At 34.9% G+C, this 144,179-nt stretch overlaps 7 protein-coding genes across 8 annotated transcripts; 4 read left to right on the top strand and 3 right to left on the bottom strand.

Moving 5' to 3' along the window:
- The first annotated feature begins 31,148 nt into the window (after positions 1-31,148).
- LOC110807937 (Quinone reductase family protein) lies at positions 31,149-34,250 on the top strand. The gene is made up of 2 exons (XM_088223126.1): positions 31,149-31,872; positions 33,656-34,250. The coding sequence occupies exons 1-2, from the start codon at positions 31,313-31,315 to the stop codon at positions 33,882-33,884; spliced, it is 789 nt and encodes a 262-aa protein (XP_088079252.1). The 5' UTR covers positions 31,149-31,312; the 3' UTR covers positions 33,885-34,250.
- A 16,313-nt stretch (positions 34,251-50,563) lies between these two features.
- Positions 50,564-63,125, top strand: APP1 (aminopeptidase P1). The gene is made up of 17 exons (XM_088222485.1): positions 50,564-50,719; positions 50,817-50,940; positions 51,181-51,244; positions 51,604-51,743; positions 52,109-52,393; positions 52,532-52,654; positions 52,815-53,132; positions 53,494-53,580; positions 59,095-59,159; positions 59,464-59,530; positions 60,088-60,222; positions 60,326-60,406; positions 60,575-60,629; positions 60,725-60,829; positions 60,916-60,987; positions 61,558-61,682; positions 62,793-63,125. Exons 2-17 carry the CDS (start codon positions 50,848-50,850, stop codon positions 62,952-62,954), a joined length of 1,977 nt encoding a protein of 658 aa, XP_088078611.1. The 5' UTR covers positions 50,564-50,719; positions 50,817-50,847; the 3' UTR covers positions 62,955-63,125.
- Positions 63,126-66,159: 3,034 nt separating this feature from the next.
- LOC110807891 (uncharacterized) lies at positions 66,160-71,361 on the bottom strand. The gene is made up of 2 exons (XM_022033189.2): positions 69,826-71,361; positions 66,160-67,834 (listed from the first exon to the last, which is right to left on the bottom strand). Exons 1-2 carry the CDS (start codon positions 71,359-71,361, stop codon positions 66,305-66,307), a joined length of 3,066 nt encoding a protein of 1,021 aa, XP_021888881.2. The 3' UTR covers positions 66,160-66,304.
- A 13,374-nt stretch (positions 71,362-84,735) lies between these two features.
- LOC110807893 (serine/threonine/tyrosine-protein kinase HT1-like) lies at positions 84,736-90,820 on the top strand. The gene is made up of 6 exons (XM_022033191.2): positions 84,736-85,177; positions 87,573-87,705; positions 88,645-88,840; positions 89,373-89,494; positions 89,575-89,730; positions 90,076-90,820. The coding sequence occupies exons 1-6, from the start codon at positions 84,906-84,908 to the stop codon at positions 90,445-90,447; spliced, it is 1,251 nt and encodes a 416-aa protein (XP_021888883.1). The 5' UTR covers positions 84,736-84,905; the 3' UTR covers positions 90,448-90,820.
- A 2,001-nt stretch (positions 90,821-92,821) lies between these two features.
- On the top strand, positions 92,822-97,970 carry GBF1 (G-box binding factor 1). 2 transcript variants are annotated; one of them, XM_088221774.1, is made up of 12 exons: positions 92,822-93,124; positions 94,958-95,097; positions 95,185-95,232; positions 95,344-95,433; positions 95,530-95,619; positions 95,712-95,869; positions 96,055-96,112; positions 96,236-96,284; positions 96,372-96,574; positions 96,977-97,054; positions 97,283-97,408; positions 97,584-97,970. In XM_088221774.1, the coding sequence occupies exons 2-12, from the start codon at positions 95,038-95,040 to the stop codon at positions 97,683-97,685; spliced, it is 1,062 nt and encodes a 353-aa protein (XP_088077900.1). In that variant the 5' UTR covers positions 92,822-93,124; positions 94,958-95,037; the 3' UTR covers positions 97,686-97,970. The 2 variants fall into 2 exon arrangements, with proteins under 2 accessions (XP_088077900.1, XP_088077901.1); XM_088221775.1 differs by lacking the exon at positions 92,822-93,124 and adding an exon at positions 93,303-93,457.
- A 488-nt stretch (positions 97,971-98,458) lies between these two features.
- Positions 98,459-104,606, bottom strand: HVA22K (HVA22-like protein K). The gene is made up of 8 exons (XM_022033187.2): positions 104,339-104,606; positions 103,653-103,711; positions 101,573-101,670; positions 100,363-100,414; positions 99,825-99,888; positions 99,383-99,478; positions 98,993-99,065; positions 98,459-98,865 (listed from the first exon to the last, which is right to left on the bottom strand). The coding sequence occupies exons 1-8, from the start codon at positions 104,369-104,371 to the stop codon at positions 98,753-98,755; spliced, it is 588 nt and encodes a 195-aa protein (XP_021888879.1). The 5' UTR covers positions 104,372-104,606; the 3' UTR covers positions 98,459-98,752.
- A 1,371-nt stretch (positions 104,607-105,977) lies between these two features.
- On the bottom strand, positions 105,978-108,073 carry HAM4 (GRAS family transcription factor). Its single transcript, XM_088223458.1, has 2 exons — positions 107,461-108,073; positions 105,978-107,379 (listed from the first exon to the last, which is right to left on the bottom strand). The coding sequence occupies exons 1-2, from the start codon at positions 107,933-107,935 to the stop codon at positions 106,277-106,279; spliced, it is 1,578 nt and encodes a 525-aa protein (XP_088079584.1). The 5' UTR covers positions 107,936-108,073; the 3' UTR covers positions 105,978-106,276.
- Positions 108,074-144,179: the final 36,106 nt, after the last annotated feature.

The following is a 144,179-nucleotide window of genomic DNA, read 5'->3' as shown; positions in this document are numbered from 1 at the left end:
TTAAAATTTTAAGAAAATGAATATATATTGTAACAGCGGAATCAATTAAAAATTTATGATTTACATTCCTTACACAATAAATCGATATGCCCAATAAGATTACGGAAATGTCCATTTAAAGAAGTTTCAGTGACGAAATAAAAAAAAAATACACAACTAAAGATCCTATAAAATTAACTTTCGCTATACATCTCTGACATGATGTAGAAGGTAAATTTTATTCGCAACATTCTTACTGTTCAGGATTTGAATCTTGATCTTCCTGATCTGAAATTGTTAAATAATGGGGATGAACTACACTAATCCAATAAGAATACCACACTTAACACCAATACGTCATATTCACTGTAGGGTTTACCCTAAGAACCGAGTCCCTACACCCTTTTTCAAGGTACCCGATAAGCTTTTTATATATTGATTCACATAACCAACCAATCACTAATTACAAACTAATATTTTATATTTAAAGATCAACATTAAGTCATATAAATAGACATTACGGAAATCAAGAAAATGTGATCAAGGCATTTATTTCAAATAAGTCAATAAGTGAGAATAGCAACCAAGTAATCAATGAATGAGAAAGCGATTAAAATTAAAAAATAATAGCAATTTAAGCAATATAAGAGAAAATAAATAATATAGTTAAGGAATTATACACTAACCAGTTCTGCCTTCATTAGTGATATGTAATTAATTTAGAGATTTTTAATTTTTATAAAATATACTATTATTAATTATTAAACTTTAATTTACTGTAACGGGAGGAATGTAACACCCAAAATTATTTCAATATAATTTGAATTAAATTATAGATATAATGTTGTAGTTTTTCTTTTAATTTTAATTTAATAAAAAAATAGAGTAAAATTAATAGAGGATTAAATTGAAAATAATTTTGGAAAAAATGGGTGAAAATTTGAGTTATGTGGGTATTTTTGAAATAAAAATTAAAAAATATGGACCAAAATATAATTTTAAAAAATTTTGCCACGTCAGATGCATCAGCAGCCCGGACAAATCAGGATGCGCCAAGTGGCAGAGACGCTAACGCGGGAGGCCACGCAGCCGGGGCTACGTGGGTGATCCGCATGCCCACAATCCAACGGTTAAGGTCTGTTCCCGTGCGCACGGACAGCCTGGATGTGTTCCCTCCCAAACACGATTGAACGACCAGATTCAAACGCGATCGGATGGCCCAGAGTGAATTGCGATGGATGGTCCAGATAGGATCGTAATGAACGACCCAGATTCACTCCTTATTTAATCGCGATCGGACGGTCCAGATCAAACGTGATGAACGACCCAGATCAAAAGTGGATGGATATAAATAACCCCTATCCGCAGCAAACCCTAACCCTAACCGCTAAAACCCATCGCTAAAGAAGACAACCCAGCTGTTGGGGGAGCCGATCACCGCTGCCCACCGCCGCATCGGAACCTTTTCCGACTGCCAAAAAGATAAAAAATTTTTTCTTTCACGAAATTCAATTTTAAGCTCACTCATTGTCAAATCGGAGTGAAAAAACTAGCCAATTGGTCGAAAAATACCGGCAAATCCTGACGCCGCCGCCGCGGAGAATTTCACAAAATGCCTTCGATGAGACCCTTCCCGATTCCTGTTCGGCATAATTTTTTCACCGTTGTGATCACCGTTCTTTTTTCTACAGGTTGACTAGAGCAAAACACCCAACCACAATATGAGCCGGAAGAGCCACCGCACCGAAGCACCTCGCTACAGGTGAGTTTTGGGTTTTTGTGTTTTTTTGGTTAACTACGCCTCCTAAGTGTGTTTTCTCGTAGAGATTGATGCAAAATCGGCTGAATTCGATCAAAAATGGTCAATCAGAGGCGGATCGCCGCTGCGGGTGGCGGTGCCATCGTGTTGGATTTTCGAAATTGGCCGAGTGGGCCCTGGTATTGATTTTGGGTTTATTTAGAACATTTGTAGGTATTATAAGTGTGTTTTAGTTTCTGAAAAAAATTTCAGGGAACCTAGGGACCGCCCATAGGCGCAATGAACCGTTTAGCTTTTCGGCGTCAAATTAATTAAGGATCCCTCATCCCATTCTCTATCATAGAATTGAAGTCTAAATAAATAATAATGTGGTATTTTGTGCAATTTTATTAAACATGCATAATTAATTACTGATTGTTAATGGAGTCCGAACCGAAAATTATTCTCTGTTAATCTCTGTTGATGTATTTTACAGTATAAAAGTATGATAGTGTCTTATTGATTTATTTTATGGTTTGAATGCATGAATTGCTGTCTTACGTGACTACTGTTTGATTTAGAATTTGAAACATGATTGCATTACCTGATGCATGTTTATTTGTTTATGTGATTATATTTGATTTGAAAATGGAAACTAAAGAAAAATGAGAAAGTGGTGTAATCAAATAAGTAGATGGAACAGTAGCCTTACTAGATATTCTGAGAGATGGTAGACGGACTGGGTACATAGGAAACCCTACCGTGAACCTTCTCTCATAACGGATGGGGTATGAAGACTGAATAATTTGGCGCTCATACCGGATAAGGTATGAGAACGACCTGCTTCACCCTCATATCGGATAAGGTATTGAAGTTTAATGATTTGACACTCATACCAGACAGGGTATAGGGATGGCCCTGTAATTGAGATTGTTAAAGAAAATGGTTCACGTGTAGTGAGGATATCCATATAAACCCCAATTGATACTAGTAGGCTGGTGAAAAGAGAAACAGTTATGGTTTGGTTTATTGTTAAATGATATGGATTTATAATATGTTATATATTTCTGATTGTTCATGAAGTTGTGATATGTATGGTATTATCGTTTTTATAGGTTGTTTTCATAAATTCCACTATGGTAAGTGAACGGTAAATGGTTTTATTTTTAATAAATGTATTAATTTAAATTTAATACTCCATTAGTAATTTTTGATTTTATACCAACATTTGTTTCTGTGCCGGTGATATAGTGTGATATCCTTACTGGGCTAGTGTAGCTCATCCTTTATTTAAACATTTCATATCAAGAGGACCCAAATTCCAGAGCTCGATTTGCAAGAAGATTGCGAGTAGATGCTAGATATTTTATATTTTCTATTTGTTTCCTTATTTTTCGCATTTCTTTCAAAGCATTAATTCCGTAATATTGTTTAGTACTTTTAAGTTATTGTGTAAGGAATATAAACTTTAACCTTTTATTTCGCATATGCACTTAAGTTATTATATATTTTTTTTTAGATTTCTGGGTTTGTTATAAGAAAAGAGTGAGGGATTCTTACCCCAGATCGGTGTTCGAAACACCATCTTTTTCACTGCTTCTCTTGGTGGTTCTCAAGTGTTTTAAATTTTTCTTGTGAAAATTAAAAACATGCATCACGTACCCTAAAATATCCCTAAAAGGCCAAAATGAGCATTTTTGAAATTTTTTGGCTAGTTTAGGGTTCTAGCATGGCGGTGGTTCCTCTTAGCCTGGCTGATTTTGTATGGAAACTTGCAAAAAAAAAGAGGGTTATGGAGCCATTATGGGCCGAAAAATAGAAAAATCGAGACTCTTTCGGTGGAGGAGTTTTTTGGTACGGCAGCTCCACAATTCCTCTCTTACGGTCGAGGCTTCTCTTCGGCTAACCTGCAATAAAATAAAACGAAGAACACAACGGTCAAAAAATCGAGAGAAATGGGAGACAGAAAATAGCTTATTGGAGGAGTTTTCGAGTTACGAGTTAGCCAAGCTCTGCTCGTGAATTTTGGCTCACCTTTTGGCCTTTTGGCTCCGATATGGGTGTGGGGGGGTTCAAAATTCAATTCTGAGCGGAAAGAGAAAATTTTTTTACTTTTCGACGTCGGTAGTGGCTCCGGCGCGGCGACAACGGCAGTTGGTCCCCTTTTCTGGCTATTGGTTCGCTTTCCGGTCGCCCCTCTTCTTCTTCTCCGATCTCTTCTCTGGCAGCTAGGGTTAGGATTTCTTGTGAATAGGAGTTTAAATACTTATCTTCATTAAATCTGGGTCGTCCGTTCGAGGATAGGTGACCCATCCTCAGCCGTAGGATCGCTTTTATTCGGAGAATTAATCTGGGTCGCACGATATGATCAAATAAAGTCATTCGATCATGTCTGAAGAAAAAACGGATCAGGGTCGTTCGTGCGCACGAGATGCAATTTAGGCTGTCAGATCCGTTGGCACACGAATTGCCAGCGTGACCTCCCGCCTGGACACATGTCCACGTGTCTGCCACGCGACGCAAGGAGAGTAGTCATGCTGCTGACATGGTGGTCCACGTGGCCAAACTTTTATTAATTTTATTTTTACCCCAATTTTTCCTATTTCTTTCATATATGTCCTCTCTTATTTCTACTTTAATTCTGATTTTCGAAAATATTTTCAAATGCATCAAAAACTAAATTTTCTTCAAAAATTCACAAAAAAATTAAAAACTAAATTATTTTATTATTATTCCATTAATATTAAATTATCTCGAGCTAAATTTTTGGCCTCTGGTTTTACATTTAAAAAATTAAATACATTATATTTGAATTAATAGGGGGGAGGGGAATTTGAATTAATAAAAAAAGAATTATATATTTAGTTAATAAACAAAAAAATTAATAAAAGTTTATTGCTTACAGTATAAATTCTTACTTTATCATGTATAATCAAGTTTTATATGTATAAAAAATAATTCCATAGTTTGAGTTCTCAAAATTCTAGTAACTTAATCAATGTATAAAAAGTTGGTTGGAATATTATATTGATGAAATAAATCTTCTTAATAAAAAACTTATATGGGTGTCTAAAATATTTTCAATTTCAAGTAAAAAAAAAGTTGCACCGTTAGAAAATTTCAATATTTAACATTTTTCTGCATACATCAGTAAACAATGGTAATACTAAATTGATATCAAAATAGAAGAGACTGTAAATTAGATATGAAGGTAAATCATGTACATTCAGAAAGAGAAATAATTTATGAAAATGTCAAGTATTATGGAGAAAATGCATTAGTGTTTTCTGTTCATTAATTGATGGTATTTATACATGAAAAGAATATGTGTTTACAAAATAGCACTGCAATTGTACAAAAATAATATTATAACCCTTTTACTTATAGCAAAACCACTTCAACCCACAACTATTAGCAACTAGGGTGCTATATTCAACTTCAGAGGAAGATTGGGATATAGTTGATTCTTTTTTTTTATTTTACATAAAACAAGAGCATCCAAGAGAAAAAATAAAAACCAATAATAGATTTAAATAGAAATTGGCTTCATGAAACCGTTAACTAGCTTATGAGATAAAAAAAAAACAGAAAGCAAACAAATAATTTCTTTTGCAACTTTCTACCGAATGAGATAACAATCAATTTCTATATATTTCGTCCACTCATGAAAAATTAGATTTTCAACAGTTTAATTGTGGACTTATTATTACAGAAAATCACAACTGGATGAAGATCCACAAGTAAATCAACAAATAGAAAAACGAAGCCATTGCAACTCATAACTATCACGAACAAAAGCCTTGTACTCAGCTTCAAAGGAAGACTGAGATATAATGTAATACCCGGTCCCAAAAAATGACCCTGGATGATGTTTATGGATTATGAAGATATATATAATAGTTAAAAAAATTATTTTATTTTAGTTTAATTAAATTTTTGAGAAAAAAAAGAATTAGAGACGAAATTTAAAATAATTTTGGAAGAAGGGATGAAACTTTGAGTTGGCGGAGTGTTTTTGAAAGAAAAATTAAAAATAGGGGGTCAAAGTACAATTAGAGAAAATTCAGCCACGTAAGACCGCCTAGTTAGTAGTCTCGACGAACCGGAGTGCACCACGTGGTCAGGCGCGCTGATATTAGCACCATGCAAGAGGCTACGCTTGCAATCTGCGTGCCCCGTGATTGGAGGGTCCAGGATCGATCCCGCGCATGTGGATGGTCCAGATCCGCTTCTCCATTAGGCACGATCGAACGGTCAAAATCAAATGCGATGAAAGGTCCATATTTATTTTTTCCTTAGGCACGATCGAATGGTCGAGATCAAATGTGATGAACGGTCCAAATTTATTTTCTCCTTAGGCATGATCGGACGGACGAGATCGATCGTGATGGACGGTTTAGATTAATGCAGAATAATTATAAATATTTCGCATCAAACAGAACCCGAACCTTAGCCACCAGCCCCCATCGGAGAAAAAAAAACTAGACACTGGAGAAGAAAGCCGACTGTCGACCATTGCAGCACCAGAACCACCTCTGACCACTAAAAAAGGTAAAAAATTCTCCTACCCACTTAGAATTCGATTCTGAGCACCCTTGTAGCCATATCATAGCAAAATAAATCGCAGGTGAGTCAAAAATTATGGGCAAGCCCAAAACCTGCAATCTGCTTAGATGAGCCCCTTCCCGGTTCTCGTTTCGTTCAATTTTTTCATCGTTGTGTTCACTGTTATGTTTTCTACAAGTTGATCGAATGAGGAAACCCAGCCGCGAAAGAAAGCTGTCGAAGTTATCGTATCCGGAAACCCCACCATCGGTTTGTTTCAGTTTCTTAAATTTTTTAGCCAACCGAGACTCCCTAACGTATTTTTTGCAAGGATATGTGGAAATTCGACCAAAATCGGCCTAAACCAGCTGAAAACGGCCAGACATAGGAAAACCGCCGCTGCGGACGGCAAGGCCATCACCGGAGCACGGCGGCACTGCCATGCCAGAATCCTGAAATTGCCCGGAATGAATTTTTGACACCGATTTTGAATTTTGGGGGTATTTTTTAGATACGTGAAGTGTGTTTTATCTCTGCAGGAAAATTAAGAAAATTCAGGGACCGCTAGGAGTTGTGGTAGAAAGTATGGTATTTCAGACACTAATTCGGGTAAAAATCCCTCATCCTATTTCATGTTATAGAATTGAAGCGTAAAAATCAATAATATGGTATTTTGTTGAATTTAAAAAACTTTGAGAATAATTACATGTTACTAATAGAGCCAAAACTGGTTAATTATTTATTTGTCATATTTAACTGATTACTTACTCGTACAACTTTAAATACATAATAATATATTGAAATAGTTAAATGATTTAGCTGTGTTTTCTTGATACATATATCGCTTATTTTTTGTGATTCACGGTTGATTGTGAAACGTAAAATTAATATATAGATGGAAAATTACTTGATAATGTGAATTAATAAATTGTTATCTTACTAGATATCGTGGGAGATGTTAGACGGATCGGGTATATAAAGACCCTACTGTGAACATTATCTCATACCGTACGAAGTATCGAGGGATGGTTTTTTTGGCGTTCATACCGAATAGGGTATGGGGACAGCCCAGTTCATTCTCATACCGGACAGAGTATCGAGAGATGATATTTTGGTGCTCATACTGGACGTGGTATGGGAACGGTCGGATAATCGACAAGTTTAGATATTGGGTTCACGCGTAGGGGGATATCCCTATGGACCCCCAGAGGTACCAATAAGCAGATAAAAAAAAAGAAAAAGTTATTGTTCTTGCTCACTTGTATAAGAGATTATAATGTTATTTGAGTTATTATTTTTATAGGTTGATTTTGAAAATCTCATAACGGTAAGTATGCAATAAATGATTTTTCTTGTGATAAATGAATTTATTTAAACTAAGAGATCCATTAGTCGTTTTATATTTTTTTTACCAACCTTCAGTTTTAGTATCGATAAGTAGTGTGATATTATTATTGGGCTAGTGTAACTCACCCTTATTAACCATTTCAGATCAAGAAGATTAAAACTCATATTCTGATCAGCAAGAGAGCTGTAAGTAAGTGTCTTCCGGATTCCATCAAGAACTAGTGGAAGTTAAACTCACTACAATATTTATTTAATATTTTCATACGTTTATTTCGTGTTTTTTTTTTATAAATTGTAATGAAAGGGACATTTATGTAATCTTATTGGACATCTAAATTTATGTGTAAGGAATATAAATCATAACGTTATTATACGGTTCTGCATTAAATCAATGAATTTATTTATTTTTTAATTTATATAATTGGTTGTTTTTTTGTTTTCAAAGAAAAAAAAAACATTAAGGAGAAAAACGGAACTCAAACATTTGAAACCATTTAATATATTTTAACCATCTTTTCTAGTAAACCAACCTCTTATTCTTCTAATAGTTATTAGTTAATGAGCCTTGGCTAACCCTGCAGGTGATCAATTTCCCAGCACCATCTGTGTATTATGTATATCTGGCCGTGAATTTGATGATGGTGACGGCAGTGAAGCACATTAACATGTCAAGATGTTGTTGGCTTTTTAATAGTGAGGTGGTTGGTGGCTTAAGATTTTAATTAATTAAGTGTGTGTTGTCTTGGGCTCCAGGATGATACCATCTTTTTTTATCTTTTAATCTTCTCTTTTCATATATATAAATAAAAAGTTTATCCTAATTTAATTTTCAATTAATATCTTAAGAAGAGTTTTTTTTTAGAATTAATGTCTATATATAAATAGACAGACGTTTAATTCTTAACCTGTTACCTATAATAATTAAAGTTTTTGTGTGAGTAGCATATTTTATCAATAATTGGACTAACCCCTCTGACCATAAGAAAATCTTTTGTTAGATTTAAGCTGTCATTGAATTATTAATATTACTATTGAAAAATTATTAGTAATTTAAGAATATATATATATATATCTATATGAGTTCAAAGAATTTATTAGTATATTTTAAATTTGTATTTCTAAAAGTATTCAATAATTACACATTTATTTTCTTCCAATCTCTTCATAAATCATGTTTTTTTTTTTTTGGGAATCTTTTTTCACTTTCAAAATTTGCCTCCCTAGCTAATAGAAATGACAAGACTAACATCTTATTTGAATTCAATTCAAAACTAGGGTAATTTTTTCCTATTATGTATATACTGTCTTCTAAGACAAAAATATCTAATTTATTTCTTGAAATAATTTTTCTCTTTGAATCTAATTAACTAAAATTAAAATTAGTTGTAGATTTTTGGGGTGATATTTTATTTATTTTATTATTAAAAGAAAGAAATAAAACAAAATATATAATAATAAAACAAAACACACACAACAAGATAGCAAAGGAAATAAAATAAAAATTATGTAATTCATTATGCGGTATAAATATATGTACATATAAGATTCAACGAAAAGTTTTGTTTCTAAAACTTAACTAGAAAAGTTTTAATTTATATGATATGTATTTGCATATATAATTTAAACTAAAAATGTCAAACTTTTTTTTTAAAAGAAAAGGGCAAAGATCAAAATCAAAACCTAGACGAAGCCCTTTTTCTCCTTTCATTTCCTTCAGCACAGCCCATACGAGCCTCTTGAAATGGTCTTTGCCAAAATGTCATCGTTCGATAAGGTTTTCTAATCTTCTTTCTTTGTCGACGGAGAGAGAGTGATTAAACTTCAAAGACAGAAAGCATAACAGGAGTGGTTCTGGCACGGTGATTGACTAAGGGTGATGGATTATTGATCAAGTTGATTTTGGTAGAGAGACGATGCCAACATCAGCAAAAGAAGAAAGAGAAAACAGGAAGTAGGTGAAGCTGATGATCGCGTGCAAAAGAAAGGGATCCGTTGATTGAGAGACATTTGGTGATCGAATTCTACTGTAAAGGGAGCTAGAAGACAGAGAAGAGACTCGAGGGTTTTTGGAAAGAAAGAGACAGTAAGAGAGCAAAAAATTGAAGAGTAAGAGAGAAATCGAGAGTGGATCCGAGAGACAAATGAGGAAAAGAAACAACAACTCTGGTGATAGTGGAATAAGGGGCTTTGCCGACGATATACCCCTTATCTCTCTTTTCCAAAATTGTTCAATTTGGTTTTACAAATTTAATTTGAGAATTTTGAGTTTTTTATTCTGTAACTTTGATTTTAATTTGAATACATTTGAACTCATGCACAACCCTGTAGGATTAAATGTTGAACGCATGCAAAAAAGCCTCTCTCTTAACTCAGGCATATTGAGAGGTTTTAGAAGTGACATCAACTTTATTTTAAGACTAAATGGTTTTGAGAACTTCTCTCTATATGAAATAGTAATATTAATTTTCGAGATGTTATAGGAAGGGAAGGCAACATGAAAAATAGACCTACAGTTATAACAAAACTCGTATGATCTTTCATATTCAAAATGAACTCATATTTTCTCTATAATAAAAAGTGTCAGAAACATACCTAATATGAATAGGTGATTAAAATTAAACTCCACTTTAATTTATAAGTAGTTTGACCATTTAGCATAGGGCCCTAAGACTTTAAAGTCTAGCTCTAGTCCTAAAATATAGCCAATTTAGGAACCTTTTTGTGGGTGCATCATGCCTTAAGGCAGCCACTTGACATGAAAGCAGAGTTGTCCTAAAGTCGATGTTTTTAATAATTGTGTGTGGATTACAAGCTTTAAGTATTAAAGGTTTCCCCTTAATAGACCAGACTTCTCAGTTTAGGACATTATTTAAAAATTTATTATCAAAATAGAATATAAATAAATTAGGTCTTAAACACTTCACTTCTACTTACTGATAAGCTTTCCAAATGATACTTACAATCTAATTGAGGACGAGTATTATAATAATAATAGGAGATACGATTTTCCACATAAAGGCTCTCATTCACTTAAATTGTGGTTGATTTGAATCAATAGTTAGCTTTACATCAATACATTTGCTAACATGCTTATTGGATAATGACTTCAAAGTACTCAAGAGATGCCTAGAGTAAGAAAATGTAAAGAGGCATATTGAGGAAATAGAGGACTGAGGTGCTGAAAAAAAATAAACACAACAAGAGGGAGTGTTACACTACCAAGCATATAGATGTTGAGTAAATAGGTTTAGGTGAATTACTCAACATACTTCCTCGTACACTAGGGTGATATTTATTTTGTGATGATGTATACATATGAAATATGCATACAAAATATTGGATTCTGAGTTAGCAACAAATAAATGAGGTGGGAAAGCCAAACAATCGACATAAAACAAACAACATGTGGCTTTACACAGATTGTATCCAGGAGACACCCGGAAGACTCTACTAAAACTAAAAATGAATAAGGGGAATTAAAGAGAAAATGACAAGAAAAATGAAATAAATATAAGAGACAAACTAAGAGAATGAGGAGAACAAAGAACTATAACTCTAATTGGGAAAGATACAACCAAAGAGACAATAATCAACTCGTTCATTTTAAAGTAATTATCGCTTATGAACTTCTCGTTAAAAGAAATACCACATATGAACTTGATCTTATTAATATCTAATAGCCTCCTTGTTATAACTATATTATGATCTACATTGTCAATTATATTTGTTCTTATTTGAAATAAATGTCTTATTTTATTTTATTTTTTAAAATTTTTCTCTTATTATAACATTAAAGCCAAAAGTTTAATATTTAAAATACAACCATCATTCTATTTTTATTATTTAATCTATATAAAAACTGAAGATGAGAATGTGTTTGATTTATATTTAGTAGCATGAGTCAGTTTGTGTATGGAGGACCACATATTAGTTATAAATTTTAAAATAATTACTTTTAATTTTATTACTTAATAATGATTATGTTAGAGTTCATACACACTTTTGACTTAAAAATGTTTGCAAATAAAAAAACATGTCAAAGTATAAAATAATAATTAACCACTTTTTTCTAGGCTTAAATTTTTTAAAAATTTTGTAACAATCAATAGCTTATACTATATATATATATATATTAGTAGCTTATACTTAAGAAGAACTTATTTATCCTTCCTTTCTTTTTTTCTTTTTTCTTTTATCTTTTTTGTTTAATGAGATTAGATGGCTAAGAGCCGAGCCTAGCCTAGCCTAGCCTAGCCGAGCCGAGCCGAATTTCGAAAAGCTTGAGAAAGTGACAATGAAAGCTTGTAATGTTTGGGAAGGCACATGGGCTCAACTGACAGACTTTACGTGCGTGTCATCACCCTGCTTCTTCAAAACGGGACCACATATTCTATCCATCCACGTGTAATCCTGGGACACGTAGGGCGACTTCAGACATGTCCACCAATCACAAGCCTTATATATATAGAAACAGTATATGTAACTACTAGTTTTGTTATGTCTACGTAATCCTATATATGGCAACTAATTAAAACCCAGGTATTTGTCCCGTCACCCTAACCAAATTATTATTATTTTTTTTTTATAAACCGTTTTTGTAAAGTTTTATTGATTTTTTACAAAATAATTTAGTTAATCTTTGAATTAAAATATTATTTTAATTACTTTTGTACAGTATGAATACATTTGCAAATTTTGGTATAAGATAAGGCTGGTAAAATAAAAGGTTTGATGATCAAAATGAGGGGGGAAGGAGGGTCACCACTAAAAAGTATGAGAAAGAATATATAGGTGCATGTCATATTTATACATATATATATATATATATTGTATGCGCTGCCTTCCATAAACAGGAAATAATCAGAATTTATTTGACTTTGCCTACACACACACATATGCACATACATGTATACATGCAATTCATAACAATGAGAAATTCAAATCATTTCAAAATACAATTAGCCAAACCGGGAAAAAAAAAATTTAATTAACTTTAAGTGTCTTAATTAACAAATATTTAAAAATTGAAGTATAACCAATTAATGTCATAAAAGATTTTTATAAATCAAAACTGAATTATAATTACTAGAATAATTAAGTTTAGATATATAAATTATTGAAAATTTTAATTATATTTAACCTATTAATATGACATTAACATCTTTTATACTACACATTTTAGAATGCTTGCAAAATTTATATAGAATTTATTTTTAAATTTATATTCATAGATTTTATTTAAAAAAATAAAAATTGGGTCATAATAAATTTTACATACAAAGTTTGAATAGTATATTTAGCATGTAATATTTAAATTATTTTGCACAAAGTTTTATATGAGTTTAATTTTTATTTTATGATTAAAGCAAATATGTACTTATAATAATTTATAAGAAATGAAAGACATGATTGGTGTAGGATAGTAGAGGGTGCATGGTTGGCCAATAGGACAAAGGACAAAAGCAAAGTGTTGTGGGAATGGGGAAGGGTAAAATAGTTACACGTGGAAGTTTATGGAGAAAAAGATTCCGACCCTCTCAACGACAAATTGGCATTGAGTTCAGACACCTCTGTCAATAAAAATAAATAAATAAAAAAAGCAGACATCCTATTGATTCAACTAATTTATTCTTTTTCTATTTCCGTTGTAATTTACAAGTTCAAATTCCTATTATACAAAACTTCTTTTATTTTTTTAATTTCATAATTTTTATAAAGTAAACAAAATCATATATTTTATTAATTAAATAATGTATATACATTAATTATGATATAATATCAAATAACTATAAAAAAAAATATTGTTCTTATTAATAATTCAGTTAAAAAAATTATGTCAATAATTCAATTTGTTTTTCTCAATAACTTGGGAGTTCAAATTTGCGTATACCTAATATGTAAATTTTCTTTCTTTTTCAGTCTTTTTTTTAAAAAAAAAAAAATTGATAATTTTTTGATAAAAATTTAAACATTTCATGTGTAACATATACATAAACTCGTAATAAAGATATACAGGAATACTAACATTTATTTAATAGTACATTAGAGTAGAGGGGGGACCGTGTCAATCAAAAAACATGTCTTTTGTTGGATCAACTTTATTCTTTTTCTTTCTTTCCCCTAATAACTTGTGTAATATTCGGGCTCAAAAATTTTTCTTGGTATGATCTAACATTAACAAAATAATAAATCAAAATAATTTAATTCTTTTATTTATTTATTTATTTTAATTCTTTAAAAAATACAAATTTGAGATGAAATTAAAATTAATTTTGAAAAAACAGGGTGAAATTGTGAATGAGGGGGTGTATTTGAAAAAAAAAAGGTTAAAATATGAGGTCAAATCGCAAAAAGAAGATATACGGTCCACGTGGGACAACCACGTCAGCAGCAACGACAAGTTAGAATGCGCCGCGTGGTGGACACACTGGCACCGGTTCCACGCGGGAGCCACATGGGCGATCCAATATTGCATCCCACGCGCACAGCTAGATTTGATCGCGACTGATGCTCCAAATTTGCAAACGAATTAGCCTAAACGGGCTTCGAATCAAACGACCCTCTTTGCTCCACGTCGACGCGAATGAACGACTAGGATCAGGGGAAGAGAGTTATTTAAACCTCTCTTCAGTTAGCTCCGAAAATCCTAGCCGATAACCCTGACCAGAGAAGAAGAAGAAGGGCGGCCAAAGGGAAGCTCAGCTGCCGGAGGGACACTGTCGCCGTTGCGTCGGAGCCACCGCCGATGTCGAAAAAGGTCAAAATTTTCTCATTTTGCTCGGAATTGAATTCGAACTTCCCACACCCATATTGAAGCAAAAAGGGCAACGGGTGAGCCAGAATATGCGAGCGGAGCTCGATCGAGCTACTACGACCGTAACTTAAAAATCCCTTCGATGACCCCCTTTCCATTTTTTATTTCCCTCGATTTTTTGACCATCATGTTCATCGTTTTTTTCTGATGCATGTCAGCAAAAGAAAAACCCTGAACGCAAAGGAGGAATGACAGAGCCGCTGCACCGGGAGATCCCTATGCCGGTGGAGTTTCAGTTTTCTCTTTTTTCGACCGACATAGGCTCCCTAACCTTATATTTTTATAGGTTTTCATGCAAAATTGACTAAAATTGATTGAAAATGACGGTGGAGTCGACGTTAGAGCATAGTGACATCACCATGCCGGAACCCTAAACTGGCTAAAAAAGTACAAAAAAACTTATTTTGGTCTTTTTTGGGTATTTTTGGATACATGACGCGTATTTTTTATTTCTGCAGGAAAAACTCAGAAAATCCGAGAACTGGCAGGATGCGCAGTGAAAAGAACGATGTTTCAAACACTGATCCAAAGTAATAATCCTCACTATTTTCTCCCGTTACGGTAAATTAAAGTCTAATAATCAATAAATGGTGTGTTTTATAAAAAGATAGAAACCTCTAAATTAATTACAGGTTACCAGTGAAGCCAGAACCTGTCAGTGTATATTTGTTCTACCTTTGTTGTTTATTTTCTTTTATACTACCTAAAATACTTACTGTTATATTGTATGCTTTAATTAATTTATTTTAATTGCTTTCACATTTATTTAGTTTATCTGCCCCCGTGTTGTCTTTATCTGTTGGTTTGCTTGCAATAAATACCTTGATCATGTCTCTCTTAACTGATAATCTATTAATTTATACTGTTTGTGTAATTATCACTCTATTATTCTGTAAATATAGAATAAGTTAGTTGCATGTGATTAGTGACTGGTGAATGTTGTGAATATGTATGCTAAAGGGCTTATCGGGTACCCTGGGTATGGGTGTACGGATCCGGTACATAGAGAAACCATACCGTGGACGTCATCTCAGTTGAACGGGATTGAGAAGTCCCAGACCGAAAGAGGTTGGGAGGTATAGATCAATCTTATACTAGACGAGGTATCGAGGTGGTGGTATATTTAGTGCCCATTATCTAACTGGGTATAGGGACGACTAGTTGATTCATAATAAGATATTGGGTTCACGTGTAAAAAGATATCTCTATGGACCCCCAGAGGTACTGGTAAGTAGGTTAGAAGGTAATTTTAATGTTATTGCTCCTTTAAGTGTGAAATAGAAATTCTATTCTAGTTATTGTCTTCATAGGTCGATTTTGGAAACTTATAAGAGTAAATATGAAATAACAATTTTTAAGTTAAACGAATTTATTTAAAAAGAAATAATAGCTTCATTGGTTGTTAAAAATTTTTTACTAACCTTTAGTTTTTCGTATCAGTATTAAGTGTGATAGTCTTACTAGGGTAGTGTAGCTCATTCTCTTTATTTAACCACTTCAAATCAATATCCAGATTCTGAACAGCAAGAAAGTTGTGAATAAAAGTTGCTTCCCGAATCCCATCAGAGTTGCCCAGCGGAGGTTAACCCTATAGGATCTTTAGTTATGTTTTGTTTTAATTATTTATTCTGTTATTTGAACTTCTTTAAATAGATATTCCTGTAGTCTTATTGAGTATCATAATTTACTATGTAAGGAATGTAAATCATAAACTCTGAATTGCTTCTGTTATTCTTTTACTAATACAATATATATTCATTTTCTGAAAATTCAGAGCCTTTATAGTTGGTATCAGAGCTGCGTTCCTCAAAACCATTTAATGCATAAAGATTTGAATAATTCAAATATAACCCGAGACTCAATCATTTCTTATGAAATGTAGGTATAGAAACATGAGAAGAGGAAGGCCCCTACTAAACCGAACAACCCAAGATTATCGCTTCGAGAGGATATCGATCGACTTTTCGAGATACTGGAGAGACTTATCTTTGTCCATTAGGCCCAGGAAGAGAGGAGGGAGCTACCTGACCCTTAACCACTACCACAGTATGAGCCACGCCTGTAATGAGAAGATTCAGTGCCACCCTGATACAGCCCTACTCCTCCACCGAATCATCTAACACTGCCATACAATAAAGTGCCACCACAAAGCCACCTGGCCCCTCCCCAGCATAATCTAGTCCCTCTTTAATAGAACCCATATTTGCCTATGATGGACTCAGACTATATTGAGAGGTATAAGAGACTTAACATATCTACCTTTGTAGGGACATCCTCTTTCGAAGAGGTCGAGAGTTGTTTAGCTGAGATAAAGAAGGCCTCTGTGACTATTGGAATGGTTCTCGAACAGAAGGTCATACTTGTTATCTACATGTTCGTGGGTGAGGCAGGTCGCTGGTGGCAGCTAAAGTGTGTCACCTTACCCATTTCAGTCATTTGGGAATAATTCCTGGTAGCCTTCAATGCAAAGTAACTCCTAGAACATCTCCGGTATTTTAAGAAAATAAAGTTTGCACACCTGGTCCATAGTGAGATTACAGTGTCTGAGTATGCTCGAAAGTTTCTAAAATTGGGTCAGTATTCTTATAAGAGCATGATGGACGAAGGTAAAAAGCCAAAGAAGTTTGAATAAGGCCTTTATCCTGATATAAGACAATAATTCTATGTATTCGAGCTTAGCACCTACTCAACAGTTTATGCCAAGGCACAGCTAATAGAGAGAAACTTTCGTATCTTTTCTCTAATAGTTGGCAATTCCAGACCCCCAGTTCCACACTGCAGGCCAACACCTACTACACCGATTCAGCAGAACAAGACACCTAAGCTTGCATCTCAAGCTCCGATAACAGAACGCGTTAGGACTTGCCAGCATTGTGGTAAAGATTATGGGGACCAACCCTACTATCACCTCAAAAATATTTGCCATATATATGGAAGTGCCCAGCACTCGCGAGAGAGTGCTTGCGAAATCAGAATTAGAGTAGAGTTTACACCCTCACCCATAGGATGCTAAAGCCAACTTGAACGTGATACATGGTACGTATACTATCTGTAATCACCTTGTACATGTTTTAATTGATATTAGTGTTTTCCATTCTTTTATCACACATGCTTTTGCAAAAAAATTGAATGTATTACTTTAAAATCTTGATTTTGTGCTGTTTGTATTCACTTTTGAGAAAGGAAAACTATTAGGAGAGGTCATATATAAATCTTATCTCATATAAATAACATGTAAAAATTTAAGTGTAGACCTGATAGCAATAGATACGGGGGATTTTGATATAATTTTGGGGATAAATTGGTTAGCGGCGTATCACTCCACCATAAATTATTTTCATAAAAAACTTGTATTTAATCTTTTTAACGAAGAATTATTCGTAAATTAATAAAAAATTTATATATTATTCCTTCATGGTAGCTCCATTATTTATATGATTCCTTAACTCTATTGTTCTTTTCTATATTAAGCAAGCCTAAGAAAAAAATTTGCATGAAAGAGATTTCTATGGTCCGAGAATTTCTGGATGTATTTTCTGATGAACTACCTGGACTACCGGTGGATAGGGAATTTTAATTTATCATAGATCTTCAGCCTGACACCCAACCCATTTCAGTTGCCCCATACCGTATGAGTCGGGTGGAGATGGAGGAATTGAGGAAACATATGAAAGAATTACAGGATAATGGGTTCATTCGACACAACATATCTCCTTGGGGTGCTGGAGTCATATTCTTAAGAAAAGTGGATGGGTCCCTGAGGATGTGTATTGACTACAGGGGATTGAACAGAGTCATAATCAAGAATAAATACCTCCTCTCCAGGGTCGATGATCTTTTCGATCAATTACAGGGTGTCTAAGTTTTCTCCAAAATTTACTTTTGTTCAACTTACCATCAGGTAAAGATCAGGACAAATGAAATTTCTAAGATGACCTTCAGAATCCGTTGCAGACATTATGAGTTCCTCGTCATGCCGTTTGGGATAACCAATACACCAGCCATTTTTATGGACTTGACGAATAGGTTTTTCAGACAGTTCCTAGATCAATTTGTTATACTATTTATTGATGATATTCTAATCTATTCAAAGCGCGTAAAGGAACACACTAAACACTTGACTCAGGTTTTACAGGTTTTTGTGTTCAGCTTACCATCAGGTAAAGATCAGGACAAATGAAATTTCTAAGACGACTATAATTTAAAGTGTATACTCCCGTGCGAATCTCATCAATTACTTGTTCTGATTCTACATATTGATCATTTTGAACTAAAAGAAAACTTTTTGGTGGAATAGTCACATTATGTATAATATCTTCACTTTCAATAACTACAGAGATTTGTATCCAAAAGGCAATTATAAATTGAGAAATTGGATTATGATATTACGAAACATAATTTAGGAATTGGCTCACTATTTCCAATTGAATAAGTATGAGAAAAAGATCCATGGATAAAGAGAAAAAGGTTTCTTTCTAATCGTAACTAAATCTTCAATTTCATTTTTGTTTTGTATACAATAAATTGAGGCAAAATGGCTATTAAACGATAACTTTAGTTTAATAGAGGGATCGACATATTGTTTTAGCTCGGTGGAAACAAACACTTTTCCTAAGGATTCTATTAAATAGAAATAGAGAACGAAGTAACTAGAAAGATTGTTATACTCCCCATCTTCTAGAGGGATCATCTAGAAAGCAAATTGTTCTAAATTGAATGCATCCTGAATCTTGAATCCTGAATCCATTCTGGTTCTATATTTGTTCGAATAAAATGCTTAGCTAATTCCATGCGTCTAACTAAAAAATCCCTTCTTCTTCCAATTTTTTGATCTTCCCATTCATTCCCTGTGGGACCCTCTTCTCCTAATTCTTTCCATTCTAAGAACGAATAATCTATAATAATTTTAAAATCTAGATCGACTAATTGTTCTGGAATAGCACCCGCCCCAGTAGAAATTTCTCGATTTCAAAATGTATCGAAACCTTGGGTAGTAAAAAAAAGGGGGTATGTTATATTTCTAGGATTGGATTTCATATTCGAATGAACCTCGTAATCATAAGAAAGTAGGCTTTTTAGTTATGGGCCTAGCAAAAGAAAAATTGGGATAGGATCCTATAGGATCTTCTCCCCCCCTTCAAAACCGGACTTGAGAGTTTCCTCTCATCCGGCTCAAGTAGTTATACCAAATAAAGATAAAGAAAGGGGATGGCTCGAGCATACGGCTTTCCTAGGGCACATAATAACAAAGAATGGGGTGTTAGTGAATCTTGAGAAGGTTAAAGTAGTAATGGGTTGGGAGAAATATGCTTTAGTTAAGAAAATTCATAGCTTTTTGGGGATGACAGGTTATTACCGCTCTCTTGACCCGGCTTACGAAAAAAGAATGTCAAGTTTGAGTGTAATAAAGACTATGAAAGGAGTTTTACAGAACTCAAGAAGCGGTTGACAATTGCTCCAGTTTTAGCTCTGCCGAGTAGGACAGGTGGATATACAGTGTATAGTATTGCTTCCTACCTAGGGTTGGGTTGTGTTCTGATACAGCACGAAAAGATCTTAATCTATGGGTTCAGGTAATTGAAAAGTCATGAAAAGAATTACCCCACACACGACTTGAAACTCGTCACAATTATGCACGTCTTGAAGACCTAAAACCACTACTTGTATGGGGAGACTTTTAAGATTTATACATACCATAAGGGCTTGAAGCATATATTCACCTATAAAGATCTCAACATTCGTTAGAGGTGTTGGATAGAGCTTCTTAAGAACTACGATTGTAAGATTTTGTATCACCCAAGTAAGGGCAATGTGGTAGCCGACACGCTCAGTAGAAAAAATACAAGTATGTTGACTCACTTAATGGTTGTAGAGTTGTGCAATATATACGACTTCAAGATTTGAAGAGAGCTACATGTCTGGCCCATCTAGTTATTCAACTCGAACTGATTTAGAGAATAAAGGAAGTCAAATTGACTGATTTTACCCTAACAGGTTTCAAAAAAGATACAGACTGACATTCCTAGTCTCTGCCGATGGATTGCTCAGGTTCTAGGATAGAGTGTGTGTTCTAGATAACAGTAAACTAAAAAGAGATATTATGATAGAGGCCCACGGTTTAAAGTTTACCATGAATCCCGGAAGTACTAAGATATATGAAAGCATGAGGTCCCGATTCTAGTAGAGTGGGATGAAAAAAAAAATTGTCGATTTCGTTTCCTGATGTTTTGTATGTCAGCAAGTTAAAACAAAAAATCAACACCCATGTGGGTTACTTTAGCCATTACCTCGAAACAGAAATGGGAACACATTATTATGAATTTCATAATAGGATTTCCTAGCACACTCGGGGCATGATGTCATCTAAGGTAATGATTGACCAACTCACCAAGTCCTATTAGTTTTTGACCATCAGAATGGCTGACCCCTTAGAAAAGCTAAGAAGAATCTATATCTGGGAGATAGTCATGCTACATGGAGTTCTGGTGATAGTGGTATCTGACAGGAACTCCAGGTTCATCTCTCAGTTTTGGTCAAGTTTTTAGCAAGCAATGGGAACGTAACTGTCTCTCAGCACAACATTCAACCCTTAAATAAATTGACAGTTAGAACGGACCATTCATACACTGGAGAATATGCTCAGAGCTTGTGTTTTAGACTTCGGAATATATTGGGACGATCACCTACCTCTGATAGAATTCACATATAATAACAGTTATCAAGCAAGTATCGACACGACCCCGTATGAAACATTATATGGCTAACCTGTAGGTTGCAGATCTGTTGGGAAGAGATGGATGATAGAAAATTGTTACCCAGACCTGTTAGATGAGACCACAACTAAGATAGCTAAAATTAGGAAGAACATCTAGACAGCTCAGTATAGACAGAAGAGTTATGTGGTTACCCAAAGGAGAGATTTAGAATTTGAGAAGGGTGATTGAGTGTTTCTTAAGGTCACCCCCTTTAAGGGTATCAGCATATTTGGAAAGATGGAAAAGTTAAACCCCTGGTTCATCGAACCATTTGATATCATAAACAGGGTTGGTACATCCGCCTATATACTAGCACTCTCTCCAAAACTATCCAGAGTCAATAATGTATTCTATGTATCTATACTATGTAAGTATAACCCATATCCCTCACATATCTTGTCTCATGAGCCACTTCCACTCTATGAGGATCTATCCTATAAGGAGGTACCGGTAGACATTTTGGACTGAAATAGCAGAGTACTTCATAACAGAGAGATCCCATTTGTCAAGATCATATGGAAGAATCACTCGAAGGATGAGGCTACTTAGAAGCTAGAATCGAACTTCAAATTCCAGTACCTCCAACTGTTTGACTAGTGAAAGAGCGACAAATTTAAGGGAATAAATTTTTTCTTAAGGAGCAAAAGTTGTAACACCTTATCTCGAAAATTTGGCCTAGGATGATTTAATATTAACAAAATAATAAATTAAAATGATTTAATTATTTTGTTTTCTTTTTTAATTTTTGAAAAAAATATGGATTTGGGATGAAACTGAAATTAATTTTGTAAAAACATGGTGAAATTGTGAATTATAGTGTTGTATTCGAAAGAGAAAATTAAAACAGAGGGTCACATCGTAAAAAAGAGAAATACAGACCACATGGGATAGCCAAGTCAGGAGCAACGGCAAGTCAGAACATGCCGCGTAGTGGACATGCTGACACTGGTTCCACACAGGAGCCACGCGGGCAATCCGTGTGCCTGGGTGATCTAATGGCCCAGATCGCATCCTGCGCGCACGGACAATCTAGATCCATTTTCTCTTTAGACACGATTAGACAGTTGGATTTGATTGTGATGGAAGGCCCAGATTTGTACACGGATCGACCTAAATGAGCTTCAAATTCACCGACCCTCCTTGCTCCACATCGACATGAATGAGTGGCCAGGATTAGGGGAAGAGAGGTATTTAAACCTCTCTTCAATCGGCTCCCAAAACCTTAGCTAACAACTCTAACCGGAGAAGAAGAAGAGAGGCAGCTGGAGGAAATTTCAGCCATCGAAGGGACATCGTCACTGCCACACTAGAGTCACAATCGCCGCAGCACCATAGTCACCGTCACCGTTGAAAAAGGTAGAATTTTTTCATTTCCATTCGAAATTAAATTCTGAACCTCTCCACACCTATATCGTAGTAAAAAGGGTAACGGGTGAGCCGAAATATGTGAGTGCAGCTCGGCCGAGCCACAACGACCATACCCCAAAAACCCCTCCGATGACCCCCTTCCCGTTTTTTATTTCCCTTGATTTTTTAACCATCGTGATCCTAGTTTCTTTTTTATGCTGGTTGGTTGAAGAAAAACTTTGACCGCAAAGGAGGAATAGCGGAGCCGCCGTACCAGGAGACTCCTCCGTCGGTAGGGTCTCGATTTTCCCCTTTTTCGACTGGCAGAGCCTCCTTAATCTTTTTTTTTTTTGCAGATTTTCATACAAAATTAGCCGAAAACGTGAACCATCGCCGGGGCACAGTGGTGCCACCGTGTTAGAAGCCTAAACTGGCTGAAAAAGTTCAAAAATGCTTATTTTAGCAATTTTGGGGTATTTTTGGATAGTGACACTTATTTTTTATCATCGCAGGAGAAAACTCAAGAAATTCGAGAACAGCCGGGAGCTGTAATGAAAAGAACAGTGTTTTGAATACTGATCCAGAGTAAAAATCGTCACCATTTTCTCCCGTTATGGTAATTTAAAATCTAATAATCAATAAATATTGTGTATTATACAAGATAGAAATTCTTAAATTAATTACAGGTCATTAGTGGTGTCAGAACTGATTAGTATATATTTGCCTTAGTTTTGTTATTTATTTTCTTCTATACTTGCTAAAATGCTTAATGTTATATCGTGTGCTTTAATTTATTAATTTTAATTACTTTCTCGTTTGTTTAATTTATTTGCCCCCGTGTTGTCATCATCTGTTGATTTGCTTCCAATAAATGCTTTGATCATATCTCCCTTAATTGTTAATTTATTAATTTATACTGTTTGTGTAATTATCACTCTTTATTATGTAAACATGGAATAAGTTGGTTGCGTATGATTAGTGGCTGGTGAATGATGTGAATATGTATGCTAAAGAGCTTATCGGGTACCCTGGGTATAGGTGTACAGACCTGGTGCAAAGAAAAACCCTATCGTAGACGTCGCATCAGTTGAATGGGGCTGAAAAATTCGATATCGGAAGCAGTTGGGAGGTATAAATCACCCTCATATTGAATAATATATCAAGGTGGTGGTATGTTTGACATCCATTATCGGACGGAGTATAGAGATGGCCGGTTGATTGATAATGAGATATTGCATTCATGCGTTGGAGGATATCCCTATGGACTCTCAAATGTACTGGTAAGCAGGTTAGGAGATAAGCTTATTGCTATTGTTCCTTTAAGTGTGAAATAGAAATATTATTTAAGTTATTGTTTTCATATATCGATTTAGGAAATCATAAATCTTAGTATGAATTAATAATTTTTAAGTTAAATAAATTTATTTTAAAAAAATAATGGCTCTATTAGTTATTTGACAATTTTTACTAACTATTGATTTTCCGTGTCGATATTAAGTGTGATATTGTTACTGCGTTAGTGTAACTCATTCTCCTTATTTAACCATTTTAGATTAAGAAGACAAATATTCAAATCCTGAACAGTAAAAAGTTGTGAATAAAAGTTGCCTCTCGAATCCTATCATAGTTGTCCAATGGAGGTTAACCCTATGTGATTTTTAGTTATGTTTTGTTTTAGTTATTTATTCTGTTATTTGAACTTCTTTAAAGAAAAATTTTCGTAATTTTATTGAGTATTCAAATTTAATGCGTAAAAAATATAAACTCTAAATTCTGAATTACTTCTATAATTCTTTTACTAATACAATATATATTCTTTTCTTAAAAGTTCCGACCCTTTACAATTTGGTATTCAAACTTTCATATAGAAAATTTATTTCTTTTTTATTTTTTTAATTAGAATTTTTTTTTTTATAAAAATTTATATATATTATTAATTAAGTGATATATACACGTTAAATATAATATAACATTCTAATAAAAATATACACAGAAGCATGTTTACTTTCAATAATTCAATTGTTTAATAAATGCTACAATTGAGTTTGGGGACCCATGTAAGGAAAAAAAGTTTACCTTTTCTTGGTTCAACTTTACTTTTGTTTTTTCTTCTAATAACTTGAAAGTTCAAACTTTCATATCTACTGTACAATTCTCTGTTCTTTTTATAAAAAATTCGATATTTTTTATAAAAAAATATATATATATATTTAATAAATTAAATGAAACTTACATATTAATCACAATACATGAAGATGCACAGTCATTGTCAGACTTTGTTCTTAAAAAGTATATCTTCTATTAGTACAACTTTATTATTTCTTTATTTTTTTTCTAATAATTTTGAAGATGAAAACCTCTTTGTATGCCTATTACACATAAGTTTTTTTTTTTTTTTAAAAAAAAAAATTCATATATTTCAATAATTAAGTGATAAACATACAAAAGCTTATAATACATTCTCTTAATAAAAAATCTCTCTCAAACTCCTAATATTATATTTAAAGGAGGAAAGTAATAATTATTTAATTGAAAAATAATTATTCTATGAATTTAAATTATATTAATAATTAGTATAAATTTCAATTTAAATTTAACTCGAGAAGTAATAGTATTAATAATTAGTATAGTTATTAGAATTCTATTTTTCTAATAAATTTCTTTCAAATTCTAGTTAATTTGTCAAAGTAATTTTGGTATTATTAATTTTTACTAATTATTTTTTAATTTAATTATTTATTTTTTTAATTTACTGAATAACCAAGAGGACCTAAGAGCATAGTATTAAAAAGATTAATTTTTAATTAAAGAAAAGAAATATATGTTTAACATATTGTTATTATTTTAATACAATGTAAAAATATAAAGAAGTTTTTTTATAAAAAAAAAAAAAAAAAAAAAAAAGAATTGATTTGATCTAATCCAATTTCTTTAAATATTGGTTTGGTTTAAGAGAAAAGGAATATTTCTAATTGAAGTGCGTGTTAATTTTATTTATTTTAGGAAAAATTTAACCTGTGAATCTTTTCTTAATTAGGTTAATTATATTTGGTAAGAAAGGATAAGGATGAAATGCCGTCAGTCAGGAGAGAGATTCTCCCACGCACGCTTAGCTGGCTGCTTAATTAATTAAATAATCTGTTTAGAAAATATATGTAAAAAGCAATTGGCATCGAGAGGATTCGTTTTGAATGGCTTTGAGTTGTTCAAATTTCAATACTTTGGGGGGTTAGTTAATTAATTGAAGGATTTAATCTAATTAAATGGGTGACATGTTTATCCCGACATCTCTCTCTATTGTTCCCCAATCTTACAACTAAGATATTATTGTCAATTACTAGATGCTGAACAGCTAGCTATTGGCAATTAGATTTTGAATCTTTCCATTGATTAAAAGTGGCTAATCCAACTATTAAGGAATTAATTATGTTAAACCAAATTAACAAATCCCTAAACAGCTAATAATAATGTTTTTTTTTTTTTTTAATCCAAATCTCAACAGCAGGGACCAGAGGGAATATTATGCGTAGTTGTGAACTTAGGCAAAGTGGTCCCTTGCATATGCTGCGCATTTTCCACTTGAAGAATCTAAGAATATTTTTTATTTTTAAAAATTATTGATTTAATTAAAATGTTTATATAATAAATAATTAATTAATGAATTAATAATGATTGCGATTCAATTCATATGTTCCGACTTTTGTCTTCCTTGTGATGAAGAGTATACAGAAAATAACTACTCCACTAGCAAGTAGGACCATTAGGATCGTATATATACATTTATGTACGAAAGAATTCATGAGCGCAAGTATAAAAACTAATACCATTAATTAATCTACATAAATAAATCAACAATTCTCCATATATTTTATTTTAAAATTAATTTGAATTGTTAAAATATTATGAATTATTTATTTTTTCTATTTGATCACCACCAAATGCATGGGGGTACATCTGAAAATGTTTCATTAAATACTTTTTATAATCTTTAAATATATAATTTATAATAACAACTAATAATTATACATATTATGTAACACCCCAAAATACATTAATATTTAATTTTTTTTAATTTATTTTGTGTAAAAATGGAGAAAAATATATGAGGGGTGAAATTGAAAATAATTTGGTGAAAAAGAGATAAAAATTTAAATTCTAAGAGTATTTTTGAAGAAGAAATCGAAAAACATGAGGCCAATGTGCAATTTGAAAAAAATGCGCCACGTCAGATGCCCGATCAACAGTTCCAACCAACAAGGGCGCGCCAAGTGGTAGAGGCACTGACGTAGGAGGCCACGCGGGGGGAGCCACGTGGGCGATCCGCGTGCGCGCGATCGAACGGTTGAGATCCGTTCCCGCGCGCACGGACGACCCAGATTGAAAACGCGCACGGACGGCCCAGATTGAATTGCGATGAACGGTTCATATTTACTTCCTATTTAATCGCGATCAGATGGTCCAGATTAAAAGCAATTGATAGTCCAGATCAAAAGCGGATGGGTATAAATAACCCCTTCCGCACCCAAACCCAAACCCTAGTCGCCAGAGCCCCTCGCCGGAGAAGACAACCCAGCCGCTGGAGAGACGACCACCGCCATCCGCCGCCGTACCGGAGCAATTTTCGAGTGCCAAACGAGGTAAAAATTTTCTCTCTTGCACGTAATACAATTTTAAACCCACCCATGCCCAAATTGGAGTGAAAGAACCGGCTGATTTGCCAGAAAATGCCGCCGCGGGGTGTTTCAAAAAATGCCTCCGATGAAGCCCTTCCTGATTCCCATTCGATGTGATTTTTCTAATGTTGTGATTACTGTTTCCTTCTCTACAGGTTGATCGAAACAAAACATCCAACCGTAATTAGTTATTGTTAATAAATACGAATTTATGATATATTATATGTTACTGATTATGTATTAAATTGTGATCTGTATGATATTATTGTTTTTATAATTTGTTTCTATAAATTGCACAATGGTAAGTTAACTGTAAATGATTTTATTTATGATAAACGAATCTATTTAAATTTACTGCTCCATTGGTTGTTTTGATTTTCTACCAACATTTGTTTATGTGACGGCAATATAGTGTGATGTCGTTACTGGGTTAGTGTAGCTCACCCCTTATTTAACCATTTCATATCAGGAGGACCCGGTTCCCGAATCCGATCCGCAAGAAGGTTACGAGTAGATGCTAGATACTTTATAGTTTTTTTTTATTTTTTTCATTTTTTGTATTTCTTTCAGAGAATTTGTTATGCGATGTTTGTTAGTACTTTTAAGTTATCGTGTAAGGGATGTTAACCTTAACTTTTATTTCGCTTCAATACTCAAATTATTATATGCATTTTCTTTTAAATTTTCGTGATCGTTACATATTACTTTGATTTTAGTCAGATTTTATTATGTATTAAAATTAAGTTTTTCTAATTTATATTAAAAAATTGCAACCTCGTCCAAAAACATGGCAATATTATGTATTTATTTTTGAAAGGTAATAAAAAATTGAGCAAGAACACGAAATATTTACATAATTAATATGTGTGTGAACGTGTACGTGTGTGTACATATATATATATATATGTGTGTGTGTGGATGCGCGTAGATGATTGAGTCAATTTTGTTGGTGTTGTATATGTCACAAACAGTATCTTTCCATGTTTCCCTCTGTCCTGCTTCACTGAATCCTTCACGCTTTGTCCTCTAAAAGTGCTCCTCCATTAATTTAAGTAAGTAATTAATTAAGATAATTACTGTTGTTTAATTAAAAGATTTCAACGAACCTTGAATTACGCCTTAATTTGGGGCGGAGCATACCTATCTCTAGGTGCCTTCATTTCTTGATTAAATGATATTATCTACAGTTTACTCTTAAACCAATGTACTAAAATATCAATCTCACTCCATAAACCTTTCTCATGTATTAACTTACTTTATTAAAAATTACATCATTATACATAGATAAGGAATAATAGAAAATATCACATGTTGTTCTCTTTTTTTTTTTTTTTTTTGAAATAAAAAAATGAAAAATGATATATTAATATTAATTATGAATATATATATATATATATAACAAAAAAAAAATCAGATATTATCAACTTAAAAGTTTAAAATATATAAATAAAATTAATATGATATATATAATTATAGTTATATATTTTATAGAGATAGAAGAATTTTAAATAGTATCCACTCAAATTTTAAAATATAAAAAAATTAGCATGATGATATACACAAAATAATTTGATAATATAAATTATTAGAAATGTGTATATATATATGATCATTGTGTGATTACATCATCTATATATGTAATGATGTAATGGATAAAAATAGTCATAAAACTATTACGATAGTGTTGATTGTAGGATGACATAAAGTAATAAAGTTATTTGTCTAACTTATAAAGGTTAGCACAATAGAATGATAAGAATGTGTTATTCATGCTTTATTATTAGATTTCAATTAGTTAAGTTCTAAATGTATAAGACTAATGTAAAATGGGTATACCCTTAATCCATTGCTAGGAGTTAAAATATATAAAAAGAGTTATAACTATCAAAATGGAAGGGTTGAAACCCAAAAGTGAAGATCTCAAATTATAATACCTAATTGTATTTCTTGGTATTACATAAATTATTATTTTTTACATTGTATACGCATGATATATTTGTTAATACGTATATGTATATGAAGAAAAAAAAATCAAATATTAAATACTTAAAATTATAAAAGTTTAACAAAATATCTTACTAACAAAAAATATTAAAAAATTAGGTACGCTGCTAATTATCATATTATATTGAGCTTTGATAAATAGTTTAATAAGAGATACGATCCATATATAAAAATTTACAAATTAAAAAAAAAAAAAGTATACGTAAAATTTGCACATCGAAAATGAGATTAAATGTAAATTTATATTTTAAAGAGAGTTTAGCTATTATAGATTTTGTATACATTAAAGAACCATATTAAAAAAAAAGTTACATGTAAATTTTATATCATTGGATTATTTTTAGTAGAGGAGAGGGGACTTTAGTTGTTTTATCATTTAGTTTATTTGTTAAATATGTCTTTAAAATCGTACTTAAAAAGAATTTATGTAACTTTTTTTTTTATATTTTAACTATATCTAAATTCAATTTTTGTAAATAAAACTTGGAGTATATAGTTTTAAATATATTAAATCGGCATTGATATATCTATTTTTTCGGTTAATCTTTAAAAATAAATTTAATCATAAGATATGTATACTTTATTTTATAAAAATAATTAATTTAATCATATCTTGCCTATACATAAAAATAAATAAATAAATAAACTGTATTTAACTCTAAATCAATACGTATATGTAGATTTTAAATATTGGAACACAAGCTCATAATATGTTACTTTTTATTCATAAAAGCTAATTAAAGTCCACACAACATTTATACAAGAAACATAAAGTAGGATTTTTTTTTTTCCGTACTTCAAAAGCAACAAATCTCTCCCAAGACACAACTAAATTTAAAGTAATAATATTTTAATTAAAGGAACAAATCAATCCAAGATTATGTAGCTAATTCTAGACTTTAATTACTTAATGACTTAACCACCAAGAAGCCGTACAAAGATTATATAATGAATTGACGACAAGTGGGAGTGTGACATATCATTGTCCCTTAATTCCTTTTTACTTACTCATTTTGTTTTTCAATCCCGTGCACATTTTCTTGTGCAAATTTGCCATTAACTTTTAGCACATGGTTAACATATTATAATATGTTACACATATTTAAATAATTTATTTACTTATTAATAATATTATATTTTAACTTAAAATTGTACAAAGTAAAATGGTCCAACAACTTAAAAAGTTTAGTTATTATCTATTTTAAACTTGTATCACATTGTATAAAGTCTGACCAAAATCACTTAGTCTCACAGTCTTTTAACTTGTACTCAACCCATTAAATTTTTTCGAACTAACTTTTTTTATATGTAAATTTATATCACCAATAATATATTATACTTATTATAAAAAAAGTTCAACATATGCGAACATGACCAGATTTATGAGATAATAACAAGAACAATTATAAAATTACAATATAAAATTATATGATAATAAGTGGAATTGACAAAACACATCACATGCCATTACTTTGTTTTATTAAAAATGTGATTAAAAATATGATTAAGATGCATCGGACATTAAATTTCTATCAAGTATATTAAAAATCTTATAAATATGTTTTAACAAAAAACTAAAATGAACTAATTATATTTATATAATTGAATATATACTAATATTTCAACTCATTTATATTTTTGAATATATACTAATTACTCATAAATCACGTTAAAAATGTGCTAATATTATTTTACTACAATGTAAATATATATAAAAAAAAACCCAAAAAGAAAAAAAAAAAAAAAAAAGAGCTTATTATTAACAACTATAGAAAAACGTTTCATATTTGATTAAGTGAGAGGAATGATCTTCGTTTATTTCGGGCCTGATTCGGGCCGACCTTGGACCTCTCCCATTTACATTTCGGTTTTATTTCGGGCCACGGGGCTCCGAGACTCGGCCCAATTGACAACTTACAATCAACCGCTTCAGAATCTTCCTGTTTTTCAAACTCCGGATTCACAGCCCAAAAGTCAATCATCATCTGTTAAAAGGACTACTTTCAAAAATCCTCTGCAACTAAACGTCTAATTCCATTTTCAGAATCCGGAAGCCAGCTCAATCCACTCGCTATTATTGTTTCCAGAGTTTTGGAGGCCGCAATTCTCGATGGGGAAAGGAGGCGGCTGCGTTCCGAGCAAGAAGAAGCACCCGTCTGCAGTCGCGGAGGACGGCCACCGGAGAGCCACCAGCGGTGCCGCGCCCAACGCGCCGATTGCAATTGAAGAAGAAGAAACGACGCCGGATAGTGCCGCTTCCGCGACGACGATTTTGCAGTCAGTGGCCAAGCTGAGGGTGTTCATTGTGTTTTACTCGATGTACGGCCACGTGGAGGGGCTGGCGAAGCGGATGAAGAAGGGACTGGACGGTGTAGAAGGAGTGGAGGGCGTTTTATGTAGGGTTCCAGAGACGTTGTCGAGCGAGGTGTTGGAGCTCATGAAGGCGCCGCCAAAGGACCCGGAGATCCCGGAAATTTCGGGTGCGGCGGAGCTGGCGGAGGCGGACGGGATCTTGTTCGGGTTTCCGACGAGATATGGCAGCATGGCGGCACAGATGAAGGCTTTCTTTGACTCCACGGGGCAGCTATGGAGGGAACAGAAACTCGCCGGCAAGCCCGCCGGGTTTTTTGTTAGTACCGGTACTCAGGGAGGAGGCCAGGAGACGACCGCGTAAGTTTCTTTTCTTGAGTTCGTCTCCTTATCATTATCTTCGCAGTAATTGCATTTTGTGGGCATTTTGAATTGGGAAAAACACTATGATCGAAATGATAATTGATTTGGGCAAGGTTAAGAAACTTATGGAATATGTTTTTGTTTAATGAGTTCAAACGTGATGTACCTATAACCCGTTTATAGTAATATTACGATGCCTAAGTCAATACTTTAGTTGTCTAGTGAAAAAAGTTTCTTCTGGTTAGAAGGCCCTTAGAGCATAAAGTATAAGGCATCGCCTTCTAATAAGTTTTACATTTGTTGGGACTACAAGTACTCTGATAATTTGGAGAATGAATAAGGCTCTTTTGCTTTTATGGAGAATGAATAATTTGGGGAAGCATAAATTCATTTCTTGCATGACAACATGTTTGTTACCAAATGAAATCTACAAGAATATGGATGAATTTGCATATTTGATAATATAAGTAGGTTAAATGTTAGATTACCATTTCTATAATTCTTGATTCTTTCAGAGATCTATTGGATATTTGTACTTTTTATTATGTTAATTCCAAATAAATGTTTTGGAATTATTGTCTGGTTGAATTAAGGATTAGGGTTAAGGTCAAAGTTTGATGTCCAGTTAGATGAAGGATAAGGTTTAAGGTTTGGAAATTTGACCTTAATTCATATCTATCATTTTGCAAGGTTGGCGATCTCTTTATTTTCTCTATGTCATATAGGATTTCCTGACTATTTATGTTATTTCAATAAGCTTAGCATCGTAAGTTATGCATGTACTGGATTTTTCTTGTGAAAAATGATTCGTGTGATTATCCTGTGGCACAATGACTAGTGAAAATGTTATCTTTAATTACTTATATAAATCTTTCTTTATGCACTTCTTTGGTCTATTTCAAGGAACTATGCCTTGTAGGCTGTTTGTTAAAGTAGAAAACTAATCCTTGTGCATGGACTTGTAAGAATGATCTTCGCAGTTGGAATTGGAGACTTTTGCTGTCAAAATAACCAATCCCACTTTAGCTAAGCCCTATTTTATGTTAACAAAGTCCCATTGCCATGTTAGTTTGATCACTGGAATAACTAATGAATATTTGTTAGTAGCTAATTGATTTTTTTTTTTTGGAATAAAGATTCATATGTTTAATAATTAGTGACACTTACATATCAATAACAACACAATCAACCTCCTAACAAGAACACACATAAGACATATAGTCTAACTCGAATTCACACACTTATAAGAGGGGTAAAAATATCAATCATCCAACCAAAAGGAGCAACTTTTATGCATATGTCAGAATATTTGACATTCTAGGCTTTTACCATCCCAGAAAAAAAGATATTCCAGCCTTTCTACTGCGGTATGTAAAGTCCCAACAATTGCAATGGTATGTTTTCAAGTGCATGTCTTCTTGCGCATTGGGTGTACTCGTCATTCTTCTATTAAGGAGAACGGTGATTTGCCAATGCTATTGCGTAATTGTTGATTTGCTATTGTTATTGTGTAATTGTAGATCTCATGTCTAACATTCTAAGCCAGGAAGTGAAAGATTAAGAAGCAAAGGGGGGAAGGGGGGGAGAGATAAGAACTAACACAATGGAAAGTAAATTGAGAAATAGTTTAGCATTGGTCATCTCCTACTGGTATACATAAGTGTACTGCTTGTTTGATCCAGTATTTCCTCTCCTCATCTTTTATTTCATGGGGCACAAGAACAAAGATATCTACTATTAAACAAGTATTCTGCTGTTTCCTTTGTTCTTTTGGATGTAGGTGGACAGCAATCACACAATTGGCACACCATGGGATGCTCTTTGTTCCTGTAGGGTACACCTTTGGAGCTAGCATGTTCAAAATGGATTCCGTCCGAGGGGGCTCCCCCTACGGTGCTGGAGTATATGCTGGTGATGGCACAAGGCAGCCGACTGAAACAGAGTTGGCACTAGCTGAACACCAGGGAAAGTACATGGCTGCAATAGTCAAGCGGCTGGCGCAGGCTTAAATCACATTGTTCATTACTTTCGTCTGCAAATCAATCTAAATGCGTTAGTTTTGTGATTCTCAAGCGGTATAAGATTATTTGCTTTACTAGGTGATGATTCCTCTTGGCATTTCACCGATTGGACTGAAACCTGAAGAGTACATCGATGTATTGGTTCTGGTTCTTGTCTTAGTTCTTTGACTCTATTGTGCTTGAGAAAATTGTAAATGGTTCCAAATTTTTCGGTCGGTAATTTATGTCTTCAAATAAGTTGTGAATTTGCCAAATGTGCTCGATTTGTACAAATTTGATCTCTACATGTAATTCACTTCCAGACTGGAGAGAATAGAATTTCTCTACTTTTTAGTCCACAATCTTGAATATTAATCCACATTCTCTATTCTCCTTGTTGGAGAAATTATTGTGTAGTAAGTATAAAATGATGCAATATTATATTTATGTTAATTGTTGCGAACGAATTCATAATGAGGATCATTAAAAAGAACCTGTATTCTCCTTACAAACATTGCATATGCTGGGAGATTGGAGAGGTAGTAGTAGTTTTTTTCTTTGTTCTTTTTATACATTTTACATTTAAACTTTGTATTAGCTGTATAATAAAAAGTTATTTTAAAATAAAAATAGAAAATTAAATTTTCATATAAAATTTGAACTGCATAGTCAATTAAATATTGAAGTAAAATTATAGTCCATAATTTAACAAGTGATAAAGATTTAGTTTGATTTGAATATAAGGATATAAAGAACTTTAATGTAATTAGATAAAATAGATCTTAAAAACAATTGATTTCAACTTTAAGAAATAAAACATAAAAATATAAATCAAATTTGAATATAAATTTAAAGAGATAAATGTAGATAAAAAGATTCAAAATCAGATTTTATATTAAAAATTTTACTCTGATAAAATAAATATAATTTTATAACAAAATTTAAATTTTAATATGAAGAGAAAATATATGGTAAAAAAATTGGTTTCAGTTTAAAGATTTAAAGTAGATAAAATTAAATTTTTATTTTTATTTTTAATTTTTTTTTCTTTTTCAGATATAATGTAATTGATTTCAATTGGTTTGATGGTTTGTATAAAATATGTAACGATTTCGGAAATCCAAAAGGAAATATATAATAATTTAAGTGCGGAAGCGAAATAAAAGATTAAGATTTACATCCCTTACATAATAACTTAAAAGTACTAAACAAACATTACAGAATGAATTCTCTGAAAGAAACACGAGAAATTAAAAAAATAAAGGAAAATATAAAATATCTAGCATCTACTTGTAATCTTCTTATGGATCGGGCTCGGGAACCAGATCCTCTTGATATGAAATGGTTAAATAAGGGGTGAGTTACAGTAGTTCAGTAAGGACATCACACTATATCACCGGCACATAAGTAAATGTTGGTAGAAAATCAAAAACAACTAATAGAGCATTAGATTTAAACCAATATATTTATTTAAAATAAAATAATTTACTCTTTTACTTACCATTTGAGAATTTATGAAAATAAATTATAGAATCAATAATATCATACAGATCATATCTTCATGCACGATCAACAACATAGAACATACCATAAATTCACATTTATTAACAATAAACTAAATCGTAATCGTTTCTCATTTCACCAGCCTACTAGTATCCGTGGGGATTCATAGGGGTATCTCCACTACACGTGAACTCTTTCCCTTAACAGTCTTAATTACATAGCCGACTCCATACCCCGTCCGATATGAGCGCTAAGATATTAAACCTCAATACCATGTCTGGTATGAGGGTGAAGTGGGTCGTCTCCATACCCCGTCCGATATGAGACAACGTTTACGGTAGGGTTGCCTACGAACCCGGTCCGTCCACTATCTCACAGGATATCTAGTGAGACTGTCATCTTATCTGTTTATTAGATCACACCCCTTTCCTGTTTTTCCTTAGTCTCCGTTACCAAATCAAACGTAATTACATAAACAAATAAATATGCATCCAACAATGCAATCATATTTTAGATCCGAAATCAAACAGTGGTCAAGTAAGACAATAATACATGCATTTAAACCATAAAATAGATAAACCAGATACCATCATGCTCTTATACTGTAAAATAAATCAATAGAAATTAATAGAGAACAATCTCCGGTTCGGACTTCATTAGCAATCCGTAATTAATTATGTACATCCATTTAATTTGTACAAAATACCACATTATTATTTATTCAAACTTCAATTCTATGATAATAAATAGGGTGAGGGATCCTTACTTGATTTGACGTCGAAAAGCTAAACGGTTACTGCGCCTACAGGTGGTCCCTGATTTTCCTGAATTTTTTTTCGAAAACTGAGACGCGTTTATAGTACCTATAAATGTTTCAAATAAATCCAAAATCAGCTCCAGGGCCCGCTCGGCCAATTTCGAAAGTTTGGCACGGCAGCTCCGTCGTGCTCTGGTGACAGCGCCGTCGCCCCCAGCAGTAATCCACATTGGGTCGGTCGTTTTCGGTCGATTTTGCATCGATTCCTGCGAGCACACACACTAAAGGGCCTTGGTGGGCTGAAAAAATACGAAAAATCGAAACTCACCGGTGGCGGGACTCTCCGGTGCGGCGGCTCCTCCGGTTCACATTACGGCTGATGTTTCGCTTCGATCAACCTATAGAGACGAAAACAGTGATCACAACGGTGGAAAGATTACGCAAAATGGGAATCAAGAAGGGCCTCATTGGAGGCGGTTTGTGGAATTTCTCATGGCGGCGCCATTGGGTTTTGCCAGTGTTTTTCAGCCAATTGTCCGGTTATTTTACTCTAATTTGGCCATGTGTGAGTTTAAAATTGAATTTCGTGCAAAAGAGAAATTTTTTTCCTTTTTTGGCAGTCGAAAAGGGTTCTGATGTGGCTGCGGTCAGCTCCCTGGCGGCTGGGTTGTCTTCTCCGGCGAGGGGTTCTGACGGCTAGGGTTAGGGTTTGGGTGCGGATGAGGTTATTTGTACCCATATGCTTTTGCTCTAGGCCGTCCATCGCGTTTGATCTAGATCGTCCGATCGCGATCCAATCTGGGCCGTCCGTGCTCGATTCACTCTAGGTCGTCCGTGCGTGCGAAAACGGACCTCAGCCGTTTGATCGCGCGCATATGGATCGCCCACGTGGCTCCTTCCCGCGTGGCCTCTTGCGTCAGTGCTTCTGTCACTTGGTGCGTCCTTGTTGGTCGGGGCTACTGACCGAACGTCTGACATGATAATTTTTTTAAATTACGTTTTGACCTCCGATTTTCGATTTTTCTTTCAAAAATACCCATAGAATCTAAATTTTCACTTTTTTTTTTCCAAAATTGTTTCTAATTTAATCCTTTATCAATTTATTCAATTTTTTTCATTAAAATAAAATAAAATAAAATAAATTAAATTAAATAATTAAACAAAATTATATTTATTAATAAAAAATATAAGGAAAAAGTTTTTTTTTACGTGGGTGTTACAGAGGTGAAGGAAGAAGAAAGAATACAAAGTGTGTGATTTTTACGAGTGTAGCGCCCGGACCGAGAAAAAAAAAAAAGAGAAAAGCCACGTCGACAGCCACGTCAGCAGGCCCGGTCAGCAGTCCCGGCCAACCGGGGCCTGCCACGTGGCAAGACCACGTCGCTCCGAAACGGGCCACGTTGGCGATCCGTGTGGGCGCGATCGGACGGCCCAGATCAATCGCGCGATCGGACGGCCCAGATACAATCGCACGGACGGCCCAGATTCAATCAAAAACGAACAGCCCAGATTAAAACAAAATGGACGGCTGAGATCAAAAGGCTAGGGGTTATAAATAGAACCCCCACACCAGACCACAAACCCTAGCCGCCTGCCGCTCTCCGGAGAAGACGAACCAGAGGCCGACCGCCGCCACCCGCCGCCGCACCGGGGAAATTTCCGACCGCCGATCGAGGTAAATTTCATACCCCCGACTCGTTTTTCCACGTTGATTCCTCCCGTGGCAAAATCGAAGCCAAAATCCTGGCCAAACGGCCGGAATACGTGGCCGAAGACCAGCGGCGCCACCGCGCCCCCTCTCGGTTTTTGCCTCCGACGAGGCCCTTCCCGGCCTCTGTTTGATGCAATTTTTATATCACCGTGATCACCATTCTTTTCTCTACAGGTTGACCGGAGCCGAATCACCAAACCACGAACCTCGCCAGAGAGCCGCCGCACCCGAGAGCGCCGCCGCCGGTAAGCTCTGCTTCTCCGTGATTTTTTGGCCCCCCGAGGGCCCTAGGGTTGTTTTCTCGCAGGGACCGATGCGAGTGTGGCCGAATTCGGCCGGAAACGGCCGAAAACAGCCAACCCGAGGCGAATCGCCGCCGCAAGCGGCGGCGCCGTCGCTGGAGCACGGCGGAGCCGTCGTGCCGGAGTTGCGATATTGGCCAAAAAGGGGCCCTGAGCCTAATTTGAGATTTTTTGGAACACGTGCAGGTACCGTTAGTGTGTTTCAGTTCCCCGGGAAAAATTCAGGAAAAATTAGGGACGGCCTGTAGGCGCACTGTGAATCGTATTCGGATCCCGAAAACAAGTAAGGACCCCTCACCCTATTTCCTATCACGGTATTAAAGTTCAAAATGATAAAACGGTATTTCTTGAATTAACGCATGTGTGAAATTGCTTAAGGTTGCTAATGGAGCCCGAGTCTAGTGTGATTGATGATTTACTGTTATTTGGCCTGTTTTACAGCTTTAAATGCATTATGAGGTTTGATGTGTTCATTTTATAGTTTCAAGTGCATATATTACTGTTTTATTAATTATGGGTTGAATGACTGAAGAACTGATACTGTATGTTGTCTGTTTGGCATGAATTACGATTTGCTTGTTTAAATGTGAATTGATGATGCTTATTGAGGAAAAGAAAAATGAAAGATTGTGTAGACTGATAATTGTATGATGGGGTCAGCCTGACTAGATATCCTGGGAGATGGTGGACGGACCGGGTCCGTAGGGAACCCTACCGGGATTGTGGTCTCATATGCCGGACGGGGTATGGAGATCTTATGGTTTTGGTGCCTATACCGGACGGGGTATGGGGACGGCCCGTTTCACCCTCATACCGGACGGGGTATTGAGGTTTATGGTTTTGGCGCCCATACCGGACGGGGTATGGGGACGGCCCTGGAAACTGATTATGAATGTTAAAGGTTAACGGGTAGCGGGACCCCTAGGGACCCCCATGGATACTAGTAGGCTGGTAAATGAGAAAAGGATATGTTGTATAATGATTGAATTACAAAAGGCGTGATAAGTGCTATGTTTTACAGCTTATATTATTCCATGGTTGTGATAATGTTATTGTTTTCTTATATTGTTTCATGAATTCCCCCGAGGTAAGTGGATGGTAAAGGTTTTATCATAAATAAAAGGATTTGTTGTAAATCATGCTCCATTGGTCTTTCGTGTTTTTCTACCCACCTTTACCTCCGTGACGGTGAGATATCGTGATGTTCTTACTGGGCTAGTATAGCTCACTCCTTATTTAACCATTTCAGATCAGGAAGACATGGTTCCCGAGCCCGTTTCGCAGGAGGACGACGAAGGGGATGCCTAGAGACTCTGTAGTCATACTCATAGTTTTATTTTCGAGTTTCTCTCTTAGTTAGTTTAATCTTTTATATTTTAAGTACGTTTTTTTTTGTTTTCGTGTAAGGGGTGTTAACCGAAATTTTGATCTCGCTTCCGCATTTGATATTTGGAATATAAAATTCCATTTTAAATTTCCGGGGCCGTTACAACGAGTATGTTGAGGTTTTAGATAAAAATCTTAGGAAAACTTTGTTAAATTTGTGAGAGCAGAGGAAAAGGAAGAGAAAAAGAAAATGAAGGAAGCTCATGATCAAAAGGGGGTTATAAACCATTAGAAAGGTAAATCTTTTCTTAAGTTTTGAAGTTCAGTTTTTCTTTAATTTTTTAGATTAGTTTTTGAGTATTTTGTTGAATATTTTTGAGTTAAGAAAATAACAAAAAGTTATTTCAAAACTTTACTGGATTTTTGAGAGAAAAATGTTATAAATAAAGTCGAAACTCTGCCGAAATTAAGATTATGACTGCTAAGGACCTAAGATAAGTAAATATTATGGATTCATTAGCCTACGTAATTTTGAAGTACTTTACGTATTTTTACTATAAAAAATGTAAAAGAGTTCGAATTGTTTTTCGTATTTGTTAAGTAAATATTTGTTAAAGTTTTACTTTGATATAAGTATTATTTCGTTTTTTATTTTCGAGATGTTATTTTTATATATGTGCATCACTCATTATGAAAAGAAGTTTTTTCAAAAATACTTATATTATGTTATACTTCAATGCGACCATACATACTGTTCTGTATTTAGGTGTATTGACGAAGTGATAAGTGTATCCATACATAACGGTTTCGTGTTCGGGTGTATGGAAAAATAATTTAACTTGTATGCTCTAATTGTTCCATGTTCGAGGGATAGTAGTGTTTCAAGGTACTCATGTATGTCGTTTCGTGTTCGGGTCGATGGGGAACCAGTGATAAGTATTTGTGCATACGCAAAATGTATGATAATTGATTGATCCTTCATAATAGTGATGAAGTATATAACGAAATAATTGTAAATCTGTTTTCTGATTAGTGCATTCGTCTTCTGATTCGTATCTTTTTTGGAAAGTTATATGATATATGTTTTGTTGTGTGTAAAAAAACTATATATTGCATGTACTATCCTGTAATTTTATAATATCGTTTATTAAGATATTTTATCTTACCCTCTATCATTCTCCAGATATTGAAAATACCACTGCAGAGTGATTGATGATATAAAGAAAATTTTTAAAACTATACTCTAAGATTAAGGTTACTGTTTCATACTTTTGTTTATTAACGCAAATAAAGAAATTTAAAGTCTCTTACATATGTTTAGGTTTTACATTTCAGAAATCTAACGCTTCTGTGACTCTGTTATGATTAATAAAGTTAAGTTATTTTACTTAACTCGAGTTTATATGATTTAAGTATGTAGCAGCCCCGGTAATTCAAAATGAAAATTATATTATAAATATTTAATGCGGAAGTGAGATCAAAATTTCGGTTAACATCCCTTACACGAAAACCAAAAACGTACTTAAAATATAAAAGATTAAACTAACTAAGAGAGAAACTCGAAAATAAAACTATGAGTATGACTACAGAGTCTCTAGGCATCCCCTTCGTCGTCCTCCTGCGGAACGGGCTCGGGAACCATGTCTTCCTGATCTGAAATGGTTAAATAAGGAGTGAGCTACACTAGCCCAGTAAGAACATCACGATATCTCACCGTCACGGAGGTAAAGATGGGTAGAAAAACACAAAAGACCAATGGAGCATGATTTACAACAAATCCTTTTTATTTATGATAAAACCTTTACCATCCACTTACCTCGGTGGAATTCATGAAGCAATATAAGAAAACAATAACATTATCACAATCATGGAATAATATAAGCTGTCAAACATAGCACTTATCACGCATTTTGTAATTCAATCATTATACAACATATCCTTTTCTCATTTACCAGCCTACTAGTATCCATGGGGGTCCAAAGGGGTCCCGCTACCCGTTAACCTTTAACATTCATAATCGGTTTCCAGGGCCGTCCCCATACCCCGTCCGGTATGGGCGCCAAAACCATAAACCTCAATACCCCGTCCGGTATGAGGGTGAAACGGGCCGTCCCCATACCCCGTCCGGTATGGGCGCCAAAACCATAAACTTCAATACCCCGTCCGGTATGAGGGTGAAACGGGCCGTCCCCATACCCCGTCCGGTATGGGCGCCAAAGCCATAAGATCTCCATACCCCGTCCGGCATGTGAGACCACAATCCCGGTAGGGTTCCCTACGGACCCGGTCCGTCCACCATCTCCCAGGATATCTAGTCAGGCTGACCCCATCATACAATTATCAGTCTACACAATCTTTCATTTTCCTTTTCCTCAATAAGCATCATCAATTCACATTTAAACAAGCAAATCGTAATTCATGCCAAACAGACAACATACAGTATCAGTTCTTCAGTCATTCAACCCATAATTAATAAAACAGTAATATATGCACTCAAAACTATAAAATGAACACATCAAACCTCATAATGCATTTAAAGCTGTAAAACAGGTCAAATAACAGTAAATCATCAATCACACTAGACTCGGGCTCCATTAGCAACCTTAAGCAATTTCACACATGCGTTAATTCAAGAAATACCGTTTTATCATTTTGAACTTTAATACCGTGATAGGAAATAGGGTGAAGGGTCCTTACTTGTTTTTGGGATCCAAATACGATTCACAGTGCGCCTACAGGCCGTCCCTAATTTTCTCTGAATTTTTCCCGGGGAACTGAAACACACTAACGGTACTTGCACGTGTTCCAAAAAAAAACCCAAATTAGGCCCAGGGCCTCTTTCGGCCCAAATCGCAACTCCGGCACGGCGGCTCCGCCGTGCTCCGGCGACGGCGCCGCCGCTGGCGGCGGCGAGTCGCCTCGGGTTGGCTGTTTTTGGCCGAATTCGGCCACACTCGCATCGGTCCTTGTGAGAAAACAACCCTAGGGCCCTCGGGGGGGCCAAAAAATCACGGAAAAACGGAGCTTACCGGCGGCGGCGCTCTCGGGTGCGGCGGCTCTCCGACGAGGTTCGTGTTTTGGTGATTCGGCTCCGGTCAACCTGTAGAGAAAAGAATGGTGATCACGGTGATATAAAAATTGCATCAAACGGAGGCCGGGAAGGGCCTCGTCGGAGGCAAAAACCGAGAGGGGGCGCGGCGGCGCCGCTGGTCTTCGGCCGCGTATTCTGGCCGTTTGGCCGAGATTTTGGCTTCGATTTGGCCATAGGAGGAATCAAGGTGGAAAAACGAGTCGGGGGTATGAAATTTTCCTCGATCGGCGGTCGGAAATTTCCCCGGTGCGGCGGCGGGTGGCGGCGGTCGGCCTCTGGTTCGTCTTCTCCGGCGAGCGGCAGGCGGCTAGGGTTTGTGGTCTGGTGTGGGGGTTCTATTTATAACCCCTTGCCCTTTGATCTCAGCCGTCCATTTTGTTTTAATCTGGGCCGTCCGTTTTTGATTAAATCTGGGTCGTCCGTGCGATTAAATCTGGGCCGTCCGATCACGCGATTGATCTGGGCCGTCCGATCGCGCCCACGCGGATCGCCAACGTGGCTCGTTCAGGAGCGACGTGGTCTTGCCACGTGGCAGGCCCCGGTTGGCCGGGACTGCTGACCGGGCCTGCTGACGTGGCTGCCGACGTGGCTTTTTTTTTTTGTTTTTTTGTTTTGTTTTTTTTTTGTTTTTTGTTTTTTTTTCCTCGGTCCGGGCGCTACAAAGTAAGTATGATCTGATCATTACCCTATAAAACGATGTATGGTCTGTGACATTTCTAACTAAAAGAAGATTAAATAATATTTGTATATTTTAAAACATTAACTTAAAAAAGTAATTTTGATTATTCATTAAATTAATAAGAATAAAAAATATCATTAATACTATTGTTAATTTATTAACTTAATTAATTAATAAAATTCATTTTACTTGTATTTTAATGTATTCAAAAATAATTTAATCATTTTAGTTTTTTCTTTTAGAAAATAAAATTAAATTGGACGTTAAAAATAAATAAAAAAATATTTTGAATTAAATTATAACAAAAAATTATTAGGAACTAATTATTATAGGTGCCAAATTTTGAGGATTAATCTAGTGATTTACCCTGAAAAAGGAAGAAAAATTTGTTTTAATATTATGAAAAAGTAAAAAGCATGTTATAAGAAATAAGTAGACAACTGGTATTTGAGTTGTTAAAGTGTGGTTAAGATAATGTTTATTAAAAATATTTTAAAGATAAATTAATATAATATTTAATAAAATTTATTTTTAAAAGTATTTTAGATATAAAATATAATGTTATAGCTAATTATTTGTATAACAACCCGGAACTAAAAAAAAGATAAAGACACGAATTGAATGCGGAAGCGAAATAATAAAATTAGAGTTTTCATTCCTTACGCAATAATTTAGAATACTCAATAGTGCTATGGGAATGACCATTCTAAAAGAACAAACGAAAAATCAAGAAATAAATGAAAAGTAAACAATTAGTTATCCTAGAACGACCTTCACTAGCTTTTGAAGGAAGTCCGAGTGGTGAACTATTTATAAACCCATTGTTGATCGGGATCTGGATCTTGGTCCTCTTTGTAACACCCAAATTTTATTATTTTTATTTTTTAATTTATTTTAATTTATATTAGAATTTTAGTTTAAATTTTTAATATTTAATTTATAAGGTTTTAATTTAATTTAATAATAATAATAATAAAATTGGGTAAAATTATTTTTGGGATTTAATTGATATTGATTTTGGGAAAAAAGGGTGAAAATTTAGATTATGGGGGTCTTTTTGAAAAGAAAATCGAAAATCGGGGGTCAAAACGTAATTTAGAAAAGTTTTGCCACGTCAGCAGCCCAGTCAGCAGCCCCGGCCAACCAGAACACGCCGCGTGGCAAGGAAGCTGACGCGGGAGATCACGCGGGACGGAGCCACATGAGCGATCCACGTGCATGCGATCGAACGGTACAGATCTCACGCGTGCGGACGGTCCAGATCTCACGCACACGGACAGCCCAGATCTCACGCGTGCGGACGACCCAGATTGAATCACGTACGGACGGTCCGGATCGCATCGCGATGGACGGCTCAGATTTATTCTCATTTTAATTGCGATCGGACGGTCCAGAATAAATCGTGATGAACGGCTGAGATTAAAAGGGGAATGTTATAAATAACCTCACCCACACCCGACCTCAAACCCTAGTCGCCAGTACCCTCGCCGGAGAAGAAGAACCAGTCGCCGGAGGAGCCGGCTGCCGCCACCCGCCATCGCACCGGAGGGTTTTTCGACTGCTAAACGAGGTAAATTTTCTCCCATTGGCTTGTTTTTCGATGCTGAATCCGCCTACAGCCAAATCGGAGCCAAACCACCGGCCAATCGGTCGAAAAACACCGTCGAAGTCTAGCGGCGCCGTCGCGACTTCCCTCGGTTTTTGCCTCCGATGAGGCCCTTTCTGGTTCCTGTTCGATGCAATTTTTACACCACTATGATCACCGTCTTTTTCTCTACAGGTTGACCAGAGCAAAACATCAAACCGCGACTCGCACCGGAAAAGCCGCCGCACCCGAGAGCTCCGCCGCCGGTAAATCTCGTTTTTTCTTGATTTTTTGGCCCACCGAGGGTCCTAGGGTTGTTTTATCGCAAGAACCAATGCAAGTTTGGCTGAATTCGACTGAAAACGGTCAACCCGAGGAGGATTACCGCTGCGGGTGGCGATGCCGTCACCAAAGCACGACGGAGCCATTGTGCTGGAATTTTGATATTGGCCGAACAGGGGCTCTTGGTCTCATTTGGGATTTTTTGGGACACGTGCAGGTACCGGTAGTGCGTTTTAGTTTCTCGAAAAAAATTCAGAGAATTTAAGAACAGCCCGTAGGCGCATTATAGAGTCGATTTCAGATCCCGAAACAAGTAAGGATTTCTCATCCTATTTCCTATCACGGTATTAAAGCTCAATACATAATAAAACGGTATTTCATAAATTAATACATGTGTATAATTAATTAAGGTTACTAATGGAGCCCAAATCTGATGTATTTTTCGGTCAGTTGTTGTTTGATCTATTTTTCAGTTTTAAATGCAGTATGGTATTTGATGTATTTGTTTTATGATTTCGTATGCATGAATCATGGTTTCTTTTATTATGGTTTGAATTATGGTGAACCCGATGTTGTGTTGTTTTATTTGGTGTTCATTATTGGTTTACGTGTTTGTGTATGATTGGAAAATTTAGACCAAAGAAAATAGAAAAAAAGGTTATATGAATTTATAAATGGATAATGTGAACAGCCGACTAGATATCCTGGGAGATGGTAGACGGATCGGATCCGTAGGGAACCCTACCGGGAACGTGATTTCTCATATCGGACGGGGTATGGAGATCTTATGTGTTTTGGTGCTCATACCGGACGGTGTATGGGGACGACCCGTTTCACTCTCATACCGGACGGGGTATTGAAGTTTATGATTTTGGCGCCCATACCGGACGGGGTATGGAGACGGCCCGTTTCACCCTCATACCGGACGGGATATTGAGGTTCATGGTTTTGGCGCCCATACCGGACATGGTATGGGGACAGCCCTGGATTCAGATTATTAATGTTAATGATTTACATGTAGCGGGGACCCCCTATGGATCCCCACGGATACTAGTAGGCTAGTAAAAGAAGAAATTTATTGTCTGATTATTGAAGTGCAAAAGTATAACATATGTTATATTACAAAGTGTATATGATATTATGATGGTTATAATGTTATTGTTTTCATATGTTATTTTCACGAATTTCACCGAAGTAAGTGGACAGTAAAGGTTTTTATTATAAATAAATGAGTTTGTTATAAATGATACTCTATTGATCGTTTTTATTTTCTACCAACTTTTACTTCTGTAGCAGTAAGATAGTGTGATGTCTTTACTGGGCTAGTGTAGCTCATTCCTTACTTAACCATTTCAGATCAGGAAGACGTGGTTCCCAAGCCCGTTCCGCAGGAAGACAGCGAGTTAGACGTCTAAAGATTTTATAGTTCTATTTATAGTTTTTATTTCGAGTATTTCTTTTAATTAGCTTATTCTTTCATACGTTGAATACGTTTATGGTTATTGTGTAAGGGATGTTAATCAGAATTTTTATTTTGCTTCCGCATTTAAAATTTTTAATACATACATCTTCATTTAAATTTCCGGGGCCGTTACACTCTTGATATGAAATGTTTAATGAAAGAGTGTACACTAGTCCGGTAAGAATATCACATTACTAACCGATACAGAAATGAAAGTTGGTAAAAATCATAAAAATAACTAATGGAGCTCTTAAATTAAATAAATTCATTTATAATAAATAAAATCATTTATTACATACTTACCGTAGTGAGATTTTCAAAACCGACATATAGAGATAATAACTCAACAACATCATAATCTTATATTCAAGTAAGCAAGAATAACAATTTTCTCTTTTTATTTACCTATTGGTATCCATGTGGGTCCATAAAGATATTCCACTACGCGTGAACCCATATTAAAACTTGTTAACTAACCGGCCGTCCTTATACCCCATTCAGTATGAGCGCTAAGAATATCATCCCTCAATACCCCGTTCGATATGAGGGTGAAACGGGCCGTCCCCATACCCCGTCCGGTATGAGTGCCAAAAATACTAATCCTCGATATCCCGTCCAGTATGAGGCGACGTTCACAGTAGGGTTCCCTATGTACTCAGTCCGTCCACCATCTCCCAAGATATCCAGTAAGACTATCATTCATTCATTCATTTAACCAATCAATTTTTCGTTTACATTTAATTTTCAGTTTCACAATTTAATTGTAAATCACGCAAGACAAGCATTATATGCATCAAAGAAACACAACCGAATCATTTTATCCATTTTCAGTGTATTATCATGCATTTAAAACTGTAAAATCAAACAATCAATTAAAACAAGACAAACAGTAATAAATAACCGGTTTCGCCTCCATTAGTAATCTGTAATTAATTATCGAAGTTTTTTAAATTACGTAAAATACCGTATTATTTATAATTAGACTTCAATTCCATAACATGGAATAAGGTGAGAGATTTTTATCCGAATCAGTATCTGAAATACTAAACTTTCTACTGCGCCTACTAGTAGTCCCCGGGTTTCTTAAATTTTTTTTACGGAAGTAAAAACATGCTTTACGTACCTAAAAATACCTTAAAAAATTCAAAATCGATGTTAAAAATCTTTTTCGGCTAATTTTAGAATTCTGGCACGGTGGCACCGCCGTGCTCCGGCGACAGCACTGCCACCTAATAGCAATTTACCTCGGACTAGCCATTTTTTGCTAGTTTTGGGCAGTTTCGACAGGTTTTATACTTATCCCTGTGAGAAAATACGTTAAGGGACTTCGGTTGGCCGAAAAAAGTCAAAAAATAAAAACTTACCGGCGGTAAAATTTTTCGGTGCAGTAGCTCCAACGGCTCACATTCGCGGCTGAATGTTTTTCTTCGGTCAACCTGTAGAAAACAGAATGGTGAATACAATAGTAAAAAAATCGCACGAAATGGGAAACGAGAAGTGGCTCATCGGAGGCGATTTTTTATTTTTCCTGCGGCGGTGCCGTCAGGCTTTACCCATAGTTTCCGGCTCATCCACCGCTCCTTTTACTCTGATTTGGCTATGAAGGTGTTCAAAATCAAATTCTGAGCGAATAAGAGAATTTTTACCTTTTTTGGCAGTCGAAGGTGGCTCCAGCGCGGCGGCGGGTGGCGGTCAGCTCCCTTCTCCAGCAATTGATTCTTCTTCTTCAGCGGGAGGCTAGCGGCTAGAGTTTTGGTTCGGTGTGAAGTGAGATATTTATATCTGTCTCCCTTAAATCTGAACCATTCATCATGTTTGATCTCGACCGTCTGATCGCATTTCAAGAGAAAATAAATTTGGACCGTTCATCGTGATTTGATCTCAATCATACGAACGCGTTTAAAGAATGAACGAATCTGAACCGTTTATTGTGTTTAATCGCGACCGTCCAATCGCGCCTGAAGAGAAAATGGTTATGGACCGTCCACGCGCGTGGGAATGCATCCTTGTTGTCCGATCGCGGGCATGCAAATTGCCAGCGTAGCCTCTCGCATGGCACTGAATCAGCGTGTCTTGCCACACGGCGTGCTCGGGTTTCGTCGGGACTGTTGACTGGGCAGTCCTATGTTGCGCAATTTCTCTTAATTATATTTTGATCCCCAATTTCTGATTCTTCTTTCAAAAATATCTCTTGAACCCAAATTTTACACATTTTTTCAAAAATTATTTTCAATTTCATCATCCACCTATTATTTTCTTAATTTTATATTAAATAAATATTTATAAAATTAAAATATATATATATATTAATTTTAAAATTAATCTCGAACCAAATTTCGGGTCCGGGTATAACAATTTGTGTATAAAATTAATAATAAATATTAAAATAATAAAAAATTACATAAAATTGAAGTATAATTGTTGATAACTTTTTGTCATAATTTTTTTTAATAATTTATATTTATTCTAATTTAATCATTTGGTTTGTTTTTAATATAATTATTAATAAAAAATTATCATTATTTAAAATTTAAAATATAATTATTTAGATAATACATGATAAATGTAAAATTAATAGTAAAAATTATATTTTTATTAGCACATGTAATTCATTGATTATTAGAGACATTTTGAGAGTACTCAGGGTTAAAATATAATTTTTAAATTAAATTCTAAATTAGTTGATGTTGTCAAAAGGAGTGACAATATCATATGCAAAAAATAGAAGAGATTTATAAAATAGGAGAGACACATATTTTTGTTAAACAAAATTTATATAGATATCTAGATCCATGGATCCATCGAAAAGAATCAAATACAAAAGGAAGAAATCAGAATTCACTATATAAGAATCAAATAGAAAAATAAGAAATTAAAATTAATTGATTTATTTTTCAAAACTAATGAAAAAAAAAATAAAATAAAACATAAATAATGAATTGACTAAGTCATCTCAAGTAATTATTTACAAATAAAAATGAAAAATCTTACGGAGATATCACAGAATAAGATTTAATCTTATTAATAAGAATTATGTAAATATTTTATTTTCAAAATAAAAATATGATACTAAGAAGTCACTAAAAAATAATAAATATAAAAAATACATGCATCGAGCCCAAAAAAAAAAAAAAAAAAGGAGATAGAGAGATTAAGATTTTTATCGTTCTTTATTTTAAAATAAACTAATTTTTAAAATTGGAGCCATCAACCACTTAGCTATTTTTTTTGGAAGATAATTTATATTTTTATTATGCAAAATAAAATATTATATGATCAAATGAGTTAATAGAATCACTATATATAGAAAATTAAAAATTAATCTATCTTTACATAGAGAGAGATAAAATCAACACACTCTTTTATAAAATAACAAAAACGATTATTATTTATTTCATGTCCGCTTAAAATAAAAAAAAAAAATAGTAAAAAAGTTAGAAATGATATGGCTTCATGGTAAATTTCTCCATCTCTATGCTGCATTTTATTTATTGATATTAATATATTTTAATCGAAATAAGGTTAGATGGTGTGTGTATATATATATATATATATATTTAATTTTTAGTTGATAGGTAGGAGGATTAGAAACATAATTATTACTTTCCAACTTTACAGTGTACTGTTTTTGATTAATTTCTACTTCATCAACCTTACTGTAATTCCCTCTCTCTCTCTCTCTCTCTATATATATATATATATATAGATGTGTCAAGTAATAAAAATATTGTACATTTTTGGTACATGATTATGGAATGAATTAGTCTTTCTCATGCATTTCCTTAATTATAAATATATTCTTTCCATATTCAAATGAAATTACCCTTTCTGCAAAATTTTTAATAATAAATTAATAAATATATTTGTAAAAATTATTATTCACTCCTCACAATATAAATTGTATTTAAAAAAAAAAAATTCAAAAAGTTAAAACATAGATTTTAATTTTCAGTTTTAGCGTTTTATAATATTTATTTGGCCGAATCTGTGAACAGCGAAAACGGAAGGATATTATCGTATCCATTTTTCAAACTTGTATTGTGATTAAGATATTTATCAAAAAGAAAAAAAAGATATATATGAATTATGAATTACATATTTGAAAATTAAAATCATCCCCCACGGTTTTCCTCCCTCGACCAAAAGGTAAGTAACTTCCGTTCTTCATTTCTTGACGAACTCGCTTTCGTGCAGACCACAATCCTCAATTTTGTCACGAACTTGCTGCTTAAATTCATTGCAGATCGGCTGAAAACCATTAGAGAAACGAAGAAATGATAGATATTCTCTCTGCTTTGAGGTCTCTTATGGCCTCTTATTCTCCGCCTCTCGATGCTTTAGTTGTCCCCTCCGAAGATTATCACCAGGTTCTCCTTCCTCTCTTATGGCCTCTCTTACGTGTTATATGTATTGCAAGATCTTCGTTTGAGTTTTCTCTTTTTTCCCTTGAATTGAAACCGTAATTAGCACCTTCAGTTGCAGATTTTATTTATTTGTTTGTTAAATTTGTATGTGTCAGTTTGAATTTATATGATCTTGATTAGTTTATGATTTCACTTTATTCAAGAAAAAATAATTCCATGATATTGGTGTCCTCTTTGCTGCAGAGTGAGTATGTTTCTGCCAGGGATAAGAGACGTCAGTTTGTTTCTGGATTCACTGGAAGTGCAGGTTGGTTTTCAGTCTCTGTCGATTGACTGGATTGCTCGAGTATTTGTTGTATATGGAGTCTGCAAGTTTTATTTCTTAAATGTGTATAATCCGTCATGATTAAGACTGGCGTTTCTCGTTATATTCAGAATACGAGTAATTATCTGTATTTAAAGAAAAAGAAAGGGAAACTGTGTGATTATATGGTACCAACTGTTTGTCGAAGTAAAAAATATCAGTTTGCTTTGGTTTTGAGGTGTGCTTTTTGCGTATGCATATGTGAACCGTTCCTTTTTTTTTTTTTTTATGACTGATTTCTTATCATGTTTGATAGATGGTTTGTTTATTGATTTTGAATGTTTGCTCTTGATTTCTTTCAGGTTTGGCACTTATCACAATGAATGATGCAAGGTTATGGACCGATGGACGTTACTTCTTACAGGCAATGCAACAGCTTAGTGATGATTGGAAACTTATGCGGATGGGGGAGGACCCTGCTGTAGATGTGTGGATGGCGGATGTGAGTCAACCTTATTTTGGAAATTTCCTAATAGATTTGAAACTTTTATGGCTATGAGATTGCTCCTTGTAACAGCAAGTCATTAGTTAAACTATGCTGTTTGCTCAAATGTTGGATTTTTTTTGGGTCCTTCAAATTTTTGTGCGTATTGGTCTCCTGTAGTTGGATCACCATATGTCATCTTTCTAGTCTCATGACTTCATGGTTTGTGTCAAATGGTTTCCTTGACCTTGCAAAACTTGATGATGGTACAATTTCTCTTATTGTTTTACCTTCTTGTTGTGCAGCACTTTTTTTTTAACAAAAATTATTTTATGAGCTCTTGGGGTACTAAGTGGTCTTTCCATTTGATTTGCTTGTTTTAGAATCTGCCAATAGATGCAAAGATTGGTGTTGATCCCTGGTGCGTGTCAGTAGACACTGCACGAAAATGGGAACGTGCTTTTGCCAAAAAAGAACAGAAACTAATACAGACCTCCACTAATTTGGTGGATGAGGTCTGGAAAGATCGTCCACCAGCTGAAATAAATCCGGTGATTGTTCATCCATTGGAGTTTGCTGGTTGTTCAGTTTCTGCAAAGTTGAAAGATTTAAGAGAAAAGCTCATGCATGAGAAAGCACATGGTATAATCCTCGCAGCACTTGACGAGGTGATCTCATTTATGTTGGCTAAATATTTTCCTCACACTTTTGTTTTGTCTGGCAAATTAATTCTGCTTGCATCTGTTTCCTTTCTCTCTCTAGGTTGCCTGTTGTGTAGTCTCAAAATAATTTTCTCTTCTATATAGGTTGCTTGGTTGTATAACATCCGTGGGAGTGATGTGTCCTACTGCCCCGTTGTTCATGCATTTGCTATAGTAACATCCAGCTCTGCTTTCATTTATGTGGACAAGAGAAAGGTGTCAGAACAGGTTTGTTCTTTTGTTTATGTTTCATCTTTTTATTTCTTCTCATTGTTGTACAATAAACAGTGTATCTTTAATGGCTTTCCATGTGAGAGGAATTTTTTCCCTTAGAAGTTATGAACTTTAGCAGGTTATGCAGTTAGACTTTTTGTATCTATGTAACCAGGTACATTCTCATATGAAAGAGTATGGAATCGAAGTTCGTGATTATGGGGCTGTGATCTCAGATGTGGCGTTGCTTGCTTCTAACCAACTTGATTCTTCATCAGCAGTTAAAGGAACTCAAGCTGAAGTTATAAAGGAAATAGAAATCAATTCTACTCGAGAGGACATCACTGGTGATGATAAAGACAGAGGAACAAGAAGGAATAATGATCACATATGGGTGGACCCTGGTTCATGCTGCTATGCTTTGTATTCAAAACTGGATGCTGATAAAGTCATCATGCAGCCATCACCGTTGGCTCTTGCAAAAGCTCTAAAGGTACAGTGCTTTCTTGCTAGTTATTATTTGACATTAGAAATAAACTTGCACGACGAAACTTCTGTTAATGGAACGGATACAGTTAGACCTCACTCTCCTGAATCAATTATAGGCTGCATGAGATCTGCATTAGAACATTTTGTTACTAATGAAGCTTTAAGCATAACCAATAATACTTTGATATCAAGTTCTAAATGTTGTCCTATAAACCTCTTAAAGCATCAGATTATCTGATTCATTTTATCTAATGGTTAGGTTCTGTGCATATAATTACATTCCACTTGCATCTGACAATGGAGCAATTAAATCATTTTATTTTGTTGGGCTAATGTTAATGTGTTGTGTTCTTTCCTGATGCTAGAACCCAGTTGAGTTAGATGGGTTAAAAAAGGCTCACATTCGTGATGGTGCAGCTGTTGTGCAGTTTCTAGTCTGGTTGGATACGCAGGTACACCATGGGACCTATAACTTTTTATTTATTTATTATAGTACTTAGGTAAGTTAGGAATCCAACTTCTTTTACAAGTCAAATTCCTATATACATTAATATTTTCAGATAAATCTTCCTATAAAATAGAATCATTGTTGACTTGCATAACTGGAAGTTCTTTTTATTTTATGAGACTGATTTGTATTTGGTTTACTATTAAAATTTTCTTTAATTTTCTCGTATATATATTCAGTTGTTGCAAATTATGTATCAAAAATAAAAATTTAGAAAACAAAAAATTTAATTACAAATTTTTATAGTATCAAAGTAGGATCTCCGAACTAAGGAATTTTTTTTTCCTCTCTTGATGATGACCAAATACAGAATGGCTACAATAAGAACTAGTGACCTCTTTGAAGTAAAATTTTGGTTTGAAGAAATTATTTCTATCGTCAAAAGCCATTGAAACTTTGATCACCAATCACAAGCTAAATAGAAACAATTTCATTCAATGGTCTTAATCGATTAAGTTGTTTATCTACGGAAGAGAGAGAGAAGAATACTTCACCAAAGAAGGCACCCACCGAGTGTCGAAGATCCAAAATTCTAAAGTTGGAAGGCTGAGAATAATCATGTCGTAGCTGATTAACTCCATGACAAATGATATTGGTGAGAATTTATTGTTATACGGGACACATGAAATTTGGAAAGCAGTCAAAGAATTCTATTCAAACAAGAAACACATAAGAAATCTTTGCTGTTGAATCTAGCCTTTATGACTTACTACAAGGAGATCTATTCGTAACTTAGTACTACAGTATACTCACCCGTCACTGATAACGGTTCGATGTCTTTGAGGAACTTGTATGGAACTATCCAGATGATACAAACAGTACAAAGAAGTTATGGAAAGAAAAAAAATTTCCAAATTTCTCATGTGATTAAATAAGAATCTAGATGAACTTTGGGAAAAAATACTTAGAATAAAACTATTACCTTGTGTTCATTAGATATTTTCTGAAGTAATGAGAGAAGAAAGTAGAAAAAAGGTGATGTTTGGAGATGGACTCATAAGCCCTGCTATTGAGTAAACCTTGACTGTTTGGGCCCTCTTCCCAATTTAGACAACCGACAAAGAGAGGAAATACTTTGGTGTGATCCTTACAGAAAACTAGGTCATACTCGAGACAATTGCTAGAAAATTTATTAAAATAAATTACAGACCAAATCAGTTGCAGACAAAGAACGTAAGAGAAATCATGTTTTTATTGATGAAATTGTTTCCATTAAGGAATCATGCCCATTTGCAAAGAGCATATAGAAGCCCTACAAAAAATGTTCCTATATTAAAACTCAGACAAAGAACGTAAGAGAAATCATGTTTTTATTGATGAAATTGTTTCCATTAAGGAATCATGCCCATTTGCAAAGAGCATATAGAAGCCCTACAAAAAATGTTCCTATATTAAAACTCTATCGATAAGAATATAGGATTTGGAACAACAGTCCAAAAAGCCTTTTAGTGCTCCTAATGTTACTTCAGGAAATTAAGATACTTGAATCATTGACTAAGGTGCATTTTGACTATATGATAAGAAATAAAATGTTATTCCAAAAATATAATACATGTAATGGATGAATCTCACTCAAAAGTAGACAGAATATGTGATATCCCCATCTCAAAGGAATTAATCTCAAAGAGTACTTCATGTACCTCATTTAGATTGTAACTTATTATCAGTAAACAAACTTATCCAATATCATAATTGTATTGCTAAATTTTTCTCAAACTTAGATTGACAAGGATAAGGTGTATTTCAGACTCACTCTTCAAAGATAATAGACCTTTCAAAAGACAATCCTATAGTGCAACATATATTGAGTCCCAAGATAGTCTAATTTACTTTGACAACTTTAGAATAATTATATTATGACATTATCGATTAGAACATTCAAACTTTATATATATTCGAAAATCGTTTCTTTCTTTATTTTTGAAATAAAAATATGAAAATTTTTTATTGTGAAGTAGTTCAATTATCAAAAGATATTCATTTTATATGTTTCATATTGCTATGCAAAATCTCTTAACTGTTTGCTATGGTACATAGTGATGTGTAGGGACAATTTAGAATCAATATATTGTTGGTAGTAGAATGTTTATATTTTTCGTAGACGATAATACAAAAATTACATGGCTATTTCTCATGGAAAAAAAATAAGAAGTTGACTATATATTCAAAAAATTCAATAACATAATTCAAACTTAATTCTAGACAAAAATACAAGATTTGAAGGCAGACAACGCAAACGAACACTTCGAAAAGGAGTTCAATATATATCTAGAAAAAAAGTGGATTGTTCATCAAAGTTCATTTGTTGATACTCCTCACGAAATAGGATAGCTGAAAGGAAAAATAGACATCTTTTATAAATTTTCCTATCTGTCATGTTTAGAAATCAAGTTCCAGAAGTTGCCTGGTCTCTCATGTTCACAAATCAAGTTCCAAAGTTTTTCTAAGGAGAAGTTGTTCTAATTGCAACTTATCTTATTAATAAAATATCTTTCCGGATCCTTGAGTTCCAAAACCCCTACCAAGTTATGCTCTAATATTTTTCTACCACTCGACTTCTATCCACCCCACTTACCAAAGTCTTTGGTCATTCAACCTTTATTCACGTACACAACCTTCACAGAAGCACAATAGAACCTAAAATCAATAAAATGCATTTTTCTTAAATATTCATCAAACCAAAAGGAGTATAAATGTTGTTCATCAGTTGTCCAGAAGTTCTATAACTTCATGGATGTTACTTTTCATGAAAACCAATCATACTACAAATTCGATATTTAGGGGAAGAAGAATATACAAGGATCCCAATTTTGAGACTACCATTTAATATCTTCATCTTCCTTCCTCCAACTAAATCTATTCAGTTTTCATAACATATGAATATAGATGAGACATTTGAATCTAAACCTACTCACCACATTAAAAAACTTGAACTTCAGACCTATACCAGAAGGGATAAGAACCAAGAAGAGAAAGAGTCACAACCATCTTATTAGAGTCATGAATCCAATTTGGATTCAAATGCAACATCATTGAATATTTTAGGTAATCCAAGGTAAGATTTCTCCCTTGATAATTTGTATGCTAATAAACATATTTCTCTAATAAAACAAAAAAGAGCATGCACTGATCATCTAATTCACAATGTTTTTTTACTCATTTGGCATTTGTTATCAATATTGGTAAAATACAGATGCAAAGGACGATGCACGAAGTATTGAAAGTACCCAAATGGAAAATTGCAATCATGGAGGAAATTCAAACTTTTGAAAATAATGGGACTTGAGAAATAATAAAATTACTACCTGGGAAATGCCCAGTCAGCTGTAAATGAATATTCACAATCAAGTATAATACTGATGGTAGCATCAATAGGTTCGAAGGTCAATTCCATAAGATTGGGTAAAAGATTTGGCTATTAATCAAGCTTCGAACCTGTTGATGCTACCATCAATATTATGCTTGATTGTGAACATCCATTTACAATCGATTAGGCATTTCTCAGGTGGTAATTTTGCTATTTTTGAATTCATAAGTATTTCAACCAGATATGAATAATGTTTTCTTAGTGGAGATTGGAGGAAAAAGTCTATATGGTAATTCATATGGTTTTGAAAGTTAAGTCACTAACAAAAAGGTTTGTAAACTCAAAAAGTTTCTTTATAGACTTAAACACTCTCTAAGAGTATGGTTTGACTAATTTACTAAGCTAATCAAGAGATTTGAGTATATCCAAATATCAAATATATCATATTATGTTTGTCAAGCGTGATCCTTCAGGAAAAAAAAGGTAATCCTCATCGTATATGTAAATAATACAAGGGATGATACAAAAGAGATACTCAGATTAGAAAAGGTTTTAGCTAAAAAATTTAATATTAGACTTTAGAATTCTTAAATACTTCTTGGAAATGAACATTAATAGGTCAAGGAAAAGAATATCAATTTCTCAACGAAAATATGTGTTGGATCTTCTAAAAGAGATTGGAATGCTTGGATGCAAGCTCAAAGAAACACTCATGGATCCGAACATTAAATTGGAAAGTAAAATTGACATTGTTTATGTTGACAAAAAAAGATACCATAGTGAGTAAATTATTTTACCTCACATAACAGATATATTTAGTTTTTTCATTAATGTGGTAAATCAATTCATGAATAACTCAATTGAAAAACATATAAAAGTAGTGTTTTGAAATCTCAAGTATTTAAAAATAACAGCTGAGCAAGAACTGTTTTTAAAGAAAAATAGAAGGCAAAAAACTGAAATATAAATTGATGCAGACTGAGCTGTTTTTGTAACTACTAGAAGATCCAACTTTGGATATTGTACATATGTTTAAGAAAATCTAGTTACTTGAAGAAACAAGAAGTGGCCTGTAGTATGAAAGGAGTAGTCAGAGGCTGAGTTTGGAGTTTTAAGGCGTATCTTTAAAAGAATGTGACTAGAAAGGGTATTGGTGAATTTAGAATTCCCTCTTTAGAGTTTATTAAAGTATGATGTGATGATCAATCCACAACAAACATAATCATGATCGAACTAAGCACGCGGAGATTGATAGACTTTTTGTTGAAGAAAAGATAGAGCCATGAGCACTATCCTTGTTGTAGATTTAGTCATGTCATCAGACCATAAATATTTTCATCAAGGCACTACCTAGGAAAACTTTCAAAGAATTGAGTTCCAAGTTTGGTTTGTTCAACATCTTCAAACTAGCGTGAGGAGTAATGTAGGAAAATGCTTGTAGAAGTCAAATTCCTATACAAATTGATATCTTCAGAGAAATATCCCTATAAAGCAGAATCTTCCATGCTTGGAAGTTCTTTTTCTTTTATGGGATTGATTTATATTTAGTTTCCCACTAAAACTCTTTTTAATTTTCTTCTATATATATATATCCCGATGTTGTAAATAAAGTATCATACATAAAACTTCAGGAAAAAGAAAATTTAATTACAAATTATCAATAAGTAATATCAGATATTTTATGTTAAATATACTCTCTCCTTTGAAGCTATTGTTTAAGATTATTATTAAGTTATAATCTCAAAAGTTTATGACATTAGGGTGCAGCATCATATTGATTTTTGTATACATATGGTAGCTGTTAAAACTGATTTGGTGATCATTTGTTTTAAAATCTAAACTAGTAAAAAAAAAGTGCTTACTATATCTTTGGACTTCAACACCCCTTCACATGTAAGCTAGAAATATTTCATGTATTTGCATGCAGGTCTGGTTAATGATGAAAATACATGTCTTCGAATACAGAGGGAAAATGTGCTTCAGCCAAAAAATGTAAAATTTGTTTTTTTTTTGGTGGTGGTAGGGGGGGGGGGGGGGGGGGTTTCTGGGGTAGGTGGGAGAGGAGAGGTCATATTCTCTTCTTTTTTCTTCGAGATTTCTACGTGCTCACATATGCAACAAACTTTACTGAATCTTCACCTAAATATGCAGATGCAGGACATTTATGGAGCTTCTGGTTACTTTTTGGAGGGGGAAGTAGACAAGAGAAAACATTCGTAAGTTTGTTTTTCCTTTCTCCATAACATACTCACTTGTAAGCCACTGAAAATTACTTTGACATACCTATCATGCAATAGAGTTCCCATGCTATACTTTTGGTTTGGTACCTAAGGACGCTCTACTGCTTCATAATGGACACTGCTGAAGTTTATATTTTGCTGACCAAGATTGGCAATCTACTGCTTAATTTGCTATACAATCATGATAACCGTTGTCTTACCCCACTAAAACTGGCAGGCCCTCTTTCATTGCTTGATACTGATATTGATTTTGTTATACTTTTGGAATGAAAAATGGCAGGGAAACCGTGAAACTGACAGAAGTAACTGTAAGTGATAAGCTGGAGTCATTTCGAGCATCAAAAGAGGTAACTTTATTCATTTCTGAAAATTATTTTTAATGATGTAAATTATTCTTATTCCCAGCTTTGATAATTCTTACTGGCTAGGGTCCTTTCTAAGGATCGCTAGTGTCTCTTTATTTTTCTTTTTCCCTTCTTATGGGAGGATATCTAGTCCTCTGCTTGTTGTACTTCTCTTTCTATCTCTAATAATATTTCTTTTTCCAAAGAACAGTTATAATGATGTTACAGAATTACTGTATAATTATTTTTTTGAAAAACGAATTATATGAGATACATCAGATGTTATCGGAGTATCAAGGCAGAAAATCTATTATGTGATCTGTTAACTATGTTCTCATGAACGATCTTTCTGTTATCACCTGCTTGTTTTTTGCTCCATAAACCAATTGACTGTCTATCAGTCCTTTATTTTGTTTATGTATCATTGTTCTGCCGAATTGTTACAGAATCATGTGAATTCTAGCTCAGCTCTATCATTTTCATGTGGATTCACATATTTTTAAGTTTTAATTTTTCCTGCTCTCACATGATTATGATCATTTTCTTTTGTATAACTGCAGCATTTTAGAGGCTTAAGTTTTCCAACTATTTCTTCTGTTGGTCCAAATGCTGCAGTAATACATTATTCACCAGAGGCAGAAAAATGTGCTGAGTTAGATGCAAACAGTATCTATCTGTTTGATTCAGGAGCACAGGTTTATTCAAAATCAAATATTTTTCCTTCTCAACTCATATTTTGTTAAAACTTCTTATTTCTAATGTTTTATTTTTCTTTCCGTAAATTATGAATATATGAAGTATCTGGATGGAACAACTGATGTAACTCGAACAGTTCATTATGGAAAACCTTCAGCTCATGAAAAGGCATGCTATACTGCGGTAGGTGGTTTTGTTCTTTTTCCTTTTTGTCCCACTGCAGAATTTTTTTTTAATGGGTATTTGAAGTTCTTTCCTTTTACGAAAACTTCAAATGTCTTTCCTGTCAATCTCATCAACCCTTTCATGTTAACACATAATATTGCATGAACTTGGTGTTGTCTGCTCTAGGTTCTCAAGGGTCATATTGGTTTGGGTAATGCTCGATTTCCTAATGGGACCACTGGTATTCTCCTTGTAGATCTTTCTAATACTCAGTTTTATGTTCACTTTAAAATATCCTGTGTAAAAAGTTCTCTCGTCGGATAACCAAACCTACAGGTCATGCCCTTGACATTCTTGCCCGAGTTTCTTTATGGAAGGATGGTCTTGACTATCGACATGGCACTGGTCATGGTGTTGGATCTTACTTGTTTGTTCATGAAGGTAAATAGTGAACTACGGTTGCTTTTATTTTCTTTTATATCTTAATAATTTGATTAATATGATGTTTGATTATACTTATTATGCAGGACCCCATTTAATCAGTTTCAGGCCATATGCCCGGAATGTGCCACTTCAAGCTTCCATGACTGTGACTGATGGTTAGTATTGGAATTTTTTAAAGATTTATCCCTATGGTTGAATGAATTTGTTTTTCGTGCAGGAGTATTTTCATTTTGGGGTTCTCTAGAAAAGGACTCCTTGACCTAATTTTTGAGTTTGATTTGAGACTAGAAATTTTGTAATCATAGTGATCAAATAGTATATTATGTCCGCTGGTTTGACTTGTTTGTATTTGTTGGGTTATTATTGTCTTTAGCAAGAACCACTAGTAATTTTCGAAGGAAAATCATTCCTGTATTTGGGGGCAGAGCCAAAAATTTTTATTATTGGGCAGTTTTTAAGTATTATAATATTAACTCTTTTCGAAGATTGACTCTTAATTCACACAGTTTATTTGTTACATTTAATTCTATACCAAGTGAAGCCAAAGTTAATAAATTAATTGAAAATGTTACCTGTTGCATAGATAAACTTCATAGTTGATTTTAAATTTCAGTAGGGGCAGCTGACTCCACTGCGCACATTGTAGCTTCATCTTTTTTTTATTATTATTATTTTATGAAAACTTCATCCTTGTATTTACTTACTTTATATGTTGCACTTCTCAGAACCTGGTTACTATGAGGATGGGTCCTTTGGTATAAGATTGGAGAATGTCCTTATAATTAAGGAAGCTGACACCACGTACAACTTTGGTGATAAGGGTTATTTGTCATTTGAGCATATAACATGGGTAAGTTCTTTCTCATTGGTTATTGAAGTGCTATGCTTTCGGGGTAACTATGTTATGTCAATTTTTATACTAAATAAATTACAGATTGATAAAGAACACTACTTTTTCCAATCTTGGTCAAGTGGGAAAACGAGGACTTTGGAAATATATGCAAACTTTAACTTATCCCTGCACTTTTTAACTCTCTGATATAGAATTTTGCGTCTTCAACATGCATATTCACCTCATGCACCTTCTCATCCAAATGTTCCAAGATTTTCCTAAATCCTTCTGAGCATGGTAAAACAATCATCATATATGTTTCTTGTAATGTCAAATGATCTCGTCTTCACTGTTGAAATAATTGTTGAATTGTAAAGTAAGTTCCAATTAATACCTTATTTTATTAATAGATATTCATTTATTTCAAAAAATAAAGTTCCAATCAAAACCTTAGCAGGTCTAAAAGATTTTTCACATCTTATTTCCTGTTTACACAGTTTATCTGAAGGGTAGGCTGTTGTAGGAATAGGAAATGATGTTTTTTTTCTTTGTTATTAGCTGGAGGAGAAGGGATAAAGTGGAAATAACTCGTGAAGAGGACAAACTTTTTTTTTTCATCGATAAACCAAATTGTCTTTTACTTTTCTATCCTCTCCCTCTCCGGATCAAAGCTGAAAAGATGTAGTACCTTTTGGTTGAGTTTCAGCTTCGGCAAGATAAAAAACTGAAATAAAAATCAAATTTACAAAATACAGCTTTTTGATAAAAGTTTGTTAATTGCTTGGTGAAATTATTCTTTAGTGCTGTAGATATAAATTTAGGAAGAAATAATTGTTTTATTTGACTGGAAGAAAAGCTAGAAATCTCGGCATGTGTTTTCAGCTTGGTTTTTTAACGAAAGTACTTAAGCTTTTCATGTTTGGTTAAGATTTTGGAATGCTGTAAAGTCACTATTGAAGTCGCAGCAAAAATCTAAACCAAACAGGCCCATGGAAGTTCAGTCTCGTCTGTAAAGTTCAAACATTCTATGAAGAATTTATGCGTCAATTTTTTTTTTTTTTTGCTTTTTTTTTTAAAAGAAGGTAACACAACTCTGTGGCCTTTTGTTTTTATGGTTTCTATGTTCAGGCACCATATCAGAAAAAGTTGATTGACTTGAGTCTGTTAAATCCTGAAGAAGTAGATTGGTTGAACACCTACCACTCAAATTGTAGAGATATTTTGGCTCCATACTTGGACGAATCTGAGAAGGCATGGTTGAAGAAAGCCACTGAACCTGTAAGCTTGTGAGCTATTTGTTCATGACAGTCCAGGCCTTTCGCTCATTATTATAAAATCTCTTTTGATTTAGACTATTTTAGCCTGGATCATTCACATTAACTCCATATGGGAACTTTCTTTCCAAATTTCTGATATATGCAGCATGCAGCATGAATCAATGAATAATCAACGGTTTGAGTATACCTGAGTTGATGCTTTTGATTAATGCTCCACTATTGATATAGTAGTCCTCTTTAGTTTATACTGGAGGCAACTAGCTGGATTTTAATGTTGTACAGTCTTAAGTGAAAGTTGCCTAGTCTGCAGCGGTTCAAATAGTTATTTCATAAAGGTATGAACTCCATAACTGGTGATTACTGTAAGCTGAGCGTTTAGGTGATGAATGGGTGGGTATGAAGCACAAGCTTTCACCTGTAGGAAAGTCACTTCTCTCTAACACACACATTTTTCAAACACGAGTGAGTCAAGATATATAATTCAAATAAGAATGTGCCTTTGACTTGCAACTTCCTGCACGTAGGGCAGACTAATTTCATACCAGTGAATTTTGTGATACAAATGGACACCTAATTATTGCGCCATGTGTCTATTAGAGGTTAGGCTTACATCCTAAACCTTACCCTTGCATAATTGCATGATGTTTCTTATTCTGACACAAGTTTAACTCAGACTAATTTGTTTGGTATATTTCTAGATCTCTTCTTGGTTTCTTGTTCTGATTTTAATTTTCTATAGTCTGGGTATGGATAATATAAGATGATATGAAAATCAAGTTAAGTTTTGTTTAAAAAATTCTTATTCAAACACAAAGTTTGAAGTTCGATTAAGTTTGTTTCACTTATCATTCTATTATTTATACAACAATTTTAGTTTTTACAATTGTCTTGATATGTATAGTTACATGATAATTGTTTTGTACTCTAGGTAGTATTACTTTCATTTAAAATTTGTGACGTTTGGAATGCTTTTTTAACACATTTTGAAGTGACAATTGAATTTTCAATTCCAAAAAGTTCAAAAAAGAGGAAGTAGTAGTTTAAAGACAAAAGATTTATAATTATAGATAGCAAAACTACAACTAAAATTTAACTACAAATAGAATGAAAAATGAAGGAAATAAACAATATTTATCAAGACTTCATATTGTTATTGCCTAAATGAGAAACGACCCACGCTCGTCAAAGCCTTTTCAGCGTTGCACTTAAGGCTCTTGACTCTTTGAGTACAATTTTACGAAGAAATAATCAACTTGTTTCTTAAGAAGAGATGAGAAACATGTTCAATATTATTTGATTGAATAATTGACTTATCTCTTTGTTGTTTGAGAAGCCTTCCACTTATTTGGTATTTTTGCACAAAAAAATAAACCTGAAATAATAAATTCACGTTGTTCACGAAAATTTTGAATAATTGTCTCAAATTTAAGTTAATTATGTTTCACCTCTTACTTGGAGGAAGACCAATAATTTCCAATTATGGTATGCTTGTCCTTTCATTCCCTTTCTTCCCTTTTATTAGCTTTCTCACCATCATCTTCACGTTTCTACCACTCCATTCAACGGTGTTGTATTCTATTGAATTACTATCGTTAACTATTTTATTAATGACAAAACATTTATATTATGTTTTGCATATAATTCCTCATTTTATCTCTCGTCCCTTCTGTGGTCCGTTTAGTCATTTAAAATAGAAAATCATATCACGGGGAGCAGCGAAGCCAGGGATCAAGCTTCAATGATTGATTCCCTCCTTTCGAACATTTTTCCAACCAAAGCAAAGGCTAACTTGACATTTGAATTAGATTCATTTTCATTACATTGATTAAGTAAAAAAAATGATAATACTTTTATCAAAGCCAAGCTATCACTACCATCCCATCACTATACTCCCCAATGCAAAATTCCACCTATAATGTGTCAAGAATCCACCAATGAGTAGATGGCTCAAGATCTTTGCTTGTGGAGCCTACATGGATACCACCAGTCTCATCTTGTGGGTCCTCACTAAGAACCCATCAAGTAAGAAATAATATGATTCATCATGTTGATCATATGACTTCAAATATGATGCTAATAAATTATTTTTGATGAGTGGCCCCATACCACCCAAACAAGCCTTTGTTCACTTAGTTAGCTTAGTGGTTTGCTTTGCTTACAATGTCCCTCCACTCCCAGATGAAATAAATACCACAAATTCCTTTGGTTATTTGTTAAGTCAACCAATCATTTATTGCCTTGAATTCGATTCACTGGTCTCACCAATGGGCTAATCGAGTGAACTAGAACCCACTTAAATTACCTGTTAACGATCCCTTCATCTCTTAAAACTTAGAGGATTCAAGATCTTCTCACATGTTCACTAAAAGTTTATTAGGTCAATATCTCAATTACCATGTATGAGAATTCTGCAGAGGTTGATAACTTTTGTTTTTGATTCTTACAATTGTATCCTCGAACTGATTCGAGCAGTGACCTAGTATGCACAATGACTCATGGTTATTAAGATAATTATCTCGCTATTCGTTATCAAGATATTACACTTTAAGTGTCAATGCAATAAATTATGCTAAAGAAGTCATAAACATGTATTTTGTCATCTCCAGCCCTTTGTCATGGACAAAGCTTGTATCCTAAACAAAGTCAACAATGAGAATCATTGGAAAGAACTCCCTGCCCAAGATTGCTAACCAGAGACTTGACAAACTCTCACATATAGTGATTGCTAGTTGAGTGGGTTTATTGACTGATGATATACTTTTAGTTTTTTTTTTCTTCACATATATATATTTTTATATAGATTCCTAAAAATTCGAATGTGGTTGTCAATGTCTCGAGAAATAGAATATGTTCTACCCTGGGTAGGAGTTTCCGTTTTCTTGAGTCTTTTGCTTGTATTAGATGAATTTCACTTTATTTTAAATTAATGGTATTATCTATTACACTAAAAAAAAAAATAGTAGAGTAAATATTTCTATAGTAGTTTGTAACTGACAACTTGAATATTAAATATTCAAACATATATTGATTAAAACTCTAATTTTTTATATAATATAACATTAACTATCGTTAATTGTTTTGCTAACAAGTTGGTACTTGTTGGATTTGAGATATTATTATAATTATAAAATATTATATATTTTAATAATTAAACAATATTTACATAACGTAATATTATAACCAACTTTTTAAAATAATATAATCAAACTCTTATCATGTATGCATATAGAGATAAATTTTTATTGATTTGAAACTATAACTTAATAAAGAAGGATAACATTACAACGATGCCGCGATATTATTTATTTTGAGATATTGTTTGGTTATTTTGGGATTTTATTTGGTTTGGGACATGATTTATATTTAAAAGGTGTGGTTGATCCAATTCTCTAGTAGTGGGACAATCGTCAAGTGGTTTAACGTGCCAAATACCTTCTTCTCCCACTCTGCGGTCAACTGAGACAAGGTATTATAAGATGAACCGCCTTCCCTTACGGCTTCCTCTGCGCTGCGCTTTAGTTTTTCGACTCTCTTCCTCATTGTTTCTCCTTCATTCTCCTCCATCAGTTCCCTCACCATAGTCCCTATCTCCTCTCTACTTGCCACTCCACTAGCTGCCAACTCCTTTGATCGCACGGCCACCCCGAGCTCCGTCAGCATCGCTGCGTTCATTTTCTGCTCTGCGAACAGTGGCCAAGCGATCATCGGTACACCGTTCACCAAGCTCTCCAAACTCGAATTCCACCCGCAGTGAGATAAAAACCCGCCCACCGATGGGTGTCCCAAGATCTCTGGCTGCGAAGTCCACAACGGAACTACTAAGCCTCTGCCCTTGGTTCGGGTCAAAAACCCCACAGGCAAGAAATCTAGATGGAGATAATGTCCACCCTCGTTGTCGTTGAAATTGGTAAAGAAGCACCCAGATGGATCGTTCTCCATGGGCGGCCTTACCACCCAGAGAAATCTTTGGTGGCTGAGCTCCAAACCCCAAGCCAGTTCCGTCATTTGTTTGCATGGAAGTGTTCCACCGCTCCCAAACGATACGTAGATGACGGACTTGTTGGGTTGTCTGTCTAGCCAGTCTGAAACCAGGTCACCAGTGGCAGGAAACCTGACCGATCTAGCCACTGGGCCAATCGGATAAACTGGTGCTCGAACAAATGGTCGTAGCAGTTTCTTATCTCTGAGAGCTTTTAGGGTTGTTGACTCGAGATTCTCCCATGTGTTCACCAGAATCCCATCAGCCGTTGTAATCTCAGCCGCCATAGCCATGAATTGCTCATACTCCGGTGTTGATCTGTTAAAAAAGATTTCAAAAGTATCCTTGAATGGAAGTGGTCTGCAACCCGGGATGCTCATGGGTTTTTCTTCGTTGACATGCTCGTCAAATGCCTTGCTATCAAGAGCAGGAGCGTAAGTCGTCACCGCAAGGAACCACGCAGTAGAAGTATCAAATACGTACTTCAACATGTTAAACTCTTCGGCAATGGGGAAAGCTTTTGTCCCGAATAAGTCGACGACGAGAATTGCTGGGGCAGTTTTCATCTCAGAGATGGCTGATCGAAGATAGGGCAAAGACTCTTGCATCATCACTTTAATTTTAGTTACTATATCTGATGTAGTTGGAAGTAGGGTGGAGATATGGACAGATGGTATGTGGAAAATGCTGAGAAGACCAGCTGAGTTTGATGATTTCATGAGAAGCTGTGTTCGTGCGCAGGTATCGACCGTCACAACAAAGACGGTGACAATGAAGCCATGGTGGGTGACCAGACGTTTACCGAGCTCGATAATGGGGATGAGATGCCCCAGCCCAGGGCTTGCCAGTAGAACTGCATGAGGCTTTCTGGTTTCCATATTTGATCCGCTGGTATCAGTGGTGTGTATATCTATTCATTTACTTACCTATTCACGCGCGCACGCACACACACACACACACAGAGACACACATATATATATATACATGTATTTACGTACATTTTAGATCCTTGTGATATGATCAACTACCGCCTCCTTCCTCAACCACATTATTAATGGAAACTAATTTATTACGTCCTTAGTGAGCTGTTGCTACGAGGAAAAAGTCATGGCTAATGAATACAAGTATGCGTACATAAACATACATGGGCAAGAAAGTCATGGCAAAGGAATACAAGTACTTATACATATCTATATAGACGCGTATATATGTGTATCGACACTTGGCGCCTCTCCTCTCAGAATCGTGTTCTATTTCTTTCGGCTCCTGATGATGATCATGAATTAATCATATATATCTATATCCTATATATATATATATATATAACGCCATGGCTAGGTGAGAGATTTTTGTGGTTTTCCATAAACTATCAAGTAGTGGTAGAAATTTGAAAGAAGTTGGGTAATTAATTGACAATAATATCTTAGTTGATAATATTCAGCTCAAATTACGTGGACTTTCATAAAAGCTTCCCTATTTATTAAAATTAAAATATATATATATATATATATATATATATTACAAATTACGATTGAATAACTTTACTGCATAATTAACAACAAAAGTTGACTTGTAAATATTATTTTAAAAATTTAAAATCATTACTAAGAAAATCATTATTTATTAATATGAAAGGGAGGTGTTCTTAGTGAATGATGGTCTTATTTAATAATAATAAAAGGGATTAATTTAATATTTAATATGAAAAAATATGTGGTGTTGAGGTGTGTATGTCATGTCATATCAAAAATGCACTGCTTGGGTTGCAAAAGGATTGTGTAGTATTTGTTTAACATCCTGTTGGCATCGTATAATTTTCTTTTAAGAAAAACTTCAATTAAAAATTCTCTGTTAATTAAGCTAAACATGATGAAGCATCCGCTGATAGACGGTCGGTCCATACATTCTTTCTGCCTTGTGGAAATATAAAAATTGAGAGATTTTTATATATATACAGCAATGGAAACTTCTAAGTTGACCATGATATATATATATATATATATATATACACATACATAGATGATGACATTTGTTTGTTTAGTTTAATATCACAAGTCATATTCATTGTCTAGATAGATGATCTCAATCTACACTTCAAAAATAAAAAAAAATAAAAATACAAACAAAATGGAGGCCCTACGTAAATGATGAGCGTGGAAGGATATTATTATTATTATATATATATATATATATATCATAATACACACCTACATCTATCTATATAAGGAATTAGTGGGGTTAATACAGAGATGCCTGTAATTTTTTAGAGTCAACTAAAGTTTTAGTCGATCGGTTTTTTCCAAAAATAATGTGATAAATTTATTTTGAATTACTTACTTTTAGCACTCAATTAATTGCATAAGGAAGTAGTTATATAAGAAATAACTAAGACCTAATTTTTTTTACTAATTATTATTATTTGACTTTTCTTAAAGTCCTTTTTCCCCCTTCCCCCTATATAATTGCTTGGTACTGTTATTGATTCTCATTCCTTGGCACACAGGAGGCCACCCCAAGCGTATATAACAAAACATTAAAATCCCATTTGACTATTTGATTATCAACATTCCCATTTCAATTATATTATCATATAATAATGGTTGGGATTTTCTATACAGGTGATGCAACCAATGTTCCCTCTTGAATGCTATTTCTTATGCATTATTTTTTATATAAATTTTTTTTTTACATTTTTTATAATTTTATATGAATATATGAAAGTATTAGAAGCGGTCTGAATCCAATATAAATATTAAAATAGATAAATACAGTTTATAAAAATTAAGCTTATAAATACACCATATATATATATACACACATACATACATAATATTAAAACCTTGTGCTTCACGTAGAATACCATCTTATACATAATATTACATATTATACTGCAGATACTGAGTTACTGAGAGATTAACAAATCTCCTCTAGCACCTTTGGACTTTGCTCCGAGGTCCTCACTCCTGATTTTGCAGTTGGATGCCACTTGAGACAGAGACTTAAGAGAAGAACCGCCCTTGTTTACGGCCTCTTGGGCGCTGTACTTGACTTCTCTCATTCTCTTCCTCATTTCTTCTCCTTCTTCCTCCACAAGAATCTTCCTTACCATCTTCTTGATCTCCTCCTTTCCCACCACATCCTCGTATGCTGCCGCCTGTGCTCGGAGAGCGACACCGAGTTCCTCCACCAGCATAGTGCCGTTCATCTTCTGCTCGGCGCAGAGAGGCCAGGCGATCATCGGCACGCCATTGGTAATGCTCTCTAGGGTGGAGTTCCAGCCGCAGTGCGACAAAAACCCGCCCACTGCTGGGTGGGCCAGGATTTCTCTCTGCGGGGCCCAACTGGGGACCACCAAGCCAATATCTCGAGTCCTGGCGACGAACCCTTCTGGTAAGAAATCTGGGGTACCGTCACCGTTACCGTTGCCGGCGCTGAAATAAGATCCGGACTTATCGTCGTCCATGGGCGGGCGCACCACCCAAACAAATCTCTGCTGGCTCAACTCCAATCCCCAAGCCAGCTCAGTTATTTGCTTGGAAGACAAGGTTCCACCGCTCCCAAACGAGACATATAACACCGATTCCATGGGTTGCTTGTCTAGCCAACTTATAACGTTACTGTTTTGAGTTGACGCGACCCCTCTCACCAGCGGGCCAATAGGATAGACGGGTACTCTGGCGACCCGACCCAACAAACTCTTATCCTCCAAGGCTTTGAACGTCGTGGCCTCAAGCTCCTGCCATGAGTTAACCAAAATCCCATCACCTTTTGGTATCCCTTTCCCCAGTTCCAGGAAAACCTCGAAAGTCGGGTCTTTGGGATCCAAAAACGCTTCAAGGGTATCCTCGAATAGTACCTGTCTGCAACCCGGAAGCCTCAGTGGAATTTTATCGTAAGCATGTTCTTCCAGAACTCTCCTGTCAAGAGTCGGAGCGTATATAGTGGCTGCTAGAAACCACGCATTGGTTGTATCGAACACGTACTTCAACATCCCGAACTCGTCCGCTACGTCGAAAGCTTCAGTTCCGAACAAGTCGACAACGAGGACGGTGGGTGTGACCTTCATTTCAAAGATCGCAGATCGCAGAAGGGGCAAGGACTCGCGCATCATTAAAACAAGACTTGTCACCACCGAGGTTGTTGAGTCAACCAGGTCGGAGATATCGACAAAAGGGAGCACAACAATGTCGATGAGATCAGGGTTGGGTGATTTAAACAGCTGGTTTTGCGCAGTGGAGGCTTGGTCTATTGGGATGACGAAAATGGTGGTTCTGAAGCCATGGGGGTCGACGAGGGTCTTGGCTAGTTCAAGGACAGGGATGAGGTGGCCCAAGCCAGGGCTGGCTAGGAGAGCGGCATGTGGTATAGGGTTTTGCATGGCTGCGGATTTAGGTTTTGGTTTGTAGTAGAAATGTAAACTGGTGTGTGTTAATTTATACATGCTGCTGCTTCAGGCTTGACTGAGTTTGTTCCTGGTATTTATAATTAGAAATTGCTGATGGACTTTGTAATAATGTTAAATCTAAGCCAGCCAGATGTACGATTGGGATTTAACTAGAATTTATATATTGAACTATTTATGAAAGTGTCGTTTCTCCTATTTAAAAACTAATGAAGCCTGACATTGACTTTTTGGTTAAATTTCATACTCTGAAAATATACACTTTTATTTGGCCTGCATATATGCAACTTAAATAATTAAGCCGAAACCATTTTCATTAATTAAACAAGCTTTTCTAATAACTCATCACTGATTGTTTCATATCATTTAATAGTTTAATAATATTAGAGCTGATAAAAACATATATTAATTTTTTTTAAATACAGAAGATAGATATAAGATTTTTACTGTTGAAACCATTATTTTTGTTACAAAAATATATATATATATATATATAATTTGAGTCTTAAATTTATAAATTTTTTCTAATCATGAATATTTATATAATTATCCATAAATTATTTTTAATTGAAATTTAAAAATGTAACAATCAAAATTTAATTTTAATAACATATATTCACAGAGAAAATGTAATTGTTGAAAATGTAATATTTTTTGTGCTTGAGGTTGGAATACAATTTCCATCTTTTGTAATTTTATAAAAAAGAGATTTTGTGAGAAGAACTGTTTTTTTTTTTTTTAATTTCTTTTTCGAATTTCTAGTCTGAAATAAAAAATTAGTACTAAATCATAACATAAACCATTATTTAATAATTAATAATTTATCTAAAACACATATTCAAATACTATCATTATACTATAAACTATAAAAATGATAATGTGAACCTATTTTATCTTAATTCAAGTGGATAATTTTTTTAATAATTTTTTCTAATCTATTTCATGTTTCATATTTATGATAAGAACGCTGATTTATAAATAAATATGTTCCATATATAATCCTATGGACTCAAAATTATATATTTACTATTTCATTAGATGGAATTTTCTTTGATGGTAAAATTAAACTTGAAGTGTGTGTATATATATAATTTAAGCATATATTATGATATAATAAAACACATCCATAATTATCGGGAAGAGTCACTCTCATTTGTGTCACCTTAATAAATGATCTCATGGATATTATATTTCAATGGATAAGCCATTAATACCCCTTATTTTTTCTTCTTGTTCTTCAAAAACTCTCATTCTCCTCCTTCCTTCCAAAAGGCCTGGAAAAATAATCAAATGTATATGTATGTATATGTAAATATATATATGTGTGTGTATATTATAAAATATAGGATATGATAGTTCACTAAAATTTTAAATAATTTAGAATAGAATATAAGATAGAGGGTATAATAAATTTTTATGATTTATTGTTGTTAATTAACTATAGAATATAATAATAAAATTTATAAAAATAATTAAGTTGACTAAACATCGATAATTATGAAATATAGGATAGAATGAATTTTTAAAAATAATTAAGTTGATTAGATGTTAACAGTTAACTATTTATAAATAACTTGAATCACATTAAAATAATTTGCATGGTTAACAAGATCCATTAAGCTCCTGAGATCCATTAAGCCCAACCTAAATTACATTAGACCCTACTTTTTAACCAAAGTTCATTGCTAAACACAACCAAAACCCCAAAGTGTACATAACCATCTTACCAAATTATTATAGCATCTCTCCCCATTTCAAACTTGATTACTTTTAGCTCTCTGCGCTCCGTTTAAGCTCCTTGGCCCTGTCTCTGATCCCACGGCCGTCTTTATCCACCATCGTCTTTATCTCCTCTCTACCTATAACAGCTTTCGGCAGCAGCTTCTTCGATCGTAGCATTCATCATATGCTCCAGGAAAAGTGGCCACGCAATCATCAGAACTCCATTCACGCAGTGTGATAAAAAAATAGAAAAAAAAAACCTCGACTGATGGATGGCTCAAGATTTCGACTTGCTTGGCCCACTCCGACACTACCTGACCCGATTCGCCGATTCGATCCAAGAACCTGTCTGGTAAGTAGCTGGAGAACATCTCGTAGCGCGGTTCCCTGTGGTGAAAAATAACTCATCGCCGGTTTTGACGGTGGGAGGACGGAACGCCCAGATAAATCTCTGTTGACTTAGCTCCAAGCCAATTTCGTCATTTGCTCAAACGACAGCGTTTCCCCCGCTGCCAAACGAAATATAAAGGACAGACTCCCTGGAACAACTTGCTCCGATCCGGATTAGGCGTTACAGCGGACCTGATAATTGGCCCGATGGCGTAAATGGTACCTTGGCAACCCGACCCCACATTTTCCTAACTGAAAAAAATTATATAAATACAGATTAAGGGGAAAAAAAATGATGTTATATCTAAGTTGAGAGCTCCAACAAATTACACACGTGACTCATTCTTTTAAAACACATTAAGCACGTGACTCATTCTTTTGGAACACAGAAATATCTAATAATTAATACCTCTCTTTTTTTTTTTTTTTTTTTTTAAATATATATATACATACTCCCTAGTCTTCGTGGATGAGCTTATCCATATTGGAATGTGCACTAAAATTGGAGAACTTAAAATTTAACAATCCAAAGTAGTCTCTTCACCTTATTCTCATCTTATTTTGCTAAACTCCACTATTTTGAGATTTCAAATGCATTTCTCTTTCTTTTGTACTAAACCTCCAACTATTGGTAAATAATCTCTCTACATGCATCATTTTTAAACCACTGGTAAAACTCTTTTTCATGTATTTTTTTAACATCTCCAAGAGTTTCTTGTCCACATTTTTCTTTATGGATTCTATAAATTAAATAAGATTAATAAATAGAAAATATCAAGTACACCATTAATTCATTAAAAAGAACATGTAAGCAACTAGAAATCTTGCACGTTTGCTTGATAAATTCTACGAGTTCGTCATAATTTTTTAATAGATAATCTCTTGATTATTTCTATTATACCATACTCTTAGAATTTATTACCTTTTTGACAAACACTCATTTCAAAAAAATTGAATTATCACACTCATCACAATTTCTTTCAATGCGATTTAACTTTGTCTTAACTTTGTTGATATTTTGTAAACAAAAATTTACAAATTTTTAAATAATAAAAGCTTCTGTATTTGATCCTCTAGGACGAGCTTTATTTCTCAAAATATGATTCCAAGAGATGTAAAAAAATCCAATAAAGACATCCACCTACATTGCACTAGTACAACAACTCTCCCCTCCCATGTTAGGATTTATCTTTATTGTGACATGGACTTGTACACAATAAAGCATTGGGGGCATCACCAACTCACTTTCTCCTTGATAAATAGTGGAGTAATGCATTCTCATCATTTGACTAACATCCCTTACCCATGTACCAATATCATTTTTAATAGAGATCATAGTATAATGTCTTATCTTTTTTTATGTCCGTGCATGGATGAAACCACTGTTTCAATTCCCACATCTCAACCATTCAACTCGTGATATTTGGTCACACATCAACTCTTCTTTTTTATACGATTCATCAAATTTTTCATCCTTTTATTTGAATTTCCTCCTGCGTCATTGTTTCTAATTGTCTTTGTACAGACTCATTATTTTTCTAATATTTTCAACCACGTCCTTGTTCTATTATGTTAGTTTTTCTAGCACAACTATTTATTTTTCTTTCAAACCCAAATAGGGTAGTGTACCCCCTAGTTTCCCATTCACTACAGCATGACACCCATTTTCCTTTAACTAGAAAACTTCAAGTTTAAACACTTTATCCTACCTTGATTCCCTAATCTATTCCCCATATATTTTGAGGCATATAGGTGAATGATCTAATAAATACCCCAACAAGGGTGTAACACTGGCATCCGAAAATAAATCATACTAGGAAGATTGTTCAAGGAATTTATCAAGCTTACCTAAATTACACAAGTGCCTTATCACCATTCCTTCAAGTGAATGTGTCACCTCAGAAGTCTATATCAACTAAACCACATTCCTCAACTATATTAGTAAATTGTTGGAAAGAATAGTTAAATTTTGACCAACCCCCTAGCTTTTCATCATGTATCATGATTCATTAAAGTTGCCTCCAATGACCTATCGATATTGAAACTTGGCATGTAGTTGTCTAATTAAATCACATGTTCTTAGTTTTTTATTATGTTTAAACTAACTATAAATATTTTTGGACTGTCATCTCTCCTTCCTAACACTATTAATCAAATGTCTATGTGATGTTCATATAAGGATTTTACCCTGCACCAATAAATTGACTTGCCTTAGCATGTATAAAATCCCTGACTCCATTCATCTTCATAGTTAAATAATATATACATCATGCATGAAATTCAAGAATCTTATAATCGTGGCTCTCCTCAAACAACAAAAATTCCAACAAAGGATATTCATTATTGTCGACTGGATTTTTGTTAACCTCTACCATTATAAATGCATTAAGTAAAGCCTTCTTGTCATATTCTCACAAATTAATCTGACCTTGTTTTACAATCCCATTCCCCTTAAAAATTAATTTTCTCTTTTAAGCAATTAAGACCTTATTTTTTCTACGAGAATTCATGTTTAAGTAAAATTTTGTTTCTATATTTTCCAATCTCCTTTAGCTCCTACTCATAAATCTCATTCAAAACCAATAAAAGTTTAATTGAAGAATTCATCATTAAGGTAAGAAATGAACCTTAATTGAACAAGAACACAATTCACTATTTTTCTATTGAAGTTGCAAGTGTTTAAATAGGGATTTATAACAATTGATCCTACGACATGATTTATAAAGTGGCAAGAAAATAGTGTAATTACTCTTACTACATGATCTATGTAATGCAAGAAATAAACATATGAAATGAAGTGGAAGAAAAACATGCTGGTTAGTTTTTGGGAAATTGCAAGAACTACTGGTAGTGCTTCTTAACTGCTGGTGGTTTCTCTAGCTGCTCATGTCGTCATGTTCAAGTACTTCAGAATTTTTTATCGACCTATTTTAGGAATTTCTAGATGTAATATTACCCCTCATGTTACGGGAACCTTGTCCTCAAGGTTCAGATAGTTGAATTTTTCATTGCAACGCTGCAATAGTTTCTAATGTGGTGTCTTCCTTGGGCATCTTCATTGCCACTTTGAATTTTTTTGAATTCATCCAGAAACTCATCCATGGTTTATCCTACTGCAAACATTTAAATGTCAAAACTATAGCTAAAGTTTTTATTCGTCTAATTTCTTTATCAAGTTCATTCTCATGAAAAACCATCCATAAAATGTGATCTTCATCCTTAAAAAATTCATGTTTTTCTTCCTCATCTTCTAGAAGATTCTCTTTGTTGTCACTATAAATTAGTATTTCATTGTCGTGTTGGTCATAATAAATACGTCTCCTCTAAACCACAAACTGCTTTTCATCCATTCTCTAATTTTTTTTTTTTAAATATCCATAAAGCATATGATGGTATCCTTCCGATATATGGAAGCTCAATGCTTGTTGATATAACTTCATGACTATTAACATAATCTTTATCTCTCAATCCTTGAGCAAATTCGTTGAACTTGCAGAGAGGGTTTTGAATTCTTGAAGACAGTATTTTAACAGTTCATTTCTCATCTATAAAGAAAAAATTCTGACTTGATATTGTTGATAAAATATGAGAAACATGAGTTTCTAATTTTTTTCTATTACCCTCAATTTATTGTTGTATGGAAACAATTATCTCTACTTAAAATTTTTTTAAAGTTAATTTAATTTATATTGCAAGCCTACAAAACTGTCAGCATAGTGTTCACCATGGGACTTTGGTGATTGTATTGTGTAAGTCGCCATTTGCGTGAGCGATTCCAATTCATCACAGTACGGTCATGTTTGGCCAAGCTGGCCTGGAATATTGCTACCAGAGCCCTCTCTGTCTATCTTTAGAGTGTCTGCGAGCCGTTGGAGGTTATCTTCAATCTAATAGAATTTTTCAACAACCATATTTCCATTCATTGCAATTTGCCCAAGTTAACTTTCTGGTTCTCAATTCTTTCTTTGTTAGTGGTCATGGCTCATATATTAATTGACAGATCCCAATAAAAACCAATAAAAGCTTAAGTAAAAATTTCTTTTTTCGATGAGAAATAAACCTTAATTGAACAATAACACAATTCACTGTTTTTTTTATTGAGATTGCAAGTGTTTAAATAGTGGTTTACAATAACTAATCCTACTACACGATCTACGAAGTGGCAAGAAAATAACGCAACTACTTCTATTACGTGATCTATTTAATGTAAGAAATAATTAGATGGAAGGAAGTGGAAGAAGAACATATTGATCAGTGTTTGGAAAATTGCAGGAATTATTGGTTGTGTTTCTTGACTCTTGGTTATTTCTCTAACTGTTCATGTCGCCATGTTCGAGTACTTAAGAATTTTTTATCGACTTTCTTTGAAAATGTCTAGGTGTAACACATACATAGTCGATTTTTATCATCTATGCAATTGCTGTTTTTTTTTAAGTCTTATCCTATTAATAGTGCAATAGTCCTCCATCTATATCTAGCCATTTTCTACTCCTATTCTATCCTATCAGCTACATCCTCTTCCACTAAATACCTCAATTCCCTCAATTGATTACCCAGCTTTATAGTCATGACATGGAGTTTGAGACTGGACAATGGTGCCTTTTAGCCATTAATATAAGCCTCAAAAAATGATTGAGTCAAGTATGCATCGATAACTTGTCTTATTTCATTAATCCTTCTAGGTCTTTATCTATCTTTTTTTTAAAGTCATTATTAGACTTTGGTTTTGGGCCTTCAGCAATTCCACAAAAGGCCCACTATGTTCGTCACATACGACACAAGTTGTTCTTCAGTTGAATTGTATCACCTTTTTAACTATTGGTGATTTCTCTAACTACTCATATCATCATATCCGAGTACTTAGGAATTTTTATCAGCTTTCTTTGAAAATATCTAGGTGTAACACCTACATAGTCGATTTTTATCATGAATACAATTGTTTTTTTTTTCAATCTTTAAGTTTCATCTTTTTAACAATGCCACATTCTTCCATCCATATCTAGCCATCTTTTACTCCTATCCTATCAACTAAGTTCTTTTCCATTAGATACCTCAATTTTTTTAGTTGGGTACCCACCTTTCTAGTCTTGATATGGAGTTCGAGTTGGACAATGGTGCCTTTTAGCCGTTAACGTAAGTCTAAAAAAACGACTAGGTCAAATATGCATCAATGACTTGTTTTATTTCACTAATGATCCTTATAGACCATGATCTGTCTTTTTTTCTTAAGTCCAGCTTCCATTATTAGGCTTTGGTTCTTGGCCTTAAGCAATTCCACAAAAGACCCACGTTGTTCCCCATATATAACCCAATTTTGATCTTTATTTGAACTGTATCACTTTCTTTCCCTTCATCTATCTTGTATGTAAGGGATAAGGAAATTAAAATTATGTTCAATTATGCAGCCATAGTTTCAACCCTCCCTAAATTTTAAGCCCTTAAATCAATATGTTCATCTTGTGGTAATTACTCTTTTACCACAACCATTACCCCCCCGCGTCCTCTATCGTGTAGTCTTTCTTCTTCGTCTAACCCTTATTCACCGTCCATCCATGTAATGTTTTACCCAATTGACATAGAGCTCACATAAATATCACAGTCCCAATTATTTTTGGTCTCACTCATCCTATAGAACTCCATTATGTATCCCATAGAACCACACATGAAATAAAAACCTCGAATCCTTTTGTACTTAAAAAGGTACCCATAATGTTCTTCCTCCTGTAGAGACCATTTTTCTCAATTTATGGATTTACTAACATTAAGAGATAGTAGATCCTCAAATATATAAACAAACGCTCTAACATTACATGATCAAGTTGGAAAAGTTGTCCCATCTTCTCTATGCACCTACTAGCCATGTTTTTCATCATATCTCTTAGCGATAATTCATAAGTTATATCTTATTCTTCCACATATAAACAGGTGATATTAATAAGATATTCGACATCAATAATATGTTGCAAACACAAAAGATCTCTTTCAAATTGTCATGGCGTTTAGTACTTCACATGTTACAAACCTAGTTCACTAGAGAGAGCAAAAAATTTAAATTTTTGGCCTAAACATTCATAACTAGTGTCCCATGAGGTTTTGCAGAGCTATATCATCATTTGTATTAAAGCCTATGAGTTATAATTTCTTTTAGTGTTCATGCATTCCACAAGATAATTCATATATTGCCTTAAGGATGCCTCATCCCTTGTCCCCTGTTGTAATGGCCTTGAAAATTTAAAAGAAAATATATATAATAATCTGAGTACGGAAGCGAAATAAAAGATTTAGGTTAATATCTCTTACACAATAACTTAAAAATACTAAACAATATCAAAGAATAAGTTCTCTAAAAGAAATACTAGAAATAAAAGAAGTATAAAGAAAACTATAAGGCATCTAGCATCTACTCGCAATCTTCTTGTGGATCGGGCTCGGGAAACCAAGTCCTCCTGATCTGAAATAGTTAAATAAGGACTGAACTACACTAGCCCAGTAAGGACATCACACTATTCACCGTCACAGAAGTAAAGGTTGGTATAAAACAAAAAAAAATCAATGGAGCACAAATTTTAAACATTCATTTATCAATAATCAAACCATTTACTGTCCACTTATCTCAGTGAGATTTATGAAAACGACCCATGAAAACAATAACATCATAGATATCATGAATTCATACAAAATCTGTAACATAGCACACGTTATACTTTTATATTTCAATCATCAAATAATAGTTGCTCCCTTTTCATCAGCCTACTAGTATCCATGGGGATCCATAGGGGTCCCCGCTACACGTGAATCATTCCCTTAACAAACTTAATTTCCAGAGCCGTCCTCATACCCCGTCTGGTAGGGACGCCAAATAATAAACCTCAATATCCCGTCCGGTATGAGGGTGAAGCGGACCATCCCCATATCTAGTCCGGTATGAGTGCCAAAATATTTAAAGTCTTCATACCCTGTCCGGTATGAGACAACGTTCCCGGTAGAGTTCCCTATGGACCTAGTCCATCTACCATCTCTCATGATATCTAATGAGGCTGTCATCTTATCCAATTATCAATTCACACCCCTTTTCTATTTTTTCTTTAGTCTCCGTTACCCATTCAAACATGAATACTTAAACAAGTAACGTACATCCAACAAGGCAAGCATATCTTAGATTCACAAAATCAAGCAGTAGTGAAGTAAACAATGATTCATGCATTCAAAATCATAGAATAAATAAACCAGATAACATAATGCATTTAAACTGTAAAATAAATTAAACAGAAATTGACAGAGAAATATGTCCAGTTCGGGCTCCATTAACAACCGTAATTAATTATGCGTATCTATTTAATATGTACAAAATACAGTATTATTATTTATTCAAACTTCAATTCTATGATAGGAAATAGGGTGAGGGGTTCTTACCCAATTCGACGTCCAAAACTAGATTTTCACTGCGCCTACGGACAGTCCCTGAATTCCCTGAAATTTTCTCCAGGAACTGAAACACGCTTATGGTACCTACACATGTCCCAAATAACTAAAAAATCAGACCCAGGGCCTACTCGGCCAATTTCAGAATTCCGGCACGGCGGCTCTGCCGTGCTCCGGCGACGGCACCGCTTCTCGCAGTGGTGATCCGCCGCGAGTTGGTTGTTTCTGGCCGAATTCAGCTAAACTCACATTGATTCCTGTGAGAAAACACCCTTAGAGCCCTCGGTGGGCTGAAAAAACACAGAAAATCAAAACTTACCAGCGGTGGGGCTCTATGGTGCGGCGGCTCCTCCGGCTCGCGTCGCGGTTTGGTATTTTGCGCCGGTCAACCTGTAGAAGAGGGAACGGTGGTCACAATAGTGAAAAATTTACATCGAACGGGAATCGGGAAGGGCTTCATCGGATGCAAAAATTGAGACAACCTGCGGCAGCATCGCTGGGCTTCGGCGGCATTTTTTGGCCAATTGACTGGTGTTTTTGCTCCGATTTGGCCATAAGTGGGTTTAGAATTGAATTCTGAGCCAAGAGGAGAATTTTTACCTCATTTAGCTGCCGGAAATTGCTCCGGTGCGGCGGCGGGTGGCGGCGGTCGGCTCCCGGCGGCTGGGCTATCTTCTCCGGCGAGGAGCTTTGGCGGCTAGGGTTAGGGTTTGGGTGCGGATGAGATTATTTATAACGATCCGCTTTTAATCTGAGTCGTCTATCGCGATTCAATTTGGGCCGTTCGATCGCGATTAAATAGAAAATGAATCTGGACCGTTCATCGCGATGCAATCTGGGCCGTCTGTGCGTACGGGAACGATTCTCAGCCGTTCGATCGCATGCACGCAGATCACCCACGTGTCTCCCTTCCGCGTGGCCTCCCTCGTCAGCGTCTTTGCCACGCGGCGCGTCCTGGTTGGCCGGAGTTGCTCACCGGGGAACTGACGGCGCAATTTTTTTAAATTATGTTTTGACCTTCGATTTTCAATTTTTCTTTCAAAAATACCCCAAGAACCCAAATTTTCACCATTTTTTCCCAAAATTATTTTCAATTAAATCCCTAAATAATTTTTACCCATTTTTATTATTATTATTATTATTATTATTTCTATTAAAATAAATTAAACTAAATTAAATTCAATATATTATTACATAATTAATCATTATATTCATATAATAATTACAAAATAAAAAAAATAAAAGTAAAATTAAAATTAAAAAAAAAAAAGAAAAGGATTAGGGTGTTACACCTGTAAGTCAACTATTTTTATTTCAAGACTAGTGAATTCCAATGGTACTTGAGTTATCGTGTTCGTGGATCTTATACCACATAGGAGTCTTACATAAATGCCAACTAGTTATAACCTTAAATGTATTTGCATGCAATAAAAAAAAACAAACAAACAAAACAAAACACCATAAAAACCTAATAATATATATATATATATATATATATAAAAGTACCACATGAAAGAAAAGGAAAAAGGAAATAAAATGGAAAAGAAAATAAATTAGCACTTATAAAATGATTCTCAAAATGGAAAAATATTTAAAAAAAAAAGACAAAACCATAATTCCCTCTTCAAATCCGAAAATGAACAATCCCTCACACTACTCACCCACGAAAACAACCACTCACCCTACCTAGAGACTCATACCTATTCCAATCGTAGAACCGACTTTGATTATACAATTCAAATATAAGCATATTGTATATCTAATACATTAATGTAAATCTAATCACCAACAATAGCCCATCTATTTGTATCTTTAAATTTATTAAGTACAACATCCAAATTCTACTTCTTAGAATTTAAATATTATAGATTTTTTAATAAAATTCATATTTTAATTAGAGTTATAAATTAAAGTAGGATTTCATTTTCTCTCAATTGATTAAGAAAATTTAATTTAATATTTTGCTTTAATTATTTTTTTTATTTTGGTAAAAAAATACAGGAGCCAATTATTCTCAATAAATATTATTATCTTTAATATTTAGTATATAATATATTATTTAAGTCATAAATATTCGTTAGTCAAATTCAATCAATATTTTCAATAGACTTTTAATATATTATATTCAGTGTAGGCTAGCTATAGATCCCATTTGTGTAATGTGTTTCGAGGTTGAAGAAAGGATTCTACAACACACGACATCAGAAGTATTTCTGTGGATGACTATTCCCAACTTCTTCAATTGGTTGACATAGTTATTATAAGTGACTTTAAAAATTTTATGGCGCTGTAATTAATGGGTACATTAGAAAAAAGTTGATAGCACTTGATGTGTTGATCCAAAGTTTAATAATTCATGTGAATTTAACTTAAATTTGCAAAAAGGCCTCATTAAGAATTAGTCACCCAGGGAGAGGACATGAGAAACACCAATATGAAGTTGGTGTAAACCCCACCTTTGCCTCATATATGTAAACTTAACTATAATTATTCTATTAGAGTAGAAGAGTGGAGCAATCTTAAAGGTATTTATAAGGATGATATTGGAGCTATTATGTTTGCTAGGATGAGGTAGATGTCGACTCCTTCCTCTATTGATATTGTATTGTTAAAGCTCAAGTTATGGTATACGAATTATAAATAGTTCGATGAATTGATATCAAAAGGCTATAAGTAGAAGGTAATTCACAACTAATCACGAATTCTCGCACGTCACCAAATTAAGAGATTAGTTTGCTAGTATATATTTTTGTTAACATATATAATGTTTTTTTTTAATTATTATTTTATTTTATATCAATTTGTTAAATTATTAAGAATTGTAATGAGGTAACTTGTACACTAATACATAGAGTTTTTTTTTTTTTTTTTTTTTTTTTTTTCCAATCTTGGCATTAACTTTCTTGTTAGGGTTCTCTCATTAGCTTTGGTTCCTTCACTTATGCTGGATAATCTTACCCTTGTAGAGTTTTAATGATATTTGATAATTTTAGTCTAAGAAAAAAACAAAAACTTTTCATAAGATTTTGTTTAAAAAAAATAATAAATAATAAATAAAATAATCAATAAATCTCATTAAAGAAAACTCTAAATTAATTTTTTTAGTTATTGTTTTACAAAAAAAAAAAGACAAAATAACACTAAATCCAAAATCTTTGTGCTGCTCTTTTGTACTCTAGTGGAATATGGTATGTCTCAAACTCCTATGAATAAGCTCAATGTGCTATAAATCTTCAAAGATGCCAAGTTTTGTGGACCTATTAGGAAGCACATAATGCCCCAAGGATAGACATCCCTGTATATGCTCATTAATTTTGGCATGTAATAAATGACAAACAACATTTAACACGTTAGTAATTAATTAATCCAAGGAAAAATCTCAACTTGCCAATAGTTTATTTATTTATTTATTATTATTATTATTTTTTTAATATCAATTATAAAAAAAAAAATTGGCTTTTACATTAAAAATAAAATCTATCATTATTAGCACTAATATTTTAGTAAAATTTTGATATTTAAAAATTTATTATTTTTAAATTTTTCTACTAATATTATCCTCAAGATAATTTTCCATATTGACATAATTTATTTTTAACTTACCTTAATCGCCTCCTCACCAAACTCCTTTCTGTCTGTCATCGATTAATTTTACCATATATTGATCTAACGAAATGACGAGATTAGCCTCGCTTAGCAAAATTGGTTTCCATTGAGCATGTGCCACGTGGCTTTCCAGGGACGTACGCGGATGCACAAGAAGGAAACTAGTTAATCATTGTTTTTGAAAAATTAAATGCACTTACTTATGGGGGAAGAGGCTTTCCTTGGTTTCCCTCTCGTTTCCCTCCCCCCCTCCCCACCCCACCCCACCCCACAGTTCCAATTTTAAAAGACACGAGAAGAATAAAAAAGAGAAAAGCTCCCACTTCTGAGGGATATATATAAATATATATGTATGTATATGTTATCTGTGTGAGAGATAAAACCGAGTAATCTTTGTCTCTTTATCCTTCTCTCTCTCTCTCTCTCTCCTTGTTCACTGTATAATGCAGCTAATGAGAAACCAGAAGGTTCAAGCAATGGCGGAGAATGCAGTGGTGCCGGAGGAGCTGCCCGAGCTGACTCCGCCTTTTAGCATTGAGGACATCGGCGCTGGAGTCCTAGGACTGACTGCAATGCTCGATGCGGGTGACGGGAGCGAGAGCTTGGATAACAGCTTCGTGTTCGACATTGACCAAAGCGTGCTCGTTGATCCTCGCTGCATCATGCTCGAGAAAATGATCGGAGAAGGGGCTAGCTCCATTGTCTACGAAGGATCGTGGGTCCTTTGTTTCTTGCGTTTCTTGATTTTTCTTTTCTATTAAGTTAGGTTTATCACAATGCATGCATGTTGTTTGGTGTTTTGATACTTGTTTGTCGGCTTTGCGTTGATCGTATCTTATCACTACTTGACTTGAATTTTGGGAAGGGGCACTTGATATTCGAATCCAGGGGCGTTATCTTAGTTATGAATATTTTGGCGGGTTTTTAGGGTCTTTTATGTGGGTTTGGTTGAATATTGAAGTGTTGCGGGTAATGAGTGTTGACTTCAATGAAATTTGTCAAGGTCTCGGTGATATGCTCTTGTTGAATCGATAATGAGGGTCCCCCAAAGGGGTCTCATGTTGAATTGACTGAAAATATTTGTTCATACATGATATTATCTATAGTTGTTGGTTTGCTTTGAGTTCTTCATACTGAACAAGTAGCTAGAAATTTTTCCAGTGTTACGTAGGGAGCAATTTTAGGGATTATGTCAGTTACTTTCGCTTGTTAAACTATGACTTGCTTTTAAATTTCATTAATTTTGGACCATTACCTCCTCCAATAAGTGTTTGTCTTATGTGTCTTTGCAGCCGCGTATGTGGTTATATGTCAATTATGTTAGCCTCGTTGTAAGTCAAGCCAAACCAAACCACGTATACTGCAAAAATCTATTGATTACTCTTACATGTTTGAACTCGTGGCATCTTATGTTAATTTAGTTGCTAGGAAGCATGATTGTAAATTAAGCATAACCATATAAACCTAATAAAATTATGTTGATTGTTGTCATATAGGAGGGGTTGTCAAGACTTTGTTTGATTAAATTGTCTGATCACTAATAAAGTCCACATGGACTTTTTTTCTTTTTGACTTTGGAATCCTGTCTGCCGTTGAAGCTAAAAAGCTCATCAACAAATACTTCAATCTAATTATGATTATTTTTACTCCGGATGGTCTCTTTTGTTTTTTGGCAAAAGTCCAGGTGCAGCACCTTGAAATCTTCAAAAAGTTTTGACTCTGGCTGTGGGCCTGGGCAATAGTTTATGGGAGGTAGAAACTCTGTTTTTATAGGCTATAAAATGCTAATAAGATGCTTTGACATTTTGAGTCTTATTAGTTACTCATGGTATGAGATATGAATAAAAGCTTGATGCATGAAAAGCTGTTTATGAAGTTTCTACTACATAAACTTTTTGAAGATTAACTATAGCTGCGAATTTTTGATCGAATCATTACAGATAATATCAGCTTAACTATGAATAGTTAAAATATGGGTGAAATTTATAAACACTATTAGACATTCTGTTTAGAGAAGTTTGTGGTTGTATGTGGTAAATGTATCACCTCTTTTCAGTAGAAGGCATCCAAGCCTTGACCAGATTGAAATTTAGCGTTACTGTGGTAGTTATCTCCTTTCCCGAACATGAATACTGATGAAAATGTCGATTTTTTTGAGTTTGCGTTCTTGAGATGCTGCAAGCTTACTAAAGGGGTGGCTGCTGAACTATGTCCAACAGCAATTTACTCCGCTTCTTAGATTTCTTCCATTTTAAATAAAGTGAGATTTTTTATTCCCAGTATGTCATATTTTGAGTAAAACAGTTATAGTGTCCATTTTACCTTTGCAAGGAAAAAGAAAAGAAACCTGTCTGAATCTGATGCTTAATCTACCTTGTTATACAATTCTTCTGCTGCTAAACTTCCATTAGGATTTGACTTCTTATTTAAGTGTTTGTTACACGAGCACCAGAATGCATGAACATTTTTCCATTTTAGTGCACATTCTGGATGTGATTCAAGTATATTTATGTGAATTATAACACCTTATTAGTATTCCTTAGTTAGAGGAATATTTTCCAGTATTCAAGGGCTCCATATTTTCAAAATTCAGGCAAGCATCAAAATTAGATTCAATTTAGGTTTCTGATGGTTCGATATGCAGACCTTGTAAGTTATAGCATATTGTTTCTCTTTTTAGTTGAATAAGTTGTAAAGAAAAAATCCATTTCCGGCCTTACTTTACGTTCCTTTTGTTGTGGTTACAGCTTACAATACGGATTGAGAAAGGTGTTTCAGAAGTTTCTTCTCCTTCAAACACTCATAATACAGAAAGACTTAAATGAACTTTCACTGAATTGTTTATCTTGTTACTAAACTTCAACTTGATTGAAGATATGTGATCAAACTCTTTATCTATTCTATTATAAAATTTAGATAATAAAATAAAGAGCTCGTATATGGTAACCGTATCTCTTATTTTAATTAGGACACAGTTCTCTTTTATTAATGTGTCTTTGTGTGGAATGTGAACAAGCCTGCCGGTGGACAATATCTCCTGTTACATAATTTCATATATCTCGTAAATTTATATCTATTAAATGCTGATAATTTTCAAACTATGAATTTAGGTACAAGTTGCGTCCTGTTGCTGTGAAGATTATTCAGCCATGCAATACATCAGCTGTGACTCGTGAACATAAAGAGAAATTTCAGAGGGAGGTTACGCTGTTATCCAGGACGAACCATGAAAATATTGTGAAGGTATTCTAGTTTCATTCTGATATATAATAAATGTTATAGTCTATGCTTTAGCAATTGCTTAGAGATAGAAGTTAATAAACAAAGGACAAGATATCTAGAGGTCCTCTTTCTGAGTAAACATGAGCGTAGACATAAATTAGACATTGCTAGTGTCAATCATAACGTCCAAGGTAATTCTACTGGCTTTCTTTTGCAACAGGCAAAATTGTGTTTTGCACTTTCTTTCTTGGTTGCCTTGTCCAATTGTTCATTTGTTAATTTCATAAACCCATATCTTTTTGCACTCTATGAATGTGTTTTTTAAGCAAGCATGAATACTACTGACCTAGTTGTGAATCTGAACTGAATTATCAAATCCATTGCTCATGTTCCTAACTTATGAAGGAATTATCATGCAGTTGTGATCATAACTTGCCTTTTTTCCAGCTTTTGCATACTTTTTATATTGTAGTTAATCTTTTCTTATATCATGGATATCCTGTCCATATTGATACACGAACATGTCAATGCCATACTGCAAAATCATTCTAGAGAATGAAGAGGGCTGAGACAGAATTTCGAGTGCTAAGCGTATTTGGCTTTCTTTCATTTTCTTCAAGGCTACCGTTACTGGAAATCTGGCTCAAAATGAACCTTGTTTTAGAGATATGTCCCCCACAGCAGTTTAGATGGAGCCAATCCACATACTGAAATGAGGTTATCGTGCTGGCAATAACTTACTAAACAAGAAAATGTTTTCACTTTCTTTGGCCTTAAGTTTAGTGACAATTATTAAAATTCTTGTAAATGTAATTTCAAATCAGATAAGTAAATTCGGCCTATGCTACGCAGGCATATTTCTACCAACTTATCCTGCATTTAGTCTCTCATTCTAAATTTTGAGTTATATCTTGATAACAATATGTAGCTTCTTGTTGAGGATTAATTTTTCTGGAGCAGTTTGTTGGGGCAGTTGTTGAACCATCTCTGATGATGCTCACCGAAAACCTGAAAGGTGGAACACTTCAGAAGTTCTTGTGGAACATGCGTCCCATGCAGTTAGATCTGAAGCTTTCCTTGAGCTTTGCATTGGATATATCTCAAGCTATGGAGCACTTGCATGCAAATGGAATCATTCATCGTGACCTGAAGCCAAGTAATAGACTTTCTCTCCATCTTAGTTTTGTTGGCTATGTTTAGAACGTTCAGTAAGGGAGGGATGGATATGAATTTTTTGGTTTCGATTCAAATTCTTTGGTTACTACTAAATGAAATTGCAAAGTATAAATTGTACTCTTTTACTCCCAAGTAAGAAATTTTTATCTAACAGATCACAAAACTGTGAACATGCTTTCTGTTCTTTTTTTTCCTTTTTTTTTCTGTTCCATATTTTTGTTTTAATGTGATGTACTTTCTGTTGGCTGACATATTCGATGCCCATATGGAAACTCAAGCCTGAAAAAAGATATTGGAAGCAGAAGTGGTGCACTTTGTGCTCATGGAAGCAAGCTCTCTACATTTGTGAAAGATTTTATGAAACTAGTTCTAGAAATGATTGAATGTTGTTTTTGCTTTCCAGTATTAGACTCTATGAACATAAATGAGTACATCTTGATCCCATAGCATTTGGCATTGAAAACTTTTGTTGTATTAGATGATCATTGGTGTAGACCTCTATGGTATTGCAGGAAATATACTTCTGACAGATGACCAGAAGAAGATTAAGCTGGCAGACTTTGGACTAGCTAGAGAGGAGATAAAGGGCGGTATGACTTGTGAGGCTGGTACATACCGATGGATGGCTCCTGAGGTGCTTTTTCTCTCTCGACTCAATGAAGCCGTATAGTCATATACTCTCAAACCATGTCTAATTCTGCTTTTATAATTCAGCTTTTGAGCAAAGAACCACTCCTTGTTGGAGAGAAGAAACATTATGACCACAAAGTGGATGTCTACAGCTTTGCAATTGTTTTCTGGGAGCTGCTGACAAACAAGGCTCCATTCCATGGGAAAATTAATATACTGGTAGCGTATGCTGCATTTAAAGTAAGCCACTTATTATATTGCGTTTAATTCAAGTCCGTTCTATTTATAGATACATAGATTCAGTTATTAATTTCTTCAATTTCAAAATGATGAATTTTTAGTTTTAAGTCATCATAAAAATACCAAATTTAAATTGGACATGGAATTGATTAGAAATTAAAATGTTGTATTCATTCAATTCTTTTTCTCATTTCCTCTGTATTGTCATTCGACGGACTTAAAATTCCTGCCTAAGTTGGCACAGCTTGTTCTTTTCCATGTAATCAAGCATGCATGACAAGAAGTTGATGTGGAAAATGAAGTTTCCATTATTGAAGCTGAAGCTTCTTCACTCTTTACTTGCAGAACGTAAGGCCAAGCCTGGAAAATATTCCAGAAGAGATTGCTCCACTGTTGCAGTCCTGTTGGGCAGAGGACCCAAAGCTTCGCCCAGAATTCAAAGAAATATCGGAGTCAATACGCGAACTCATCCACTATTTCTTCCCACCAGAGCCCACACCTGAAACCTTCTCCGAGACTGAACCATCCACTCACGACAGCACCATTGTCATTCCAGACGAAGAAGAAGAAGAAGAAGAAGAAGTTGTTGAGAATGCCCCTCCCATGAACAACCCTGAATCGACTCGGGTCCAGGTTCAAGACAAGCGCAAGAAGAGCATCAAGAGAACTCTTTCCTCTATTTTCAAGCGCTTTCGTGGTTGCGTGACCGGCCGATAGGCCGAATGTGTATATATACATACATATATATATATATATATACATACTCAGACGTTTTGGTTTTGGTTTGAAATGCATTGAAGGGCTGCTACTGTGAGCCTCAGGGATTGGAAAGTGAAATGTAGAGGATGAAAGGGAGAATTATTTAGCAATAAAAGATTAGAAAGAGATAGGAAGGTGATAGAAGGCGAAGGCAAAGGGAAATGAGGAAGAACTGGAATTTTTTTGGTGGGAAACAAGTTCTTTGATTAGTTGTATTCTTCCTTGCTCATTTTTCACCCTTCTTGGGTGATCATTATGGACTCCAATATTTCTGCTAATACCTCTTGTATTTACGAGGAAGGTAATGTGAAATATCATTATTTGTTAGTGATGAGCAAATCAACTTCTATTATTTATATATATATATACACACACACACAGAGGCACACATTAGAAGAAAAAAAAAAAAATCAAGTACCAAGTAAGTTTATTTTATATATAAATGGAAAAGAGTTAGCATCGTTGATGAATTGTGAATGTTGTTAGTTGAGCCTGAAATCAACTTCTCAAAATTTGTACGCGTCAGGAATTTTGCAGGACCACATTATTTTCTCTGTTGTATTTTTTGAAATTTTTAATTACATTTATGTTTTTATAAAAATATAATGATTTATTTTATTTAATTTTATCACTTTTCTCTTTCCTAACTTCTTTTTTGTGATTTCATCCCAAGTTTTCTTCTTTTTTTTTTTTTTTTTGGGTCAGTAAGCAAATATATTCAGGATCTCTGCTAACTCATTTCTCATCTACATAGAGAGAATTATACTTTTAAATAAAATTACTATTTAAAAATATTATAAAACAAATAATTTTTACACAAATTACTTATATATAAAAAAAAAATGAAAAATTCAAACAGTTATTTATTCTCAATCATATACATTTTTCAATTCTAATAAAGAGTTATATGATTATTTATTTTGAAAGTGTTATATTATTATTATACTATTATGAGTTACCTTAAAATAAAGTATGCAAATTGAATACCTAAAATATTAATGCTAGAAGGAATTTCTCAACTTTCGTTTTCAATATACAAAATACGGGTATGTGATAAATCATTAATTGTTACTGATTATGTATGAAAATGGATAAATAAATTAAGATTTAAACTTAATACCTGAGACATATTCAGATTTAATAGCTCGTAAAATTTAAATTAAATATTTAATAATACATTGGTAAAAAATAAAAAAAATAACAATTTCTTGCATTTGAAAATCAAAAGGGATTATATTTACATTCTCAAACAAAAAAATTTTACTTATGGTCCGTTAGTGGTTGAAAGCCAAGTAATACTATTTTTCTTAAAGATGATGAAACAAGAAAATTCATATCGATTCACTTGCAAATTATTGTAATATATTATATAAATAGCACAGAATAATTAAATTACAGAGTTAAAAAAAATACAATAAATATTAGAAATTTCATAATAATTTTAAAGCATTATTATATAAAATATCCAAGACCATAGAGATAAATAACCTTGCAAAAGATGACTATGAGTGTCTACTTACTATAAATGTATTGAGCATTAATCTTCCTTAATTCATTATGCATTTTAATAAAATAAATAAATTTCTATTCTAACAGTAATATTATAATTTTTTTTTTAGTTTGACTAAATATAAAACATTTATGTTGAAAAAATGAGAACTATATTTCTTGTTTTTACCTTTATTCAGAATTTTTTTTTTAAAATTATTTTCTACTACTTTTTTTATAGAGATAAAATTTCATCCCATTCTGATATTTAATATTTTAGACAGTCATGTACTTATACCTAACAATATTTTTAAAAAAATAAAAATTAACATAAATATTTTTAACAATATAATAATTATTCAGTATAATCAACACATAAATGATTTCAGAAAATTTATTGGATATAAAAATATATTTAAATTTTTTTAACAAGATCTCTATAAATTTTGATATTTTTAATTAAATTCGTCAACGTCAAACTTAAATATTAAATATATAATCCGTTGACGCGTCACAACCGGAGAGAAACAACAAGAAAACATATCCACAAGGCCTCTGAAATTTATATTTTTTTAAAAAATTATTATCACCAATGTCAACGAATTTTTTATTTAAAATTAATTATTCATATTTCCAGAAATTATATAATAAAATTATAAGTGAACTGTTACGAAATAAACCAGACACTAAAATTTTTTATATCAATATTAAATATATTTTTAATTATTTAATCCGATGAAATTTTAGAACCGGAGGGGAAGAACCGGAGAATACGGGTAACATACATCGCTGAGTCATACCTGAATTGCCGCTAAATGTCAAGAACCTAATCCAGTAAGACGTGGACAGCTGGAATCCTCTTCCTCGCACGTAAACCCTAACCCTCTCTCTCACTTCTCCCCTCAGGCCTCAATCTGTACTCTCCACTCTCTCACTCACCGTGCACAACAAACACGCCCGTAGGATACCGCCACGCCAGATTCATATACACAAACATAAAGATATATCTTGTTCTGTATTTTTTTTTTTAACACACCGAGGTTTAAGAGCGAAAATCCCGGAAGAGCAGCGACGACAAACGGCAACCGGAGAACTGGATAGACTCGGTGTCGTGCAGCATTCAAAAACGTGGAAGCAGAGGAAACTGGTTCGTGCTGCTTTATTATTGTTATTATTTTCTTCTCTACGTGTATTTGTGTATATTCCTTGTAGATTTTTTGTGTTTTTCCCTTTTTTCGGTCAATCCTCAGCCGTCCGATGGTTTTCCTCAGAGTTGAAAGAAAAAAAAAAGGGAATTAAGAAAAGAAGCATCTAACAGAATAAGGGCCCGTTTGGTTCGGGTCATTGGGTCTCTCTCTCTCTGTCTCTGTCTCTCTCTCTCTCTCTCTCTCCTATTAAGCGTCGTCCAACTTGGACTTCCAGCTCATTCTCTCTCTCTCTCTCTCTCTCTCGCTTTTCCCTCCTACCGCCATGAAAGCAGGTTCTCTCTCTAGCTTTTTAATAAGTTTTACTGTTTCGGATCTTGAATTTTCCAGTTGTGGGTTTCGATTACTAGATTTTGTTCTTCCTTTTCTCGCTTCCTTTATTTGGTTTGTTCGGATTTAGTGAGTTTTTTTTTTTTCCGCTGAGAGGTTTTTTTTAAGGCTTCAGAGTTGATTTGTTTTTGGAAGTAGAAACAATGATGGGGCATGCTATGCCTTCAATTTGAAGTTCTCTAGCAGTTTATATGCCTTTTCAGGATTAATTTTTTGTTCTACTTCTGACCGCAAGTGTCATGGGACAAATAAGCTGCATGCTGTTAGGTGTTCAGGGTTTAAAGGAGCTGGGGGGTTAACTAGCTAGGGCAGCTTGAGATATTAGGTTTTGTTCTGAGGTGGCCTTAATACGTGAATTAAACTAGTTTCAGTGGAATTAAATGTAACCTGTTTCAGTTTGATTCTTGTAGCTGCCAATCTTGGATGAAAATTTTGAATCCATCGGCCAGAGCAGGTGGATACGCTTTTAGAAGTGTTGGGAATTTAGTTCGAGGAGGAGATTTGGTCTTCTTGGTGTAAAATACTCTTACTTCTAAAAGAAAAAATAGGTTTAAACTTGTGGTTAAGTCACATTTTCTCGATTGTGTAGGGATGAGCATTATCTGTTCTAGAATTTAGAGTCAGTGTAGGTTTAAGTTGAGGTAACCATAGGTGAATGCTGGAAACCTTACGAGAAAGATTTCGATGTCTAAACTTCGAAGGTTGATGTCCAAGAGATAACCGTAGGTGATTCATGTGAATTTCTGTTTGTATCCAGTGATTCATTGGAATATCTCATTGTCTCCCGTTAAGTTTCTAACTGCTCTTTTAGATTTAGACATCTAGACATGAAAATGATGGAAATATCTACTGCTCTGCTCATCTGGTTAGAAACGAAAGGTTGCAATTGGGCTTTTTTCTGGTTTACTTTCCAGTTGATTGAGAGGAAAAATACAGGAGGCTGGATACTGTATTTGGTTGCTTTTCATGTGCCATGCATGACCAGCAAGTTTGTGTTGCATTTGAATCTTATTTGAAGGGGAACATCATGCATACGGCCTCAAGTCAGTCAGTTGCAGCTTTTTGCTCGTCTACATGGTTATTAATTCTACCAAAAGACATTGAGAGAATGTTAATGTTTTGCTTCATAAATAATCTCCAAACTTTTGCCAGATTGTAAGCTTCAATAGTTATCAATAGTCTGTTCTTTTTCATGATTGCTATAATAATGAGGATAAAAATTTAATGGAGCACTAAGAACCTTGCTGACATAGAGACAACATGTTATTAGGAATAAAATATCTCATCTAAAATGCCAGTTTAAATTTGTATTTTACAACTTTGTATCTTCTCCTAAATACAAATTAATTTTCGTCTTTTACTAGTTAACAATAACAATGTTACATTGGTTTAAAATGGAAGCATATTATTTTCTGAACTGTTGTTATATGGTTTTGTTTTGTCAGGTTCTGCATAGAAATTCCTGAAGGATACACAATATTTGTTTAAATTGTTGAAACCGAGGGATTTTCCAAAGCAAACAAGAATGGGAACTGGAGAAGAGAGTACCCCTCCTAAGCCTTCTAAACCAGCTTCTTCAACTCAGGTCTGCGTTGGTTCCTCGCCCTACTAGAATGATCCTTCCTGTATTTCTTGCTAAAGAATATATAGCTGATCCTTCTTATATTTGCAGGAAATCCCAACAACGCCACCTTATCCTGATTGGTCAAGTTCAATGCAGGTTTGTTCTGTGTACAAAAGTTTTCTCTGGTTTATTCAAAGGTCAAAAGCCTATATTAATACAAAACCTGATGATTATTCGTAAGAGCTCACGGCTCAGCTCCTTGTTTAGGCTTATTATGGTGCTGGAGCTACTCCACCTCCCTTTTTTGCCTCAACAGTTGCTTCTCCAGGTCCTCACCCTTATTTGTGGGGAAGCCAGGTAAAAACCCTGTTTTCCTTTTAAATCATACAGAAATAGGCACCTCTTGATTTTCCGAGACTTCTGATTTGGTTCTTTGGTTTTTCATTCCTTCAGCATCCTTTAATTCCACCATATGGGACCCCAGTCCCATATCCAGCTATATATTCTCCCGGGGGAGTTTATGCCCACCATAGCATGACCACGGTAATATTCGATATCTTAATCTTATGCTGAAATTTCTCCATCATTAATTGCCATCTCGATGCTAACAGATTGTTCTTCCTCTTTTCTATCAGACTCCAAGCTTAGCACCGACAAATATGGAGGTGGAAGGGAAAGGCCCCGATACTAAGGAACGAACTTCTGTTAAAAAATCCAAGGGGACTTCTGGTGGCAAGAGTGTAGAGGGGGGGAAAGCAGCTTCAGGTTCCGGGAATGATGGTGCCTCCCAAAGGTTCTTTTTTGACATGCCTTTATTTTTTAAGTAACTCCTGATTATTGATTTTAAATTTGAGCTTTAACTTTCGAAGGCTAATTGTTTGGGATCAGAAGGTCCTTGAGCCCTTGGCATTATAGTGAAATATTTTCACACTCCTGTAAAGCACTAACACGGGTTTGTAAAAAAAATTATCTGAACAGTGCTGAAAGTGGAAGTGAGGGTTCGTCAGATGGAACTGATGAGAATCCTAATCAACAGGTACTTTTGTGTTTATGTATCATAAATATTTCGAAGGAAAAGTGCAATTCATGGTAATTGAATGGTCTTTCCCCATCAAATGGCTTGGTCATCTTCATCTAAATCCTTCTGGATTTTCGCTAGGAATATGCTGGAAGTAAAAAAGGAAGCTTCGACCAGATGCTCGCGGATGGTATGTTTTAACCTTTTTCCCACCAACTGTTCCTGTCATTCTCCCCTCTTTGGTAAAAACTTATTATTGCATTGACTTTCTTGGCAGCTAATGCACAGAATAATACTGCTGGTGCAATCCAACCTTCAGTACCTGGGAAGCCTGTGGTCTCAATGCCTGCTACCAATCTGAATATCGGGATGGACTTGTGGAACGCATCCTCTGCTGCTTCTGGTGCTGCAAAAATGAGACCAAACCCATCTGGAGCCTCATCGGCAATTGCTGCACCAATGCCCGAGCAATGGATTCAAGTACGAACTCCCTTTGTTTTGCATGATTTTTGGGTCTGCGAATCCCACCCGTATTTATCTTAGTTAATTTACTCTAGATTTACTTTTGTACTCTCTTCAATTTTTAATGATTTCATATATTGACCAATGTATATTTTTGTTTGACATGTTCATACAGTGAAGTTGGACTCATTGTTCATTTTATATCCTCAGATTTAATACTTTTGTGAATTCGAACAAGTGCTTTGTTCCTTTATGTCGTAGGTTTTGCCTCATGTATGATTTTGGTTTACTTCTCTGTAACAGATTTTGGGTTTACCAGATATGACTTCCTTGTTTCTTTTTAATATTTGCTGCTCATGCTTATTGTTATTAGGTATCTGTATTGTATGTGCATCTTTGGTTGACAATGGTTCTTCACAGGATGAGCGTGAACTGAAAAGACAGAAAAGAAAGCAATCTAACCGGGAGTCTGCTCGGCGGTCACGATTACGTAAGCAGGTCAGCAGACTTTTCTACTCTCAATCATTCTGATATATCGTGTTTTCTTTCATGATTTTTGTATGGGTCCATATACATGGAAAATCTTCCGATGCTAGGTTTCCTCTAACATTAAGACATGGATGATCATCCATGTTGAAAACTTTTATCTCCAATTTTACAACTATAATAATTTGTGTTAAATGCCTAATCATTGAACTGGTATTTTATTATTCATCATGCAACCAGGCGGAGTGTGAAGAGCTTCAGGCCAGAGTGGAAACCTTGACCAATGAAAATCACAATCTTCGGGACGAGCTTCAGAGGCTTTCAGAGGAGTGTGAGAAGCTAACCTCAGAAAATAATTCTATTAAGGTTTAAGTAATTCGTCCTCTTCCCCTCCAAAATCAGTTTTCTTGACTATTATTAGTTTACCTACTTTTCTCACTATTTTCACGCATGTAATCGAGAATCAAAATGAGAGAAAATGAAAATCTTTCCGGATTGAAATAGATACATTGTATTAAGAATGACCTTGCTGCTATTACAGGAGGAGTTGACGCGGGTATGTGGACCAGATGCAATAGCTAACCTTGAACAGACGGCAAAGGAGACAGTTGCCCATTCCCGGGGTGGTGAAGGAAACAGTTAAATAGTATGGTAGACACAGCTATGAGATAGAGCTTTTCGGCCAGAGCATAAAATTTCTTGGTCTACTCGAACTTTTACTACACTTTGTCTTTTTAATTGGGCACGAATACCTAGTTACTTTTCTTACTAATCTATACGGTTTTTAACCCTTTTTCCTCAGCAACTGTAATATTTATCTAGCAAAATTTTTAACAAGAATCAATATTGTTGTACTTGTATTATTATATGATTGGTTGAGAACAAGAAATAATTGTTAGTCTAGTGAGGAACCCACTTATTGATTTCACTTGCAGTGATTTTTGTCTTACTTTTTCTTAAAAGTTATCTATCCTCTGTACATGTGTTTTGTAAGTAATTGATTGGTTTTCTTCCCAATAATTTCATCAAACTGATAACTGAACTGCTGCACGAATTTCGAGAGGAACTGAGATGTGGGTCAAAGTATTCATCCGCAATTACTCATAAAGCCAGTGTACTTTCTACACAATCACTAATGAGATCATTGTTTGTATATAAAATACTAGTTCCCTCAATTTGGTACCACTTCAATTTAAACTGATATTTTGAGTAATTGTTTAGTCCTTTTTTAATTTCTTTTTCATTTTAGATCAGAGTTCTTGTCGGGACTTCTTGTACAAACATAAGAAAATTCAAAAATAAGAAATCAATTTTTTCAGAAGAAAAATATTAAGATGATAAGAAAAAAACTAATATTTTTTAGAAAATGAGTGCTTATATAGCAATTTAAAATGAAAGAGCACTAACTGCAAGTAATGGGGAACTATAACTTCGTTCAAATTTATTTAAAGGGGAATAATGCCCCAATATCTAGATCCGAACGTAGGATGAAAAAGTATATACAAGTGGCTAATGAAGAAGCAAAACCCCTAAAAAAGATCCCAACAAAAAGGGTATGGGGGCGAGAACAAGGTACTCCGAGACAAAAATGATGGGTTTGTTGTCGACCTTCAGGAGATGAATGGAAAGGTCATTTTTAAAACCCAAGTATATGCGAAATTCTATTGCTACACAGAAGGAAAAAAAATTGCAAAACTGCAAAATACACAATCAGTCATCAAGGTCAGATTCAACATCCATGATTGTCCTTGTTTGCCCTTCATCAGAAGTACTGTGTGCTCGCAGTTGATCTGAATCACCAGTGCCTCTTAATATTTGATCCACTGCTCCAATCAAGTTTAAAAATAATAGTTTACTCCGATGTAAGAAAAAGTATACTATTAATATATGTTTGCACTTACAGAATAAATAAGTAATCAATAAGCAAGAGAACAGTATAGCTTCATTCACCTGACCCAGTAATCTTCACAATCAGGGTCCTAGCAAATTGGAATTCTGATTGGTGTGCGTCGATGAGTTTGACCTGTAAGGTTGAAGAATCCAGGGAATGTCTCTGATGTTTTGATGGGTAAGATGTGAAACAAATTCTAAAAATTCACACATTTTTGCACAAACTTGGTACTATCTCAAATTTGAACCAACCAAACAGCTCTATAGGATTCAATTTACCAGCAAAGTAAAAGAAAAAAGAAACAAGAAACTGTTCAAGAGTTTCGTGCCTTCCAATTTTTCTTTTTCTTTCTTGTCTGTGCTTTTATATTTTTCTGGCTCGTCAAATACAATTAACATTCAACAAAACCATTGTTAGTGTTCCACATATTAGACTTATCCAGAACATACCATTTCGCCATATGCAAGGCCCGTTAATAGATCGAGTCTCGCTTGATGCCTTGACAAGAATGGACGCAGATGGAGATCATACAAATGCTTTGCCCCCTGCCATAGCAATTTGATTCTATAAATTCTAATGAATTAAGTTTTCTTGTGCACAAATGTAAGTAAAGTGTGCTACATGAAAATTCAGAAACTACAAGCATATTATAGTCTCCCATGGAGACATACAAAAGGAAATTAGGTGAAAACCATCCATAGGTTCAGAGCTTTGACACTTCTATGGCATTGGAAACAATAGCTTCCCAATGCATGAAGAGCAAAAGAAATAAAAACAGCATGGATGAATAGATACCAGATAGAAACAGAACAGGAAAAACAGCTTAATCTGTCATAAAGCAAGTCTAATCACTAGTTTTAGACAAAACAGAACTAAAAGTTTTCAGCTTACATCAATTGTTGGGAGTTGAAGCCAAACAAGAAATGCAAACTTCAGGTGATAATACAGAGGAACCCTACAAAAGATAAATAAAGATCATGATACAAATCAAGCACATCTACATACATACATAATAACATAAAAGCATCAATTCTGCTTGCATGTATGCGCAACGCTTGGCTCGATATTGACTTAAAATTTACATCTCAACAGTATAGCGGTTTGCTGAAAGAAAAGTATCCAATTTCATCAATATTTGCAAATGTAATCCACAATATACCATTATATCATTATACTCTTACAAGTAAAATACAATGACTTACAGACTGTTTGACCAACCTAAGAAATAACAATTGTTTTAAATATTTTACTCAGTTGGAACAAAAGAAATATAAAGAGGAAGAAAACAAGATAAGGATGGAAATGGCCGAAAATTTTACAACTATGAAAGAGGTGGAAACCATGAGAGATTCTGGAAAATTATAATCGAAAAAGGCACGCTATCACCACTTTATTTTCAAAGTAAAAGCAGAAGGGTGCAAAAATGTACCAGTGAAGAAACTTGTCTGCAAACACTTCCACAAGGCTGAAAGATCCATAAGCTGCAAAGTCCATCATTTCCAAAATTTAGACGCTTATTTACACTAATGCCATGAGTTATTGAATGCAATATCATATTCTCTAAACAAACAAAGAAGATTACACACCATTGACCCATATTAACTATCAAGCATCTCTCCACCAAAAAAACAACTATCAAGCATCTAATGTATACAAATAACCAAAAGGACATTAAGTGCTTATTTGATTCATACCATTAAGGTGCTACCGGCATTTTTTGAGATATTTTTTTAAGATAAATTAAGGTGCTATCAACATGATGGCTGTGTTTGTCAAACTACTTACTTCAGAGAACCCGACAGAAAACAAGTTATCTAGACAGATGCCTACATATCTAGAAGAAATTTCCACACGAGCAAATCATAAACAATGACAACATGTAGAGGCAAAATAGAAAATGGAGATGGAAGGAATTCTTTAACGAGCCGTGCAACAATGATCAGGATCTAATTAAATTGTAAGTCCTACTTATATATATATATCCCCTGCCCTTGTTAAGTACGCAACCTAATTGACAACAGATCAAGGTCTTGATGATTTACAGTGATAGTTTACACTGTCGAGATACAGGAAACCTAGTTTGCTGCACACAGATGCAGTAGAAAGTATGTATTGTAGAAGGATAATGAACAACATATGCAAAATGCAACAATCAAATTTTTTTTCTAGAAAATAAAGACACTATGATATGGTAATTTGACGAAATGATTGGATAATGAAGAACACAAGCAAAATGCAAGGATCAAAATCTTCTCCTTGAAGGTAAAGATTCTATAACCCCAGATTGACTACTCCTGTTTCTACTATTTTACATAACAAAACTTCTCAAATAAGGAATTCATATCCCTGACTCCCCACATTGTTTTTTCCGTTATTCCTATACAACCTCTACATATTTCCAATGACAGAATGTATAGAACCAGAACCAACAAATTGATCAGTTCCGCTTTCTGGAAGAAAAGTACTAATTTAACTTAAAAGGAAAAAATCATCCTGAATATAAAAATATATGGGTGTCCATGTTCTCATAAATAATGTGGAGGCAGATCATCCAACCAGTGACAGTTTTCAACAAAAAGGGCACAAAATTTACATGATATTAATAACATCTTAGATGAAAGGTCAGCAGATATTTCAACCTGCCCAATATATTAGCCATTTCTGTTGCTCTTTTGGATCTTTCCTCTCAATTGCCTTGAATGTAGAGTATACAGGTAAACCAATGCCCACAGTACAGCTGCAGAAACAAAAGCATTCAGGTGAGCTTCATATTCATAAATTCCTTTACTAAGCTTGTGTTATGGGCCACATGGCTGCTGAAAGCAATAGACAAATGACTGTTAGAGTGGTGACACATGGCCACTACGTGAGTGGCATATGGCTGCTATGAGAAAAATGTTTTATTTAATGATATAACTAGTCGTTGGAATAAATGTGAAGATATTTTCAGGATATGGAGGTAGTTACTTCTTAGGAGAAGTTATGTTTCTTTTATAAAAACGTAATTGTAATCTAAATAACAAAAAATTTATTAAAAAGTTCTTTGAGTACTTGAAATTCTAGGAGATCATTGCATTCTCTCTTAAGGAGTGCAGACTATTAATCAAAATCTCATAACTAAATCATGAGTAAGGACTATAATAATTGGTATCGAGCCAGAAGTTATGGGTGATTTATGTTTGATGTTTGAATCTTTTTCTCAAAACTTCCTAAAAAGATCACGATCAATACAGTATTAAGCTTGATCTGTTGGCAAATTGTTTCCATGAAGTTTCTGTAGATCTTTCTCCCAGAAGAAGTGCACTACACAAAAAAGGACAAGGCTGTGTCCATCATGGTCAGCAAGTGCACCACAGTGGTGGTCTTGCCGCAAAATAAAGAAGCCTTTTCATTCCAAGGTACAGCAAGCTTGATTTCACCAGTAAGAAATATAATAGGCTGCTCGTGAGTCTCAACATTAGGAAATGACCAACCAGACAGATGCAGTTAGAGTGCTCTATTTGGAACCCAAAGTAAGAAACATGATCTAGGTGCAGTGTGAACCTGGTGCAGACTTCACCAGAAGTGTGCATTCTAGTAGGAGGAAACGAAGAAGAGAGAGAAAGAAAAAAAAAGAGAGGGAAATCTAAGGAGCAAAACAAGATAGAACTTAGATCTCTTGCCAGTGCTAAGTGTCTCTATGAGAGGAGGGAAAATCGGTGCTGGCAAGAGCTTTATGATTTGTGATAACATGGTAAATTTCAGTTCTTTTCAATCTAATAAGTCAAATCACATTTTTCATTTATGTTTGAGAAGCAGCTATCCTGGGCTGAAAAAGGAGAGCACAGAGTGAAGAATCAAATAGTGGTAAATCAACAAGGTTTGCTTCCAACATTTACTGGCAGCCAATTTTCTAGGATGATCCAACCGAGAAAATTGTAATCCAATAATATGTTTCTGTATTTCATTGAGTTTGTACGATATCCATGACTTCCTTATCTTGTCTTTTACATCTTCACATTGCTTATGCAGTCAATAGTAATTTGATTTTGCATTTTAAGGATCCAAAAATCAGACAAAAAGATAATTGATTAGAAGAAAGAGTTTTCTATGCTTAAAAAAAAAAAAAATTCTATTTTCACTTACTTGCCTCTCTATTAAATAGCATAACTCCCTACTGCCACTTTTTGGTTTCACATCTAGTTTCAGTGCTTGAGGAATATTGTTATGAGCCACATGACTACTGGAAATGGTTGACACATAGCTGCTAGAACAAAACTGTTTTTCTTCTATTTGGTTATCTAGTTTTATTTAATGATATAATTACCTATTGGGACAACTTTGAAGATAGTGTCTAGGATATGGGAGACAAGTGCTCAGGTAGTTTCTAGATGTGAGGGTAGTTCCTTAGGTAGTTTCTAGGATGTGGAAATAGTTACTTTTTAGGAGAAGTTATATTCTCTTGTATTAAAATATATTACTAGTCTAAACAAGATATGCAAAAAAATTGTCTAAAAATTTCTTGAGTACTTCAAACTAGAAAATTGTTGGGTTCGATAAGAACGAGCCTGTATTATTAATCAAATTCTCATAATTAGATCCTAATTAGTGACCATAACAACTTAGGAGAAATGGTTGGCCTCATCAATTTTAGGGGACCAAAAACAAATGCTAATCTAAGCCAGAAAGGAAATATATATTCGTATCTAATATGTTTAAAATATATCAATCAAAACTCACCATGCCGTACGAATTACAATGTTGGAACCAAGTGGGGAAAGAAGCAACCGCAATCCAACCTAAAATGTGATGGTTAAAAAAAAATTAATGAGCCTCTAAGACAGATGGTGAGTCTTAAAATGTGTAAGAGTAACACAAACTAAACAAAATTCTGCTAGCAATAAGGATTAAGTTCTTCTAAGTACATAACTCATTATGGAAAATTACATAAGAAACTTACTGCTCATGCAAAAAGAGAGGAAGAGACAGAAAGCAGAGTACTTGCATGATTATGAATTAACTGAACCGAGTCTCTAACAACACAATCGCACACTTCATGCAACAAAACATGAATCAAACAAGTTTACCACCTAAAACTACAGCCACTTTAGGACAAGCTCTATCAATTTTAGAAATAATACAAACCTAAACTCAGCTCCATAAATTTCCTCCTCTATCTAATACTAATCGATAATTTGTCAGTAGATTTTCAACCTTTTGGCTTAACTTGGGTTTGATCATACCAGAATTTCTGGAAATGAACTTGATGATTAGAGGAAAACGGAGAAATCGAAACAGGAAATCGAAAGGCAACAATCATTAATACAGACAAAAAACATCGAGGAGCCGACCAAAAGCAATGAAATCAATAGCACGTTCAAGATCCAAGCTGAGAGATGAAGGTCACAGAGAAGTTCCGTCCTCACCTCGTTGGTTACGCTGGATCCAAGAATAGACATGGGATGAATCTGTAGAGAAATACCGATCAATTAGTATTTACATTTTCTTCATCAGGGTTAATTGATACTTAAGGCATTTCTAATATTTGATCAACTATAAACATAGCTAAACTAAATTCGGCGTTCCGAAAAAAGAAACAAACGGAGACAAGTATGGGAGCGAAAACGATGTCGTAGGAGGAACTTCGGCTGGGAAGTAAAAAAGAAATTCAACCAAACGACGACGTCTGCAGAGGCCAGTCGAGTTTGGACCCAACATTCAAATCTCGGGCCTGAAGTCTATACGAACTTCAAAATGGTCCAATCCAAAGACTGACGAAGTAAATGGTCAACGATACAGTTGACCTTGACCCAGAAAATTGGCCTGTTTCACCTGTTTCAGGAGGAGAAGGTTTTGATTGGACAGCGACACATACAAGAGCCATAGCTATGGGAGATACGGTCGATTAACTTGCCGTTTTGATGAAAAACGTGGGCAACCATGTTAAACTTTCTCTTTTTATAAAGCTAATTTATTTTTTCACTTTTTGATACTAGGGGTACGAAAACCTTGGGGTGTCAGCTTTGAATTGTATAAATTTATGAAATTAAAGTCTAGATGATTGTGTTATCTATGTGGCTCAGTGCACCTTTGTATCCCCTTAGGTATAACAAAAAAGAAAATAAGATCAAGACTTAACCTAATAACAGTATAGGAATGAGATTTTTTCACTCCAACTTAGAGTTTTTTCAGATAATCATTGAGTTCAGGTTGGATCGAATTCGTATTAACGAAAAATTTATATCGATGGTTAAATGTATTTAAGTTTAATTTATTAAAACTCATTCAAATTCGATCCAATTATATATTTTTTTTGTTTAATATAACTATTGATACATTTATATTTATGTAAATATTTATCTTTTAGTAAAATATTTATGATATAATTTTTTATTGATATAAGCACATAAATATTTATATAAACATAAGTATATAAATAACCCGTTAATTCAATATCATATCTTGAAGAATGATATGAATCAAAACTTAATATTTATAAGCTAAATTATTATGATTATTGTAAAACTCTGATTAGAGTCTCACTTGAATGATTTTTATTAATTTTTTACTTTTAATAATAAGGAGCTCTTTTATTAGTTGTTGCAATTAAAAGCTTCCTTTTATCAGACGGAATTTTAGTTTTTTTTTTTTTTCAATTATATTTCATAAAAATATTATAGAGATGTTGAATAAAGTATATACTTCTGTTTAACAAGAATAAAAATATATAATATAATTATACTGTAATTAAAATTTAGAAATATATTTACAGATTCCCCATTAAAAAAAGTAATAATTTAAAAGATTTTGTGAAATAAACCTATAATCATAAATCTTAAAAGAATTAAAAAATATATTAATGATAAACTTTTCTTCTACCAGAAAATCAGAAGGTGAATCTGTTTTTTTTTTTCTTTAAAAAAACAATTTATTGGAAAATTATTAAAATTATTTTCTTAATTCTGATTAAATTTATATATTAGGCATACATTCCCAATTATGTTTACACACTATTAATATTTTAAAACCACTGGGAGATATGATGAAGAAAATCAACAAATAAAATAATAAAATTTGTTTCATTATTGACTCATTTCTCCAATTAGTTTTTCAAACCTTATATAGGATAGAAATGAGAATACTCAACATATGGTATTTTTAAGAGATCTTTAATTACTAATACAAAATTAAAATAATAATAATAAAGAAATAAAAATAAACTACAAAAAAATTCACAAAGGAAAGGGATTTAAACGTATAATTACATCCCCATTAATTAATTAAGCACCCCCCCTAATTTAATTAATTAAAAGTTAAGACCTCATGTAATTACCTAATTCGATTTTGAAGTTTGAATTTGATTTCTAACACCTCCATGCTGATGTGGCAACGAGGGCCCTATCTTGCCAGCATAGAACCAACTCGGCTTGTCGTTTTGCCACGTGGAACCCCCTGACCTGCATCTTCCCTAACAAACACTCCGCCTGAAAGTCCGCGAACTGACTCAACGATACCGGCCTCATTCCCGCCCCGAAGAAAAGCTCCTTCCAGGAGGAGGACCCCACACGCGGCCCAGCTGCGCCTTCAACCGCCGCCAAGATCTTAGGGCGTACTAAGAACATCTCTATCCTCCTCACCCAATCACCCGCCGCAACGGCTGCCGTGTCTAGTGATTCCAACATCATCGAGTAGAACTCCAGACTGCTCACGAACTCTCGACGGAATGACGTCGCTCCGGAGCTCTCCGTCCATCCTTCACTGTCCACGAAAACGACGACGCTCGGAGACACTCGTCGCAGATCGGAGACGAACCCGGCGGCTCCGTTTTCAGAACTTAGACGGCGAAAGATTGCCGGAGATAGAAGAACGGCGGTTCTCTCTCCTTCCATGAATTTGATTGTTTTAAAAGACAACATCTCGAAACTCCGAGCAAGAACGAACTCGATCTGGAACCGGATTCTCAGCTCCTGAGCGAATTGAGTGAGATTGTCTTTGACCAGCCTGGTTTCTATGGCGTACTCTTCTGGTACAACAGCTGTAACTCGGACAAACGGAGGCCCCAGTCTAGAAGAATCGGTTCTTTCGGCCATTTCTCGCATAAGCGAAGCGTACTGGCCGCCGAAACCGATATCGAAGTCGACGATGTGAAGAAAAGGTGACGATGGCCAGTCGAGGGAGTCGAGGAGGGCTTGATTGACGGTGAATTGAGCGAACATAGGGATCGGAGAGAGTCCAGAGAAAGCCTTATAGGCTCTGATGGTCTGTACGATCTCGTACCATGAAGACAACCGAGCGGCTCGGTTGGTCCCGGAGAGGAGCGACACGAGAGCTTCTTTGAAGAAAAACGCGGCTCTCTGTATCGGTTTCCCGACGGGAGATCGTAACCGTTGATTGAGCCGCGCCAATATTGCCTGGGCGAGTTGCAACTCGTTTGAATCGAAGCAGTCTGCTGCTCGAATCAGCTCCTCTATGAAATCAAATCCCACGTTCAGATTACTAAAACCATTGAAATTGTTGCACAGATGATCAAGAGAGTTTAATCCGTAACCTGAATTCTGGTTAGAGTACACATCTTGAAGATTAATATCTGCATGATTAACCAACTGCGGATTACTATCGAACTGCTGAGAAGCAATGAAGTCGGTGAAGTGAGAGACGACTTGATGATGATCGCTGCAAGGAGTTAACTGAGAAACACTCCTCAAATTAGTTGCAGAGTCATCATCCAACCCCAAATCCCTCATGATTGAATCCCAATCCATATTCCGCAGGACATGTTCATCCCATTCGAGAGACTGATGAGATGGGTCTGCAGCCGCGACGCCCGAAATCACATCGGTAGTCGGCGCCGGCTTTTCCGTTGCAGGACTGGGACTCCCTCGAAGATCAAGGACCGATGTGGGCTCATAGCAGGAAGTGGGATTGCTGTGAAAGCCGAGATTTGGGGCCGGATTGGCGGAATTGTTGGTGTTGGGTTTAGGAGGTTGATTGGTCTGTGGAGATGAAGTAACAGGGACTCTCATAGCTGAAGAAGAGAAAGAGAGAGGGAAGAACAGAGCACACCCAAGGTACGTCTCTGTGGCTCTTTTTCCTCTCGTGTGTGTTTTGGTTATAAATTTGAAAATGGGGAAGATGGTGGGGGTGGGTTTTTTTAGTGGGAGCTTTTGGGTGTTATGATTGATAGCTTTTTTATCTTTGCGTGTGTGTGCATAGAGTCTATGGACATGGACATGGACATGGACATGGACATGGACATGGCCATAGTCGACACGAGTCAGGCTCTGCCTTTTTTTATCTCTTTGAAGCTTCTTGTTCAAGTTTCAAATAAATATTAATTTACTTTAATGATCTGTTTAATCATGTTTTAATCTTTATTTTCTTCAGCCTTTTGGAAGGTTCTTGTTGATTTTTCAGTCGTATATTGTAGACTGAGCTCGCCTAAACTGTCTGGAGAGTCCAAAAGAACAGGCTTATCGTTAATTTGGATCTTTAAAGATTGATGCATGTATTGAAAATATTCAGGGTCCAAGTAAAAATAATTAAGAACTTAAAAAGAGTTGTCAATCATGCACTTCAAATTCTATTTTTGTAACTTTTATTTTATAAAAAAAAAATTATATTTATGAGTTTTATAACTCATTTATAATTTATAATTCATGAATAGATATTTCTCAATTTAAAATAAAATAAAAAATTATAATACCATAACCTTTTATTTAGTAATTAATAATTTATAAATTCTAGGCAATATTCAATTCAATACATACTCTTCTATGTTGCTCCCACTAGTTGAAAATTTTACTTTTGAAATGAAAATTAAACTCAAATTGTTAAAGTGTAAATTATATTTTCTTATCAATCATATGTTGAGAAACCATAAAAAATAGTATATGAATTTAGTTTCTAACCTTTTCAAACAAATTAGTTTTTAACTTTTTAATAAGTCATCAATTTTATATATATATATATATATTTATATTTAAAATCAATTATTAAGTTAACTTATGTTTTAAATAAACTAATTTTTAGGTTCATCATCAACACGGGCTAAAAATTAATTACATGATTGTCTCATGTATTAATTTAATTTATTTAAAATTTATCTGATTTTAAAAATTCAAACCATACTTACTAAGAAGTATCTCTTCTAGCTAAACTCTATATATTAAAATTTAAATATCTAAAAAATCTTATACTAATATCAGAAAAATATCAGGAAAAATATTTATTTCAATGCTAATTATGTAAATATCACAGTTTACATGTATATAAAAACAAGTTAAATGTAACATTCAGCCTTGAAAATTTAATCCTGGATAATTTTACATTAATAAAATAATATATTAAAATAATTTAATTTTTATTAAATTTTTTGAGAAAAATTAGAATTAGAGATGAAATTGAAAACAATTTTGGGAAAATGGATAAAACTGTGAATAATGAGGAGTGTTTTTAAAAGATAAATTTAAAATAAGGGGTAAAATTGTAAAACGAAAAAATACGGTCGCGTGGAACAACCACGTCAACAGCACCGCGAGTCAGAACGCGTTGCGTGGCGGACACGCTGACACCGGCTCCACGTAGGAGCCACGCAGGCGATCCGCGTGCCTAGGCGATCCGATAGCCCAGATCGCATCTCGCATGCGCGAACGATCTAGATGCATTTTCTCTTCAGGCGCGATCGAACGATCATATTCAATCTCCGAATAAGAGAGATCCAACGGACGAGAGAATGTCACGTGTCCCTGCACAAACGGCCCAGATCGACTCAGGGAGGGTATTTAAACTTCACATTCTAGAAAATCCTAACCCTAACCGCACTAGTTCACGCCGGAGAAGAAGAACAAGGGCAGTCAGAAAGAAACTAACCACCATTACCGCCATACTAGAGCCATCATCGATGTCGAAAAGGTATTTTTTTTTCTCCTTCTCGTTCGAAATTCAATTCTAAACCTACCCACACCCATATCAAAGTCAAAAGGTCATGAGGTAAGCTGAAAACCGTGAGTGGAGTTTGGCCGAGTCGCCACGGATGCAACCCAAAACCCCTCCGATGAGCCGTTTTTCATTTTCTATCTCCTTTGATTCTTTGACCTTTGTGTTTTTCATCTTTTTCTGGTACATGTTAGTCGAAGAGAAGCCCCAACCGCGAGAGAGGAACGGTGGAGCAGCTGTACCGGAAAACTCCTCCGCCGGTAAAGTCTTAGTTTTGTACCTTTTCGGGCCAACAGAGGTCCCCTAACTTGATTTTTCGTAGGTTTTCATGTAAAACCAGTCAAAATTGGCCTAAACTAGCTAAAAACGATTGGCTAAGAGGAACTGCCGCTGTGGGCGGAGGAGCTGGTGCCGGAGCACGGTGGCAGCGTCGTGGTAAAACCCTAAATTGGTTGAAAAAATTTAAAAACATCTATTTTGGCCTTTTGATGTATTTTTGGATATATGAAGGGTATTTTTAATTTCCGCAGGAAAAATTTAGAAAATCTGGGGACCACCAATAGGCGTAGTGAAAAATACGGTATTTCATACACCAATTTGAGGTAAGAATCTCTCACTTTTTTTTTTTCGTTATGGTAAATTAAAGTTTAATAATCGATAACATTGTGTTTTGTAAAAATTAGAAAAAAAAATCTTAAAATTAATTACATGTCACCAGTGGAGCCAGAATCTGTCAGTGTATAATTGCCCTGCCTTATTCGTGTTGCCTATTTATTTTTTTATACTGTCTAAATTGTTTATTGTTACACCGTGTGTTTTAAATTGTAAATTTTAATTGCTTTCTTGTTTATTGATTGCTTAACCATTATTTTTATCTGTTGACTGATTTGAAATAAATATCCTAATTACGTTTATTGATTGTTAAAGTATAAATTTGTATTATTTGCTTAAATGTTGTCCTATTAATATGTAAATATGAAATGAGATGTTGTTATGCGATTAATGATTAGTTGATGATGTGAATCTATGTATGAAAGACTTATTGGGTACCCTGGAAAAGGGTGGACGCGCCGGATAAATAGGGTGTAATACTTGAGCCCGAATTTTGGTCCAGAATTAATTTTAATATTTTAAAAATTTATTTTAATTTTTTTGTTGAATTATGGAAAAAAATAGGTTAGGAATGAAATTTAAAATAATTTTGAGAAAAAAGGTGAAAATTTTGGTCCGGATGGTGTTTTCAAAAGAAAAATTAGAAACTAGGGATCAGAGTGCAAATAAGGAGAATTTTGCTACGTAGAACTGCCTAGTCAGCAATCTTGACGAACTGGAGTACGCTGCGTGGCAAAGCACGCTGACATGGGATGCCATGCGGGTAATCTGCATGCCCTGCGATCGAACGACCCAGGGTTGATCCTGCATGCGTGGACGGTCTGGATTTGTTCTCCCTTTAAATGCAATCGGACGGTCGAGATCAAATCGCGATGAACGGTTCAGATTCATTTCTTCTTTAAACGTGATCAGACAGTCGAGATCAAATGCGATAAATGGTCCAGATTAACACGAGAGGGGTATAAATATTTGGCATTACGCTGAATTCAAACCCTAGCTGCCAGCCTCCCGCTGGAGAAGAAGAACTAGGCGTTGGAGAATGGAGCCGACCGCCGACAGCCATCGCACCAGAGCTTCCTCTGATCGCCAAAAAAGATAAAAATTCTTCTATCCACTCATAATTTGATTTAGAGTACCCCCATGGCTAAATCAGAGCAAAAAAAAAAACAAAAAAACAGTGAGTGAGCCGAAAACTGCAGATAAAGTCAGGCGGCACCGCTGCAGGCAAAACTTGCAACCTCCTCCGATGATCTCTTTCTGTTTTCTGTTTCGTGCGATTTTTCTACCGTTGTATTCACCGTTCTATTTTCTACAGGTTGACCGAAGAAAAACTCTCAGTCGCGAAGGTGAGCTGGCGGAGCTGTCGCACCTGGAAAACCCCACTACTAGTAGGTTTTTGTTTTCTAGTTTTTTTCGGCCAACTGAGGCCCCCTAACATGTTTTTTTTACAGAGATATGTATAAATTGGCCGAAACTGGCCAGAACTGACTGAAAACGGCTAAGCTAAGGTAAACCGTCAATGTGGGCAGCGGTGCTGTCGTTGAAGCACGACGGTGCCACTGTGTCAGAACTTCTAAATTGGTCGGAAAGGGTATTTTTCACCGATTTTAGATTCCTATGGTATTTTAAGTACGTGACAAGTGTTTTGGATTTCGTAAGGATAATTCAGGAAACCTGGGGACCATCGGTAGGCGCAGTAGAAAGTTCAATATTTTGGACACCGATTTGGGTAAGGATCCCTCATCAATTTTTCCGTTATGATAAACTGAGGCTTAATAATTAATAATTGTATATTTTTATGAAAAGTTAGAAAACCTTAAAAATAATTACATGTCATTAGTGGAGGCAGAACCGGTTAGTTCACAGTCATTTCGATTTCCTATTTATTTTTCAATATTGTCTATAGTTGTTTACTATTATATTGTGCATAACTCAATTGATGGTTTTTAGGATCTTTTTAGTTATTTTGTTATTTGTTTCCCCTACATTGTGTGCTGGTATTTGGGTCATTAGTTATTTGACGGTGTAAAACTATATTGTTATTTAAATGAATGGTGAGTATAAAATGAGATATGGTTATTGCATGGTTGATTATTATGCTGATGGAAATCTGTATAGAAAAGACTTACTGGGTACTCGGGAAAGGGCAGACGGGCTCGGTACATAAGGAACCTTACCGTAAACATTACCTCAGTCGGACAGGGTTGGAAAGTCCTTTACTAGCAAGGTTTGGGAGATATAGTTCACCTTCATACTGGACGAGGTATCGAGGTGGTGGCATGTTTGACGCCTATATCGGACGGGATATGGGGGTGGTCGGTTAACTATTTAATTGGATATTGAGTTCACGAGCAGGTGGATATCTCTGTAGACCCCCAGGGGTACCGATAAGCGGGTAAAAATGTAAAATGATTGTTTCTTGTTATCTTTTATGTGATAAATAATAGTGCTTGAGTATGAGTTTTCATAAGTTATTGTTGAGAGAGACTTGTTACATAAATATGAAATAAATGGCTTCATTTATAGTAAATGAATTTATAATAAATTAAGGGCTCCATTAATTATTTTTCTAATTTCTACCAATTTTCAATTTTTCGTATATGTGATTAGTGTGATATTCTTACTGAGCTAATGTAGCTCACTCATTCATTAACTATTTCAGATCAAGACGACGAAGATCCAGATCTCGATCAACAAGAGGATTATGAATAGTTCACAATCCGAACTCCCTTCAAAAGCTACTGAAGGTCATCCTAGGATGCTTAGTGATTTACTTTTCGTTTATTTTTTAATTTTCGTTTGCTCTTTTAGAAAGAACATTCACATAACTCTATTGGGTATTCTAAATTATTGTGTAAGGAATGTAACCCTAACTTTATTATTTTTCTTTCGCATTTAATTTATAACTTTATTTTTATTTAAGTTTTCAGACTTTTACATAGGGAAACCCTACCATGGATATTACCTCAGTCAAACGGGACTGAAAAGTCTCGTACCGGAAGGTATAGTTCACCCTCATACTGAACAGGGTATTGAGGCGATGACATGTTTGGTGCCCATTATCGGATGGGGTATGGGGATGGCTGGTTGATTAATAAATTAGATATTGAATTTATGTGTATGAGGATATCCCTATGAACCCTCAAACGCACTAATAAGCAGGTAAGAAGGTAAGTTTATTGTTATTGTTAATTTAAATGTGAAATCAAAATACAATTCGGGTTATTATTTTCGTAGGTCAGTTTTGAAAACTCATAAATGTAAGTATGAAACTTACGTTTTTATATAAAATAAATTTATTTAAGAAAGACAAATGGCTTCGTTAGTTGTTTTATGATTTTTTTACCAATATTTAGTTTTCTGTATCAATGTTAAGTGTGATATTCTTATTAAGTTAGTGTAACTCTGTAACGGCCTCAGAAATTTAAGTGAAGATGTATGTATTAAAAATCTTAAATGCGGAAGCGAAATAAAAATTCTGATTAACATCCCTTATACAATAACCAAAAAACGTATTCAACATATGAAAGAATAAGCTGATTAAAAGAAATACTCGAAATAAAAACTATAAATAGAACTATAAAGTCTCTAGACGTCTAACTCGCCGTGTTCCTGTGGAACGGGCTTGGGAACCACGTCTTCCTGATCTGAAATGGTTAAGTAAGGAATGAGCTACACTAGCCCAGTAAAGACATCACACTATCTCACTGCCACAGAAGTAAATGTTGGTAGAAAACAAAAATAAACAATGAAGCATAATTTATAATAAACTCATTTATTAATAATAAAAACCTTTATTGTCCACTTATCTCGGTGAGATTTATGAAAATAACATATGAAGACAATAATATTATAACTATCATAAAATCATATATATTTTGTAACATAGCACATGTCATACTTTTGCACTTCAATAATCAGACAACAAATTTTCTCTTTTACCAGCCTACTAGTATCTATGGAGATCCATAGGGAATCCCCGCTACATGTGAACCATTAACATTAATAAACTGATTTCAGGGCTGTCCCCACACCCCGTCTAGTATGGGCGCCAAAACCATAAACCTCAATACCCCGTCCGGTATAAGGGTGAAACGGGCCGTCCTCATACCCCGTCCGGTATGAGCACCAAAACACATAAGGTCTCCATACCCTATCCGATATGAGAGACTACGTTCCCGGTAGGGTTCCCTATGGATCCGGTCTGTCCACCATCTCCTAAGATATCTAGTCAGGCTGTCCATATTATCCATTTATCAATTCACGTATCCTTTTTCTTATTTTCCTTGGTCTCAATTATCCAATCATACACAAACACGTAAACCAATAATGAACACTAAACAAAACAACACAACATCGGGTTCACCATAATTCAAACCATAATAAAAGAAACTATGATTCATGCATACGAAACCATAAAATAAATACATCAAATATCATACTGCATTTAATACTGAAAAATAGATCAACCAACAACTGACCGACAGTATATCAGATTCGGGCTCCATTGGCAATCTCAATCAATTATACATATCTATAAAGTCATAAAATACCATTTTATCATTTATTTGGCTTTAATACTGTGATAGAAAATAGGGTGAGAAATTCTTACTTGTTTTGGGGTCTGAAATCGGCTCTAGAGTGCGCCTACGGGCTGTCCCTAAATTCCCTGAATTTTCTCCGAGAAACTGAAACGCACTATCGGTACCTGCACGTGTCCCAAAAAATCCCAAATCAGACCTAGGGCCCCTTTTCGGCCAATATCGAAATTCTGGCATGGCGGCTCCGTCGTGCTCTGGCGACGGCATCGTCCCCCGCGGCGGCGATCCACTTCGGGTTGGCCGTTTTTGGCCGAATTCGGCCAAACTTGCATTGGTTCCTGCGATAAAACAACCCTAGGGCCCTTGGTGGGCCAAAAAATCACGAAAAACAGAGACTTACCGGCGGTGAAGCTCTCGGATGTGGCGGATTCTCTGGTGCGAGTCGCGATTTGATGTTTTGCTTCGGTCAACCTGTAGAGAAAAGGATGGTGATCACAGTGGTGTAAAAATTGCATCGAATAGGAATCAGAGAGGGCCTCATCGGAGGCAAAAATCAAGAGAAGCCGCGGCGGTTTGGCTCCGATTGGCCGGTGGTTTGGCTCCGATTTGGCCATAAGCAGATTCAGCATCGAAAAATGAGCCAAGAGAAAAAAATTTACCTCATTTGGCGGTCGAAAAACCCTCCAGTGTGGTGGCGGGTGGCGGCGGCCGGCTCGTCCGGCAACTGGTTCTTCTTCTCCGGCAAGGGCACTAGCGGCTAGGGTTTGGGGTCAGGTGTGAGTGAGGTTATTTATAACCTTTCCCTTTTAATCTCAGCCGTCCATCATGTTTTAATCTGGACCGTCCGATCACGATTAAAATAGAAATAAATCTGGATCGTCCGCACGCATGAGATCTGGGCCGTCCGTGCGCGTGAGATCTGGGTCGTCTGCATGCGTGAGATCTGGACCGTTCGATCGTGTGCACGCGGATCGTTCACGTAGCTCTGTCCGCGGGGTTTCCCGCGTCAGCTTCCTTGCCACGCGACGTGTTCTAGTTTGGCCGGGGTTGCTGACTAGGCTGCTGACGTGGCTGCTGGTGTGGCACAACTTTTCTAAATTACGTTTTGACCCCCGGTTTCTGATTTTCTTTTTAAAAACACCACCAGAATCCAAATTTTCACCAATTTCTCCCAAAATCAATTTTAATTAAATCCCAAAAATAATTTTACCCTATTTTATCATTATTATTATTATTAAATTAAAATCTTATAAATTAAATATTAAAAAATTAAACTAAAATTCTAATATATATTAAAATAAATAAGAAAAAATAAAAATAATAAATTGGGTGTTACAAACTCATTTTCATATTTAACCATTTTAGATCAAGAAGAGCAAGATCCAGATTTTGAACAGTAGAAGGGTTACAAATAAATGTTACCTCTTGAACCCCATTAGAGTTGCTCAACAGAGGTTAGTCCCATATGATTTTTATTTCGTTGTGTTTCAACTATTCATTTCGTTATTATAAACTTCTATAAAGAGACATTCTCGTAAATCTATTGGGCATCATGAGTTATTATGTAAAAAATATAAACTCTAAATTTTAAATTATTTTATCTTATATTTGGTATAATTCAATATTTTCATTTTCTTAAATTTTTGGCTTTTACATTATATATATTTGATTTGATTTGATTTTAACTAATTCACTAATTGGTATCACTTTGTTATTAAATTAAATTAATAATAATAAAAATTAAGTCACTAATATAAAATTCTAAATATATGATTCATTAAACGAAAGAAAGTGTCCTTAAAATAACTATACTAGGGCTCTTTTTGTTTTTTGTTTTTATAGAATAAACTCTTCATTTATTTATTTAAATATGAAGAATACTAGAAATCAGTCAAATTGTGTGCGTTAAAGCTCCACAATACAGTTAAAGACAAAGAGGGTTGGGGAAAATTAAATTAAATCAAATAGAAAACTCGTATTGTCACATGGAGTTAGAAAAATTAATAAAGTGCCACTTTAATCTAGTTAATTATTTGATGCTTAAAGCTATTCATTTTATATATACGTATATATATATATATATATATATGTACGCACATATAAACTATATTTTGTTGAGAAATAGTCGGAAAGAAAACTTTAGATTTTTTTTTTTAAAAAAAAAAAATAAGATAACACTCCATAAGATTGTCAAAACAAAAAATAGATATATATACATATATTGTAAAAAGAAAAAAGAAAAAAGAAAATACAATTAATGAATGATATATTATAAAATAAAAAATGAATTCATTTAATGCAAATGAATTATCTTAAATAGACATACAATTAATGTAAAAAGTCATTTTCTTTACTCTTTATTTCTAATTCCTCTATTAATAGGTTTTCAGCGTCGACTAATTTCTCTACTAATTTTAGAAATAAGCCCTAACATTTATTTTCATAAATCCACGTACTATTGTAACTTTAACATATTTTTAATGCATATTTACAAGTTAAGAGAAGATGTTACAGGTGATTGGTAAAAGAAAAGAACAAGTCGAATCTAAAATTGAGGAATATCGTTTTTCTTTACTCCCATATGTGAATATATATATATATATGTGTGTGTGTGTGTGTGTGTGCGTGCGTGTGTGTGTGTGTGTGTGTATATATATATATATGAGAAAACAAAACCCAACTTTTCTTTTTTAAATATATATACATAAAAGTTAAAATTCAAATAATCGCAACACACGTGTATCTTGGGTATGCATCTCTAAGATCTTCACCCCTAATTTTGTCTCTATTAGCTTTAACTTTGAGTTTATATTATTTTAATTACATCCGGAATAAATTAGATATGATTTTGAAATAGACCATTTTTCTTATTTTTAATATGCTAGAATATGTAAAACACACATGCAATTATTTAAATAAATTATGTCTACAAACGTTTCATTTATGTCGGAATAAGGTCTTCATTAAAATTTAAAACTACCATAATATATAGGTTAATTTTTGTTAATAATGCATAAATAACAGGTGTTGCGAAATTATTTACACATGTGAAAGTTGTAATCTTTCTTTTTTTAAATTTTACGAAATAAAATCTCGTTATTAATAAATTAAAAAATAAGAAAAAAATATAATCTTATCAATAAATGGCATTTAATCATTTGTTTATTTAACAAACGTATTATAACCAATAATTTTTGTAAAATAAAATCTTATTGATTTTTTAACAAACATATTATAACTAACATTAGTAATAAAAAATTATTGTAATATTTTATGTTATTTTAAAACAAATTAATATTTTTTTAAAAATAAAACAAATTCATAGTTAATCCCACATTTTTTTTTTATTTTTAAACTTGTCACAAACCACATCCCGTCTTATATGATAATGATCAAAGCATACTTACTTCAATCATATAAACTCGAGTTAAATAAAATAACTTAACTTTATTAATCATAAAAGAGTCGCAAAAGCGTTGCATCTTTTAAAATGTAAAACATAAACATACGTACGATATTCTAAATATCCATACTTATATTACTAAATAAAAGTATAAACAATAACCTTAAAATTATTATAACGACCCGATTTTTCTGGAGAGAAAGGAATGTCACCTCACATGTGAACTTGATAAACTTTTGCGTAACATTATGCTGATCTCTATAAATCAACAATATATTCCTTGTACGGAGTTGTAATTCATGAGGTTCATAACTGTAACGACCCCGGAAATTTAAAAGGAAATGTATATAAAGAATATGAGTGCGAAAGCGAAATAAAAGGTTCTAATCAATATCTCTTACACAATAACTTAAACGTACTAACAATATCAAAAAATAAGTCATCTAAACGTACTAACAATATCTAGGCATCTACCCACCGTCTTCTTGTGGATCGGGCTCGGGAACCTAGTCCTCCTGATCTGAAATGGTTAAGTAAGATGTAACGGCCCCAGAAATTAAAAGGAAATGTATATATTTATTCTAAGTGCGGAAGTGAAATAAAATAGATTATGATTAACATCCCTTACACAATAATCAAAACGTATTAAAGATATGAAAGAATATACTAACTGAAAGAAATACTATGAATGAATACTATAAGGAAAACTAATAAATCTTTAGGCTTCTATTCGCCATCTTCCTGTGGAACGGGCTTGGGAACCAAGTCCTCCTGATCTGAAATGGTTAAGTAAGGAATGAGCTACACTAGCCCAGTAAAGATGTCACACTATCTCACTGTCATAGAAGTAAAGGTTGGTAGAAAACAAAAACGACCAATGGAGCGTAATTTATAACAAATTCATTTATCAATAATAAAATCCTTTACTGTCCACTTACCTCGGTGAGATTCATGAGAACAACTTATGAAAACAATAACAGTATAAACATCATAAGATCATGCACACTCTGTAACATAACACATATCATACTTTTGTATTTTAATCATCAGATAATAAATTTTCTCTTTTATTAGCCTACTAGTATCCATGGGGATCCATAGGGGTGCCCGCTATACGTGAACCATTCATCTTAATTCCAGGGCTGTCCCCATACCCCGTCCGGTATTAGCACCAAAATCATAAACCTCAATACCCCGTTCGGTATGAGCGCCAAAATATTTAAAGTCTCTATACCCCATCCGATATGAGAGACCACGTTCCCGATAGGGTTCTCTATGGACTCGGTCCGTCCACCATCTCCTAGGATATCTAGTGAGACTGTCGACTTATCCGTTCATAAATTCACATACCATCCTTATTTTTCTTAGTCTCAATTATCCAATCAACATAAATATGTAAACTAGCAACGCACACCAAACAAGGCAACACAATATCAGATTCATAATAATTCAAACCATAATAGATTAAACAGTTATTCATGCATACGAAACTACAGAATAAACAATTAAATACTATACTGCATATAGACTGTAAAATACATCAAACAGGAACAGACTGACAAATACATCAGGTTCGGGCCCCATTAGCAATTTTAATTAATTATACATATATATTAATTCATAAAATACTGTTTAATCATTTATTAAGTTTTAATGCCGTGATAGAAAATAGGGTGAGGGATCTTTACTTGTTTCGGAGTCTAAAATTGGGTTCTCACTGCGCCTACAGACAGTCCCTAGATTCCCTGAATTTTTTCCTGGAAACTGAAAAACACTTCCGGTACCTGCACATGTCCCCAAAAAATCCCAAATCAGATCCAGGGCCTATTCGGCCAATTTCGGAATTCCGGCACGACAGTTCCGCCATGCTCCTGCGACGGCGCCGCCGCCCGCAGTGACGATCCGCCTCAGGTTGGCCGTTTCTAGCCGAATTCGGCCAAACTTGCATTGGTTCCTGTGATAAAACACCCCTAGGGCCCTCGGTAGGCCAAAAAAATAATATAAAACTGAGACTTACCGGCGGCGGAGTTCTCGGGTGCGTCAGCTCCTCTGGTGCAAGTTGCGATTTGGTGTTTTGCTCTGGTCAACCTGTAGGGAAAAGGACGATGGTCACAATGGTGTAAAAATTACATTGAACAGGAATCGAGAAGAGCCTCAACGGAGGCAAAAATCAAGGGAACCCGCGGCGGGACCGCTGGGCTTCGGCGGTGTTTTCAGGCCAATTAGCCGGTGATTTGACTCTGATTTTATAGGTGGGTTCAGCATCAAAAACTAAGTCAAGGGGAGAAATTTTACCTTGTTTGGCGACCGAAAAATCCTCCAGTGCGGCGGCGAGTGGCGGCGGCCGGTTCCTCCAGTGACTGGGTGGTCTTCTCCAGCGAGGGCTCTGGCGGCTAGGGTTTCGGTTTGGGTGTGGGTGAGGTTATTTATAACATTTCTCTTTTAATCTGAGCTGTCCATCACGACTTAATCTGGACCGTCTGATCGCGATTAAATTAGAAATAAATCTGGACCGTCCATCGCGATGTGATCTGGTCGTCCGTGCGTGATTCAATCTGGGCCGTCCGCACATGTGAGATCTGGGCCGTCCATGCGCACTTTTGATCTGGGCTGTCCGTGCTCGCGGGAATGGATCTGGGCCGTCCGATCACGCGCACGCGGATCGCCCATGTGTCTCTGTCCCGCGTCAGTGTCCCTGCCACGCGGCGTGTCCTGGTTGGCCGGGGGCTACTGACCGAGCTGCTGACATGGCGCAATTTTTTAAATTACGTTTGACCTCCAGTTGTCGATTTTCTTTTCAAAAACACCCCCAGAATCCAAAATTTCACCCCTTTTTCCCAAAATCATTTTCAATTAAATCCCAAAAATAATTTTACCCCATTTTATCATTATTATTATTTTTATTTCAATTAAATTAAATTAAAACTTTATAAATTAATTATTAAAATAAAATCAAATCAAATAAATTCCAATAATAATAAAATAAAAAGTTTTGGGTGTTACAACTCTCCGCCCCTTAAAGAAATTTGGTCCCCCAAATTTGCCTCTTACTCTTGGTTGAACAAATGGGGATACTGGGCTCTAAAGTATGATTCTAGCTCCCAGGTAGCCTCTCTTGGCGAGTGGTTCTGCCACACTACCTTTACAAATGATATTTTCTGGTTGCAGAGTATTCTGCTCTTTCGGTCCGTGATATCGACTGGTACTTCCTCATAAGATAAGTCCTCTTGGAGTGGAAGCGGTTCATGAGCCAAGACATGAGAGGGGTCCGGGTTGTACTTACGTAGCATGGATACATGGAACACATTGTGGACCTTGGAGAGCTCTGGAGGAAGTGCTAGTCTGTAGGTGGCAGTACCAATCCTGTCTAAGACTTCAAATGGTCCAATAAATCGGGGGTTCAGTTTTTCCCTCCTACCGAACTTACTAATTTCCTTGAAATGAGTGACCTTAAGGAACACCCGGTCGCCTTGTTCAAATACTAAATCTCTCATCTGGGTGTCCACATAACTCTTCTGCCTGCTCTGAGCCATCTGAATGTTCTTTTTGATTTTAACTATTTTAGACGTGGTCTCCTCCACCAACTCCGGGCTGAACAATTTTCTGTCGTCCACTTCTTCCCAACAAATCGGCGATCTACATGGGCGCCCATATAACACTTCATACGAAGCCATGCCAATGCTCGCTTGGTAGCTGTTGTTGTAGGCAGATTCTATCAGGGGTAGATGGTCGTCCCAATGGCCCTTAGAGTCAAGGACACAAGCTCGAAGCATATCCTCAAGTGTACGGATTGTCCTTTTTGACTGTACATCAGTCTGAGGATGGAAAACAGTACTGAGAGACAGCTTTGTTCCCATGGCCTGCTGAAAGCTACTCTAAAACCGAGAAGTGAACCTGAGGTCCCTGTCGGATACCACTGTCACTGGAACTCCATGCAATCTGACTATTTTTCGGATATACATTCTTGTCAACTTGTCCAAGGGATCGGTCATCCTGATGGCGAGGAAGTGGGAAGACTTGGTAAGCTGATCAACAATTACCTAGATAGCGTCATGTCCTGAATGTGCCTTGGGTAATCCCGTTATGAAATCCATGGCGATATGTTCCCACTTCCACTCCAGGATCGGTAAAGGCTGAAGTAACCCGCCTGGGCGTTGATGCTCTGCCTTGACCTGCTGACATACCAAGCATTTAGATACAAAGTCAGCTATGTCCCTCTTCATCCCATTCCACCAAAATCGGGGTCACATGCTTTGGTACATTTTGGTGCTTCCGGTATGCATGACAAACTTTGAGCTATGGGACTCTGTCATGATGTCTCTCTTTAACTCACTGTCGTCTGGGACACACACACTATCCTGAAACTGGAGTAACCCATCGGCAGAGACTTAGAATTCTGAGCTCGCTCATTGTTCTGCATCATTCTTGCGAGCTACTAGGGCGGGGTCGACTGACTGGGCTTCCCTTATTCTTCATATTAACTTGGCCTGGATGGTCAGACAGCCCAAACATGCGATTCTCTTCAGGTCCTGAAGCCGAACCTGTTGTGTGGCCCCAATTTGCCTGCGTTTTGAAACCATCAAATGGGCTAAGATACCTGCATTTTTCCTGCTGAGACCATCTGCCACTACGTTGCCCTTACCCGGATGATACAAGATATCACAATCATAGTCTTTAAGGAGTTCCATCCACCTTCTCTGACGCATGTTGAGATTCTTTTGAGTGAATATGTGTTTCAAACTCTTATGATCGATATAGATCTGAAAGGTCTCTCCATATAAATAATGACACCAGGTTTTCAAGATGTTTATGATTGTGGCAAGTTCCAAGTCATGGGTGGGGTAGTTCTTCTCATGATTCTTTAACTGTTTGGACCCATAGGCGATGACCTTCCCATGCTGCATCAGGACACAACCCAGGCCTAGATATGAGGCATCACTGTAAATTGTATATCTCCCCGATCCACTCGGTAAAGCTAGTACGGGTGCAGTGGTCAGCCGCTCCTTTAATTCTAAAAAACTTCTCTCACAGTCCTCATTCCACTCAAACTTGACATTCTTCTTTGTGAGTCGGGTTAGGGGAGTCGCTAGACTAGAGAATCCTTCGACGAACCTGCAGTAAAAACCTGTCATTCCCAAGAAGCTATGGATTTCCTTAACTGATGTCAACTTCTCCCAGCCAAGTACCGCTTCAACTTTTTCGGGATTCACTGATACTCTTTCCTTCGATATGATGTGTCCTAGGAAGGCGGTCTGCTCAAGCCAGAATCCACACTTACTCAACTTTGCATATAGTTTCTTTTTTCTGAGGACCTGCAAAACTTGGGCTAGATGGTGAGCATGCTCTTCTCTGCTTTTTGAGTAGACCAAAATGTCATCGATCAACACAATAACAAATTGATCCAAGAATTCATCAGATCTATAAAGATGGTTGGGGCGTTGGTTAGCCCAAATGGCATGACCAGGAACTCATAGTATCCATATCTGGTTCGAAAGGCCGTTTTGGGGATGTCTTCTGTTCTTCTTTTTACCTGATGGTAATCTGATCGCAAGTCTATTTTGGAGAAGACTTGCGTACCCTGCAGCTGATCGAAGAGGTCGTTAATTCTTGAAAGGGGATATTTATTCTTGATTGTGACCTTGTTTAGTCCTCTGTAATCAATATACAGTCAAAACGTTCCATCTTCCTTTCTGGCAAAAGTGACTCCGGCACCCCAAAGAGACACATTGTGTATGATAAAACCACTGTTTTGCAATTCAGTGATCTATTTTTTCAGCTCTTCCATCTTAACGCAGCTCATGCGGTAAGGAGCAACCGAAATGGGCTGGGTGCCTGGTTGTAGGTCTATAGTGAACTCAACTTCCCTGTCCACTGGCAGTCCGGGCAGTTCGTCCGGAAATACATCTGGAAAGTCTTGGACTATCGGAATCTCTTGGATACAAATTTCCTTCTTGGGCTTGCCTAGTTAGAGAAAATAACAAGGTTAAAGTACTTGAAATTTAAGGAAACTTTCCATCAAGTAATAAGTATCAAATGATTTTATTAATTTGTAAATGGCTCTTCATTATGAGGATTAAATACAACATTCTTGTTAAAGCAATCTATGGTGGCGTGATACGCCACTAGCCAATCCATCCCTAAAATTACATCAAAATCCCCCGTGTCTAACCCTATTAGGTCTACACTCAGTTTCCTATTTGCTATCTCCACAGCACAGGCCCTGTAGACAACTTCCCCTAATAGTGTTTCACCCCCAGCAGTAGACACAAATAACATTGAATCAAGTTTATCAAGTGATACATTAAGTTTGGATGCAAAAACATGTGAAACAAATGAATGCAATGCACCAGTGTCAAATAAAACATGAGCAATATAGTTACAGATAGTGTACATACCCTGTACCACGTCCGGGTCGGCATCGGCATCATGTTGTGTGAGGTTGTAAACCCTGCCCTGAAAAGGTGGTATGCCTTGGTTCTGGTTCCTTGGGCACTCTCTCGCATAGTGCTGGGCACTACCACATATGCAATAGGTGTTGTTGAGGCGATAGCATGGTCGGTCATCGTGATCCCTGCCGTAGTGCTCACAGATCTTACCACGTACTACCCCTGGAGCCTGAGGGGGAGCCTGGATCGCCGGTCTGGGCCTCTTATTTTGTTGGACAAACGCAGTAGGTGCTGGTCTGCAGAGTGGAGCTGAGGGTCTATGACTTCCTGCTGACTGAGAAAGGGTGTTGAAACTCCTCTCCACGATCTGCGCCTTTGCCAGAACGGCTGAATATGTCTTGAGCTCTAATACCAATAAGTGCTGCTTGATCTCTAGGCGGAGGCCCCACTGGAACCTCCTAGCCTTCCTGCCCTCATCTATCAATGTTTCAGGGGATTATCAGCCCAAATCTAGGAACGTACGAGCATATTCCAATACTGTCATGTTTCCCTGAACCAGCTGGACAAACTCTATCTCCTTTAGGTGTCGGATGTGCTCGGGGAGGTACTCCACATGAAAGGTTGCTAAGAACTGCTCCCAAGTGACTGGTGTAGGCAGGGTGGTCTGCTTGAGCTCCCACCAATGACCTGCTTCCCCCACCAGCATGTAGGAAGCAAGGGTAACCCTCTGTTCAGGAACCACTCCTAATGTCTTGAAGGCATTCTCTGTCTCCGCCAACCAATACTGGACATCTTCGAAAGAGGACTCCCCTACAAAAGTGGAAGGGTTCAGTCTCCTGTACCTTTCTACGTAGCTCGGGTCAATCAGAGAAGGAGCTGGATCCCGTGGAAGAGGGACTGGGCCGAGCTGAGGATAGACTGGGGGGCCCTGTGGTGACACCTGCTGATATAATGGGGGCACTGGATTGTACTGTGATGGTGCCGGGCAATACTGTGGCTGTGGCACCAGATTATAAAGCGGCGGTGGTGTCGGGGGGTACTATGGAGGAGTAGGCTCGTGTCGGGGTGGCTCGGGATCCGCTCGCTGTAGCGGTGGCTCAACCTGTGGTAGTGAGGGAGGGTCGGGTAACTCCCTTCACTTCTCTCGGCCTTGCTGGGTAGTAATGATCCTTTCTAGCATCTCAAATATTCTGTCCACATCTTCCAGAAGCGAATTATCCCGGTCTGCTCGGTTTAGTAGGGGTCTTCCTCTCCTCATCTCTCTGTACCTGCATTTCACAAGGAATGGTTGAGTAACAATTAATCGGTTGGTATTTCTCTAAATATTATTGTGTAAGGGACGAGTCCGAGGAACGCGACTCTGATACCAACTGTAACGGCCCCAGAAATTAAAAGGAAATGTATATATTTATTCTAAGTGCGGAATCAAAATAAAATAGATTATGATTAACATCCCTTACACAATAATCAAAACGTATTAAAGATATGAAAGAATAAATTAACTAAAGAAAATACTATGAATGAATACTATAAGGAAAACTAATAAATCTTTAGGCTTTTATTCGCCGTCTTCCTACGAAACGGGCTCGGGAACTAAGTCCTCCTAATCTAAATGGTTGAGGAATGAGCTACACTAGCCCAGTAAAGATGTCACACTATCTCACTGTCACAGAAGTAAAGGTTGGTAGAAAACAAAAACGACCAATGTAGCGTAATTTATAACAAATTCATTTATTAATAATAAAACCCTTTACTGTCCACTTACCTCGGTGAGATTCATGAGAACAACTTATGAAACAATAATATTATAAATATCATAAGATCATGCACACTCTGTAACATAACACATATCATACTTTTGTATTTCAATCATCAGACAATAAATTTCCTCTTTTATCAGCCTACTAGTATCCATGGGGATTCATAGGGGTCCCCGCTATACGTGAACCATTCACCTTAATTCCAGGGCTGTCCCCATACCCCATCTGGTATGAGCGTCAAAACCATAAACCTCAATACCTCGTCCGGTATGAAGGTGAAGCGGGCCTTCCCCATACCCCGTCCAGTATGAGCGCCAAAATATTTAAAGTCTCAATACCCCGTCCGATATGAGAGACCACGTTCCCGGTAGGGTTCCCTATGGACCCGATCCGTCCACCATCTGCCAGGATATCTAGTGAGGCTATCAACTTATCCGTTCATAAATTCACATACCATCCTTATTTTTCTTAGTCTCAATTACCCAATCAACATAAATACGTAAACCAGCAACGAACACCAAACAAGACAACACAACATCGGGTCCACAATAATTCAAACTATAATAGATTAAACAGTTATTCATGCATACGAAACTACAGAATAAACAATCAAATATTATACTACATTTAGACTGTAAAATACATCAAACAGGACAGACCGATAAATACATCAGGTTCGGGCCCCATTAGCAATATTAATTAATTATACATATCTATTAATTCATAAAATATCGTTTAATCATTTATTAAGCTTTAATGTCGTGATAGGAAATAGGGTGAGGGATCCTTACTTATTTCAGAGTCTGAAATTGAGTTCTCACTGCGCCTACGGGCAGTCCCTAGATTCCCTGAATTTTTCTTCAGAAACTGAAACACACTTCCGGTACCTGCACATGTCCCCAAAAAACCCCAAATCAGACCCAGGGCTTATTCGGCCAATTTCAGAATTCCGGCATGACGGCTCCGTCATGCTCTGGCGATGGCGCCGCCGCCGCCCGCAGCGGCGATCCGCCTTGGGTTGGCCATTTCTGGCCGTTTTCGACCGAATTCAGCCAAACTTACATTGGTTCCTGTGATAAAACACCCCTAGGGCCCTTAGTGGGCCAAAAAATTACAGAAAACTGAGACTTACCGGCGGCGGAGCTCTCAGGTGCGGCTGCTCCTCCGGCTCGAGTCACGATTTGGTATTTTGCTCCAGTCAATCTATAGAGGAGGGAATGATGGTCACAATGGTGAAAAAATTACATCGAATGGGAATCGGGAAGGGTCTCATCGGAGGCAAAAATTGAGAAAACCCGTGGCTTCATTTTTCGGCCAATTGGCGGGTGTTTTTTCTCCGATTTGGCCATAGGTGGGTTCAACATCGAATTCTGAGCCAAGGGGAGAATTTTTACCTCGTTTGGCGACTGGAAATTGCTCCGGTGCGGCGGTGGGTGGCGGCGGTTGGCTCCCCGGCGGCTGGGTTGTCTTCTCCAGCGAGGGGCTCTGGCAATTAGAGTTAGGGTTTAGGTACGGATTAGATTATTTATAATCATCCGCTTTTAATCTGAGCCGTCCATCGCGATTAAATAGGAAATGAATATGGACCATTCATCGCGATGCAATCTGGGTCGTCCGTGCGCGATTCAATCTTGACCATCCGTGCACGTGCAATGTGGGCCGTCCGTGCGCGTTTTTGATCTGCGCTGTCTGTGCACACGAGAACGGATCTCAGCTGTTTGATCGTGCGCACGCGGATTGCCCATGTGGCTCCCTTCCGTGTGGCCTCCCGCGTCAGCGTCTCTGCCACGCGGCGTGTCCTGGTTGGCTAGGGCTGCTGACGTGGCGTAATTTTTCTAAATTGCGTTTGGACTCCCCATTTTCAATTTTATTTTTAAAAATACCCACAGAACCCAAAATTTCACCATTTTTTTCCAAAATTATTTTTAGTTAAATCTCTAAATAATTTTACCCCTTTTTATTATTATTTTTATTATTATGTCTATTTAAATAAATTAAATCAAATTAAAACCATATATTATTACATAATAAATCATTATTTTCATATAATAATTTCAAAAAATTAAAATAAAATAATAATAATAATAAAAGAAAAGAAAAGGGTTGGGGTGTTACAATAATAATCTTTCGAAATTACATCATAATAATATATTCAGATCTACTTTTCAATAAGCGTCCAAGGTAGCTAAAAGATTCCTCAAAGTCTTCCTTTGATCTTAAACTCCCTCCTGACCTGAACAAATTTGCACTAGGAGGGGTGTGAATTGGGGTGAGTTTCATGGACTTCGTAAGAATAAAATAGTGTTCAAATTAGAGATATGCAAATACATATTCATACATGTTTGATAAAATCAATACAAATTTTATATTCATAGAAATTCAATTTGCAAGACAACCATACTTAGCATCATTAAATATATCAAATATAAGAAATTAACTCGGATGTATTTTCAAGCTATCATATCCTCCCCCCTTTATTTGGTCCTTCAAATTGGACTTACCAGTAGTCATAAACAGATGTGGGTATTTGGCATTCATTTCCTCTTCTGGCTCCCATGTGGTTTCTTCAGTTGAATGATGCTGCTATAGTACCTTTATTAAGAAGATTACCTTGGACCGTAATATCCTTTCTTGGTGATCCACTATCTGTACAGGAAGCTCAATGTAGGATAGGTTATCCTCAAGTTAAAAGGGTTCATATTGGAGTACATGCAATGGATCTGGGTGATAGTTCTTCAATATTGATACATGAAAAAGATTGTGCATATTGGCTAACTCAGGTGACAATATTAAGCGGTAGATGACAGCTCCCACTCTATCCAATATCTCAAAAGGTTTGATAAATCAAGAACTGAGTTTTTCTTTCTTCTTAAATCTCATAATCCGTTTAATTAGTGAGATTTTTAAAAATATATAGTTGCCTACTTTGAATTCTAAATCTCTTATTCGATTGTCAGCATAACTTTTCTTTCTATTTTGAGCTGTCAAAAGATGTTTTCTGATTAATTTCACATTCTTTGTAATTTCTTCCACTAATTCAGGTCCAACCAATTTTCGTTCTCTAACTTCTTCCCAATAAATAGGTGATCTACAGAGTCTTCCGTATAAAGCCTCATAGGGTGCCATTTGAATGCTGGACTGATAGCTATTATTATATGCAAACTCAATAAGAGGTAAATGATCATCCCAATTACCTTGCAACTCAATGATGCATACTCGTAGCATATCTTCTAGAGTTTAGATTATCTATTCTGATTGACCATCCATCTGAGGATGGAAAGCCGTATTGAAGGATAGTTTAGTCACCATAGCATTCTGTAGACTAGTCCAAAATCTTGAAGTAAAGCGGGGATCTCAATCAGAGACGATTGTGATTAGTATTCCATGCAATCTCACAATCTCCCTGATATAGAGTCTGCCTAACTTGTCTAGTGGGTCATTTACTCTGATAGCCAAAAAATCAGGAGATTTAGTTAATCTATCAATGAAAACCCAAATAACATGATGTTGGCATCTTATTTTAGGTAAACTCACCACCAAATCCATAGTAATATGTTCCCATTTCTACTCTACTACCAGTAAGGATTGAAGTACTCTTGCTGGTCTCTGACATTCAGCCTTCAGTTGTTGGTATATCAGATATTTAGAAACAAACTCTGTTATATCCTTCTTCATCCCACTCCATAGGTATTTGGTCCTCAAGTTTGGATACATCTTAGTGTTGTTAGGGTACATAAAAAATCTAGAGCAGTTCACACATGCTCTATTTCCAAACTTCAATACACCATCTTTTGATAGTTTGAATTATGGCCTAAGTCCCTTACTGACATCTTCCATAATCAACTTCAAGGTAAGATCAAATTATTGGGCTTCTCTAATTTTCTATATAAAAATGGGTTGTACTTTTATATTGGATAGGTATTCTCCTAATCTCTTATGTGAGAAATTCAGATTCAATTTCTGAAACTCCTCCACGAGTCTCTACTTTAAAGCTATTATATAGGTAAGAGTGTAAGTGCTCTTTCTACTAAGTACATCTGTAATTATATTGCCTTTTTTTTTTGATGGTATGGGATCTTATAACTATAATCCTTCAGTAAATCCATCCATCTTTGTTAGTGCATATTAAGTTCTTCCTGCGAAAACAAATACTTCAAACTCTTATGGTTTGTGTGGATCTTGAAACTTTCATTATATAGATAATGACACTAGATCTTTAAAGTAAAAACTATGACGGCTAGTTCTAAGTCATGGGTAAGATAGTTCTACTCATGATTCTTTTATTGTTTAGATTCATAAGCTATCACTTTTCCGTATTACATTAGCACACATCCCAATCCTTGTTTTAAAGTATCACTGTAGATAGAAAATCCACCAGTATCGTTAGGAATAGTTAGTACTGGGACTGTTGTGAACCGCTTCTTCAGTTCTTGAGAACCTTCTTCACACTTGTCATTCCACTCAAGCTTGTATTCTTTCTAGTGAGTTGAGTTAGTGGAGTAGCAATCTTTGAAAACTTTTCAATAAACTTCTTATAGTATCCAGCTAGACCAAGAAAACTTTGGACTTCAGTTACTGTTGTAGGCTTTTTTCAATTTACTACTACTTCTACATTAACTGAATCTATTGATATTTTGTCATTTGAAACTATATGTCCGATGAAGGCAATCTCCTTTAACCAAAATTCACACTTCTTAAACTTGGCATATAACTTTTTTTTCTTAAGTATCCCAAGCACTATTGTCAAATGCTCCGCATATTCAACCTCGCTCCGTGAATAAATTATCATATCATTAATGAAACGATGATAAACTTATCCAAGAATAGTTGAAAAACTCTGTTCATCAAATCCATAAATATTATAACAGCATATGTTAGGCCAAAATGCATGATAAGAATTTGTAATGGCCATACTTGGTTTTGAAGACAGTCTTGGAAATATTTTTTTTCTTAATTTTTAGTTGATGGTATCCAGAATGTAGATCAATCTTTAAAAATACTTGGCCTCCTTAAAGTTGGTCGAAAAAATCATCGATACAAACCAACGAATACTTATTCTTTATGGTAACTTGGTTTAGTTGCTATAGTCGATACAGAGTTGCATGGTACCATCATTCTTTTTCACAAATAGTGCTATAGCTCTCCATGGTGATACACTTGGTCTGATGAAACCCTTATCTAATAATTCTTGAAATTGTTTCTTGAGTTCCTCTAATTTGGCTTTCACCATTCAATATGAAGCCTTAGAGATAAGGCTCATACTAGGAATTAAGTTAATGAAAAGCTCGAACTCCTGGTCTGCAAATAGACCTGAAAGATCTTTTGGAAAAATATCAAAAAATTCCTTCACCATTGGTATCTGTTGTAGATTGACTTCTCTATATTTATTATTCACTATGTAAGCCAAATACCTTGCACATCTCTTCTCAAGTAATCTTTGAGCCTGAATGCAAGATACGAGACATGGATGTTGGGGCTCCCTAATATCCCTTTGAATTTGAAGGCCTTGTCATTAGGAATCTTAAAAGTCATTGTCTTTAGATAACAATCTATATTAGCATGGTACCAACTAGTCCATTCCTAATATAATGTCAAAATTATGCATATCTAAGAGTATGAGATCTACTGGTAACTCTTTGTTGGCAATCTCTACAATACATACTAGACATATTGTACTAATGATCAAGTCCTTATTGGCTAGGTTAGAGACTACTAATACATAATCTAACGATGATTGTTCAATAGTAAGATGTTGAGCAAACTCACGTGATGCAAAAAAGTGTGTAGATCTTAGGTCTATTAAGACCTTAACTAAGGTGCTAGAGATAGTGAGCATACCATGGATCACATCCTGGGAGGCTTCAACATCTCTCTCTGTGAGGGTATATATTCTTTCTTGAGTTTTTGGCCTAGTCTATTCTTTCTTTGTTGATATGACACTCTTTAATCCTATGTTGAGTATTACCATATTTGAAGCATTCATTTGTCAGCTTATAGTAGGGTCTGCTATTATGGTTCTTTCTACAATGGGGGCATATATGTTCTGACTCTTGTGTTAGGACTGTAAGATCCATCTTCTGCCTTTTAGCAGTTGTTATGGCTCATAGACATTCCTCTTATTATTTGGTATGAATGGTCGAACACACTGAATCTATTGTGGGATTGGGCTTGTAGCCTCTTCTGCATTCTAGGCCCATTCTAGTGCTTTTTGGTAGTCATTAATCTTTAGAACTAAGATTTTATCCCAAACTCCTTATGCAAGCCTCTCTAAAACTTCCTAGCTCTTAGGCTTCCATTTACTACTAAGTTAGGCGTGAACCGAGCCAGCTCTATAAACTTTTTCGCATATTCTACCATCCTCATATTCCCTTACTTTAATTTCAGGAACTCCATTTTCTTTTATTCTCGAACATAGTTAGGAAAATACTTCTCGTTGAATGCTACTATAAATACTTTCTAAAGGATTAGTGTTCTCATGGATCCCTTCCTCATGCACTACCAGTGTTCTGCAGTTCCCTTGAATATGAATGTGGCTAATTATACCTTTTGTTCTGAAGTGGGGCTGAGAATATCGAACATCTTCTCCAACTCCATGATCAACTATTCGCTAATATCGGGTCGATTGCTCCAACAAATGATGGTGGGTTTATTCTCTTAAAATCTTTCAATGAGTTTTTCATTATTTTCCTCCATCGGCTGGGTGTTACTGGTACTAGCATTATTACCATTTGTAGCACTTTAACTATGGACTACATGTTGAGTTACCATCGTGGCTAAGTCTTCGACTATACGCACGAGTCTGTCTAGACTCTGCTCAATCCGATCTTCTGAAATTCGATGTGCCTACTCTCTCGGTATCCTTTCCATTTCCTACATTCATGAAATTGAAATTTAGAGATATTTGTCTATGTTTCACAACTCTATCTAAGTCTTATGTAACCCTAAGCCTCATATTCAAGGGATGTCCTAGAATTGTGCTCTAATACCACTTGTCACATACTACACCCGTCTTATAGGATGATGACTGAAGCATACTTATTTAAATCATATAGATTCGAGTTAAATAAAATATCTTAACTTTATTAATCATAAAAGAGTTGCAGAAACATTACATACCTTAAATATAAAATATAAACATATATACAAGGCTCTAAATTTCCTTACTTATATTACTAAACAAAAGTACAAAACAATAACTTTAATATCAAAGTTTAGCTTCAGAAATTTCTTCTGTATCACTGCTCACTCTGCAGCGGTACCTTCAGTATTTGAATGGTGATAGGGGTGAGATAAAATATCTTAATAAACGATATTATAAAATAATAATATAGTACATACAATATATAGTTTTTTTACACACAACAAAATATATATCATATAATTTTTCTAAAATAGATACGAATCAGAAGACAAAAACACAACTCAGAAAACAGATTCATGTTGTATACTTCATCACTATTGTGGAGGATCAATCAGTTACCATACATAATGCGTAGGTATAGATACTTACCACTGGTTCCCCATGTACCCGAACATAGAACGACATACATGAGTACCTTGAAACACTACTACCTCCTGAACATGAAACAGTTAGGACACGCAAATCAGACTATTTTCCCACACACCCGAACACGAAACAGTTATATATGGGTACACACTTATTACTTGGTACACCTGAATATGGAACGGTTATGTATGGCCAGATTGAAGTCTAACATAATGAATGTGCTTTCAGAATAACTTCTTTCCATAATGAGTGATGCACACATATCAAAATTATATTTCGAAAACACAAAGCGAAATAATAGTTATATCGAAGTAAACTTTAACAAATAATTACTTAGCAAATATAGAAGACAAATAAAATGCATACACATTTTTATACTGAAAATATGTAAAATACTTCAAAACTACGTAGGCTATGAATCCATAATATCCACTTATCTTAGGTCCTTAACAGTCGTCTTAATTCCGGTAGAGTTCTGGCTTAATTTATGATTTTTTCTTATAAAAAAGCTGGCAAGATTTCAAAATTCTTGACTCAAAAATATCCAACATAATACTCAAAAACTAATCCAAAAAATCAAAGAGAAACTAAACTTCAAAACTTAAAAAAAAAACTTTCATTTTTAACAGTTTATAATTTCTTTTTGATTGTGCACCTTCTTCCTCTTCTCCTTTTCTTTCTCTTCTCTCACAAATTTTGTAGAGTTTCCCAAAGGTTTTTATCTAAAACCTCAAAATACTCTAAAAAATCACACACTTTGTACTTTCTTTTCTTTCTTCACCTCTATGCTTCTCACTAATTTTCTCTCATCTAGAATGTCTCTTCCTTCCTTCTCCTATCCTCTATTTATAGGAGTGGAGAGCCACGAGAGAAATGTTGCTACCATTCTATCATATCATTTCATCTAAAAGCTATCACCTTTCATCATGTCATTTCACTTAAAATGTTACCACTCTTCATATGTCGTTTTATCTAAAAGGTCTTTTTACACGTCACTTAATCTAAAAGATTATCACTTTTCACATATCACTTAATTTAAAAGTTGTCACTTTCTGTGATGTCATTTCATTTAAAAATTACTACCTTTCACATGTCATTGCATCTAAAGTTATCATTTTCTGTTATGTCGTTTTATCTAATAGTTACCACTTTTCATTATACCACTTCATTTAAAAAGTTCTCACCTTTTTCCATGCCTCTTTGTGCTTATTCTAGTTTCTTCATCTTTATCTATTATTTTTCTGTTTGACTCTAAACTATGTACTTAACCTTATTATATATTTTTAAACATAAATAAAGGCTAAATTAAATATATCAAATATAAGAATTTAACTCGAACGTATTTTTAAGCTATCACAAAAATTTACTTATTTATTTAAATTATTATACTATAAAAATAAAATGAAATTATATTATTTACCACATCAAATAGCATATATATATATATATATGTAAAAATTTTATATCACCTATTACAAATACATTAATTATCAGAAGTTAACTTTTGATTTATCTTTGAATAATATTAATAGAGTTAAAAAAGTATCATATATATATATATATGTAAAAATTTTATATCACTTATTACAAATACATTAATTATCAGAAGTTAACATACTTTTTTAACTTTATTAATATTATTCAAAGATAAATCAAAAGTTTGAGGTGTATATATGTAGTCGTTCACATAGATCAACTTACTTATTTTTATCTACATCAAGCATATATTTTTCATATTTACATAGGTTTTGTAACAACCAGGCCCGAAAATTAGCTTGGAAAAATTTTACGGATTATAGAATATATATATATATATAATAAAAAAATTATTTTATTTTAATTTGATTGAATTTTTGAGAGACAATGAATTAGGGATAAGATTAAAAATAATTTGGGAAGAAATGGTGAAAATTTGAGTTGGTGTGTGTTTTTTAATGAAAAATTAAAAATAAATGATTAAAGAAGAAATAGAGAAAGTTTATCCATGTAAGACTGCCCAGTCAGCAGCCTCAATGAACCGAAGCGCACCGCGTGGCCAGGCGCACTGATGTCGGTGCCACGCAAGAGGCTACGACGGCAATCTGCGTGCCCCGCAATCGGATGACCCAGGATTGATCTCGCGTGCGTGGATGGCCTAGATCCATTTTCACCTTAGACACGATCATATAGTTGAGATTAATCGCAATTAACGGTCCAGATTTATTTCCTCACTAGGCACGATTAAACAGATAGATCGATCGCGATGGACGATCCAGATCAACCCAGAATGGTTATAAATACTTTGCATCACACGAAAACCTAAACCCTAGCTGTCAGCTCCTGCCAAAGAAGAAGAACCAGACGCCGGAGAAGGAGACCGACCGTCAACCACCGTTGCACCAAAGCCACCGCTGACCACCAAAAAAAGGTAAAATTTTCTCCTACCCGTTCGAAATTCGATTCCCAGTAGATAGAAAAGTTAAGTACCGTAGATCTTCAGCCTGACACCTAGCCTATCTCTGTTGCCCCTTACCGCATGGGCCATGTTGAGATGGAAGAACTAAGGAAACATATCAATGACTTACCGCATTGGCCATGTTGAGATGGAAGAACTAAGGAAACAGATCAATGAATTGCAAGATAATGAGTTTATTCGATATAGCGTATCCCCTTGGGGTTCTGTAGTCACATTTTTAAGAAAATGGGATGGAACGTTACGATTGTGTATTGACTACAGGGGATTGAACTGAGTTATGATCAAGAACAAGTACCTCATCCCCAAAATTGATGATCTTTTTGACCAGTTGCATGGTGTCCAAGTCTTCTCCAAAATAGATTTGTGTTCGGGTTACCACTAGGTAAAGATCAGCGTAGAGGACATTCCCAAGATAATTTTTAGAACCAAGTACGGACATTATGAGTTCCTAATCATGCCATTTGGACTAACCAACACACCAGCCATTTTTTTGTACTTGATGAACAGAGTTGTCAGATAATTCTTGGATCAGTTCGTCATTGTGTTTATCGATGATATCCTAATATATTCAAGGAGCATAGAGGAACACACACACCACCTGACTCAGCTTTTACAGGTTCTCAGGAAAAAAACTATATGCAAAATTGAGCAAGTGTGGGTTCTATCTCAAGCAGACTACCTTTTTAGGACACATTATATTAAGAGATGGAGTATCAGTGAACCCCAAAAAGTTAAGACAGTGCTTGGATGGGAGAAATTGACATTAGTTAAAGAGATTCGTAGCTTTCTAGGAATGGTAGGTTATTATCGCAGGTTTGTAGTAGAATTTTTCATCCTAACAGCTCCTTTGACCCGGCTCATAAAAAAAATGTTAAGTTTGAATGGAACATGAACTGCAAAAGGAGTTTTACAGAACTCAAGAAGTGGTTGACTACTGCACCCATGTTAGCTTTATCGAGTGGGACAGATGGATATACAGTGTACAGTGATGCCTCCTACTTGGGATTGAGTTGTATTCTAATGCAACATAGCAAGGTTATACCCTATGGATCTAGGCAGTTGAAGAGTCATGAGAAAAATTAGCTCACCTACGACTTGAAACTTATGGCTATTTACCACGCCTTAAAGACCTAACACCAGTATCTGTATGGGGAGACTTTTGAGATTTTTATTGACCTTAAGAGCTTGAAGCATCTATTCACTCAGAAAGATCTGAACATGCGTCAAAGGCATTGGATAGAGCTCTTCAAGGATTATGATTATAATATTTTGTATCACCCGGGTAAAAGTAATGTAGTAGCTGACGCACTCAGCAGAAAAAGTGCAGGTATGTTAACTCACATTATGATTTCTGAATGCAGGGTAATATAAGTCGCACAAAAAATATGACTTCAGGACTTAAAAAGAGTTGCATGTTTGGCTCACCTAACTGTCCAATCCAAATTGATCCAGAGAATAAGAGAAGTCCAATTAACCGATTCCACCATAGCCACCCTCAAGAAAAACGCAGAACAGGAAGTACATCCAGAATTTCGAGCCTCTGCCGATGGATTGCTCAAGTTTCAGGATATAATATGTGTTTCAAATGACAGTGAACTAAAAAAAGACATCATGACAGAGGCTCACAGCTCCAAGTTCGCCATATATCTTGGAAGTGCAAAAATGTATCAAAGTATGCGACCCTAGTTTTGGTAGAGCGGGATGAAAAGAGAGGTAGTCGACTTTATTTCTAAGTGTCTAGTATGCCAACAGGTTAAGACAGAGCATCAATGCCCAGACAAGTTACTTCAACCATTACCGATCTCAAAGTGGAAATGAGAACATATCATAATGGATTTCGTAACAAAGTTGCCCAAGGCACCCTTAGAACATGATGTCATTTGAGTAATTATCAACCGGCTCACCAAGTCTTCTCACTTTTTGGCTATCAAGATGACCGATCTATTGGATAAGCTAGTAAGAATGTATATCCAAGAGATAGTTAGGTTACATGGGGTTTCGGTGTCAGTAGTATCCGACAGAGACCCTAGGTTTACTTTTCGATTTTGGTGTAGTTTTCAGCAAGCCACGGGAATGAAATTGTCCCTTAATAACGCATTCTACACTCAAATCGATGGGCAATTAGAGAGAACGATTAGCACACCGGAGGATATGCTCCAAGCTTGTATTCTAAACTTTGGGGGCCATTGGGATGAACACTTATCTCTGATAGAATTCGCCTACAATAATAACTACCAGGTAAGTATCAACATGGCTCTGTACGAGGCAATGTATGACCGTTCGTGTAGATCATCGATCTATTAAGAAGATGTGGGTGATAGAAAATTATTCGACTTAGATCTTGTGGAAGAGATTATAACCAAGATAGTTAAGATTAGAAAAAACATTCAGACAGCTCAGAGCAGGCAGGAAAGTTATGCGGACTCTTGGAAGAGGGATTTGGAATTTGACAAAGGTGACCAAGTTTTTCTTAATGTCACTCCTTTTAAAAAGATCAATAGGTTTGGTAAGATGAGAAAATTAAATCCCCGGTTCATTGGATCATTTGAGATCTTAGACTGGATTGGTACGACTACTTATAGACTGATACTACCTCCAGAGCTATTCAGGGTTCATAATATGTTCAACATATCTATGCTACGTAAGTACAATCTAGACCCCTCACACATCCTGTCCCACGAGCCCTTTTTATTCCATGAGGATCTATCCTATGAGGAGGTACTGGTAGGCATTGTAGACCTAAAGAGTATAGTACTCTATAACTGAGAAATTCCACTCATCAAGGTCCTATGGCAGAACTATACCCAGGAAGAGGCTACTTGGGAATTGGAATAAAGCTTTAGGGCCCAGTACCCCCAGCTGTTTGACTAGCAAAATGACAACAAATTTAAGGAACTAAATTTCTTTTAAGGGAGGAAAGTTATAACACCCATGACTAAAAATTGGCCCGAGATAATTTTACAGATTATGGAATATATATAAATAATTTTTGTAAAAAAAATATTTTATTTTAATTTAATTTAATTTTTGAGAAAAAATGAATTATGGACAAATTTGAAAATAATTTTAGAAAAAATGGGTGAAAATTTGAGTTCGTTGGGTATTTTTGAAAGAAAAATTAAAAATAATGAGTCAAAGAACAAATAAAAAAAATTCAAACACGTAGGACCGTCTAGTCAGCAGTCTCGACGAACCGGAGCGCGCCACGTGGCTAGGGGCGCTGACGTCGACGCCATGCAGGAGGTCACGCTGGCGATCCGCTTGCCCCGTGATCGGATGACCTATAATTGATCACGTACGCTTGGACAACCTGGATCCATTTCCACCTTAGGTGCAATCAGACGATCGAGATTAATCGCGATGAACGGTACAGATTCGTTTTCTCCTTAGGCACGATTAAACGAATGAGATTGATCACAATAGACGACCCAGATCAACACAGAATTATTATAAATATATCGCATCACACGAAAACTTAAACCCTAGTCGCCAGCCCCCACCGAAGAAGAAGAACTAGACGTCGGAGAAGGAGGCCAGCAGTTGACTGCTGTCACGTACGAGCCACTGCCGACTGGCAAAAAGGTAAATTTCTCCCTACCAACTCAGAATTCGATTCTGAGTATTCCTGTGGCCAAATCGAAGTAAGAAAAATGGCAGGTGAGCAGAAAACTGCAGGTAAAGTCCAGCGAAGTTGCCGCGATAAAAAACCACAAAACCCCTCCTTTAAGCCCCTTCCCGATTCTCGTTTCACGTAATTTTTTATCATTGTGCTCACCGTTCTTTTTTGTGCAAGGTAGCCAAAGAAAGAACCTCAACTACGAAGGAAGTCCGGCGGAGCCGCCGTACCCGAAGGTCCCCAGGCCAGTAGGTTTGATTTTCTTTGAGATTTTCCAACCAACCAGGGCCTAACGTATTTTTCTGCAGGAATACAACCCAAATTGGCCAAAACTAGCCAAAAACTGGCTAGGTCGAGGTGAACCGCCACAGTGAGCGACGGAGCCGGCGCTGGAGCACAGCGGCACCGTCGTGCCGGAATCCTAAAAATTGGCCGAAATGAGTTTTGGACACCAATTTAAAATTTTTGGAGTATTTTTAGGTGTGTGACAAGTGTTTTGAATGCCACAGGAAAAAGTTAAGGAATCTGGTACCCATTAGGAGGCGTAGTAAATAGCTCGACATCTCGAATTGTCGATCGGGGTAAGGATCTCTTACCTTATTTTCTATTACAGTAAATTGAGGCTTAACGATGTATAATTTTATATTTTAAAAAATTTTAAAAAATTCTAAAAATAATTACAGATCACTAGTGGAGCTGGAACTGTTTAGTTCACAATTTTCTTAATTTTTTATTTATTTTCCTTTACTGTCCTATTTGCTTGATTTTCGTATAGTACATGTTCTTAATTTATAACTTCAAAGGCTTTATCGACTTATTTAGTTATTTTGGTTTTATACTGTTAGAATGAATGCAGTTCAATTGATTCGTGAATGTGATATGAGATATTGGTATGCGTTATTGGTTGTTTATTGATGAAAATTTGTATGTGAAAGACTTACTGGATACCCGAAAAAAAGGCGAACGGGGCCGGTACATAAGGAACCCTACCGTGAACATTACTTCAGTTGGACGAGGCTGGGAAGTCATTTACCGAAAAGATTTGAGAGATATGATTCACCAGCATATGGGACGGAGTATCGAGACGATAGAATGTTTGGCGACCATTACCGGACGGGGTATGGAGATAGCTAGTTAATTGTTAAAATTCGTTATTGGGTTTACGAGTAGGGGGCACCCTTATGGACCTCCAGGGGTACCAGTAAGCAAATAATGAAGGAAAATTATTATTTCTTATTCTCTTATATATGAAAGTGAAGAGTAATATGGATATAGGTCTTCATATATTGTTTTGAAAAACTCATTACGTTAAGTTCGAAATAAATGATTTTTTTAATAAGTTCGTGGGTAGATCAAATTGTAATATATTTAAAACAATCTGTAATAAATAATATGTTAAAGTTACTTTTTATCTTTCATGTAAAAAAATAAATTGGTTTAATTTATTATTTTATATATTATTAAAAATAGAAATATTTAAAGAATTTCCTTTAGTAAAACTATAATTTTATATATAAATCATATGAGTACAGTAAAAGATGTTACAGAAAAATAAATAAAATGTAAATCTTAAAAAATAAAATTAATTTATTAATAAAAATTTATAAAAACAAATCCCAAAATAAATTTATCATAATTATAAAATTTTCTTTTATACTCTTTTATTAATTTCATATATAAAAATAAAATTTTTTTAAAAAAAGTAATAAAAAGGTTCTCTGCTGCGTGACAACGAGCTGTTGACACAAGAGAAGTGGGGTCCAGGAATTGACATGGAAGTGTGGCCTGATTGGTTGGGGATGGGCCCACGGGTGGGCCCCACGTGGCGGCCTTTTGTCGGATATGCATGGGGATGATGCATTAAAAGACAAAAGCAGTGGATCGGTGATGGTGAAATATGAATGAGTCAGCGCGTAGAAAACACGCCCACGTAGGATAGTTGATAGACTTTGGGCTCTGGGCTTCTGGCGGCAAAGAGAGAGAATATATTCGAAAAATAATCGGGTGAGGGATAGTGCGTTGATTGATTGATGAATGACTTAAATCTGTCCGTCCATTTTACGTACCACTGTCAACCCAACAATATCCACATACTTTTCTTATATATATATATATAATTATTTAAAGACTTTACAGAAAGTTTGCCAACCTAAAAAAAAAAAAGATGTTTCAAGTGTTTATTTTTTATTTTTTAACGATTAACTTTTTTGGGATTACTCTTCTCTTTTAATCTGTCGTGTTCTTTCATTTAGTATGTGAGCCAAATTTTATGTAAATAAATTTAGAAATATAAGAATTAGAAATACAAGATGTTTTAATTTCTTTCAAATGAAAATTGCATATCCAAATATTTGTATTGTTTTTAGTGGTATATCCTGTTTTAAGATAATATGTTATGAAATTTAATTTTTTTTTTTAATAATATAAATTACAATCGCAACATTTAAAAGAATGGTTAATGTTGAATAATTTGTTATTACGAATTTTGAGAAAGAATAAAAATGTATTTAAATATATAATAACCGAACAAAAATACAATGAGACACAAGTAGAAGATGCAATGAACTGAGTAAATATTAAAAAAAAACAAAATAAATGATATTTAAATTTATTATTATTAACTCGAATAATATGTTAAGAAATTAATTATGATAAATTTATAATTTTTTTTTTTAAAAAAAAAAGCTTAAAGTGATAAAAAGAAGATATCCTTACCTATTATTTATATTATATTATTGCTTCTTCTTTTGAATGCTATATAAAAATAATGCGAGAACCGATAGTGATGATTTATTATTTAAAAAATTATATACTAATTATTTGGCATCAAAATATATATACACACACAAACAAACATGAAAAGAATATATATTTATAATATATATATATATAGCTTTAATTATAAAAACCTTTTTCATGTGTTGTAACGCTCATGTCGTAATCGCACTTACGCGGCTTATTATTTGATTATTCATTAGCATTTTATGTCGTTTCTATATATATATATATATAGTGTGTGTGTAAACACTTCCTAACTACGGGATCCAATGTCACAGGAGTTGAATATCTAACCCATGATTCCTGTACTTACAATTTTATTCTTACCATTGTTTTAATTGGGATTAAGGTTAATCACATCGGGAAACAAAAAAAATGTTAATTCTTTAAAATATTATTAAATTAGTTAAAAACTGATTAAATTAGAAAATTTTAGAAAATTATTTCATTTATGTTTTAAAATCTAAGAAATAAAGCCTTGAAAATACCTTCAATATGTAGCAAAACCTAGGTGCCTAACTTTTTTTTTTTTTTTTTTTTTGAGTTTTTTAAATATGGTTTATTTTTTTGAAAAAGAGAATTACTTTAGCTCCCAATATATATATATATAAATATAAACATATGGCAAAAGACACCCAAAAAAGTTTTAAAAGATGATGAAATAATTAAAATAGTATTTACATATAGAATAAGTTATAGAAGTTTCCTATCTAAAAAGATATTCTTCCCAACTTGATCGTGCACTCACCTAGAAAAATGGAAATACTAAATAAATGAAATTAAATTAAAAAAAAAATTTGTCACTTTAATATAAGGAAATTTAAAAAGTTCCATATATTTACTAAAATTTCTGAATTGTTTCAAATATTTTCTTTTTTTTTTCAAATGTGTATTTACTAAATTAACATTTAAAATTACAATTATATTATAAAAATTAAAATAAAAAAGAGAATATGGGGTAAACATTTGCAGTTCCATTAATATAATTATATACACAATTATTGAGAAAGATGAAAGAAGAATATACCTCTCAAGTCAAATACTTAGGTATTAAGGATTTATGAACAAAGAAGGAGAAATTATAGAGACAAGAGAGAAGAAGAAGCTTGAAGAAGACAAAAGAGAGAGTTTGAGAGTTGAGATTCTGATTTTATATGAATTTGATACAAAGAGGGAGTCCATTAACAACATCAATTTACTTTAGAAAACAAGATGGTATAGTGGTCGGATCTTCTCTCCATCACAATCCAAAATCAACCTTACATCTAACGACT

The sequence above is a fragment of the Carica papaya genome, chromosome 6, assembly GCF_054855325.1.
Source record: "Carica papaya isolate Zhongbai chromosome 6, ASM5485532v1, whole genome shotgun sequence".
Taxonomy (NCBI): Eukaryota; Viridiplantae; Streptophyta; class Magnoliopsida; order Brassicales; family Caricaceae; genus Carica; species Carica papaya.
Note: the sequence above shows the minus strand (reverse complement) of the source record. Positions and strands in the feature narration are given on the sequence as shown.

Bases quoted from the DNA above. Each gene is read 5' to 3' on its own strand.
- LOC110807937 (XM_088223126.1), top strand. From the start codon at position 31,313: ATGGGGAAAGGAGGCGGCTGCGTTCCGAGCAAGAAGAAGCACCCGTCT. The intron at 31,873-33,655 runs GTAAGTTTCTTT...TTTTGGATGTAG, and splicing joins GGAGGCCAGGAGACGACCGC to GTGGACAGCAATCACACAAT.
- APP1 (XM_088222485.1), top strand. From the start codon at position 50,848: ATGATAGATATTCTCTCTGCTTTGAGGTCTCTTATGGCCTCTTATTCT. The intron at 60,830-60,915 runs GTAAATAGTGAA...CTTATTATGCAG, and splicing joins TTACTTGTTTGTTCATGAAG to GACCCCATTTAATCAGTTTC. The intron at 60,988-61,557 runs GTTAGTATTGGA...TGCACTTCTCAG, and splicing joins TTCCATGACTGTGACTGATG to AACCTGGTTACTATGAGGAT.
- LOC110807891 (XM_022033189.2), bottom strand. From the start codon at position 71,361: ATGTATAAATTAACACACACCAGTTTACATTTCTACTACAAACCAAAA. The intron at 67,835-69,825 runs TAACTCAGTATC...GTAAGTAAATGA, and splicing joins GAGATTTGTTAATCTCTCAG to ATAGATATACACACCACTGA.
- LOC110807893 (XM_022033191.2), top strand. From the start codon at position 84,906: ATGCAGCTAATGAGAAACCAGAAGGTTCAAGCAATGGCGGAGAATGCA. The intron at 87,706-88,644 runs GTATTCTAGTTT...TTTCTGGAGCAG, and splicing joins ACCATGAAAATATTGTGAAG to TTTGTTGGGGCAGTTGTTGA. The intron at 89,731-90,075 runs GTAAGCCACTTA...CTTTACTTGCAG, and splicing joins TAGCGTATGCTGCATTTAAA to AACGTAAGGCCAAGCCTGGA.
- GBF1 (XM_088221774.1), top strand. From the start codon at position 95,038: ATGGGAACTGGAGAAGAGAGTACCCCTCCTAAGCCTTCTAAACCAGCT. The intron at 95,620-95,711 runs GTAATATTCGAT...CTTTTCTATCAG, and splicing joins CCCACCATAGCATGACCACG to ACTCCAAGCTTAGCACCGAC. The intron at 97,409-97,583 runs GTTTAAGTAATT...CTGCTATTACAG, and splicing joins CAGAAAATAATTCTATTAAG to GAGGAGTTGACGCGGGTATG.
- HVA22K (XM_022033187.2), bottom strand. From the start codon at position 104,371: ATGTCTATTCTTGGATCCAGCGTAACCAACGAG. The intron at 103,712-104,338 runs GTGAGGACGGAA...ATCACATTTTAG, and splicing joins GATCCAGCGTAACCAACGAG to GTTGGATTGCGGTTGCTTCT. The intron at 101,671-103,652 runs GTGAGTTTTGAT...TTGTTTCTGCAG, and splicing joins ATTGTAATTCGTACGGCATG to CTGTACTGTGGGCATTGGTT.
- HAM4 (XM_088223458.1), bottom strand. From the start codon at position 107,935: ATGAGAGTCCCTGTTACTTCATCTCCACAGACCAATCAACCTCCTAAA. The intron at 107,380-107,460 runs GTTACGGATTAA...TTGATTTCATAG, and splicing joins GTACTCTAACCAGAATTCAG to AGGAGCTGATTCGAGCAGCA.